Source organism: Ceratotherium simum, chromosome 2, assembly GCF_057802395.1.
Source record: "Ceratotherium simum simum isolate JZ-2026a chromosome 2, ASM5780239v1, whole genome shotgun sequence".
In the NCBI taxonomy this organism is placed as follows: domain Eukaryota; kingdom Metazoa; phylum Chordata; class Mammalia; order Perissodactyla; family Rhinocerotidae; genus Ceratotherium; species Ceratotherium simum.
In genome coordinates, this window is record NC_141901.1 from 1,749,776 (window position 1) to 1,893,013 (window position 143,238).

Sequence of the window (143,238 nt, forward strand, 5' to 3'; positions counted from 1 at the left end):
GAACCGCAAGCGCCAGTGAATCTTAGCTATTATCATTTACAAATCACTTTCACCTAAATTATCTCACTTCCTTGAGGCCATCAGGGTAGATATCAGCCCCGTTTGAAAATACAGGAATTGAGGCTCACAGATATTAGGCACTTTGCGTTCCTTCACATATCCAAAACATTGCCGAAATGTCACCAAAATGTCGTACTGCCAACAATGGTGTATAGGAATATTTCTGCACACTCTTGTAATCATTCGTTATTATCAGTTCTCTCAAACTCTGCCAACTGGATAGGTGAAAAAATGTCACTGTTACGTTTATTTCATAATGAGGGTCAACAACTTTTCACATGTATAAATGTGTATTTTTCTCTTCTGTGAGGTGGCCTGTTCATATCCTTTGCCTATTTTTTGGATGGAATATTCATCTTGTAGGATTTTTAAGCAAGGAATAATTTGGTCATGATGTTTAAGGAAGAAAACAAGGACAGGGTAGAGGAAGGATTGATTAGAGATAAGGAAGACCTGACTCAAACACGGTAGAGGGAGAGAGAGAAGGCAACACATTCAAGAGAGATGGATGAGACCCGGTGGGGAGTCTGGCAGGACTTCTGTGTTTCTAGTTTGGGTGGCTCCGTTTCCAAGGTCAGAGAATGCAGAAAACAGAACGGCTTTGGCAAGATAGATGAAGAATCCAGACTGGGACACTTCAAGTTTAAGGAGCCTGTGCGACATTCAAGTGATCATATAGACTTGCTGTTCAAAGATGAAGTCTAGGCTAAAGATCTACTGTATTTCATCAGTTCTAATTTGCACATTTTTCCATATTTTAAAATCTCTCAAATAGGGGTATATCTTTCATTTGACTATATCTCATAATTATTTAGCAGTGGATTTTTTTTCTTAGTGCTAAGAATAAGATAACTGTGTGTCATAACTCATGGTATCTTTGATTTGATGAAAAACAGTATAACTGGTGGACTTTGCTTTACATGTGTTAGTTGGAGCTTATTAATACTACTAACTACAAAGGAAGATACCCGGATTTGTGTGTTGAAGGAGAGAAAAGGAAATTTAATATTCTTCCTTCTTGGCCTGAAGCAACTTGTACCTGTCATTCAGACTCTGTGAGAAAGAAGAAACTAATTCTTAGCTAGGCTGAACTTCTATTTCATTACAAACTTTTACAGATCCTCCCTAAATTAGGCCGACTGGTACTTACCTCTCCTCTAGGTAAAAATCAAGAATTCTGAGTGGAGCACCTCCCAGTCAGCCAGGATGTGCTCTGGCAGCTTGCTCAAATGACAGGGAATATGGTGGGGGCCAGGAGATTCTTGTAACATTTCAAGGATTTAATCTAGTGGTTCTCAGCCTTAGCTGCACATTGGAATTTCTGGGGGTGCTTCAAAATAATACAGGTGCTGGTATCTCCACACCTGGAGATTCTGCATTAATATGTAAAAGCTCCTTGGTGATTCTAATGTTCAGACAAGGTTGAGAACCACTACTGTAGTACAAGGCTGGGGATGCCACCCAAAATATTGGCCTAGTCAGGGAGTAAAGACTTTCTCAGATAATGTACTCTTGACCACAATTCATGCTTGTTGTCAGAGATCACAGACTTCAAAGGTAGTTACAGCTAAGAAAGAAAACATCATATGGACAGTAACATCAACACAGCTCTCAGTTCCCTGGAGAGAAGAAGGATTGGAAGGGAAAAAAGATAAATATATCTATGACATTTCACTTGAATATACACCTCCAACAATGAAAAAATACACATACACAAGTATATACACAGTATTGTTTGTAATTGCAAAATATTGAAAACAGTCTTAGTGTTCATACATTTATGGTACATTACACAATGGCATACTCAGCAGTTATAAAAAATGAGGAAGAACTCTGTGAATTGATATAAAGTGATTGCCAAGACATACTGCTAAGTGAAAAATGGAAAGCGCAAAGGATTTATCTATAGAATGATATATAGAATCTATAGAATGCCCTGAGACAGAAGGGCATATAAGAAAACATACTGCATCTGCCCATTTGTGCAAAAGAAATACAGGAAAGACACATCAGAAACTAAGGAGACTGGTTACCTATCGGGGATAGGTGAGAAAGGATGGAAAAAAGGGGTAAACGAGAGTGGGGTAGCAGGGATGAGGAGGTAGTGATACTCAGTGTATTTTCGCATAGCTCTAACTCTTAGAACCATAGTAGTGTTTCACATACTCAAAAAATAGACAACTAAAACCAACTAGGATATGGAGAGAACCCTAATAGAATTAAAAACTAACAAATGAACCTATTATAAATCGATAACATAACTACACTAGAAAGAATGAGAAGAAAAGGACTAACATACAAACTCTGGGAAACAGCATCTTGACTGGATACCATAAGCCTAAAGACAAAACTGTAGAAAAATATCACCATTAGGTAAACACTAGGAGTACTGCAGACAAGTTCCATTGATGAGTGCTAAAATTAGTGGGCCGAAGTTTGAGCAGAAACAGAATTTGCATAGTCTCAAATATCTTCCATAAGATATTTATTAACTACAAAGGGAAAGATAGAAATTTTACAGTGGGAAACCCAGGAGAAACCACCTTGATGAAGTGCTAAAGGTCAGTATCACCGATAACAAGACACGTCAACATCACAAGCCTGTGACAGGATGCACTGAGGACACGACATCATACCTGTAATATTCAGTCTAATCCAGAGAAAACATCCAACAAACTCAAACTGAGGGACCTCTGACAAAATCACTGATCAGTACTCGTCAAAAAAGTCAGAGTCAGGAAGAACAAGCAAAGACTGAAGAGCTTTTACAGACTGCACACGACTAAGGAGAAATAAATGCAGTGTGGGATCCTGGACATGATACTAGAATAAGAAAAGGACCTTAGTGGAAAAACTGGTGAAATTCAAAGAATATCTTTAGTTAGCAGTATTGTACCAATGTTAACGTTTCTGGTTCTGATCATTGTGCCATAGCTATATAAGGTGGTAACATTAGGGGAAGGAGGGGAGGGATATATGGAAACTCTCAAGACTATTTTTGCAACTTTTCTGTAAGTCTAAAATTAATTCAAGATAAAAAGTTTTAAAAAAAGGACATTAACTCCTCCTTCATCAACTCTTCTCATGAAGGTGACTCACCCAAATCCAATGCCCACTTTGCACAACCTTCCAGAAGATCATTGCCTGATAATAGAAAGGAAAGGACAAAAGACTTTTAAAAATCCAACTCATTCACATTCAAGCAATTCCACACACAGTTCCTGGATCTGAGGAGGGGATAAGGAAATGAAAAAAATGGTGGAAAACATAACACTGTCTAAAATTATGAATTTCAAAACCAAGAATCACTGGTTCTAGTTCCACCATATGGAGTCTAAAAACTGCATTTGGAGACTCTTCCTCCAGGTCCAGAGCATGGAGCAGCTTCATGCCTGAGACCTGTGCGCACACACAGGCCCCACACTTAGAAGGGCCCCCCATGCTTTGTTTAATATTCTGTTATTGCCGTCTTGAAATTCTCAATAATTTTTGAACGAAGGAGCCCTGCATTTTTGTTTTGCACAGGGCCCCGCGAATCACGTAGTCCAGTCTACCTCCTCTTGTCAACCACAAGTTTGTGGAAAGAGAAGCCCCATGCTCACAGTGCACCTTGTCCCCTGGCCACAGTTGATTTGCTCTGTAAGTAAGCCCCTGACCCAAGCTGAACCCAATTAGACTCCTTTCCAAAGAATTTGAAATGGGAACTAAGTGTTGAAGAGAATAGATGTGAATTAGAGGGCTATTGGCTCCTAATAGATATAAACCATGGTAGTTGGCTGCACACTGAACAACAAAGCAGAGGTTCAGAAACAAGTCAAAGATAATACTTTCTGCTTCCAATTTGTTCCCACAAACATGCTGCATTAATGTCCTCTTATTCTGCTAAATATCCTTGGGCCTTTATAAAAGATAACCTTTTTGCTTGTGCTATCCCAAAACACTTTTTGTTGATTACAAGAGTCCTAGCTGATTCCACTCCCCAACAATGGAGAATGCTCAAATACCATTTGTGTTGGAAGGGGATAGGGAAGGAAGTATCATTTTAAACTGGAAACACTTAACAAAACCATTTCTAAAACCAAACCCAGCCATTCAAAATCACTTTAATAAAGAAAACCTACAGTTGCTCCTCTTTGAAAACAAAGGAAAACATTGCATAAAGGAAAAAGCAACAAAGGAAAACATTATATGAAGACAGCAGGTCGGTTTCCTCTCAATTCTCTGACTCTCCAATGCAATGTTATCATTGCAATCATCCTTACTGGACTGGATGCTAATATACTTGATGAAGTTCAATTTAAAGCCCTTCAAAAACATTAGACAAAACTCCTGAGGAGGTTTTCAATGCAGTTTTTTTCACATTTACCTATTTTCCCCTCTCTACCCCCCAGCCCTACGTGGCCTTTTTTTTTTTTTTTTTTTAGGAAAATTTAGACATTTGTTATACAAGTCAGTGATCAAGCTATGGGCACTTCAAGAAAAGAGAACAGCTGTTATATTTGGTAATAAATCTTTATAGGGGGTGGAAGAAGAGTTTATTCCCCAATATCTCCACCCTCAGTGCTCTGTAAACAGAATCTGAAGTCCACCTCATTCCAGGATGGAATCCAAATCCCAGGGGAGCTCATCTGCTTGGGGCTGTGGAGACTTCTGATGTGATGCTCCCAGAAACTGCGAGGGTCTGTTGTACAGCCTTCCCCTCAATGAACCTCAGAACGCTCATGTCCAGAATATATGAAGAAATACAAATCCATTTTTATTAAAAAGGAGACATCACCCAATAGATCATATGAAAAGGATGCTCAATCTCTTCAGGGAAAGAATCAGAGAAATGCAAATTAAAGCCACAGTGAGATGTTTTACAACCACAAAGTTGACAAAACTAAACAGAGAGCACCCAAAATTCTTGTGAGAGAACTCTCTCAAGAGAATGTGAATTGATGCAACCACATTGGAAAACTATTTCTCATGATGTAGTGAAAATGAAGTTTTGTATACACTATGACCAGGAAATTCTACCTTTAGATATATATTGCAGAAAAACTCTTGCACAACTGCACCAGGAGACATGTACAAGAATGTTCATAGTAGTATTGTTCATAATAGCAAAAACCTGGAAATAACCCAAATATCTAGGACTGTGGAATGGATATGTCATGATATACTCATATAATGAACTGTGAATGAAATATAGCAATGAATAGCTTATATGACCCTCTGGGACCTCTCATCTCCTAAAATGCAATCTTCTCCAGCCACACTGGGACTTTCTTGCTGTTACATGAACATGCTAAGCACTTTTTTTTTTTTTTGGTGAGGAAGATTGGCCCTGAGCTAACATCTGTGCCCATCTTCCTCTATTTTGTATGTGGCACACCCCCAGAGCATGGTTTGATGAGTGGTGTAGGCCCGGGATCTAAACCTGTGAACCCTGGGTCACCAAAGCCAAGCACACTGAACTTAACCACTGGGCCACTTGGCTGCCCCCCGCCTTTTTTTATTTTTAGCTGAGGAAAATTCACCCTGAGATAACATCTGCTGCCAATCTTCCTCTTTTTGTATGTGAGCCGCCATCACAGCATGGCCACTGACAGATGAGTGGTGTAGGTCCACACCAGGGAACTGAATGCTGGCTGCTGAAGTAGAGAGCGCCAAACTTAACCACTAGGCCATGAGGGCTGGCACACTAAGCACTTTTTTGGATCGGGAATTTTGCCCTTTTGTTCCCTCTGCTTGAATCTCTCTTCCCATGGGGTTATAGCTTGTTCCTTCACTTCCCTTGAGTCTCTGCAGAAATGATAACTCGAGAGAAACCCTCAGAGAGCCCCTCCCATCCCAGCTCACTCTCTCTCCCTTATCTGGCTTCATTTTTCTGCATGGTAGTTATCACCCCTCCCATTATACATTCACTTGTTTATTTATTTTCTATCTCCTTTTACAAGGGTATAAGCTCCTTCAAGGTAAGCACTTTTTCCATTTTCTTCATGGCTGTACCCTCGTGCCTAGAAAAGGAAGGGCTTACAGGCATGATAAGTATTTAAAATGTTTGTAAATATTTGCAAAATAAGTGAATCAATTAATCATTATAATCAATACAAAGGTTTTCAGATTTGCTTAAGAGACAGAGACTCTCAGATTGGTGTAAGAAATTAAAAATTCCTTTGTGATCTGCAAAAACATACTTAAGACAAAAATGCCAAAAAGAAAAAGAAAAAAGAACAGAATGAGGAAACTTAGGTGAAGCAAAGTGCAAACAAAAAAGCTAGGGGCAATTGTTAAAGTATAGTTGACACTTTATTATGTGTATGGTCTTTAATGCAGTCAGAAGAAGTTTTCATTCTTATTCATTCTGCAGAAGATAAACAGTGAACTGAGGTGGCCACATCAAAATCTAAAAGCTGTTCTAGCTTTTTACAGTAATTTGGAAATAAAAGCTAAATTCTCGGTAGGAAACCCAAGCAGTTCATTGTAATTTCAAATTACGTCCAAACTGGTCAACAGTAATACAGCTTATGAGCCATCATTATCATTTACACAAGTTATGGTTTATGTCTTCAGACAATTATTTAAAACATGTTTTATGATTCTTGATAAATAAATAGGCATATATTTTAGATGGATAATAAAACTATTTATCAGTAAGAAACCCTTGTTCCTTACATTAAAAGGTGGAAAAACACTGCAGAGAAAACTGCCACTTCAAAAAAGAAAGCAAAGGGGCTGTCCCCATGGCGTAGCGATTAAGTGCACATACTCTGCTGCTGGTGGCCCAGGTTGGGATCCCAGGGGGCACACCGACACACCGCTTGTCAGGCCACGCTGTGGCGGCATCCCATATAAAGTGGAGGAAGATGGGCACAGATGTTAGCCCAGGGCCAGTCTTCCTCAGCAAAAAGAGGAGGATTGGCACATGTTAGCTCAGGGCTGATCTTCCTCACACAAAAAAAAGAAAAAAAAAAGAAGGCAGAGCTATGAGAATAAAATAGCTGGAAAAGACCACATTGTACAACTTCATGTCAGGAAATTTAAAAATCTAGAGGAAATTGATGATTTCCTGAGAATACTTGTGTATTTTCAAATCTGACTCAAAAAGAGGGAGAAGAAACAGACTAATAACTATGGGAGATACTGAAAAGTTGTTAAAAAGATAATCCATGTGGAGGTGTCTGGGCTATCTGTACACCTAAGATTTTTTACAAATTTCAGGGACATGGAAGGTGATTGAGATTGTATTGCAAACTTTAAAAATCTTTATGTGGTCACAGTTACAACCCTTTTCTCTGTCAGAGATCACCAATTCAACTGCCTGGGGAAGAGGTAGCGAACGAGGACTAAATGGGTGGGTGCCCTGGGTAGAGACTGGTGTGAGCTAGAGAAGAAAACAAAGCCTCTGGGAGCGGGGTTGGGGGTGGAGGAGTGAAGGGAGTCTCTGCACAGCTTCAGCTCATTATGCTGCCAGAATGGGGTGTCAGCTGACAAAAACAGAACCCAGTTTAAGAGGCAAAGCATTTATTTGGGATCAGAGAATTGCAATTCGAGGAGCACAGATTCAGGTGGAAACCCAAATAGTGTCCCCATTACAGGGGGGTGGCTCAGGGCTTTTATGGGAAAAAAGGGAGGAAGATGAGGTGAGTTGTATTAAAGAAGGGTTCATTGGTACTAGATGAGGTAAGGCTAGGTTTGTGCTTCATAGATGCGCTTGAGATTTGGTTATCAGGCAAAAGGCTAGACTTGTACTTCATTGATTGGTTAGGGATTAGGTCATCAGCAGAGTCCAATTTCAGGACTTGTGAAATTGTAAGTCACTGACTTGTCCCCGTCAGTCCTTACAAACAGGAAATTCTTGTCCCTACTGACTTCTTGGAATGTTGGCGGTTTGGTCCAGTTTGGAAGATAAAGAAAATAAGACGTGCAAGGCAATCCCTCTGAAATGGCTGCTCCGGCTCTATTTTAATATGGCTCCACCCATGTCATTTTTCACAGAGGCTAAGTAACTACATCTTCCCATTTTTCAAGAGAAACTGGAAATTCTGATTTTTATGTGAAATCTCTCAATTTTTAAATCTTGGTGGTTAATTTTAAAAATTGTAAAATATGTGTGGGCCAGAAAACAGGCCTTTAGGCCTTCCCTGACCTGTGGGAAGGACCAGCAGACTGGTCCTTGTTTTCTGTGGCTTCTTAGTTTTCATCATTTTTTTTTTTTTTTTTTTTTTAAAGATTTTATTTATTTTTATTTTTTCCCCCCAAAGCCCCAGTGGATAGTTGTATGTCGTAGCTGCACATCCTTCTAGTTGCTGTATGCGGGACTCGGCCTCAGGATGAACGGAGAAGTGGTGCCTCGATGCGCACCCGGGATCCGAACCCGGGCCACCAGCATCGCAGCGCGCGCACTTAACCACCAAGCCACAGGGCCGGCCCAAGTTTTCATCATTTTAAGAAAGGCATTCCCTACCCCAAAATTATTTCTGTAATTTTGTTTTTAAAGAAATTTTTGTATTATTAAATAATATCAATTAATTAAGATATAAGGATTAAGGTGATTAATTTTGTTATGAGGAGTAAGACAGAGATTCCAGCCTAATTTTGTGTGATGACTAGCCTGTTGTCCCTACATCATTTAGTGAATACTCTATTGAGACTGGGGGCCAACTTGTTTTAAGTATACTCCGTTAGTTAGTTGTCTGTTTGCAAAAGTAGTTAGATAATGCATTACTAAAGCCCACCCTATAGATAACATTTCTGATGCTTGGGTCACCATGGTAATGAGTGGGATGCTTAAGTTTTTCAGGAACTGAGAGTCGATTCCTTGTCCAGTTCAGGCTGGTTGAGACCACCAACTCATCAACCAGGCCTTCAAGGATGACCAATAAATGACCCCTTCAAGTCAAGGAGCTGAAAACTCCACCCTCAGATCATGCTAACACCACCATTTTGTGAACATGCATTCTGTGAAGAGCCATGAAGCTTGACTACACTTGTGCAGGTCATCAATTACTTCACTTCTCTCTCCTCTAAACATCTATCCACACTTCACACCACCTGCCCTTCTACCCTATGAATCTCCCTAATCTCCATTTTTCTTTTTTTTTTTTTTGTGAGGAGATCAGCCCTGTGCTAACATCTGCCAATCCTCCTCTTTTTTTGCTGAGGAAGACTGGCCCTGGGCTAACATCCGTGCCCATCGTCCTCCACTTTATATGGGACGCTGCCACAGCATGGCTTGCCAAGCAGTGCGTTGGTGCGTGCCCGGGATCCGAACTGGTGAACCCCGGGCCGCCGCAGCAGAGCACGCGCACTTAACCGCTTGCACCACCGGGCCAGCCCCTGCATTTTTCTTGAGGAGGCAGATTTGAGGTTGGTTCTCCCACCTCCTCGATTGGCTGCCTTGTGATTAAAATCTTTTTCTCTTTGGAAACTCATCCTCTTGGTGATTGGCATAATCCTGTGGCAGGCAAAACGAACCTGTTTTGGTAACACTATTTTTTCCCCAGTGTTTGAAATGCCACCTTTATCATGTACTAAGTTCCTATATGTATTTGGACCAATTTCTGGACTCCAGTTTTATTGCATTGATCTGTCTCTCTATAGATGTGCCAGTACATCTTTTTTCATTATTTTGATTTTAAAATGTGCTTCATATTTGTTAGAGTTAGATCCTCCCCATCATTATTCTTGATTGGTTTTTTAAAATAAATTTTTATCTTTTCTCATATATTTTACCATGTGAACTTTAGAATGAGCTTATTTGGTTTTCCTCTCCTAATATTGATACCAGCTTAATACAGGGTTGACAAGAGAAGCCATATTGTAGAGGGGAAACCATGTTGTGACTTGGAATGACCTCTGACTAACTGTGGACTTTATGGCCCTTCCCAGCTGCTGTAAGTTGATAACTTTGTTCCTTTGAGTTCCTTAGGAATGTGATTACCCCCGGGCAGAGAGTCTATGCTGACAGCCATCATCATGACAACTGAAAGATCAGGGTAGAGGGCGTTGCTCTGGTCTCTGATGCATATCCAGTAAAACAAAAGACTATCAGGAACTAAGATCAGATGTCTGCCTCCACCCAGTAATCAGATGGATGTCCCTACCCTGGGACCAGATGCCTCCCCCACTCGGAGACCAGCCCTCTATATAACTGGCCTGTAGTCTTTGTTCTGTAAGATGGTTCTTTGAGATGTTAGTCAGCCATCTTCCCCCTTGCTAGCAAGCTGTAATAAACTGCCCTTTCTTTTCCACCATCTTGCCTCTTGACTATTTGCTTTTGTCTCGCAGCAAGCAGATCGTGCCCTTTGTGTGGTAACAATATCATGTAAGTACTGCTTCTGGGATCCCATTACATTCATACATTAATTTAATGTTTTAATTAATCACTGGGGAATTGGCATCTTCTCACTCAAGTATGGAGTATGACTTTCTATTAACTAAAGACTTGTTTCATGTTTCTGTCGTATACTCTGACAATTTGGGGGTACCACCCCTTTCAGGTTCAGGCGACTCTTGGGTTTATTTTTTAATTCCAAAAGATAGGCATTTAAGAATTTCAAGGAACAGAGAGTAGGAAAGGGTTAAATATTTCATTTATTTTCTATCAAATGTAGTGCCTAACAATAGCTATTTATAGGCAAGCCAAGTGTGCAGTTAGATGTTGGGGAGGGGTTGAAGGAAACAGGTCTTCTTAAATAGAATAAGAAATGCAAAAGTCCTTTCTAAGTGATAGATATGGTTACATAAACAGTAAAACTTGTGTAAGACAAAACACTCTTTTAGCCAAAAAGATAAACAGTAGTCTGAGACGGTATTTCCAACTATATAAGAGAAGAAATACCCATGTGAATAATGTCCAAAGGGCTCTTGATTTTTAGACAATAGACTTTATCATATTCAAATCACTTTCCTCAAATCCAGGACATTATACTGGACAGGAGCACAGGCTCTGGAATCGATCTGAACTGCAGACCCACCATATCTTCTCTCTGTCACCCTGGGGAAAGGCAGTCAGCATCTCCGCACTTCAGTTTTCTCTCCTGTAAAATGGGGCTAATTAAAGTGCCTGTGCCATAGGTTAACTAAGAATTAAATTCATTGATATACGTAAACACCTTACTGTTTACAAAATAATTAACACTAATAAATCTTAGCTATTGTTTTTAACATAGAGTTTTTATGGGAATTTGATTAATTTTATCAAACATAAATTTGTTTATATAGTGTGTTATGTTGATTAATTCCTGATAGAGAACCATTTTTGCTCTCTCTAAATAAATCTTTCTTGGTCATGATTAATTATTCTTTTGAAACATTGCTGCATTTGATCTACTGTCATTTTATTTGGAGAATTTGCATCTGTAATTGAGATTGATCTATATAGTTTTCTTTTCATAGTATCTTTATCAGGTTTTGCTATTGACATCACATTAGCATCAAAATGAATTGGAGAGTTAGTGATCTTTTTTTATTGTCTAACCTTGTTTAAATAGTTTGTTTTTAAGTCAGAAGTGAATATCTTTTTTATTTTATTTTATTTTATTTTATTTTATTTTATTTTATTTTATTTTATTTTATTTTGTGAGGAAGATCAACCCTGAGCTAACATCCATGCCAATCCTCCTCTTTTTGCTGAGGAAGATTGACCCTGGGCTAACATCCATGCCCATCTTCCTCCACTTTATGTGGGACACTGCTACAGCATGGCCTGACAAGCACTGTGTCGGTGTGTACCCAGGATCCAAACCCGGGCCACCAGCAGTGGAGCACGCACACTTAACCACTACGCCATGGGGCCAGCCCCTCTTTATTTTTTTAATACACTTTATTTTTTTTAGAGCAGTTTTAGGTTCACAGCAATATTGAACAGAAAGTACAGAGATTTCCCATATCCCTCCTGCCCACAAACATGCAGAGCCTCCCCCAGTATCAACATCCCCCACCAGAGTGGTACATTTGTTAGGACTGATGAACCTACATTGACACATCATCATCACCCAAACTCTATAGTTTACATTAGGGTTCACTCTTAGTGTTGTACATTCTATGGGTGGACAAATGTATAATGACATGTAGCCACCATTATGGTATCATACAGAGTAATTTCACCACCCTAAAAATCCTCTGTGCTCCACCTATTCATCCTTCCCTCCCCCATAACCCCTGGCAACCACCGATCTTTTTACTGTCTCCATAGTTTTGCCTTTTCCAGAATGTCATACAGTTGGAATCACACAGTATGTAGCCTTCTCAGATGGGCTTCTTTTGCTTAGTAATATGCATTTAAGTTTCTTCCATGTCTTTTCATGGCTTGATAGCTCATTTCTTTTTAGCACTAAATAATATTCCATTGTCTGTATGTACCAGACAATATTTATTTGTTCATTCACCTACTGAAGGACATCTTGATTACTTCCAAGTTTTGGCAATTATGAATAAAGCTGCTATAAACATCTGTGTGCAGGTTTTTGTGTGGACATAAGTTTTCGTTTCCTTTGGATAAATACCAAGGAGCATGATTACTGGTTTGTATAGTATGAATGTGTTTAGTTTCATAAGAAACCACCAAACTGTCTTCCAAAGTGACTGTACCATTTTGTATTCCCACCAGCAATAATGAGAGTTCCTGTTGCTCCACATCCTCTTCAGCATTTAATGTTGTCAGCTTTCTGGATTTTGGCCATTCTGATAGGTATGGTATCTCTTGTTTTATTTATTTATTTATTTATTTATTTATTTTTATTATTATTATTTTTGTGTGAGGAAGATCAGCCCTGAGCTAACATCTGTCGCCAATCTTCCTCTTTTTGCTGAGGAAGACTGGCGCTGGGCTAACATCCGTGCCCATCTTCCTCCACTTTATATGGGACACCACCACAGCATGGCCTGACAAGTGGTGTGTTGGTGTGCACCCGGGATCTGAACCCCAGGCCGCTGCAGTGGAGAGCATGCACTTAACTGCTATGCCATGAGTCTGGCCCCCCTCTTGTTTTAATTTTCATTTCCCTGATGACATATGATGTGGAGCATCTTTCCATACTGTCGGGGAAGAGGGAGAATCCCCCTCTGCCCCTTCCCTTAAGATTCTTATGGCTGGCCAAATAATTAAAAGACAGGTTAGCAGGAGAAAATAATACCAAGTTTAATAACATGTATACATGCGAGAAACCAGGGAAACTGAGTTTCTCAACACAATGACAGAGATTCTCATCTTAAATACTATCTTCAGCTAAAAACAAAGGAGGATGTTGGGGGTGGGGGAAGTCAGTTATGGGAGATTACCAGAATAGCACAGTAAACAAGAGTAAGGTTATTATGCAGATTTAAGGCCTCACCTTCCACATTGATAAGTTTCTAGAGATGAGGTCATCCCCCCTCTTTCCAGTACAGAGAGGGAGATACCTTTACAAATGGAGATTTCCCTTATAAATGTAAATGTTTGTCTGGCAACTCTTTGCAGGGCCACCTAGAGACTGTGGCCTGGGAGAGACAGAATTTTTTATAAGAGGGGCTTGGTGCTTTTCCTATTGTAACATCTATTTTATATTAGATTACAGCCATCATAAGATAGTGGGTCCTTCCTGAAACAGGTCTTCTATGTTAAATTCTCTAGGCAGTTTGGGGGAGGTCAAATGTCATCAGTGAAAATAATCAAGGTAAAGAGACGTATTTCAGGGTGGTCAATTTTGATCTCCCACAATATGCTTATTTGCCATCTGTATATCTTCTTTGGTGAGGTGTCTGTTCAGATCTTTTGCCCATTTTTTTAGTCAAGTAGTTTGTTTTCTTATTGTTGAGTTTTAAGAGTTCTTTGCTTATTTTGGATAACAGTCCTTTATCAGATATGTCTTTTGCAAGTATTTCCCCCTAGTGTGTGGCTTGTCTTTTCATTCTCTTGACAGTGTCTTTCACAGAGCAGAAAATCTTAATTTAAATGAAGTACAGATTATCAATTCTTTCTTTCATGGATCATGCCTTTGGTGTTGTAGCTAAAAGTCATCACCATACCCAAGGTCATATAGATTTTCTATGTTATCTTCCAGGAATTTTATAGTTTTGCATTTTACATTTAGTTCTATGATCCATCTTGAGTTAATTTTTGTGAAGGGTATAAGGTCTGTGTCTAGATTCATTTTTTTGCATGTGGATATCCAGTTGTTTCAGCAGCATTTGTTGAAAAGACCATCTTTTCTCCATTTTTGTTGCCTTTGCTCCTTTGTCAAAGATCAGTTGACTATATTTATGTGGGTCTATTTATCTGTTCTTTCAGCAATACCACACTGTCTTAATCAGTGTAGCTTTACGGTAAGTGTTAAAGTCAGGTAGTGTCAATCTTCTGCGTTTTGCTTTTCCTTCAATATTGTGTTGGCTATTCTGGGTCTTTTGCCTTTCCATATAAACTTTAGAATCAATTTGTTGATATCTACAAAATAACTTGCTATGATTTTCATTGGGAATGCATTTTTTTTTTATAATTTTATTTATTTATTTTTTCCCCCAAAGCCCCAGTAGATAGTTGTATGTCATAGCTGCACATCCTTCTAGTTGCTGTATGTGGGACGCGGCCTCAGCATGGCCAGAGAAGCGGTGCATCGATGCACGCCCAGGATCCGAACCCGGGCCGCCAGCAGTGGAGCACGCGCACTTAACCGCTAAGCCATGGGGTTGGCCCGGGAATGCATTGAATGTGATGGGGTTCAGGGCAGGCCACTCCAAGATGTGCCACTCTGGTATGTGGATTATTTTAAGCTGAAAACAATAAAGGCTCAAAAGACTCTGAAAGAAACTTTGGCCTTCCTCCAACTGCCTAAAAGAATTTAATTTAGAAGGCCCGTTCCAGGAAGGAGCTAATAGCAGGAGATAACTATAGTATAATGTAAAATAGGTGTGATAAGAAAGGCACCAACAAGCCCATCTTACCGAAATTCTGTCTTTCTGGCCACATTCTCAAACATTTGCTTTTCCATCTCCATGTGAATTGCCTTCCTTCCCCTTTGAAGTCCCAAACCACTGCCCCCAACACCCTCCTTTGTCTTTAGCTGAAGATGCTGTTTAACCTGGCAGCTCAGCCATTTTGGTGAGTTACGCAGTCTTTCCTGGGTCTCTCCCATGTATACATGTTCTAAAGCTTTGTTTGATTTTCTCCTGTTATTCTGTCTCGTGTCAATTTAATTTTTAGCCCAGCCAGAAAGGATGCAGAGTGGGTAGAGGATAGTCTGCCTCCTCTACAAATGCATAGAGCAAGTTGGGAAGAACTGACATCTTGAGAATATTGAGTTTTCCTATCCAGCAACATGGAATATCTCTCCACTATCATTTAGTTCTGCTTTGATTTCTTTCATCAGAATTTTGTAGTTTTCCTCATATAGCTCTATTACATATTTTGTTAGATTTTTACCCAAGTATTTCATTTTTTGGGTGCTCATGTAAATGGTATTATGTTGTTTAATTTCAAATTCCACTTGTTCATTGCTGGTATATAGGAAAGCAATTGACTTTTGTATATTAACCTTGTATGTTGCAACCTTGCTATAATCATTTATTAGTTCCAGAAGGTTTTTGGCAATTCTTTCAGATTTTCTACATAGACAATCAAGTCATCTGCAAACAAAGACAGTTTTATTTTCTCCTTCTCAATCAGTATAGTTTTTATTTCCTATTCTTCTCTTACTGCATTAGTTAGGACTTCCAGTATGATGTCAAAAGCAGTGGTGAGAAGGGACATCCTTCTCTTGTTCTTGATCTTAACAGGGAAACTTCTAGTTTCTCACCATTAAGAATGATGTTAATGGGGCCGGCCCGGTGGTTCAAGCGGTTAAGTGCGCCCGCTCCGCTGCGGCGGCCCGGGGTTCGCTGGTTCGGATCCCGGGCGTGCACCGACGCGCTGCTTGTCGAGCCATGCTTTGGCGGCGTCCCATATAAAGTAGAGGAAGATAGGCATGGATGTTAGCCCGGGGCCAGTCTTCCTCAGCAAAAGAAGAGGAGGATTGGCAGATGTTAGCTCAGGGCCGATCTTCCTCACACACACACAAAAAAAAGAATGATGTTAGCTATAGGTTTTTTGTAGATCTTCTTTATAAAGTTGAGGTAGTTCCTCTCTATTCCTAGTTTTCTGAGAGTTTTTATCATAAATGGGTTTTGGATTTTAATGTTAATTTTTTATTTTATTTTTTTTTGTCCCCCAAAGCCCCAGTAGATAGTTGTATGTCATAGCTGCACATCCTTCTAGTTGCTGTATGTGGGACACGGCCTCAGCATGGCTGGAGAAGCCCTGCGTCGGTGCACGCCCAGGATCTGAACCCGGGCCGCCAGCAGCGGAGCGTGGGTTTTGGATTTTATGAAACACTTTTTCTGCATTTATTGACATGATCAAGTGATTTTTCTTCTTTAGCCTGTAGATGTGATAGATATATTAACTGATTTTCAATGTTGAACCAGCCTTGCATATCTGGGATAAATCCCACTTGATCATGGTATATAATTTCTTTTATGTTGTTGGGTTCAGTTTGCTAATATTTTGTTGAGGATTTTTGCATCTATGTTCATGAGAAATCTTGGTCTGTAATTTTCTTGTAATATCTTTGTCTGGTTTTGGTATTAGGGAAATATGCTGCCCTGGTAAAGTGAGTTAGGGAGTTCCCACTACTTCTATCTTCTGGAAAAGATTGTAGAGAACTGGTATAATTTCTTTCTTAAATGTTTAGTAGAATTCACCAGTGAACCAATCTGGGCCTGATGCTTTCTGTTTTGAAATGTTATTAATTATTGATTCAATTTCTTTAATAGATATAGGCCTATTCAGATTGTCTATTCCTTCTTGTGTGAGTTTTGACAAAGTGTGTCTTTCAAGGAATTGGTCCATTTCATCTAGGTTATCAAATTTGTGGGCAGAGTTGTTCATAATATTCCTTTATTATCCTTTTAATGTTCATGTGATTTGTCGTTATGTCCCCTCTTTCATTTCTGATATTAGTAATTTATGTCTTCTCTCTTCTTTTCTTAGTTAGCCTGGTTAGAGGCTTATCAATTTTATTGATCTTTTCAAAGAACCAGCTTTTGGTTTTGTTGATTTCCTGTTTTCAGTGTAATATATATATATGTAATATGTAATATATTTGTAATATATATGTAATATGTAATAATAATAAGTAATATATATATGTAAAATCTAAGAGAGAGAAAGAGAGAGATTGATTATAGGGATTGGCTCACAGGATTATGGAGGCCAGGAAGTCCCATAATCTGTCATCTGCAAGCTGGAGAACCAAGAAAGCTGGTAGTGTAATTCAGTCTGAGTCCAGACGCCTGAGAACTAGGAGCTCCAGTGTCCAAGGGCAGGAGAAGATGGATGTCCCAGCTCAAACGGAGAGTGAATTCACCCTTCCTCTGCCCTCAGTGGATTAGATCATGCTTACTCACATTGGGGAGGGCCATCTGCTTTACTCAGTTCACCAATTCAAATGCTAATCTAGTCTAGAAACACCCTCAGAGACACACCCAGAAATAATGTGTTACCAATTATCTGGATATCCCTTAACCCTGTCGTTGACACACAAAATTAACCATCACAATTGCTGTTGCTGCATCCCCCAAATTTTGAAAAATTATATTTTTATGTTCATTTAGTTCAAAATATTTTTAAATTTCTCTTGAGATTTTCTTCTTTGACCTATGTGTTATTTAGCAGTGTGTTGTTTAATTTCCAAGTATTTGGGTGTAGTCATTAAAATGCAGCTGACTGTCAACCTACACCACCCTTCCATCTTCTTGTGAGTTTTCTTCTCCCTCTGCTTTGGCTTCTTGACGGTCACTTGAAGAAGAAAGGGTGAGAGAAGAGAAGTGAATGGAGGGAAAAGAATGAAGAAGGGAAGGATGAGGAGGGTAAAAATGGTGAGGAGGGCTGGCCACAGGCTTGCTTCATCTCTCTCCTTCTTTATCTCTTTCTCTCTACACATAAACATATTCCATATATGTACACACACACGTATATATCAAACCACTCTTGACATGGGCTATCACCAGTCCTCAACAATAACTCTGCAAAAGGTAGCCACTGACATCACTATTTTCAGATGAGGCACTGGGACTCAAAGAAGAGAAATGACTTGCCTGAGACACATAGTCTGGCTGACTGACAGAGTCTGAATTTGAACGCAGGTCTTTCTGGCACCAAGGCCCGTGCTCTTCTTATAAACTAGAGACTAATAAGGGTGGCAGTTTACTCCACTGTGCCCAACACTAGACCTCTTTTAGCTCATTCAGTCAGCACTTCATTCTAAAGAGGTGGGAGGATTCTCCCAATTCTAGATCATGGGTGGGCACCAGGGGGCTCCTCATCAGGCACTGCCCATTTCCTGGAAAGTGAGATGCTAAAGGACAAGCTGGGACACATGAGCCCACTCTTGCTCAAGTTCCTTGTGGTGTATGCCCACGATGGGGTAAGACACAAGGATGAGCATCTCTCAGAAAGCCTCCACCCCATTGTCCCACCGAGCCTCCCGAGAACTAGCTGCCTGATCTCCCTACTTAACATCACACCTTCCTGCCCAACTGCCCACTCCTGCCCACAGTGTCAGTGCTATGTCACCCATGCTCTCATCCTCCCACAATGTTGGTAGTCTGGCCTTTCTGCTGTGGGGGATCAGAACCGGCCACCTCAAAATATGTCTCTTTACCTTGATTATTTTCAAGAACAAAAGACTCTGAAAGAAACTTTGACCTCCCCCCCCCCGCCAACTAACTGCCTAAAAGAAATTTAAGATAGAAGGCCTGTCCCCAGGGTAGGCCATCACCATAGACAACTCTGGGTATTGATAAACTGGGAGGGTCCTTGCTAAGCCCATCCTTGTCAAAGTTCTGTTTACCAAACATTTGCTTTTCCATCTCCATGTGAATTGCCTTCCTCCCCCTTGAAGTCCCAAACCACTGCCCCCAACACCCTCCTTTGTCTTTAGCTGAAGATGCTATTTAAGATGACAGCCTCTGTCATTTTGGTGAGTTATCCAGTTTCCTGGGTGTCTCCCATGTATACATGTTATAAAGCTTTGTTTGATTTTCTCCTGTTATTCTGTCTCATGTCATTTTAATTCATAGCCCAGCCAGAAGGACCCAGAGTGGGTAGCGGATAGTCTTCCTCCCTTACACTGCCTACTAGGTTCACAGTCTAGGGAAGTGGCAGAGGTAGTGACCGCTCAAACTCACCACTTAATCATGGCAGCACCTCAGTCACTCCCCTCCTCCCTCCACCTTGTCGTTGAGCATGAGGATCAGGGGCTTCCGTGTTCAAGGAAGCAATGGTACGTTCCACAGTCAGGCACTACAAGTCTGGGCAGAGAACAGGTACAAGAGAGAAGGAAGAAAGCAGTAAGGGGCTTGACCTACAGGCTCACATCTACCCCAACCCTCTTCCCCCCAGGGTTCCAGCACCAGAGACAGCATCCACCTAACCTGGGCCCAAGCTTTTTCTCTCTCAAAATGCTGACATGAAAATCTTTGTCCTCCTCCAGTGGCTTGGCCTATGGGACAGCCCTCTGACTTACAGATCCTTCTGCATTACTTAGAAACATCTGTTAGGGCCACACACCAAGGACAGCACACAGAGCTCCACTGAGCACAAGCTCAAGAAGTCCAGGCCCTGCAGCCAACTGCTGACAATTAAAAGCCACGGATGGGACAAATCTTCTACCTCCTTGAACCAGCCCTTACCTCCTGTGACTTAGTCTCCTACCTCCCCCAGCTTGCCAGGCCCACCAGAGACAAATGGATACCTTCTCAAGCCACCCAGAGCCCCAAACCTCCGCTCTGGCAGGCCCTTCTCTTCCTGCTGCAGCTGGCCATTCTGGATCCAGCTTGCAGCATTGTCCAGCCAAAGGTCATCCTCTCCTGTGTCTGGGGAGGAGAAAGTTACCCGTCAGGGAAACTCTGGCCCAGCTGGTGCCCCGCCAACCCCACAACTTGTGAGCACCTGGCAGCATCCTCAGGCTGCACCTCTCCTCGCTTGGTCTGGCCTACATCCCTCACCTCAGCTTCTGGTCCAGCAAGCTCTTCTTTCAAAGCTATTCTTACACCCCTGAGCCATGGGGTTGATGACATCAGCTGCCACAGACTCCTCTTTAGTGCCTGACATTGGTTGGGGGGTCCCATACATGAGGCTCTGCCAGACCCCATGGCTGGAAGAGAGATGAAGGAGCCCATCTGCCAGCCCTCTCTTCAACTCAGGGGGCCAGTGGGACTCATTAAGAAAGGAAAACTGGCATTGGGAACAGGGAACACGGGTGTCCTGGCCTCCAACTAGCTGTGTGACAACCTTCTCTCTCTGGATCTCAGTGTCCTCTGCCGTAAGAGAGGGGCTTAAGTGGGAAGTTTTAAAAGGTCTTTTCAACTCCAGTTCTGTGTCTGAAAGCCTCCCTGAGCTGCTGCCCAGGGATCATCTGTCTCAGGAGCGAAAAAAGGAAACAGCTGAGATCTTTGTCGCAGCTTCTCATTTTCACTTACTAGGTCTTCACGATGCCACATGATGAGACACGTCCAGAGCTTGCTATAGCACTAGAAGCTGGAGGGGGAAAAGGGTAACTCTGGGGCTGAAGAATGCAGGCTCCAAAATTTGCCAGATCTGCTCCAGTCTTGGGGCTAAAGACACAGGCTCTGCCTTCTCCTGAGTGCTGTGCGGACACTTCAAATGGCAGGGACTTCGACTTCTTCCCCGCAGCCTCAAGGTGGGACAATTCTGAAGTGTTATCTCAGGGTCAGCTCCCCAAGGGATCAGCTGAGGCTCCTTTGCAACTTCATGGCACTTCAGATTCTCCTCTGCTCATTCCTGCTTCCTTCACCTCTCTCGGGCGTTGATTCTAAGTCGAGAGGTCTCCCCAGTAAACCTCCTGCATATAGATATCTATCTCAGAGTCCGCTTCTCAGGGAACTGGGCCTATAGGAACACAACACACGGCCTGCAGGTCCTGCCTGACCCAGCCCCTGCCAGTCTTCCTGGCCCCGCTCCGCTCCAGTGCGCTTGCACTCCACTCTGCAGCCTCACTGAACTCCCAGTTCCCTACACACCAAGTTCTTATTTGCTCTGCCCAGATTCATGCATGGTGTTTTCACATAATTTGTTCAACAGATATTCATTTTGCTACTGTATCAATCATGGTCCTGGCAGAAAGAGATGGTCCACTTGAAAGGGGGAACTGAAGAAAGTTTAATGGAGGGGCTAGTTATTTTTTTATTTTATTTATTTATTTAGTGAGGAAGATCAGCCCCGAGCTAACATCCATGCCAATCCTCCTCTTTTTTTGCTGAGGAAGACTGGCCCTGGGCTAACATCTGTGCCCATCTTCCTCCACTTTATGTGGGACGCCGCCACAGCATGGCCGGACAAGCGGTGCGTCGGTGTGCGCCCGGGATCCGAACCTGGGCTGCCAGCAGCGGAGCGCGCACTCTTAACTGCTGCGCCACGGGGCAGGCCCGAAGGGGCTATTTAAAAGATGTCGGCAGGGTTATGGGAAACCAACAAAGCATCCTTCGACTAATAGCGGTGGGAAGCTCCTGGGCTCAATGGGGTCAAGTGAAGAATGGTTAGTGGCACCTGCGCTGTGAGAGCTGTAGCTATAGGAAGAAGCCATCAGACAGGGGCTGTGACCTTTAGGGAGAAGGCAGCCATTGCCCACCCAACTGCCTGAAAGTGAGCTAGGGTGAAAAACTCCCCAAACTCGCACGACCCTCCAAACTCCCTCTAGTGCAGCTGAACCCAACTGGAAGCCCCCGAGCAAAAGATGTAGTCTACAGAGGCCAGCATGCTGGGGCACGGAACGGGGTGGAGAGGTGTGAAAGAGTGGATTTGGAGGGGCAAAGAGAGAGCATTCAGCATAATCCCTGTCGTGTGCCAGACACTGAACGAAACAGAATAGCATTTACCCACATGTTGTTTACAGTCTCGAAGAGGAAAATGAACTTGCACCAATGAAGCACAAAAAAGTAAAAAGACAGCTACAATAAGTGTAACGGGCACATGCAGGGCACCTTGGCTGGAATGCTTCCTTGGCACAGACCCCCCCATTCCCAAATCTGAGGCCCCTCTCCTTGCAAAGGTCCCTCCCCTCAAGGCCTCCTAGCTGTAAGTGGGCAGCTCCAGCTCATACACTGCTGGCATGACACCTTTCTGGGTCAGACACCTGCCTCCTGCCACCCAACACATATGCCTACTCCTTATTCGGTGTGCTTCTCTGTTTAGTCCTCTGCCCATCGTGGTGGCAATTCCACGATGAATTTACCCTAACAAATACTGACTCTATACTTTCCCATTTTTACATTTAAGACTACTGATATGGGTTACTCTTATAAAATAGAGCTACAGAAAGGAAGAACAAAAAGTGAGCTAAAACACTAGACAACAATAGCCCGTATATCAGGAGGAGAGTGATCTAAAGGTAAAATGCTAGAACACCCATGTATTGTTTGGGAAGGGAGTAAAGATAATGATTAGATTTAAACATGAAGTTAGGTATGCAAGGCAAAATTTCAGGACAAAGTACCAAAAGAATAAAAATTCAGAGTACAATTTACAAACACATAGAAGGGACAAATGTACTTTTAAAAAGCTGAATCTTTTCAAAATAGGTGAGGAAAAAGTCAAAGATAAAGTAGGACAACTGAAAAGCACAAAATAAGATGGTAGAAATAATACCAAATATATCAGTAACCAAAATAAATGTAAATAACTTAAACTCATCATTTTAAAGACAGATATTGTCAGGTTGGATTTTAAAAATCCAACGATTCACTTTTTACAAGACATACAACCAAAAAGAGTTATAAAATGAGAATACAACAGCTGAAAGTAAAATGATGCAAATAACAGCCACATTACTATCAGACAGAATAGATATCAGGCAGAAAGGACTTATTAGGGATGAAGAGGGCTACTAAAAAATGATAAAATTTACTCAGAAGAAAAAACAATTATAAAGTTGTATATACCTAATAAGATAGACTTAGCATAGAAAAAGCAAAAATTGATATAATGACAGAGAAATCGACAAATCTACCACGATAGTGGGAGATTTTAATATGCCTTTCTTAGTAACAGACCTGCCAGATTTTTTTGTGTGTGTGTGAGGAAGATCAGCGCTGAGCTAACATCCACGCTAATCCTCCTCTTTTTGCTGAGGAAGACCGGCTCTGAGCTAACATCTATTGCCAATCCTCCTCCTTCCCCCCCGCCCAAAGCCCCAGTAGATAGTTGTACGTCACAGTTGCACATCCTTCTAGTTGCTGGATGTGGGACGCGGCCTCAGCATGGCCGGAGAAGCGGTGCCTCAGTGCGCGCCCGGGATCTGAACCCGGGCTGCCAGTAGCGGAGCGCGCGCACTTAACCGCTAAGTCACGGGGCCGGCCCTGGCAGATTTTTAAAAAGTAAAAAAAAATACAGATTTAAACAACCCATTTAATAAATGTGATTTAATAGGCACACATATAGAACCTGGACTCAATAATTAGAGAATACCCATTATTTTCATGTTCACATAAGACACTTATAAAAATTCACCATGAGATGTTAGCTCAGGGCTGATCGTCCTCACCAAAAAAAAAAAAAAAAATTCACCATGAGCTAGCCCATTAAGCAAGTTTCAACAAATTTTTTAAAACTGGCATCATACAGACCATGTTTTCTGCCCACAATGTAATTGTTATAAATCATTAACAAAAATATAAAGGAATTTATCCTTACACTTGGAAATTTAAAAACATACCTATGTACAACTCAGGGCAGAGAAGAAATCACAATGGCAATTGGAAAACACTTAAAACTGATCAATAATGGGGCTGGTCTGGTGGCATAGTGGTTCAGTTTGCACGCTCTGCGTCAGTGGCGGCCCAGGGATCACCGCCTGGATCCCAGGCATGGACCAACGCACCACTCATCAAGCCAGGCTGTGGAGGCACCACATATACAAAATAGAGGAAGATGGGCACATATGTTAGCTGAGGGCCAATCTTCCTCAGCAAAAAGAAGAAGATTGGTAACAGATGTTAGCTCATGGCCAAGCTTCCTCACACACAAAAAAAACAAACAACAACTGATCAATAACAAAAATGTTACATTTTAAAACTTACGGAATACAGCAATAGTTGTATTTAAAGGGAAATTCTGAACTTAAATGTTTATGTTTGGGAAAAAGCTTGAAAATTCATGAGCTAAGCCTCCCACTTAAGAAGATGGGGGAAAAACCATGGACGATGGATTAGCCCTAAAAAGAAGAACAAAGAAGATAATTAAGACGAGAGAGAATAATGAAATAGAAAACAGAGGTATAATGAGAGAAATAACCAAACCAAAAGTTGGTTCCCTGAAAAAACAGTAAGTTGTTGAATTGCGGTACATTTGCACGTTGGAATAATACACTGCAGAGGACACGCGTGCACTGCAGTGACAGCACAGCCTGGATAAGAGTCAGGGATGTGCTGAGTGAAGAGAAAGTTATAGAAGACCAAATACAGGTAACACTGTTTCTATAAAGCTCAGGACCACGCAAAACTAAATTATTTATTGATGAGGATACATGTATTTTTGGAAAAACTTTTTTAAAGCAAGGGAATAAGCAAAATAGTAACCTTGGGGTGGGAGAGAGGCCGGGGATTGGCTCTGAGAACAGCACACGGGGACTTCAAAACCATGGTATGTTTGGTCCACAAATTACATGTAAGTTCACATGTTTAAAATTATTATGCTTTACTGAATAACAAAAAAACAAACAACCTGATCAAAAAATGGGCAGAGGAAATGAACAGACACTTCTCCAAAGAAGATATAAACAGATGGCCAATAGGCACATGAAAAGATGTTCAACATCATTAATCATCAGGGAAATGCAAATCAAAACAACAGTAGGATATCAATCACCTCACGCCCGTTAGAATGGCTATAATCACCAAGACAAAAAACAACAAATGTTGGAGAGGATGTGGAGAAACAGGAACCCTCATACACAGCTGGTGGGAATGCAAACTGGTGCAGCCTCTATGGAAAACGGTATGGAGATTCCTCAAAGAATTAAAAATAGAGATGCCCTATGATCCAGCCATCCCACTACTGGGAATCTATCCAACGAACCTCAAATCAACAATCCAAAGAGGCTTATGCACCCCTATGTTCATTGCAGCATTATTCACTATAGCCAAGAAGTGGAAGCAACCTAAGTGTCCCTCGACTGACGAGTGGATCAAGAAAATGTGGTATATATATACAATAGAATACTACTCAGCCATAAAAAAAAGACAAAATCGTCTCATTTGCAACAACATGGATGAGCCTGGAGGGTATTATGTTAAGTGAAGTAAGCCGGAAGGAGAAAGACAAACACCGTATGATCTCACTCATATGTGGAATATAAACCAACACGTGGACAGAGAAAACTGCATTGTGGTTACCAGGGGCAATGGGGATGGGGGGGTGGGCACGAGGGGTGAAGGGAGACATATATATGGTGATGGACAAACAAAAATGTACAACCCAAAATTTCACAATGTTAAAAACTATTAAAACATCAATAAAAAAATTATGCTTCATAATTTACAAGGATGTTACATATGCTTTTTTGCAGGAATCAAATAATAAGTAATAATTTTTAGAACTGTAAGCCAATCCTGCTCAGTAAAATGCCTCAGACGAACTCTGCATGTTTCTCCACGTGGCCCGCTTGGAAGCCGGAGCAGCTCCGCTTATTTTCAGGGCCTGTGGCTTCACACTGAGCCTGGCATTTGCCCCATCCTTTTTCCCTTTTCAACTGCTGGATTCCACACATGGAAAGTCTCTGGTTCAGCACATTCTTAGACACTTGAGCATCTTTGTGATTCATCTCATTGGGAAGCCTTGCTGAGAAAACAAGGAAGGGAGAAGAAAGGAAACAGAAGCAAGGGGGTCTTCTTAAGATGACAAAAACTCCAGAGATTTCAAACGTCCTTCACAGAGACCCAGTTGTGAGCCCTCCATGCACGGGCTCCAAGCTATAAATCTACTTCCACACCCTTGCCTCCCGGTAGATCAGCCTGGTTCCCACCCACTGCTTCTGTGAGCCTGATCTTCCCATTTCCTGTTCATTTTGTGAGCCCCAAATACCTTTCCAATACATATTTCCTTTCTCCTAAATTAGCCATTTCATTCATTTTCTTAAGTTACAAGAAAAATAGATGTTTTTTTTTTTTTTTTAAAGATTTTATTTATTCATTTTTTTCCCCCCAAAGCCCCAGTAGATAGTTGTATGTCATAGGTTCGCCTCCTTCTAGTTGCTATATGTGGGACTCGGCCTCGGGTTGGACGGAGAAGTGGTGCCTTGGGGCGTGCCCGGGATCCGAACCCGGGCCACCAGCATCAGAGCGCGCGCACTTAACCGCTAAGCCACGGAGCCGGCCAAAATAGATGTTCATAGCAGATGAACAATACAATAATAGAAATTCAATACACTAAAAATTGGAAGTTCTCTCCCTAGGAAAACCACTGTTATCAGTTTGATAAAATTCTTACAAACTTTTTTCTGTGCATATAGAAAGAGAGATGAACTAGATCTCCAGATAATTTGGGGTTATAGGGGATGGAAGGGATTCTTACCAAAAAAGGGGTCATACTAAATATATTCTTATGTAAATTATTTTTTTACTCAATGATATAGCACAAGCATCTTTCCTTGTCAGTACATAGAGGTCTAAGTCATTCCTTTTAATGGCTGAATAGTATTTCACGGTATGAGCACCATAATTCAATTTTCTCCTGTTGTCAGACATTAACATTACCTCCAACTTTTTAGTATTACAAATAATGATGCAATAAACACGCTTATACTTATATGGCTTTGCACACCCGTGCAATATTTCTGTAGGTAGGGATTGCCTACAAATCATTTCTGGAGCAAAGGATACATACATTTAACAGTTTTATAATAGGTACTGCCAAATTGCCCTTTTGTGGCTACATCCATTTCCCAACAACATGGGGAAGTGCTCATGCCCTACACTTACCAATAGGTTTTTAAATTTATTTTTAGTAATTTGATAGATGGAAATATCTTTTTGGTTTTCATATGCATTTCCCTGATTACTAGGGAGGATGAACATCTTTTTCAAGTATTTATTAGCCAATTTGCTTTTAGATTTTTTTCTTATTGATTTCTTCATACATTAGGAGTATGAACCTTTTATCAGTTGTATATTGCAATTGTTCTCTCCAAATTGGCTGAGTTGTCTTAATTTTGGTTTTGGTGTCTTTGGCTGTATATATGTTCTTTATAATTTCTATTTTTTTCTTTATGGCTTCTGGGTTCCTGATCACACTCAAGAAAGTTCTCCCTGCCCGTAAACTATAAATGAACATATTTACATGCGTTTTCTCCCAGAGGCAGCATGGTGTAGCGGTTAGTTGTAGAAACAGAGGTTCTAGAGCTGGACTTCCAAGATTCAAATCCCAGCTCTGACATTTATAAGTTGCATGACCCTTGGTACTTAATCTCTCTGTGCCTTAATTTTCTCACCAGTAAAATGGGGTTGTGGTGAGCACTGAGTTAATACACGTAAAGCATTTAGAATAGTGCCTAGCATATAGCAAATACTCAGTGTGTGTGCATTATCTAGTTCCTTTATAGTTTTACATTTTTACATTTAGATCTTTAGTATACCTTTTTTTTTTTTTTCCCATGATTTGAGTCTATTTTTTCCTCAGGTGGATAGCCAGTTTTATAAAAGAGTCTTTTTCCACTGACTTGAAATACTACCTTTAGGATGTACTAAGGAGCAGGCCACCCCTAGAAGGGCTCAAGGAGGCCTCCCCCAGTCCATGGTCCCGTGATCCCTGCTCTCGAAGGGAGGCTATGCATTAGCACTTCGCAGACTCCTTAGGATCCTGCTAAAGGTAGAAATTTCAAAGTTGAATTCAATCATATTCAGAAACTTGGTGGCCTCTCCCATCTGAACTCCACCCAAACACAGGGCCAGGAAGGCCACCCCAGTTGCCCTACTCAATGGACAAGCCTGCTAAGAGATGTATTCTTGGAAAAGCACGCCCAATCTAAAAATGTGTATACCACAAGGTATTTTCTCCAAAGTAATAATGGCAGGAGAAGACGTGAAGAACTCAGTCATATTGAACTTTATACTAGGAGATAAGGGCACATGCACATAAGATGGGATTATGTAGTCGTGAAGCGGCTGCAGCTGCTGGAGGGTTTGACAAGTGTAAGGGGCTTATCTGCATTAAATGACTCTTGTGTAGGGGCGGGCTGAGAACCACGGAGATTCAACGTCTGCTTTCCCTTTAAGACTGGATCGCAAACACATTGACTGTTTAGGGTGTGCTGCCATCTCCTGGCCAAACTTGGGTTGCAATCAAATCACAAGCACTTACAGCGAAAAGTGACACAGTCACACAAGCATGATATGGTGACCCCAAACAACACAAAACAAACACATCCTACGGGAACATGCTGACACCCCCTGGTGACTGCAGAGAGTACTGCTCTGCTGCTAGTGGCCTGTGATGGCGCCTGCCAAGCACTGCTGAGCAAGCAAATCTGAAGACTTGGGGTGAGTCCACACAGAAAATTCAAATATTCCAGATGAGATAGGCCAGTATATTGATTCCATCACCAAATTCTCTCATGGTGTAATAAAGAGTAGTTAGGCTTGTTCATGAGCTCAGAATGCTGCAAGTTTGTGCTGAAAAGAAGCTGGAGGGGGCTGGCCTGGTGGTGTAGTGGTTAACTTCAGCACGCTCTGCTTTGGCGGCCCGGGTTCGTGGGTTTGGGGGCCCAGGTGCAGAACTACATCACTCATCAACCCATGCTGTGGCAGCATCCCATGTACAAAATGGAGGAAGATGGGCACAGATGCTAGCTCAGGGCCACTCTTCCTCAAGCAAAAACAGGAAGATTGGCAACAGGTATTAGTTCAGGGCCAATCTTCCTCACCAAAAAAAAAGAAAGAAAGAAAGAAAAGAATGGAAGCTGGAGAAAAGGGTGTGAACTCAAGAAAGACTCTGAAAAATAAACTGCTATCACCCCACTCTGCGCCCCTCTTCTCTGCTGTCCTATCTCCCATTCCCTTGCCCTACCCTCTGGTAGTGGTAACGTCAAGTACCCGGAAACCAAGAGCAACCTGTGGGGGAGTAACATGTTCCATCAGTCTCTAAGGCAAACTGAGACTTCTGACTGCAGAGATCCCAGTGGACATAGAGTGGAAGAGGGTGTCTTGTCAGCACAGTGAGGGACAGGAAAACAAAGCCAAGCAGATGTCAACCTAACACGTTAACGTGACCTTTATTATGTAGCACATCTGGTACCTGTGCACCCCAGCAAGCATACAGAATACTCTATAAAACCAAACCCAGCCATTCAAAATTACACTAAAGGAAGACAACCCACACCTGCGGCTCTTAAAAATACACAAAATTAGCACAGTCCTGCTGTAACAATATGATGGAAAGAGAAGGCAGCACAAGAAGGGAGAGAGTGTGAGGACTGAAATTGGTGCCAAAGTCATTTTCTCGTTATTGCACTTTTATTCTACACAGCTAGTATGTTACACTTTTATTTAATACTGTAATAAACATTAGTCCTTTAAAACAAACAAAAACATTACATTAAGACAAAAGACAACAAGCTGTCCAGACCCATTTTCATTTCAATCCTCTAAGGTGGCCTCCCCAATGCCAGGTGTTCCCACACAATCTCTGTGACCATCTCAACTGGACTAGATGTTAACAAAGCAGGTGAAGTTAAAAACAGAACCCTTTTAAGAACAGTAGTGCTACTTGGAACCCCCATGGGAGCCTGCAATACAAGTTTCCCAAGGTTACTCCCTCCTCACCCACTTTACCATCACACTGGCCCTAACCCACGCCACCCCCATATTTATAAGAATAAACTCTTTTTTTTTTCCTTTTAAAGAAAACGTGGGTTATTTAATCCAGCAAATCCAAAACTCAAGCTTTGAAAACTCAAAGAAAGCAAGACTGCTCTTTTGGCAATGGACTCTTCAAGGGCCGTGTATCCTGCTCTGATGCAGTGTGGACTTCGAGCTTCCCTGATTAGCCAGATGGATACCAAGCATGCCTTCTCTCCAAAGCAAGGCCGGGGAGTCTGTGTTCCCCAAAGCCCTACTGCAATCACTAGTCCCCCTGGCTTCTCAATGCTAAATAATAAGCCAAAAAATAAAGTGTCGTTCAGTGCAGTGATCACTTGGCAGCCCTGCCACCCCAAACCACTTCTCCCGCCAGGAAAAAACTTTCCCAGCCCCTCTTTGGCAGCTCCAGCAAGGATGCAAAAAAATGCATTGGAGTGTTCTACCATCCCCCTATTTCTATCCGTGGTGGCAGTGATGCATCCTTTCCTTCACTGTTTCCTTCAATTTTAGTGTTAGAAAGTAGGAGAAGCTGATGACTAGGCTCTGTCCCCTTAAAATGGATGGAGTCACAAGTGACTCTCTTTGGTCTGGGAAGAACCAGCATGGTCCTCCTTCCCAGAGAAGTGAAAGCTTGATCAATCAATGAGCCACTCTCTGCAGAGAATCAAGGGAACCAGGGGACGCCTGTGGAAACTCATCAAATGAGCATTCCTCAACCCACGCCAGGCTGAGCCTGCCGCCTGCTCCCTAGGCACAGGGCCAGCCACTCGGGGGCCCCAAGCTCCACCATTTCTTATGATTGCTCTGCAGAAAGGTCCCTCACTCAGTTCTGAAGCAGCGTAAGTCACCAGACTTCAAGTGTGATAAAAATGGCCAGGTGATCATTTTCGGGCTGGGGAAAATTGCCCTAATTAAGCTGATTAGCAGAACAGAACACAGTGAGGGTAACTCTTTCACCCATCTTTCCTCCCCCAGCCAGTCTCACCTCACCACTTGGGAGCACACACAACCAAAGTAGGAGGTACAATCTTCACGACTTGGGCCTTGCTGAGCCCTCTACAGCCTAAGTGCCATCGCACTTCTTTGAAAACCTAGTGTCTTCCCAAGTAATATACAGTACAGTACATTTCATGGCATTCCATCACTTCAATAACAATGGGTGCCAAGGAACAAAGAATCTGAAATTAGCTAACAATGTTACAAAACAACAGCAAAGTATACACGTTATACATATGTACTCATGCACTCAGCCTGCTGAGTGTTTAAATAACACCTCCAAACATCTGTATGTGCACTTTGGCTGGCCTAGAGATTTTCAGGAATATTTTGCACCTTTCCTAAGAATACTTTTTTTTTAACCAACTGTAACACAACTACTCATCTCCTTACTTAGCATTAGCCCCTCCCTCCCCACTCAGGCAAAAAATGTGGGGCATCTGCTAGAAAATTGTGTCTGAGAGCAGACTAAGCCACAGGGGACAAACTGAAAAGGGACTCTGAGTGGACAGAAACCTAACCTCCCATGTGTGAACAGGGGTACGAACTAAGACATCCAAAGAATGTTAGGAATGTGGTCTCCACATGGGAGCACAGACTCCTGATTATATAGCTAGAGCTAAAAGAAGACAGTCTGGAAAAGGGAACTATGTGAGACCTTTCTTGAAATTTCACACAGAACATACTTATACTGATTTTTCAGCAAGTAGAGACTACTTATCTCTCTTTTGTTAACTTGGAACCTGGCTTCCTGAAAGCCCCATCATGGTCCCCAGGAGGGCGATGAGTTAATGCTGACAAGAACAGAGTGACTTGGAAGTAAAGCTAAATTGGTGTTAAAAATTCTGAGAGATACTGAACATTCCACCAAAACAAGGCTGAAGAACCCAAAGACACAGGGCCAGTCACTTTATCATCTGCAAATAAAAAGGTTTTTAGCACTATATGGAGTCTCTGAAGGGCTACATGTGCTCAGGGAGCTCCTGCACTCAAATGTTTCCTAATCAGAGCCCAGGATAGTCAAAGAGTTGAAACTGAACTTTACAAGTTATATAAAATTTTCTTAGAGACCCCATTTATACCCTGTTCATATTCAAGAGATAGTCATTCTGTCACAAACCACCCTAGAAAATTCCAGCAGCAAATCTGCCCATTATCTTATATACTTACTCAGGGACCAGCCTCACACAGTTTGGGGCTAGGCACAGGGGACAAACCACAGGCTTGAGGACTAGGCAGATGGATGGAGGCTCCTCACCCCCACTGTCTATCCCTTCACCTACCTGTTTCTCTAAATCTAATGGACTGCTTTCGTTGAGGGAGGCCTAAAGCCAACATCTGAGATGCACCAGTGTTCTCCTTCCTTTAACTGGAATCAGAATTTCTTTCATGTACACTCATGACAAATTCTCCAAAAGACCACCACACCACCTCCCAACGGCAAGAGAAGAACCTCCTCAGACACTCATACACAGGGGTGAGGAGCACACACACAAAACTGCAAAGAACGTTCTTCTCTTTCATCCAGTTCTGTTCTTTTCTTCTAACAGATTATATTTAAAATAAGGTAAAAAGAAGGGACAAGTTGCAGAAGAAACCTTGGTTAAAAAGCTCAATGATCAAGTTTAAAAACGTCAGTGTGTTAGATTCAAACACAAAAAGAAGTTTCTGATTTTTTTAAGTTTTAAAAACAAGCTGGTATCCTTCTAGTACATTTATATGGAGGCCCATGGCCTCCAGATCATTGCCCACTTCTCAGGTCTCACCAAATATTTCACATTGGGTCAGTTTTTCTCAGACACTCAGCCTTAAGTACCATGTTAACTGGAGCTTCCCCATCTTGAGACCAAAAGAGGAAAAAAAAAAAAAAAAAATCAAGACCCAAGGGTAGAAAAAGAGATTCTGTTCTGGGGTTATCAGTAACTCGAAATCCAATAATGTGTATATATATACTTACACTCCCCACACAGATTTTTTCTTTCTCTTCTTTGGCCTCTTGGTGATGTAACCATGAAACCCTCCCCCAGAAATCAGGGATTGTGGTCCTATAAATGTAAATGCACAGGCACCATAAGGAACAGATAACTTCATTTCTAGCTCCCTTGCTGGGGCCTCTGGCTGTTGCACCCTGAGATCTCTGATGCAGACAGCAGGAACCAGGCATCCACAAGTTAGTTTTTTGTTCCCATGTTCTCACAATCCCAGAACTAAGGTCAAATTTTCTAAGGGTCCTGACGACTGGATACAATCAAACTATTCCTAGCTTGAGCCAAAATTATGAAAATTACAGTTTTTAATACTATTGCCACTGCAGTGTCCCACTTGTCTTAGTAACATATAGTGAACAGACAACAGTAACATTTGCCTCCTTTTCAGTTCTGAGGCCAGAATGTTGCATTGTTCAGCTTTTACACATGTCCAAGACAATCTTTTGCCAAAGGGATAGCTTGGGGCATCAGTGAACTGCTGAATACGCTCGAACAGCCATCCAACTCTTCACTACCCAGGAGTCATCTCTGCCTGGGAAAGTCTCAAGTTGCCCAGCAAGCATCAATTCCCTTGCGTGCTCTCTGTAATGAACAAATGTCAAATGCTTCCCATGGCCAAAGGTGAAGGGAAGTAAAGAAAGAGAGAGTGAAAGAGAAAAGTGTTTGCTTTCAAGTAGAATCATCTAGTCCACTGTTTGGCCGCTCAGAATTTGACTTGCATAGCCGGTCCATGATGCCCTGGAGCATGGGCTGGACAATGCCCAAGAGAGGTCTCTGAGAAGGGTCACCATCCCAACAGGCTTCCATCAACTGCCAGCACTCCTCATCAAACACAGGAAGGCGTTCTGGGCGGGCCCCTAGGGAAAAAAGCATGGAAATAAGAACAGAGGCAGTGAGAGGGGGACCAACACAACAAGGAGGCATGATCAGCTCAAAGGCTGATTACCCAGTTGGGGCTCAGATGCTGAAGAATGCAATGAGCTTTGGCTTCAACTGCAAACATCTAGTTAGAACCTAATAGTAACAGTGATGAAAAAATGGAACACACTGGCATAGGAAGTAGAAGAATTCGAAATTTTAAAGAAAAAAGCCTTTCTGAGACAGTTCAGTACAATGCTGCCTGGAAGCAAATGTCTGACTTAAATGTCTTTTCCAGAGTCCATGATGGTTTAAATGTGTATGTGCTCCAGCTGGGAAGTGGCTGGAGAAGGTGACAGGAGGCCCCTGCTGCAGTGCCGGGTCTCAGTCTGCTCTCGCGAGGGGAGTTAGGACCAAGAAGGACTTGTGGCCCTTACCTCTCCGCACGTTGTTCCAGAGATGGTCTTTGCTGGCACATCTCTCAAATGCCTCGGGGAGCTTGACAGAGCCTGAGCAGATATACCAGAAGAGAATGCCAAAAGCGTAGACATCCACGGAATTATCATACTTCCCTACAGCAAGAAGGGTGACAGGTAGTGAGCCAGGGAGAGAACCGACAGCATCACCACTAACTTGCATCTGCAGAGGCCTTCACACATTTTTTTCTAAAGCTTTTAACATTCATCATCTCTCATAACAACCCTGTTAGGCAGCACATATTTATAATGCCCATATTATAATACAAAAAACTATGGCACTGGGAGCTCAAAGCTAGATATTAAGAGAGCCAAGACCAGAACCTGACAAAGAAGAAGAAAAGTAGAACTTTTATTTTAATGGGACAGTCAAAAAGATTAATCCTGAAAGGTCATGTTAGGGAAATCAAGTCGGATATACAGGTGGGTGGGTAGGCTGGAACCACAATATAAAGATTTTTAGGAGGCCAGCCTGGTGGCGTAGTGGTTAAGTTCGCGCACTCTGCTTCAAAGGACCAGGGTTCACAGGTTCGGATCCCGGGCATGGACCTACACATTGCTCATCAAGCCATGCTGTGGCAGCATCCCACATACAAAATAGAGGAAGATGGGCACAGATGTTAGCTCAGGGCTAATCTTCCTCACACACACACAAAAAAATCATTTATTATTTAAAAATTATATTTTTTTCAAAATATATGAGCAAACATACCCACATGGCCTAATCTTTTTTTTGTGAGGAAGATTGGCCCTGAGCTAACAACTGTGCCCATCTTCCTGTATTTTATATGTGGGATGCCATCACAGCATGGCTTGATGAGCAGTCTGTAGGTCCACACCCAGGATCTGAACCTGTGAACCCCAGGATGCTGAAGCAGAGCACACAAACTTAACCACTATGCCACTGGGCCAGCCCCCCAAAAAAGATTTTTAAAGTCAGATAGAAGAGTCTGGATTCAGCGGGCAGCAGGAAGTTAGTTATGTTCTAGAGCAGGAGGTGACTTGAAGAAAATATTTTAGAAAGATTATTCTGACAGCAATAGGATGGACTGCAGTAGAAACAATTATAGGAATTTAAATATGAAGTAGCCAAAATAAAATAATAGCAGTGGGAATAGAAACTGAAAAAGAAGTACATCTAGAAAAAGAAAAATGAAGACTGTGTACTTCACTCCAATGTAGTAGGACTATAGCTGACCAGCTAACTCCTAATCTTTATGTGTATTACTCAGTGAAGCATTGGGGGAAGACTTGTATATGAGGCTAATGAGAGAAATCCAAATATACTACTAATTTTAACTCTCACCAATACTAACAAATGACTTGCAATTACCTTTCCATCTTCGCCAGCAATGATACCACCATTCCTCATCCACTCAGGCTCAAAATCTGAGAGTTATCGTTTAGTCATTCTTTTCTGCTCATCATCCATATCAAGTTAATAACAAAATCTTGCCCATTCTTCCTCTGAATTATCTCAAATCTATCACATTTTTTTCATTTCAGTACTACTACCAACCTGATCCTGGAGCCAACCACCCCTGGTCTCCCTACCTTGGTTCTTGCTACTCAAATCCCCTCTACCTACTGCTGCTCAGCTGATCTTCCACAAACATTCTTTCATCCCTCACCTGCTCAAAAGCTCAATATAGCTCCTTACTTCTTCCAAATCAAGCCGTCACTCCTCTGTGTGAATTTCAAGCTTAATGTATTTTACCTCCAAACTTGTTTGCTATTATTGCAAATGGAATCCCTTCCTGTCACGCTTATTTCTATCCTGAAATTTTCCTCATATTTCCCTTTCCCTGGCCTTCAGAATTTTCTCCCCTTCAGGATACATGGTTGGACTCCAGAGGCAGAAAGATCTAGATTCTAATCCGAGCCCCATTACTTCTAGCTCAACGTTTTGGGGTGGGTTTCTTCATCAATCTGGCCTCAACTTAATATTATCTATGACATGGACATAAAAATCAAGATCAGCACAGAATTGTTGTGAGGATTAAATGGAACAAAATATATGAAAAAACATACCCACATGGCCTAACTCAAACAATATACTTAAAAAATATGAGTTCCCTTCCCATCTACCAATTTTTCCAGATTTGACTCAAGTTCTACCCAAAATCTCACCTCTACCGCAAAACTATCAAACGTTTCAACCTTCATTTACCCTTCTCTGAACACCAACATTACATTATGCAGCACTTAATCACCGCTGTCTTATACTGCTTCCTAATTATTTTAGCTCTCTTAAAGCACTGTCGACTATTAAGTTTTGTAATGATAGGGGACAATTCCTATGACATAGGAGTTATTCAATCAATACTTGATGATTAATAATTGGTTGATTATGGCAATTATGGCACTAACAGCCTGGACAGACATCCAAAAGAACAGCTGGTGACTCCCGTCTATACTTTTCTTTCTTGCCCCTTCACTTCTACACTTTTCCCTCTACTTGTCTCAGTTTCTCCTGTTCTGGTTTCTCCCCCACCTGTGCCAGATCTGCTAGGAGTACCTGTGACTACTCTCAGCCCAAGGGGCAGTACTCAGCGTTAAAGTGTGGAGCCTGCCCAAACCCCTCCCTGCCCTCCAGCTTACCTGTGAAAAGTTCAGGGGCCATATGGATTGGTGTTCCCACAATGCTGCCCGACATCATGGCCTCTGGCTTGCAGAATCCTAAGTCAGTGATCTTGGCACGGTTCTGCTTGTCCAACTGCCAACAAAGCAGGGCGAGAGTCACCCTGTGCCTGACCCTGCACAGAGCATTTAGTTGCAGACCCCAGCTCAAAAGTAGGTATCTACTCCAAAGTAGCACTTCATCAATCCTGCCTCCAGCCTCCCTGTCTCCAGATTCATTCCCATTTCTGTCTTCTTCCCAGACTGTAAGCAACCTGGCAGCAAGGACTGTCTTTTCATCTCTGTATTCCCAGCCCTGACATAGTGCCCGGCACATATCAGGAGCTCAACAAATCTTGGAAGAATGAATAAGTGAAGGGCACTGAGGAAAGTATTTCAGTTCCTGACGTTCTCTTCTGACCTCCAGACCTCAGGGCAGAAAGTGGCTAAGTAAGAAGGTTAAGGTCCCTTGGGCAACTGAGGAGAGTTTCTTGAATACCCTGTAGTTTCCTTTCCTAAAGTTTCTGGAGAATAAATCTATGTCTCATTTGGCTATTGATAAGCCTCAGGTTTCAGCCTATAATTTTAAGAATATCTTTCCTGTCCCCCAAACTTCTGTCATCTTTATACATCATTTAAATGTTGCCAGAGACACCTCAATGATAATTCAATATATTTTCAAGAGGAGTATGGCAAAAGATTATAATTTAGATAACAGGAGGGTTATAGTGGGTTCATGACTATCTTGTCTTTTAAGGTACATTTACCCATCTCAGCCCTCATCCAGCATCTCTGATCAAACCCTAAGCAATAACAAGACCCGGAATCCTCAAAAATATCAATGTCACAAAAGCAAAAAAAGGCAGAAAGACTATTCTAGATTAAAGGAAGCTAAAGAAACATGACAAAAAAATGCACTGTATGGATACTGGATCAAACAAGACAAACCAACAGACCATATTTGGGATAACTGGACATATTTGGGACAACTGGAAAATGTTAATATAGACAGTATATTAACTAATCATATCATATCGATGTTTAATTTCTTAGGAATGATAATGGCGTTTTCATTACGCAGAAGAATGTCCTTTTTCTTGGGAGATACAAGCTGAAGTATTTAGGAATGAAGTGTTATCTGCAACTTACTCTCATATAGTTCAGTAAAAAAGTGTGTGCGCGCGCGTGCACGCACATGTGCGCGCATGTGCAGATAGAGAAAGAGATACAGAAAGACTACATTAGGAAAAGAGAGACAATGAATCTGGGTGAAGGGCATATGGGTCCTCATTGTACCACAGTGTTAACGTTTTTGTAAGTTTATATTTATTCAAGGGTATCAAGAGAAAAAACCTTAAGCAGTATTAGCTAGGTTTATGATGCAATTCCTCCCTAAGCTTTAAGTCCAAGATACCATCCATCTACTCTGCTGTTAACTGTACTACTTTCCCTCCAGTCTTTTCCTCCGACCAAACATACATCTACATGTACCCTCCAAACATCACTTAACCCACAGAGGCAGGGTGCTATCTTGGGGAAACAGCTCTTACTTACCAGCACATTTTTCAGTTTGATATCACGGTGAACAAGTCCCTGGCTGTGCAGGAAGCGGATTCCTTCCACCACATCTAGCGCTATCTGCAAACGTGTCTCCAGGGTCAGCCCAGCCTTGGGGAGACAAAAGAGCCTGCTTGTCACTAACAAGACAACTCCTTAATCCAACCTGCTTAACCCAACTCAGAGTTCCTTATGTAGGGTACTGAAAAAGCGACTGCACCAGGGTACACAAGGACAGAAAAGTAGACAAGAAAGGGGAGAGGAGAGCAGTTAGGAGAGGGAAGTAGAGAACAAGCAAGGAGGGACGAGCTATAAAGGCCAGATAAGACCCCTCGGAGGCTGCACTTGGGCCAGCTGGACAATGCGCAAGTGTGAATAGGAGAGGCACAACCTAATGACTGAAGGCATGAGCGCATTTCTACCCCTGAACGAAGTGTGGAACTGCCCTGGGTGCAGAGGAAGTATTTCTAGGTCCCTCAGGTAGACTTACTTCCATTGCTTTGTAGGCCTAGTTAGCCCAGGTTGGGTTTTAAGGATTCGAATACCAAAGTTACTCATCTAACTTCTACCAAACCTCCAATTTAGGGTCTCCTGAATTCTGAAGAACATCACATCACTCATCCAAAATGGTTCTCCAGGCCACTTGTGGAAAAGTATCACACTCTTTTGAAATGAAGAGCGAAAGCCACTTGGAGAGTCATTTTCTTCATCATGTTACTTTCTCATGGCTCTTGCAAGCATTTCTAAGGACTCCTCTGTCCTTCTTCTGGAAGCTTTCATATAAATGGTATAAGAGGAATCTGTGAGAAGGGACCTACCCAGATACTCTGGGGTTAGCTTTTCCTCCCTTCTACTCAGCTTCAATGTAGGGAACCGACAAAACACACCTCTCTACCTCCCTTTTGGTGGTTGTTCTAGATGAGAGAAACTCAACATCCAAGTGAAGGTATTTTGCCTTCACTCAAATAAAATCTTTCAACAGCTCCTCATTGTCTATAACAGAATTTGAATTCTATGGAAATTCTTAACATTTTTAGTCCTCTATGATTTGTTCCCAATATTTCTTTGCACATTATCTCCCCCCCATTCCCAAAATGAACCAGCTGCTCCAATATGACTATGTCTTTATCGGCCTTCCAATGCTCTGGGCATTACGCTATTCCTTCCCCCTGGTGTGGCCTCTTCTTTCCAACTGCCCAAATTTTACCCATCAAGGTGTACTTACTAATTCAAATGCTACATCTTCATGAATTATTCACTGACGACAATTCTCTTAAAAGTTCCTGGCAATATACTTTTTGACATCCTATTGTGGTGCTTAATCCAGGGCCTTGTACAAAGTAGTCACTAATAAATATCTGTTGACTAAACAACAAAAACTGGCTTTCTCCATTGAGAGCCAAAAAGAGAAATAACAGCAGAGTTACAGGAAGCTTTTCTGCTCTTCTGAGTAGTCTAGATTCTTACCACTACCACAGGAGATAAAAGTGGTGAACTGTACTTTTCTGGATATGAACTGGGCAAAAAAATAGATTCTGAGAAATTTGTAAGGTTTGTTGGAAATAAGGGTAATAAAGCTTGATTACTCCAACAGTGTCTTATGAAAGCTAGAAACTCTGAATAAACAAGAAAGGATGAAAGGCCAGAAAGAAACGTGTGGATCTGCCTGCCAGCTGGCTCTCGCTCTCTCCTTGCCTTGCCTCACCTTCAGCCCAGTGTAGAGGTCGCGATGTAGCCGCTCCATAATGAGCAGCACAGCAATGCTGGAGCCACCACCGTAGTTGTAGTCGATGACTGAACCATGGAGATCCACCAGCCGCTCATGCTTTGGCAGAGACCTGGTGGGAAGGAGAGAGGTCTGGGCTCTAATCCTGCACAGCATGCCACCATGTGGGAAGGACTAACCTTGAGACCACACTTAGTCCAGGTCCAGAGATAATGGCCCTCAGTACAGAGAGAGGGCAAAGAGAACAGCCTCTCTAACAAGGTCAAAGAATTATGGAATCTAAAAATGGCTATGCCTTAAGGACTAAGGAAGAAAGTCAAATGGAAGGATGAGTCTGAGAATTTAGGATCGTGGGGAAAGGGCAAGCAAAGACAGTAAAGGCCTTGAAGAGAGCACATTTCTGGGCCAGACACAGAAATACCGGTCTACAACATTTTAAGATGTAGGAATGGAGAGACAAGGCATGCTGTAGCTCTCAATACAAAATTTATACCAGGCTTCTGGTTTCTTCTCTGGATCTTTCCCCACAGAAATGAATGAGACCAGAACATACCTCATGTAGTGAAACTCCAAAGCCAGGTCATTCCAGTGCTTCTCATCCGGGGGGACAACCGACTTGAGGGCACAAGGGAAGTGTCCCCCCCAGTTGTCACAAAGGTAGACCACACCATACTGGCCCCGGCCCAGCTCCTGTCCCAGTTTCGGTTTACCTATATGGTACAGAGACAGAGATGAGGCAGGAGGGACTGGAACCTGCTGGGCAACCTCCCTAAGATTCTTAGATGTGGACCTGCCTAGAAGCAGGAGGTTGTAATTATGCTGAGGGAAGAAATTCTGATTTTATTCTAAACCAGTAGAAAGTAACCTAACTGGTTTGATTTAAATAAACTTTGGTCATATTATGCAAACTATATAAATTCATGGCAGGACCAAACAGAACTCAGGAATTCAAAACACATCAGTGGGTACTTCAGCAGCTTTGCGAGGAAGCAGCTTTAGACACTGGGATTCTCCAAGGTTGGACATGAGAATGTCAAGTGTCCAGAACCCTCCTCCAGTTTACTTGGGGAAAAAACAAGGACTCACGATGCAGCAAGACGTCCTGTAAAGAACGGCTTTCCAGAGAAAGGCGGGCCAGGCGAGGGGCGTGATCTTTCCGAACCTTCAGCCACAGATCTTCAGTTTTCTCCAACCGGCCTGAGTGGCCAGCTTCCAGCTGGGAGGGAAACAGAAAAAAGACATATGACTCATCAAGTCCCTCGCTTTGGCCTCCTCACCTGTTGTATAGGGATAATAATATGTACCTCATAAGGATAACTGTGAGAATTAAATATGATGTATGTAACATAGCTCAGAGATTGGCACATAGTGGGCTCTCAATAAGCAATAATTTTTCCTCCTGGATGCATAATCACATCTACCCACCCTCCCCTCTACACATGTACACATATGCACACACACACCCCCCACCAAAGGGACAAGCAGATGTCATATAATTGTGAACTTGTATAGAAGTTGGAAAGTCATCCCTTTCTGTCACTCATTCCTAAAATACTATATAAACTTATATAAAATTCCTACCCCTTGCTTTTCATTCCTCACTCAGTGAAATGGGGAGAAATTAACTGAGTCCCTCCATTCTCCCTAGAGTTAGAAAAATATCCCCATGAAAAATGTATTGATGAAATTTTCTGTAACATCCTTTAACAGAACAGAAAGAAAATATATTGATGATTTTAAAAATTATATGGAAAGCAGTGGGCAAAATATTCCCCAACGGATGAGGTTCTTCTCTGCTTAATCCAGCTATATCTCCTTTCCTACACACCCACCTGCCGCAAGGAGGCTGCAAAAGCCTCATGGGAACTATTGAGCCGAGTCCGGAACTGGCTGCAGATGCTCTTGGCCAACTTGGAGGCACTGAGGCTCTCAATGGCCTCCTGCGCCACCTTCCTCTTCCACTCTAGTGTGATGACAGGTGGGCTCACCCATGTGATGCGCTGGATGATCTGCCAGGATGAGGACAGCGAGAACAGGGAAGCATGGGAGACAGGAACCACTAGAAAGAACTGATGCCCTTCCCTCTCTGGGTTATCCACTCCTTTGAGGCAGGCTCTTAAGATAGGGGCCGTATGAAGTCCAAGACTCCTCTCCAATTCCATCTACCTCAAAATCAGGGCTCAGCCCAAAGGAAAGCATCAAAGCACACTAGGCCTAGTTTACATGCTCACAAACCCTCAATACATTATGCTCAGTGCCAGGCGGTGCCTGATACATCCCTTTCTGAAGTCAGTAAATAACTCTACATAAAAGCCAGATCAAATTCCAGAAAAGAAACCACACGCATGGCCTCTGGCAACAAAGCCTGGTTCAGAGAAAACATTTTAGGTTGGGAAAAAGAAATATGAATAAGCTAGTGAAGTAGAGTCTTATGGCTCCATAAAATATCATTTAAATGTGCCACTTTTAAGAGTTAAAGGGAGCAGTGTCAATAATTATTTCAGATTAGGCATAAATCAGAATTCTTCCAGGCAGGCAAAGCAGGACAAGTGCCACCCTACAGTAACAAAAGATCCTAGATGGCAGTTTTTCTGTTGGAGTGACTGAGATTCATTTGAGCCAACTGGGGGCTGAAAAATGTTCCTCTAAGCAACCACTACCTGTTTGATTTGCTCCCACAGCATCCTTGTGACTGAGGACCCTGAGTGAAATGTGACTTCAACATGATAGGCAGCATTTAAGATCTGAAAGAGAACACACACGAAAAATCAATATGCCGAGTAGAGTGGCTATTAAAAATGCAATAAATGATACTGACTTCAAGAACAGAGTCCAGTCTCAAGGTTCCCAAATTTATGCCTCAATATATGTGTAGAGTCAACACAGCTGATCATCTATTTTGTGACTACTGGGGCCCCTTTACTTCATCTTCATCTTCTTGCTCATTGACTTAAACTGCCATTTTATAGCTCACATGCACCTCCCACAGGCAGTGGTCATGTGATAGGAAAACAAAATAAAATTCAAACTGGATTGGCAAAAAGTTGAAAGGGAAATTCTTGGCTAATGTGAAGCTGGGCTTGTGTGTGGAGTGTTTCATGTGTTATCTGTGACACGGTGTCTGCACCATTCTTTGAGTACCTGTTTGAGATAATTACTGGTGATGTGAACTGAGACATCCTGAGACTTCTCCAGGCTCTGCAGACACCGTTCCAGGGTTCCGACGAAGCTCTCACGTAGGTAATCCACGGAGCTGATCAGCTTGTTAGCCACGGCCTGATTGAGCCGGGAGATGATGAGCTCCTGGATCTGTCGGATGCAGCACTTGATCTCTCTGGTGCCCACTGGTTCTCCATTCTCAGGGATGATGACGTCTACAGAGGCAGAGAGAGAAGCTAGCTGGCTGTGAGGGAAAGGGGCAGGCACACTGAATAAAGGCATCTCCCAGGTCATGAGCCAAGGAGCTACCATGAGGACAGCTACAGAACACGTGGTTGGCTGACGAACTGTCCCTCAGCGTGATCGGGGCCGCGTATCAGTCGCTTGACGAGGATACGTTCTAAGAAATGCATTGTTAGGCGATATCCTTGTTGTTCGAACATCATAGAGTGCACTCACGCAAACCTAGATGGTACAGCCTACTACACACCTAGGCTATTTGGTACTAATCTTATGGGACCACAGTCGTATGTGCAGTCTGCCATTGATCGAAACATCGTTATGCGGCGCATAACTGTAATCCTCCACTACTCAAGGCATCTAAAAATCCTAAGAAACAGCAATTGTCTCTAGAATGAGCCTATTGATTTTATCAGCTTTTATGTCACATTTATAGGAGGGGAGAAACAACATTTATTGAGTGCAGACTATTTGAAAGGCACTATAATAAGTATTTTACATATGTAATCTAATTTAGTCCTCATAATAATTTTGTCAGGTAGGTATTATTGGTTATATTTTATAGGTCAGGAAACAGCCTCAAAGAGAGGACAAAGTGGGCATTGGGAAGGAGATGGGACAGTTAGGCAGTAAGTACAGCTAGTATTTGAACCCAAAGCTCATGGATTCCAAAGCCTCTGATCTTTGTAATATTTCACACTGCCTAGCATATTGATGAGAAAAATCCAAGAGTCAGGAATTCCATTCTAATCAACTACTAGATAAACAAAAAGTAAAACTGGAGTGTTGTCCCCACCATGCTACTACCTCTCAGCATTAGAAAATCTGTTTTGCAAGCCAGAGGACATAAGAACTTAAGAGAAGACAAATTACTTGCAAAAACTCTACTCCTAAAAAGGCACTCTCGTGTCTACTGGTAGAAATTTAAATTGGTGCCACTTCTTTGGAGGAAATCTGGCAATATCTATCAAAATTTTAAACCAACCAACAAACAAAAAAATCTACATACTCTTTGACCTAACTATTGCTGTGTTTCTAGCAATTATTTTTCTAGAAATATACCCTTACAAGTCCTAAAGATATATTTGTTCAATGATGATCAACGCAGTACAGTCTGTAATAGCAAAAAGAAAAAAAAGAAAAAGAAACAGCCTCAATGTCCATCAGCAGAAAAGTCAAATAAATTAAGGTACATCCATATGCACATTTACAGAAAGATCTCCAAGATATGAGTTAAGTGAAATAGCAAGGGCGGAACAACACGTGGAGAAAAACTAGATGACTGGGGGACAGTATCTTTATATCTCTGAGTTAAGTACCATGTATGTAGGTATTATCTTTTCAAAAAATAAGTGTTTTATAAAGTATGTATGTCATGATACCCAGCATGCATGCATTACCTTTGTTTTAAAACAAATAAAAACCAGTAATAGAAATCTGGCTCCACAGGATACGTGGTAGCTCTCTTCTAAATCTACTTGTCATTGCCTCAAGGGTACCCAGAAAAGACTTAGAACAAGGTAAGCAGCAGACATGTAAGTCCTGTCTAATATACAGGCAACCAGATAAGTAGATCCACTAATCCACTACGTAGTTAACAAAGCCAGACATTTGATCTCCTTGTTCCCAGTTACTCACACGTAACCACTGTATCCCAGGCACCAAACATGGTATATCTGGCACATAACAGTCACTCAAATATTTCACTGTCTGCCCAACCTACCTGCCCTGACCCCCCTTTATCATGTGCACCATGATGCCAGCATTGATGTTCCAGTGTCTTAAATTCAATATTGAGAAGACTTTCCTAGGATTTCCATAGCAAGTGAGCATTTCTCAGCAACTCTTCCCTACAGTGGGAATTCACCAAAGAGGTATCTTGCTTCATCTTCGGAAAGACCTATAAGAAATCAGGCATCCTGTGCTTGCTAAAGTCAACTATATTTTCTTTGTATCAGTAACTGTGACACAGTCATATACCATCATTCACACACTCATTCATTCTCCAAAAATGTAGTGTACACAGACTCTCTTAAATTTTCTGCAAGGGATATGATGATGAGTAAGACCCAGATCCTGTTCTTCAACTCTAGGATTTCAGAAAATAGTCAGAAGAATATAAATAATTATAACAAAAGATAAAAAGTGAAATATGCCAGAAATTTCAGTACAGATGAAATGCTGTGGGAGTTCAGATAAATGCAATCATTATTAGCCAAGAAAATTAAAGATAACTTCATGAAAAATGTTATTTGGAAGAGGGCTTGAAGGGCAGGTAGGATCTGGAAATTCACAAACAAATAAAAGACATTTCAGGTTTAGGGCAGGGCATGAGCAAAGAAAAAGTAAAGGAAGCATATAGAGGACAGCAAGCAGTTAAGACCAACTGAAATAGAAATTACAGGAAGGTGCATAGTGGGAAATAAGACTGGGCAAGTTGGTAAGGGCTAGGCTTTGGACAATCTTTAATACAAGGCTAAGGATTCTAAACTTAGTCTATAGAAACAAGGAGCCAATAAATATGAACTGAGGAAAGGCAGGAGAGACGCCAGCGAGATCAATTAGGTAATAATAGTGCAGTTAGACCAAAGAAGAGAGAACAGAAGAGCAAAGGTTTAGATATGAAACATGCAAGAAGACTCATCTTCTTCTTGGCAACTGACTGGATGTGGAAACAAGAGGAAGAAAACAGTTAAAGACCATACTGAGGTTTTGAAGCTGGTTACCAGGAAGGTGGTGGCACCACTAACTGGGAACAGATTAAGAAGCAGTAAAGCATGGAAACAAAGAGTATGGGCTCAGGAAGCAGACTGTCTAGATTCAAAGTCTGCTTCTACTATTTAGTAGCTGTGTGACCTCCAGCAAATGACTTAACCTGTCTAAGTCTTAGTTCCCTCACCCAGAAAATGGCAATAAGCAGAATCCACCTACCAAGGTAGTTTTTGGGAAAACACAAAACAAAACTGCTGCTAGGTCTCATGTCAGAAATTCTGATTAATGGGTCTGAAGTGGTCTTTGGTGGTCTCGAGCATCTCTTTTCAAGAAGCCTCCCAGGTGATTTGGATGGAAAGCCATGATTGAGACCCTCAAAGGGAACTTGCAAACCATGTCACTTTAATTAATAGGAGTAGAGCTACTGTCATGCAAGGAGGTTTATACAGCAGTCAGGATACAAAGTCAGCAGCATCTAAACCTCAGACACCAAAAGACCCGACTAATCACTTTGGCCCAATTTTGTTAATAGCCATTCATGAAGAACGGGACCACCAGAAAAGCTAAAAACACTACTCTTGGGAAATCCTCCTGAGCTGAGTTTTAGGAACAACCCAAAAGGAAAAAAGACCAGAACACACACAAAAAGAACCAATAAAGAAGCATGGGCCACACTGAAGGAGCCAACGCTAATGCATGACTCAGTAACATTTTTCAAGCAGCTCTTGTCCAGCTCCACCAAGGTCAAGGGATACAGATATAAACCGGAGATTAAAACGTGCTATCAGGATGAATTTACCAAAAGTTGGACTAACAGTCCTGGGAAGCAATAACAGTGGAATCTTCCAGGAAAGTCTCTGAGAACAAGAGAGGCCACTTTGGCTAAATGATTTAAGGTGGGCTGCTGCTAATGACACTGGAGTAGATGAGATTATCTTGACCCTGCTTTTGGCCTTCAGAATTAATGTACTCAATTTCCAGCTGGAAAAGGGTCAGGATCCTGTAGCACCGGCACCCCACCAAGCTCTCTAGGACCTACCTTTAAACTCCATGTTGGCAGCATCATCCAGAAGTTCCTCCTTCATGGTGTTAAGCGTCTCAACAATCATGTCCTTCATTTCCTCCTGCTTTCGGTTGGCAATATTCATCAATGATTCATACAACTCATTCTCCTTTTTTCGCGTATATTCCAGACGTTTGGGAGTAATCTGCAGGTCCCGCTGCATGTCGAAGGCCTGGTTAATAAAGATGTCGAGGCAGCGGCAATGCACCAAGTTCAAGGCCTTGGCTGCGTCCACCAGGCGAGTCTGGAGCACCTGGTGAGAAAACATGCTCAAGTGTCTCAGCTTCTCACTTTGTTCCACCAACATGCTCTGTGCTCTAGTGTCCTGGCCAGGAGCCCCACAGTTACAGTGACTGCTGTTCAGATAGCCCAGGTCAGTTAGCTGGCGATGAAGTGGTGATCTTTCATTCTCCATTCTTCTGTTGGAGGAGTCAATTATTTCTGAGCCCAGCTTTGGCATTTTGAAAAAGAATATGGGAAAAGAGAAATACTTTCGGATTTCCTGAAGCTCTTGCTCATCCCTCTCAGAGAGTTCATCTTCGTGGAGTGCATAGGTTATCACAGGCAAGAAATCATTCTCCAAGTCACCCAGAACATCCACTGTAGGCCGGAGGCCTTGGCACGGTGCTACCACAATGTCCACTTCCTGGAAGGTGAAGGGGGTCATATCAGCACTTCAGGGTCAGAACCAATCCTTGCCTCCCCGAAGTCCCACACTGAGACCAAAAGCCAGATCTATGATGGGGCAACCGGACTTCGGTATGCCCCAATCATTTGCCCACCTCCTTCCTCGGTTACCAACACTCCCTGGTGCAGCCTATGCAGGCAGGCACTCATCTAGAGAGAGTGAAAAAACACATAAGTAGAAAGGATGGCAGTCCCTTTAGCCATTTCAGATAAAAAGAATACTTAGTCCCTGCCTTCCTCTGTTGCTCAGAAACTCCCACTGATTCCCTCTGACGAAGAAATAAGACAAACAATGGAAGAAGAAAGAACTGTCATGGAAATTATCAGACTGGGAGGGAGTCTGCTTGGAACATTCCTCCCCGTCTTGAACTCCTCTTACACCCACGTCCCCACCTTTCTAACCTGACTAACTCCTAAGCATCCTTTTTTTTTCTTTTTTGTGAGGAAGATCAGCCCTGAGCTAACATCCAATGTCAATCCTCCTCTTTTTGCTGAGGAAGATTGGCCCTGGGCTAACATCCATGTCCATCTTCCTCTACTTTATATGGGACGCCACCACAGCATGGCTTGACAAGCGGTGCGTCAGTGCACACTGGGATCCGAACCTGCAAAGCCTCGGGCTGCCGCAGCAGAGCGAGCGCACTTAACCGCTGCGCCACCAGGCCGGCCCCTCCTAAGCATCCTTTAAATCTCGATGTGTATATTGTGGTATAACCTTAGAAAGTCTTTCCTATTACACAATGCCAAACACTCTCTACTTCTCCTTTTCTTAACATTCAACACGTTTATAATTTACTTATTTAAAACCCATTTTTTCCCATTAGCCTGTAAACTCCTTGAGGGCAGGGACCATGTCCATCTTGTTCACTATTGTAACTCCAGTGCCTAGCACATAGTAAGTCCACATTATTACTGTCCTATTCTAAGAGTTTGCAGGTATCCCCAAGTCTTAGCCACCTAAGTCTTGGTAATACCTTTATTCTCATGATCACTTGGTATGGCAGAGAGGAAGGACCTATGCAATATTTAGCCTCTGCATTATTGGGAAGGCAATGTCCTTCACAGGCAGGGGTAGCCAATTAGAAGGTGGGGCTTCCAGGAAAGCTCTTTGGAGGCGGTCTGACTCTACCAATCTACCAGTAAGTCCGCCCTTTGGCCTCGCCTTCTTTCCTGGAGCACAGATGCGACAGCTAGAGCAGCAGGGGACATCCTGCAGCCCCAAGGCAAACCTGAGGGTGGACGCCAGCACTACAGATGATGAAGCAAAAAGAAACGGGGAGCTTGGGTCCCTGATGACCACAGAGCTGCCACACCAGCCCTCAACTGCCTAGCTTCAGGCTAGTTTTACATGAGGAAAAAAAATTTAACTTCTGTGATTAAGCAAGACCCCTGTTTTTCTGACCGTTACATACGCTTGAACCCAATCATTACTGATATACTCAAGTTCCTAAAGTGAGTTTCAAGAATGTTCTGTGGTTTAGAAACAAACCTGCTACAGTTGTTTTCCTAGCAGTAGTTTCTGCTTTGTGTTCTACTTCTTTCCTGAGGCTCCTGAAGCACTTAAGAGCATATATTTCCACCCACTGCATGGCTGCTCCTCTAAATCTCTGAAATGGTCTACTGTGCCTGGCACTCCAGACCTAACGGTCGACCTGGAGGCTCACGCCCATGTCACCATCGTAGTAGACACACCAACTCCCAATGTCTTCAGGATCTGCAAACTCAAAATCCACCCTCCACAGAATTCTAGATATCTCACTGAGTTGTCAAAGAACTCAACAAAACCTGCTCAAGTTTGCATCCTTAAGTTATCAGATGTTGCAAATTTACTTTATTTGAAATCTAAAAGATATACAACTTGTTTATTTTCTTTCAGACTAATATCCTGTTTTCATTCCTTACCTTATTTGAGCAATGGGTATTTCTGATGAAAGATTTTTAGAAATGAAAACCTGGAACCTTTTCTTTTTTGCTCTCCTTCTCTAGACAGGTAAGAAAGCACTGAGACGGGCCAGCCTCTTGTTTCTTGTACTCTGTGCATGTGCACCTGAGATCACTCCCATTTCCAGCAAAACACCAAGGGCTCGCCTTCCTCCCCAACAAAGAACTGTAAGTTTCATTCTCAGGTAGGTCACATAACTTTCGTTTGGCTGGCCACTTTGAAAACCCTAAACCTAAAACTGCTTTTAGCATCTCACCATTTGTAATCTGAGCAAACACTGTATAAATCCACCTACTTTCCCTCCAAGCCTAGGCCAAGACGAAACCTGCTCTTTCATCTGTGCCTCAAACTGCAGAGAGTGTTTTCTGGTTGGAAGACTAGTCTGACACTCATCCTGCTGTTCAAAACAAACCACTTTCACTACTGTGAGTCACACTTCTAGAGGATGAATCACTTCATGAGGCATATTCAAAAAGTGGGTAAGAATTTTTAAGGTTTAGAGTAGAACATACGATTGCCTAAATGTCAACATTATAATTACATATAATAATAAGATAAAGACTAGAAGAGAATTCCAAGAAATAAAAAGTTATAGTAAGGTCGAGAATTATACGTGAAAATGATTTTTAAAATTTTTATTTTAAAATTGCAAACCTGTCTTAAATATATACATTTTTAAAGAGATAAATCAATCAGACTTTATTACAGGACTATTAAGGGAAGAAAGCCTAAATATTCAAAACCAAACTAAAGTATTCTTTAGAAAATTTTCAGGAAGAATTTTGTTTGCTTGTTTATTTGACGGATTTTCTCAAAATTCTAAAATAAATTTCCAGGTTTTTCTCAAAGGACCATTTTGTGTGTGCAACAGAACCATCAGCCAAAGCTGCCAAGTCCATTTGCAGAACCAATATCCTTTCCAAGAGACAGTTGACTTTATTTGCTCATAGGTGCAAATTCATTTTTTAAAAGATGGATTCATGGCTTTCTAATGGTAGGTATTGCCTGATATATTGGCACCTAGAAAGAAGTGTCCACTCCTAAATATATCTTGAACTAAACAAAAGTGGATAGAAAACAAGTACCACGCACTCTCTTCTCCACTTCCCAGTGAATTAACTTGTGCAGTTGGTCCCACTGTTCTCACTAACATGACTGATAGAAGACAGGCAAAAAGAGCTGCTGGCTGAGACTCCGGCAGCAGAACAAATTAGCCTGGAATGTGACATGCGATTCTGCAATACTTACAGTGAAGGGATGACTCATGCCTGACGGTTATAAACAAAAAGGGAAGCCAGCACTGTCTCCTGGAGACAGGGAGTGAAAAAAATAATAATATAGAGAGGATGAGCCAGACCTGTTCTGGGCCCTATTATGGCCACCTGAGAGGGAAGTCTGACCTCAGACTCTCTCTCGTGGAAGGGTGAATTCCTTCCTAGCATCTAGAACAGGGGTCTGGCACTTGGTGAGCATCCAATAAACAAATGTGGAATGAACGGATGAACAAATGATGCCTTTACTACTTGCTCAAAACCACTTTCAATAATCATATGTAATATTTTCTATCTTTCAACCCATATCCCACACACTTTATCCCACACATTTATCTGGAATTGCTGTTTGCCTCTACTCCAAGAATGAAGTGGTGAGTAAGCACTTTGCTCCTAACTCAGTCAAGGAAAAAGAATCTCAGGGAATCATGAGAGTATCCCATAATTTCCATTTTGAGTCACAGTGAATTCCTAAACAGATTTCTCTTGTAGAATGCATTCTGCACAAATCTGTGGATTCTACAGAAGTTGATATGTTACTATTAATTTTCTTGGCAAGATTAACAGAATGCAATAGAAAGGAGATTGCTACTCTGCCAACAACCAGAATTCACCTCTTTGGTTTTGTTTTGATGTAAAATAACACTATCTTAAATGCCAAGAGGAAATTGCTCAATCACCAAAGAAGCCTGACCACTTCCTAAGACTATAGGCCCTTATTGGTGAGGACGCCTTATTCTATGGATCACGGCACATCACCAAAACTCAGTTATAGCTAAGGATGATTATATTAACTGATGGTTCAAACAGAAGACAATGACATACTCAGGCAGGTCACAGATGTCTTTGCTTTCTCTGCAGTTCTGATGCCTCAGGTTTACATAGCACAGAAAAGAAGCAGGCACAGTCCTGCCCTTGCTCAGCAACTGACACAGCCTCAACCTCAATCCCTGGACCCATATTCTCCCCATCTTTACTGTCAACTCGCCCCCCATGCTATCTTCGCAGAGCAGTTGAGAGGGTCTTCCTGTTTGTTTTTACACAGTCAATTCTTCTTCATTTTTATGTAGTTCCCTGAACTCACTGTCAGGCATAAATGTTAATTACATACTAAGGAAAATACCTCTCTATTCTTGTCACATTGTAGAAAATACCTTGACTCTTGTTGGTACAAACACTCTCCAAGGGGGGTCTGCAAATGAACAGGTTTCTCAGCTGTAATATGCCTCATAAGCTATGCCTCATAAGCAATGGGGACTAATATGAAGCCAACCCAGAATTTCATCCCAGCAGTCACACAGAATGGATAGAAGCTCATCTCTCCACCTAGTAAAAGTATCCGTGTGGGAACTCAGAGGCCAGAAACAAGACTTGGGGAAAAACACAATCCCACCCAAAACCCTAAACTAGCCACATGAGACCATCACGCTAGAAGTGAAAATATACTTACAATCCCAAACACCCCAAAACAAAGGCATTAGCTCTGCATCTCACCTCATAAGCAGAAGCCCTTAAGGATCTGAACTATCTTCTCTATATTTCATACTACGATGAATCAGGTAACACACAAGTCAATAATAATGTACTGAATAGCCTCTGTGCATTCTACCTTGTGGATATTCAAGCATCTAGGTACCCACAGACACAGATAAAAGTAGGAATCTGAAGCTTTATTCTCTTACCACTTACTAGATTCATCAAGACAGAGAGACAAACGTAGTAGAATGGAGAAGAGAGAAGCAGGAAGGGAAAACTTTACCTTTTAACTTTTGTATTATTTACCTTTTATTACATCTTTCTCTTTTTTCATTTTATTATAAAGTATTTCATAATGAATTATGAAGAACTCTGTCTCTAACTAGAGCATAATAATAACCATAAGTAAGCTGGAACCAGAAGGACTTATGTTTGACAAAAGGAAGGAGTTCCAGCATGGATGGTTGTCAGGGAAGGGACAGGTGCCTGAGAGTAGGAAACCCTCTTCTCAAGGACACTGATTCATTCATTCAAAGGGAGGAGGGAACTGGTTTACTACGTGCCAGACACTGTGCAAGGTGCTTTACATGCTCTCTCATTTAAGCCTCACACCAGTCCTAAAGATACGGATTACCACCCTCATCTTACGAACGTGGGAACCAAGCACCAAAGTCACAGTTCGTTAAGGGACAAAGCTAGGATGTAAATCCAGGTCCACCTGACTAAAAGACCATGTTTAAACAGTAACTAGAGGTCACTGTGTGTCAGAACTGTCTGGGCTGGTGTTAGGGAAGTTATGAAAGGAGAACGAAGGATGGACAAGATGACTTCAGGGGTCCTAACAATCCTGGCGTTCTATGTTAAAAAGCACATGCTGGCTTCCAAGTAAAGGCCCTGCGATGAAACAATCCTGCAAGGACTGGCCGAGACATCACAAGGGAAGTGAAAAAGAGAATAATTTTGATAGCCCCAAATAGAGTTTCTACCTGTTGACAGGACTTTCAACCTCTGAGTTTCTGAATCAGGGAAGATTCGCTAGCCACACATCCTCTACTCAAAGGGACACATAAACAGATCTTTGAGATAGTGGAAACAGAGAGGGAAGCCCTCTGATGCAGGAAAGAGATAGACGGGATCCTAGAAAAGGGAGAAGACAAAAGAGGAAGATTAAGACTATAATCTCTGCCAGATTTTCTCCCTGACAGCTAATCATGGAAGGCCAAAAATGAATCATTGGTGGTGAACTGAGAAGATATAGCCTCAGCTTCAGGCTGTTCTTTTAGAGATATCAAAGCTAGTATAGTGAGCATAGGGATTTTTTTAAAAATCTTGCCTCTGAACTACCTAAAGTAATAGGTAAATTAACTTATGATAGGTATTCCGAGGTTTCTTGGCAAAGAGCAATGTACGCAGGAGGGTTACATTTCACTATGTATGTTAGCATGTTGGGGGAAAGGCAAGAGAGATGTTAAATTCAAAGAATATAGGATTACTGCCTAGAGGGAATTTATAATTTACCATTTGCCTGAACTTCCCATATCCTTTTCAAACATATCACTTTAGTTCCCCTTTCTTTTTGCCCCATAAAATCATGGTTTCTTTATTTTAATTATATCTCTGGAATACCATTCTTTATTTCTCTATCTTATACATATTACCCCTAACTTTGTTTCTTTTCCCTTGGAATGGCCATTCTGGGCCTAATTCCACATACCCTCTTCCCCCAAAAGTATCTTCTTGCCCTTCTTGCCCTCATCCACCTTCTTTCTTACTTTTTACCCATCACCTGTCATCTTGCAATCTGGATACCTTCAAGAGAAGATATGGTAACTAACTAAAGGTAAACAACACATAAAAAATTTAGTTTTATAAGGTGCTGTAATAAATGCCAATAACTAGACAAAAATTCAGAGAAGCTAGTTTTCCAGCAACAAACAATGATTAGTAAATTTGGGGGTTAAAATTTTACATAAACTTTTGTCATTTTAAGTAAGATCCTTTATAATGATTTTGGGTTGTGAAAGTATTAACTGCTGAGAAATTAAAAATACCAATGCCTGTATGACATTAAAAATAGGTTTTTTCCATTGATAGCTATAGATTGAGGGTTATATAAAGAGAAAACTTTACAAATTTGCAAGTCATCAGACCTTGTCTGGAAACATTAATCTACCTCAGTTCCTTGTAATACACCCTACCAGACATCACCAGGAGCCAATAACCATGCCAGTGTGTGGCAGTCTGGCTGCCAGGTGACATGGACATTGTCCAAAGGGCCAGAAAACCCCTGGTGGGGATAAACAGGCTGCTGCTAAGAGCAGAATTGAGAGCGACGTAACTGCGACAGGAAGGGAACAGCCATCGCTGGGCTGCAGGCATCTCATCTCAGACTGAGGGAGTGTACTCATCTCGGCTTCTTTCATTCCTTTTCTCACAGGTGTTCACAGGAAAAAAATACACACACACACACCAACACACATCAGACTGAGGCAACTCTGAGGCAGACAACTGTTTCCCCTGGACTTGTAAGAGGAAAAGAAAGGGAAAAGGAGGTGCCAGAAAGGGGGTGAGTGGGAAGGGGAAGTACGTTTCCACATGAAGACAGACCCAGTGAATACGGTGAATGGTGAAATGTGTTGCCAACTGGAAAACGATTATGTTTTAACACTAAACGAGGTTTCAGAAACTAACGGCTTAACAGTGTTCCTCTACTGCTGAATAATGAACTGAGGATCTCAGGGGACCCAAAGCTAAAAAAGTGGGGATACCAAGCACTACAGGTCCATATGAGTTGGCCTTTTCTGGAACAAACTGAAAACGGCTAATTTATGAGGACTTGAAAGCAACATATTAGAAGAATGACCATTGTCTAAGAGGGGAGGGGGAAATTCTGCTTTGATAATTTGACAGTTGAAGATGAACATCTCATTTCCCCTAATTCAATCTTGGTTTCCTTTAGCTAAATGTTTCCTTTCTTTACCACCCCCTTTAAAACCAAATGGATGGGCTGTTTAGAGCTAACTCACTGGTCCTAAATATAACTGGAGCTAAACAAAAAGGTCTTTCTCACTGGCACGAAAAGTCTTTAAGGTAGCTGTGAAATGCTCACAGCAGTGGGCTGAGCATCACGATGTATTTAATGGAGACAAGAGCCTGATTCTAGTGACGGAGCAGGGCCTGAGCTCCACAAGGCTGCTAGGGCCCCTCTGAGGCTCAACATCAAGGGATTCTAAACTTAGAACCAATGGGGCCCATTGCTATTTCTACATCAAAACCGCTGGAGAATAAAGCAGATCCGGAGAAACACTGGCTAAGGAAGCCTCACAAACCACACGAAACAGAACATGAGACGCTAGAGAATTCCTCAAGAAAAGAGAAGAATATTCCTCAGGAAAGAGAATATATATTTCCACTGTGTGGAGATAAAGCTGATTTGGCATTTCAACTTCCCAATCAAGTCGCCTCTGCAATTGTTAGCGCAGTTTGAGCACTTAGCACGTATCAGGAGCAGGCACTGGGACTCTCACCACTAAGGTGTACACTCAGAAAGGCCCTTGGGGAACGGCTCTCACTCTCCTTCTGTGGCTGTCTTGTATCCTCTCAATTCATGTAACAAAAGTAAATGAGCATTAAAAATTAAAACCAATAAAATGAAGGGACACAGAAATCAAATAATTTGCCTCTCCTGCAGATGGCTTTGTTAACGTTCCAAGATTGTTTTTATTTATTTATTTATTATTTTTGTGTGTGTGAGGAAGATTAGCCCTGAGCTGACATCTGTTGCCAATCCTCCTCTTTTTGCTGAGGAAGAATGGCCCTGGGCTAACATCCGTGCCATATTCCTCTACTTTATATGGGACGCCACCACAGCATGACTTGATAAGTGGTGCATAGGTCCACACCCGGGATCTGAACCTGTGAATCCCAGGCCGCCCAAGCGGAGTGTGCGAACTTAACCACTACACCACCAGGCCAGCCCCCCAAGATTGTTTTTAAAAGGCAAGAACAGGAAAAATCACCACCCACCCTAGGGCCTTCATTTCAGCTATTTAACAGTGTTTTCTAAGCTGCAGGTCACAATGTATTAGGTCAAAGCATCGATTTAGTGAGTTGCTACCATCATTTTTTAAAGACGCAGTCAAATAGAATAGAGAAGAAAACATCAGTGTGTTTTGCAAGAAGTATTGTTTCATGAAACTTTATTTCAAATATATATGTGTATATATGTACTGAGTCCTGATATAAAATGTTTCTTCTTACAGTGAATTAAAATCTAAAAATGTTTGAAAGCCACTGAGCTACTGGAAACTTAAGGGAGGTAGACCAGGGTGGTATACTACAGAGAGATTGTATATGGATCAAATACTTATGAATTGTGAGGACGTTCATGGCTCAACTGAGCAACCTCAGTCAATAAACAAGGATTACTGTCAGAGTTATCCAAGAACTCTCACATCGTCCTGGAGCTAAGAAGCACAGCTCTCAGTCTGAAAACAGAGGAAAGCCCCACCAAAACTGAGCTGAGAGAAAATGCTGGCTTGTATACATAGACCCCTCTAGCATTTATTAAGATAAAAGAAATCTGGACTCTGGAAGGAAATGACATGACAGTTCCTACTTCTAGAGCATCACAAGCCATGGCCCCAACCAAAGGACCCATTCATTGACTGGGAGATCAAGCCTTTTAGAACAGGGGTAGGTGGAGAGGTTACGAGAAAGAAGAAACTACTCTCCCAGTCCGGCCAAACAAGCTCTTCCTTCCTGGCACAACTGGCCAAGTGATGGACTCTCTGTTCTGAGCACGTCTATATTCTTTTATTCCTACCCACCCTTGACTCCTGACATAGTCACATCTTTGCGAATCCCCATTCGGTCTAATCAAATAGCCCAGTCCTAGCTACACAGCCCGAAAGGAAGCCTAGCACAAGAGACGAGTCCTTCCTAAGTAGAGATATAAACACCAGATAGATAACACGATCTCTCAGGAGGTGCCACAAGACCTGTGCTGTCTCTGGAAATTTACTTCAAGAGAGAAGCAAAGATATTCTTCAGATGACGGGATCTCCAAATCTCCTTACATTGAGCCAGACCTGTCCTCACATTCCCAAGTTTCTTAGAAAGCAGGAGACACAGTCTGTCCCACTTAGTAAATAATGGCTATGTCTAAGGAAAAACTCACAAAATTCTTCACTTGGTCTCAATCTAATAAGAACATTATCCATCATCTTAACATTCCTTTTGTAAAGAGATGGCTAGTGATAATTCTAGCAATACCTTCCTGCTAAGAAATGAAAAAGGATTTCTAACCCTGATCATAAGTATTCTGTAAAAGCATGTTGAGATGCAAGTAACACATTCTCTTTATTTTAGAAAGGGAGGAAATGAGGCAAGGAGACAAGGAAACTGCTCAGGGCCTTGCAGCATGATGGCAGAGGCAGGGATGGGCACTGCTACAGCCTCGTCTGTCAGCTTCCTAGATTATTTTCCTTTGACTCCATCAGTTGATGCTCAGAGCCCAGAGTATATATTGCCAAATTATTTTCTGGGAAAGATCAAATACAAGAATAGCTGGTATACACGTGCACAATTGCTATATAAGTATGAAATTGGTACCTGTAAGAGTGCATGGTGCATCGTCACCTCCAGTTCGGCTAAAACATGGGCAGCATCCTCACTGTCCTCTTGGACCTCCAGGTCCTCCTCAGGGATGGTTTCCCAGTTGCCCTGGTGAGCAACCAGCGTGTGCACTAGTTCATACTGGCCAGGAAGCACCAGGTTGACCCGAGTCTGAGTCCCATAGGTGAAGCGGAGGCGCCGAAGCTTACAGCTCTCCTCACTGCCCAGCTTGGTGGTGGGAAGCACCTGCACGCCCAACAGCAGGTTCAACAGCTGGCATTTGACATTACAATCCTGGCCGAGGATCAAGATGCAGGGGAGGCAGTCCACAATCTGCTGGAGGTACTTCTCTTCCTTAGGTGGGAAGGAAATGCAGCTCAGCTGGCCTGGGTGGGGAAGGGGAGAGTGGAGAAGGAGAAAGGAGTACAGAGAGAAGAGTAAGGAGGGGCAGAGAGACTCACACAAGGACCCCATTAGGATGTCAGGGTCCTAGAGAAGAAATTTCTAGGAAGCTCTTGGTTGAAGGAGACATCAGGAAACACCCCAGACAGAAAAGGCTCCTCAAATATCAAATGAAATTCCCCTCCCTGGCTCATCCCCAGAGCAGCTGTTCCTATCCAGAAAGGTGGCAGTGACGGGATCTACCCCACCCCTCCTTCTTCATCCAGTAGAGCGACGGCCTAAGGAGTTTACAAGGACTCAATCACAATCACAAGATCATTAAACTGACAAAGCTGGAAAAGACTACACTAACTGGGATGTGAGTCCAAGAGAAACTACACCTGAATATGTCAAAATGAAAATCTTCCTTGAGACGGAAAACCTAATACTTGAACATACAAGGCCCTTTTAAACGTCTCTACCATATGCAGTTTTAGCTTGTTATTTTCCTCATTTATGATATATTTTATAACTAAATGTACGAGCTAATCTTTAAATACACATATATGGAAATAAAATGTTATTCAAGTTTGCCTAAGCTCTAGAAGCTTTTCCGGTTCATCTCTCTGATAGCTGGTGACAGCATCCCAGCTGCCAAGTCATCTGTTTTCCTAGAACATCAGGTGCTCAATTAAGATCAATATCTCCTAATCAAATCACATTCCTTCAGTTTATGGGTGACGAGACCCTGAGTAAGACAAAGGGAAAGAGCTGCCTGTTCGGATAAAATCCAGGCAAACCTAGGAAGAGATGTGATCTATCTCAAAAACATCCTTTCAGGACAACCACGCTCATCTAAATGGCTAGCTTCCACAAACAGATCAAACAGTATTCAAGACAGAATAAAAGCCTTCCTAAAGTACGAGGACCTCTGTTTGGGAAAAAGAACCAGGAATTAGCTGACTGGAACTCTCGGATTCTGACCTCCACTGTCCCCGACTTGCTCAGTGCCAGTGCCTGCCATGTCCACGATTCAGGCAACCCTTGCGTTTGTTCAGAAAGGCACAGACACACGGTTCCCAGGCTGTTAGAAGGCCGCTCTCTGAGCCAAACACATACATCCTAATCGAAATCTGGGGTGGCACCAACTGAAACAGTACTCACTTGAGTCACTTAACCATGAGCTGCATTAAACCACTCATAAGCCCTTTAGTTCGTTCCTGCGACTGAAGCAAGAGAGGCCTGCTTCATTTAAGAGGTTGTTCTACTTCAGACTGTGCCTATCTGGGTACAAACTTACTATTTCAAATCCTCAAACCTCCTTCTCTTCCACAAATGGCACCACCAAAAGGTTTCAAGAAGTCTGCCTTCACCCAGACCCCTCCATGCATTTCACGAAGCCCTTCCTTTCCTGTCTGTCCGTAAGAACATCACCTGGCCTGTGCACGTACATCAGCAACACCAGACACTGACACAAGGAAATCGACTCTCCTGGGAAAGAGGTGGGTTCCTCTGAAAAAGCAAAGAGCATTAACTGAGTGCCTAATTCTGTGCAAGGTATTTACTAAGCACAAGGGTGAACACCAGTCCACTGGGCTCATCTTTGACCTACAATCTAAAAGCAAGAGGACACAGCCAATTGCTTGTGTGACCACTAGCAATTCTGTTCACAATTAAACAACACATCACAGTCTATTCTAGTTATCTGTTTATAATTATCAAAAGCAGGAAGAACCATCATATTTCTCTCTGTATCCTCAACACCCAACATGATGACTGACACATAGTAAGTGCTTTCTGTTATGTACTTGTCTGCTCTGTGTCAGAATCCATTTATTGTGGAGAATGGAGAATTGTCTACAGAAAGCTCTAAGTCGTTCCACTAAGTACTCAGAAAAGTCTAGTACCATGATGAATAGTTTAGGAGCAACTGTCATTCCTAAAAACCTCCTTCATCTCAACACAGAGAGTAGATGTGGAGAACAGAATAGGACTTCCCAACTCACCTTGCAGAATTGAACTCCCATAGTGTCCGCGTGAGCAGTGGGAAGTCCAGCTAGATTCCCTCTTATCTATACTTCCCATCTTTCCTCTTTTCCCAGTCCTCCTCAGATTCTCAGATCGGTGTTTAAGTGTAAGTGCACACTGACAACCTTCATAACCCCTCTAACAAAAGCTGGTACATAATAAAAAACAATAAACCTAAACGAGCTCTGTTACTGCTGCTGCTAGGAGAGTGGATAACAGAGAATGAAAACCATTTTTCAGGACCAGAGGCAGAGCTCTCAACACCTCTGAGACAAAGTGTCAACTCTAGGAAGCCAGTAAAACACGCTGCAGCAGCCCAAACCACAGCTGACACACCCCAGTATTCATCTGACCCAAATTATCACACCCCCATCTCTGTAGTGACAAAAGCAGTCACTACAAATAAACCCACTAGCCTCAACCAACCACAGACCAGTGCAATGGGAAAGGGGGCTGATGCTGAGCACAGTTCTAATTTTTGTTCCCAGCCACTTTGCTAGCTTCTACATGCAACCTATTGGACTGAAGAAAGGTTTTCAATACGGGTATCACCATCTGTTTTTCAATATATCATTATCCAAGCCCTTAGCTTCTCCCACTAATCTTTAGCTTCTTCACTGATCTCCAATATGTCTACAAGATTTGAACAACGGCATGGAGCGAAATCAAGCTGAAACTAGACTGTAACACTCCTTGCTTCTCTTGGCAAATGGTCCGGTGAGGGAGAAGTGCAGCCCTGAGGTGGGAAGAACACTAGGGCAGAGGGCAGATACTCTGATCCCCGGCTGACCACTGACCAGCACTGACTCTGACAACTCACTTGACTTCTCTCAGCCTTGGACTTCTCATCTGTGAATCAAGGGAGTTGGATTAGATCATCTTTAACATCCTTTCCAGTTCTAAAACTCCAGGATTCCATCAGGCTTTAACTGTTGAAAGAAAAATAATTGAGGGGGATGGGCAGCTGGCCTGGCTGTTTTTATTTTAAATTCTATGCAAATTTAATTATGCAAGCTCTCCCTGGACCACTCTAACTGCAGATCAAAAAGTGGACTGAAGGAGCCAGGACTCTGAGGACCCACAGAGCAGTTTTTACAGTTCTCTAAAGAAGAGATTCCAAACTGTGGACTGACAGTAGGAGGTATGAAGAAAACCTGTTTCAGAGCTGGAGCAGCTGCCTCACTGACAGTTAAAGGACTTCTGAGTTAATCCGGTTTTCTTTTGTAATTAATATAACAGCATCTGCATATGGGGCTGCCAGAAGGTAACAGCACAGCCTCTCAGCTGGAGCACATTAACCCTGCCAACTCAGACTGCAGGCAAATTCAAATCAAATTGTCTTAAGTGCAAGCCAAGGCTTTTTGTTTTTCCCTTGATGGTTCTTAAATACAGATTATCTCGATTGGGGCTACTTCCAAACAAAGGCTTCAAACTAGAAGGAGAAGAGCAACTAAAGCAGTAACCCATTTTGTTTGTTTGTTTTAGATAATGAAAGGGAGCAAAATAGACCACCCCAAAATATGCCTCTTTGGCATACTGATTATTTTAAGCTGGTTATTTTTCAGAAACAGCAGACACAGGTGAAGCTCTGAAAACTGAGTAGAAGTTACTCCTGTAAGAAACATTTACAAGGGAAATTTCCATTTGTAAGAGCGGCTCCCTCTCAGACTCTAACTCTAGAAACTCTATCAATGCAGAAGGCACGCACTTAACTCTGCACATCTTGCACTTTTCCTGATAGCCCCCCATACCCGGTCTCTCCCGCCCCCATCTTTGGTCTTTTTTTTTTTTTTTTTGTGAGGAAGATCAGCCCTGAGCTAACATCCGTGCTAATCCTCCTCTTTTTGCTGAGGAAGACCGGCTCTGAGCTAACATCTATTGCCAATCCTCCTCCTTCCCCCGCCCCCAAAGCCCCAGTAGATAGTTGTATGTCATAGTTGCACATCCTTCTAGTTGCTGTATGTGGGACGCAGCCTCAGCATGGCTGGAGAAGCGGTGCGTCGGTGCGCTCCCGGGATCTGAACCCGGGCTGCCAGTAGCGGAGCGTGCGCACTTAACGGCTAAGCCATGGGGCCGGCCCCCCATCTTTGGTCTTTAGCTGAAGATGATATTTAAGGAGATGATATTTAAGTAACATTTTGGCGAGTTACTCAGTTTTTCCTGGGTCTCTCCCATGTATACAGGAGGTATACATATTATTAAACTTCTGTTTGTTCTTCTCCTGTTAACCTGTCTTTTTATTACAGGGGTGTCTCAGCCAAGAACCTAGAAGAGTAGAAGGGATATTATTTTTCCTCCTCCATGTTAACATTTACTGAGTCCTTTCTAAGTACATCAGTTTATTTGCCTCATCTCATTTAATGCTAACAATTCTACCAGACAAGGACTATTATTATCCCCATTTATAGATGAGGAAACAGTAGCTTAAAAAACAAAGCAAGAAAGAGCCCACGTTTCTCCATTTACCTAAGCAGATAAAAGGTGGACCAGGGCAGTGCACAACCTGTACTTAGGTCTCTGGGGGCCAGGTCAGTACTTGGTAGTAGACAGTGCCCCCAAAGGCTGGCAGAATATGCCATCCCCAAATATGCCACTTCGGCATGAGGATTATTTTGAGCTAAAGGCCCTTGACACACAGCAGGTATAAGAAGGGCACTCTGACCTCCCCTTTTTCGTCAAGAAAGCAGGATAACCCCATCTGGAAGATGCCCTCTCTGTACCAGACGGAAACATTCTGATCACCAGAGCCCAGGAGTCAAGGCCAAGAAAAATCTGTACAAATAAGTCTTGTTAAACTAACTCATATCTTCTAGTTACTTTTCCACCATTTATTGCGCTAGCCCAAGCCCCTCTGCCTTGTCCTGCTCTCATAATCTACTTCTCTTTGTCCAATTCAGTATACAAGTGTTCAACTCTGTTTCTTTGGGTCTTCGTTCTCTTCTGGGGACTCCCCAGTACATATAAAATGCATATGCTTTTCTCCTGTTTATCTGTCTTATGTCAGTTTAATTCTTAGGCCTAGCTGGAGACCCTAAGAGGATAGAGGAGAAATTTTTCCTCCCCTACACCCCCTATCACATTTTTTCCCAATCTGGGGCCAAACACAACTCAGTAATTGTTGGACCCCAATTTAAAGCAGACTGACAAGAATCCCTATGAAAATTGTCCCAAATCATGAGGAATAAAGCCTGGGGGAAAAACGCAGTATTACCACTAGCTGGTGCATACTTTTTAAAAATGTTATTTTTCTACCTAAGATCTCTAGAGTCCCTTTTCTAAAAGAAATGGCAGGTGCTTTTCAGAGAAATTTTTACTGCTCCTCTTATCAATCAGTGTGTATTACCCTTTGAGGTTAAGACTATTCTAAAAAGGGAGAACTGTAGGGAAGGAATGCCAATGACCTTTTTATGTCTCCAGTGACCCACTAAGATAGATACTTTAAATTTCAATTTCAGTTGTTTTTGGAGTAATGGCAATGAATTTGTATCAATACACTCTCCTTGCCCGTTTTCCATCCCAATCAATAACATACACTAGGAGTGACGGCCAGTCCATGAAACAAGGCAGGGAAGGCACCATACGGAGTAAGTGAAATGGCACTCCATCTTGGTCTTATACTACTGCAACTCAGAAGGTTGACGTGGCTTCAGAGTACATTCAGATCTCAACAGAGTTACTACTGTAATCCTTGTTCCTGGCACCCAAGGATTTCCCTCCTTCACTAAAGTTTTTTATCTCACTTTTAACATTGAACGTGAACGTGAATGAAATACAAAGGATTTTGTGATTCACTGAAGTAATTAGTGACACAAATAAGTAGTGATGTTTTATTTCTCATTAACTATATGTGCCAAGAGTAAAGAAAAGGTCAACTCCTAAGTTGAGAAATGAATGTTATACAGCTTTCTACTACATCAACTCTACTACAAGCTTTCAAGTATTGAGCTACAAAAATTCCAGGAGCTGAGAAATAATTCTGCCAAGAAATATTTATTTATCATTTCCAAACAAGCTCTCTGAACTTCAGCTAAATTTAAAGGATTCTGAATTATAGAGGAGGCACCCTCACTTACGGAAAACATATGCTTAGGGAGTCTGGGTTTCAGAATCTTCAGGACCAAGTAGCACAAGGTATTTTGGTTGAACGGGATGGTTTTTGGAGACTAGCGATTGCAATGTACTTAAGTAGCCAAAGCTCTTGTTGAAAGCTGAAAAGTCAAGCTCAGAAACGTCAGTAAGGTTATCCTGCCTGGCGGCCATGTTAAGCTCTCTAACAGTTTTTAAGAAATAGATGGTACTGGCACCTGGGAAGAGGGAGATAAACTCCCCGCAGGCTTATACCCGCTGGGAGCCATGTGAAATGAAGAGCCTGCACTCAGCAGCCTGCTGACAAGTACTTTTCCAGGCAAAACTGCTCCTGAGGTTGGTAATGCTGCAGAGGGAACAGAAAGGCAGGTGGCAGCTGAGGCTTTAGTTTATGGGAGGCAGAGACAGAAGCAGTTCCTCGAAGGAAGCCGACCTCATGCTGCACAGAGGGCTTAGTTTCTATCATTTGGAAGGCAGCACCTTGCAGCTAACAACCATTAAGAAGGATCCAGTGGGGCCGGCCCCGTGGCTTAGCGGTTAAGTACGTGCGCTCCGCTGCTGGCGGTCCGGGTTCGGATCCCGGGCGCGCACTGACGCACCGCTTCTCCGGCCATGCTGAGGCTGCGTCCCACATACAGCAACTAGAAGGATGTGCAGCTATGACATACAACTATCTACTGTGGCTTTGGGGGGGAAAAAAAATAAATAAAATCTTTAAAAAAAAAAAAGAAGGATCCAGTGGTGGGAATGTGTCAAAAGGACATAGGAACCACCTCAACGGGGGCTCACCGACCAAATCAGGGACAATTTTTAAGCATAAAAAAATTTTTAAGTGATAATAAGAGATTATAATCCACTGAAAAAATTCACGAGTCCACACTGACATAAATAGATCAACAAACAAAAAGGAAAGTTCTTCCTTATCACAGAATACCAACTAAGAAATATAGAAGGAATGATGGATATAAAAACCACCCCTGAGGCAGGTGGGAGTTGTCAATGGATGCTAGGTCTAGTGGAGGGAGGTTTTTTTCAGGAACAGGATTATCAGTGAAGTCTTAGAACACCTCCCCACGAGACTAATCAATTGCAAGCGGAAAACTTGTGACTTTAAGGTGGAGAAAATTAGAGGACACCAACATGACCAGTGATCGAGCTTAAATCTCCAGGGGCGGGGTGGGCTGACCTCATGTACTCCGATGTGATGCACATCACATCACTGCTGTGCCTAATCCTGCTAAGAACACATGACCCGAGTCTAGTCGTGAGAAACCAATAGACAGATCCAGGTTGAGGGCCATCCTACAGAATGTAAGGCCTACTCTTTGAACCTGTCAAAGATATAAATGCCAGGGAAAGACCGAGGAACCAGTCCACATTAAGGGAGTCAGAAGAGACATGACAACTAAATGCAACCTGTGTTCCTACATAGGATCCGGGATCAAAAAGAAACAGAGACATCACTGGGACAGTTGGCAAAACCTGAATGGGGTCTGTGGACTGGACAGTAGCACTGAATCAATGTTAATTTCCTGATTTGGGGAGTTGTACACTGATATGTAGAAGCATGTCCTTGTTTGGGAGAAATGCACACTGGAGTGTTTTAGAGGGGATAAGACAACCTATCTAGAGTTTGCTTTCAAAAGGTTTGGAGAAGGAGTAGATGAGGGAGAGGGAGAGAAACTGGAGCAAACACAATAAAATGTTAACACCTGGGGACTGCATGAAGCAGGTATGAGAGTTCTTTGTACTTCTCTGGCAACATTTATGTGAGTCTGAAATTATTTCCAAGTAACTTTTTTAAAATGAGCCCAAAGGCATCCTAGTGTATCCAGTTCTGGATCTCAGAGGAAAGAGATCAAGAGACAGAATTTTCCTTGACAAAAAAAAAAAAAAAAAGCAGATAAAAAATACATCAAATACAGTAATAACAGACTTTAAACAGTAACAGTTTCTTAGCTGTCCCCACTTTTGCCCTGCACATTACCTTCTGTCTACTCAATCTTCCTGGAATAGTTTCCTGTTGCCAGTTTGGAGTCTGGGGAGTTCAAGGCACTCATCTAAGTATGTAGTTCAGGATCAGATTTAGAACTCAAATCCTCCAAGCTAAGCAGTACAGACAAAGATCATGCTCCAGGGCAGCACACGCTGATACAAGTTACCTATGACCGTCCACTTCATTGGACAGGAAGACACCAGAAGGAGCTTGACCTCGCACTGCCTGCAGCAGCCCCTTCTGACTACTCAGCAGTTGGGAACACATCTCCACTTCTTCTGGAGAACAGGCGTCCTCCTCATCAGGTACTAACAAACCACTTTTCCAAGTGGGAGCAGTGGAACATCTCCATTTCTCTCCAGTGAACCAGAGCCAGCAGAGCAGGCCAATTGTTCGATTAGGAGAAACTGAAGTAGGTTTCCTAGTGGGGTTCTTGTATGCCAAAACAGTAAGAACAACTTTTCTCCTACTAGCTGTTTTCCCCACACTCCTCCTTGCACCTACATATCCCCATGATATTACAAGTTAAGGTAGAGTATGTTGTACAGAAGATTCCTAAAAGGTAAACTCCATATTCACTGTCCCTCTAATTTGAATAAAGAGAGAGCTTTTATTCAAATTAGTCTTGTAATATAGCTGATTTATGACAGGGCCTTAAGTCTTTGCTCCAGAAAGTTTGGCTTGATTAAAAAAAATCTTGGGTGGGGCCGGTCAGGTGGCACAAGCGGTTAAGTGAGCATGCACCGCTGCGGCGGCCCGAGGTTCGCCGGTTCAGATCCCAGGCGCGCACCGACACACCACTTGGCAAGCCACACTGTGGCGGCGCCCCATATAAAGTGGAGGAAGATGGGCATGGATGTTAGCCCAGGGCCAGTCTTCCTCAGCTAAAAAAGAGGAAGACTGGCGGATGTTAGCACAGGGCTGATCTCACAAAAAAAAAAAAAAAAATCTTGGGAAATGTAATTCTCTCCCCATTACACAGACTGGAAAGGGTAAAAAACACTAAACTAAAATCTGTCTGGCACAAACAAGGCACTAACGCTCTCAATGTGATGAAGCTAAAGTTAAACCATTTCTTACATCTGAGTAAAAGGGACGAAAACATTTTTTAAAAAGTGTGAGGTTTTTTTTAATCAAAGGCTTTTATGAATGCATAATCTACCATCATTCTTTGGGATCGTTGTGATGCATTATTAGTTAGACAAGGGAAAAGCAAAACAATCCTCCATCCTACTCCTCAGGTTCCTGCCCACAGACCAGCACCCCGGGGAGCAGAAGTCCATTGTAAAGCCCGCCTCCAAAGAGAGCCGTGGTGAAAAGGCTCCCACAGCCCATGGCCAAGGCTGGGAAATACACCCACACCATGCACACTGCCTGCTGAAGGAGACAGAAGGCACTGCACAAGACGGCACCTCAACTGTGCCCACAGGGGATACTGATGAGGCCTTGGGCTCCGACTAACTTTCCTCCAGAGGGTTTTGGTTTGGACTTGGGAAGAATGTTCTTTATAAGGGCACTTTCTCAGAGAGGCTGATTTACAACTCTAAGGAAGGGGACACATATCTCAACCACTGCTACATCTCTTCTCCTCTGTTCAGATGTCAAGTCCCAGGACCCCCAAGATTACCAAACTCCCTATTTGGCAAAGAACTGAATCAATTTCCAAGCATGGGGTGGCCTATACTTAGCCTGGAAATCCTACAGGGGACTCCAATCAGACCTTTGAGAGTCAAGGAAGAAGAACTGCCTCTTCCACACGGACTCACCCTTTATACTCTTGTTATGAATGACGCTATTCAGATTCCCTGGACCACATAGGAAGCAAAACCCATCATCCCTGGAGGTGAACTGTTTTCCTAAAAGAAGTAAGGAGCAAATTTAACTTAGGTCTTAAAACTGTTAGGAAAAAACCACAGGCACCCACACACCTCATACTCTTCATACTGGCTTCTCTGTGAGTACCCTCTGAGAAACACAGGGAGATGAAAGACGCTCTAACAATAATCTTCATGAACACATTCTGCTTATGAACCATACACACAATTATAGTTACTCCATCAAAGGCAGATTGGGACTAATTTTCCTGTACTCTGTCAGAAAGTCAGTAAAGCGTCTCAACTCCAGTTTTTATCAATGCCATCTAATCTTACAACTTCCCATATGCCTTATCCCCACACCCTCAAAGACAGCTAATGGTTAAGTAGGTAAACAATCTGCAGAAAATCCTCTAGGGCGAACATGACGAAACACGAATCCTTCTTTCTTTCATAACATCAACTTGGAATTAATAATATCAGTCAGTTGGACATTGTTCACCATTGTGTGTCCTGTGCCCAGTACAGAGTCAGGCATTAATAAAGGTTTGCCAAGTCAATGAATATTAAGTAGTTACTTCCCACATCACGGTGGAGCTCTGGTATACCGGTATTGCATGGAACTATTCTTTGGGACACGAAAATTCTTCTTTGGGATACTTGCACAGAATGCAGTTCCAGCCTCATCAGTCGTCTATCAAATGCATATCACTGTTCTTTTTTAGAGGCCCAGATAGTAGAATGTGGGCAAATCTACAAAAGTCCCTATCTTCTATGGGGGGTGGAAACGCCCTTCTGAAGTGGAAATTAAACTGCATTTAATTTCAAAACATCATTCCAATATCTGCCAGCCATGGAAATAATTTAACAAATATTTGCCTATTATGTACAAAGCACTTGCAGGAAATGGCAGGAGATACAAAGATGAGTAAAACAGTCTTTACCCTCAGGTGTTCACAATCTAGTAAGTGGGATAAGACCATTATATCCACAGCTATCATACAAATACCTAAATAAATAAAACCATGATCTGTACGCCCAGAGCCTATAGGAATTGAACAATAGGTATAAAGTGCAATTCACCTTATACTTTACTTCAATAACATATTTTTTGAGGTTTTATTTTCAAAAGATTGTTTTTGAGAACTACATTTATTGCAGGAAGATTCTTAAGTTGGTGAGACAGAGAACAGAAGCACGAAGACAAGAAAGGAGATGCTGGGAAAGGAGACAGAGCAAAACGAAATGTAAAGACCAGACTGGGTTTCTATTTAAATCCTGCTTTCTTTAAAAACTACCTGCAAGGCTGAAGAACTAACCATACTGAAATCAGTAATGACTTTTAAGACTAAACTAAACATACTGCAAATGATAATAAACTTAAAGGTAATAATGTCTTTTCTTTTACAAGCCGGCAGAATTATCCAAGCCTTTTTAATAGCAGGCTGCTCTACGCCATGGGAAACATTATCCTAGGGAAGGAAGATTAGGAAGGGGAAAGGCTGTAAATGGGAAGGGTCCAAAGAGCCACAGAGTTTGAGGAGGCCATTTCCTCCCAGAGTTCCTCCCACAGAGCTGGAGGTAGCAAGATCAGGAAAGAGGGGCCTGGTGCCCTAAACGACATGGACTGGCAATTGGAATAAGAGGCTTGAGCAGGTAGTGTCACATTAAACTCAACTGGATAAAGTCTCCCACTGAAGTAAATGATGGTTCCATGGCAAGCTATGGAGCCTGGGTTATGACTCACTTATAACAAATCTCTCCACTGACAGGGTGCATTTTATATTCCCACGGCCAGGTCAGAAAAGAACAAGGGAGGAGTCACATTAGCAGAACTGGACTGGGAGCCTAGAGACCTGGGCCTGAATCTGGCTCCAGTTCAAAACTGTTCTGTCCCACATTCCACCTTTCTACTCCTCTTAGTCTTCCCCCAGCCCACCACGTTCCAACTTCCTAATCTATGTTCACCAACTACATACACACACTCAAACGGCCAAATATATTCAGCACTAACTGTATGCCTGTGCTAAGTGCTTTATTGTAACGTCACAACAACTTTGTGAAGTAAACATTATCACTCCTATTTTATTTATTGAGATATAATTCACATCATAAAATTCACCCTTTTAAAGTGTACAAAATTTTTTTTAGTATATTCACAAAGTTGTACAACCAACACCACTATCTAATTCCAGAACATTTTCACTCCCCAAAAAGAAACCCCGTAACCATCAGCAGTCACTCCTCATTTTCCTCTCTCCCCATCCCCTGGCAATCAGTAATCTACTTTCTTTCTTTATGAATTTGCCTATTCTGGACATTTCCTATAGATGGAACCATATAATATGTCGCATTTTGTATCACTCCCATTTTACATATGAAGAAACCAAGATTCAAGTAACTTGCCCCAAGTCACACAGTTAATAAGAGGCTGAACTAGAACAGGAACCCAGGTCTGATTCAAACACTTGTGCTTGCTTTTGACCACTACACGCAGCTTCCATATGGGAAGAAAATTGAGAGAGAAAGTGCAAGTTTTAGATATACTTGGGAAAATGGGGTTTTGTTCATCTAGGGTAATAAAAGTAATAAATAAGAACCACAATCATAGCCTTATCTCTGCTGAGCTTATGTTGAAAAGCACAGGCAGCTCTTCTAAACAGATCACGGCAAGCAACCAGAGAGCACAACCACCCCAGCCTCTTGCTGTTTTACCCCACAACCCCAAATTCTTCCCCCGTCATCCCCATGAAGATGGCAGCTACAGGAAACCAGGCTGTAAAGAACCTTCTCTCCCAACTTTCCAGCCCTTCCCCAAATGTCACTCTGCCACTTAAACTTTATTATCCATACAAATTTCTAAAAAGTCCAAGAAAAATGTCCATTTTAAATAAATGTACTAGTACTTTTCCTCCCTTTTTAATTCTGGCAACCAATTTATATACTAGGTGTGACAAAAAGAGGGTCAAGACTGTTGGAGGAACTAAGCTGTCTTCTAACCAAAAGCAAAGAGCTACAAAAATCTAAGAATTATAACTCACATAAAATGCCTATACTCTAACCATACCTTAGCTTTCTGCCCTTTTCCCGCTTTATGTGTTGCATATGTATATGGTTGAGATTAGATTATGCCTTTCCAGAAGACCAAGTTCAGGTCTTCCTAGTCCTTTTCATCCCTCATCCAACATAAACAAATAGGTGTACTGTGATGATGATAATTATAATATTTTTCTTTCTCAGGAGAAAAGTATAGAAGGGAAAGACTGATCTCCACTAATCCAAGGCCAAGGCCAAGGCCAATGTCTTCGACTCTTTATCCCCCATACCAGGCACTCAAATGTTTACTGAATAATAACAGCTAATACTTACACAGTACCTTACCAGGCACTGTTCTAAACGCGTCCCTATATTAACTCCCAACAACCCTACAGGCAAGCACTCTTATTATAATCCCCATTTCCTGATGAGGAAACTCGCACAGCACAGCTGTGATCTGCCCAAGGTCACTGAGATAGCAAGGGGTTGGACCCAGCACTGAAGGAAAGCAGCATAGTCTAGAGTGTTCCAACTAGACACATTTGAGTCATTCCAATTTCTTAAAATTGAGAGGTTTATGAGACACTGCAACAGCTAGGAACTCTGCTGGATCATAAAACAAGAAAAATACTTTTCCCTCTGCTACTTTGTAATACTCCATTCTGCCTTTCTTCAGAAGTGCTCAAAGCCTTTATCTCCTTACTTCTGAACCCTCTGGCAAAGGAAAATAAACAGATAAGACGGGCTTTCCTCCCCTTTGGTTAAGTGAAAAGAAGATCGATGATTGGGACAGCAGAGGAGGAACAGAATCAAGGAAATTTCACTTATAATTCAGTTTTCTTTGTATAGGCCAAGCTACTCTCATTTTAGAGTTCTAGTCTGCCTACTCTTGAACTTCTAAAACATCATATACATTATATCCTCTCTAACTGCCCCTACTGAATATAAAACTCAAAATTAAGAAGGAAGCATTATTTTGGGGTCCTTCCCATTTCCTTTCTGGTTAAAAGTGAAAAAATAAAAATGTAGAGTTAATCCCTGATATTCAGTTCTCAAATACTATATACTACACCCAACCTAGAAGCACACTTCCATTCTGAAATGATGATTAAAACCTTCACCTTTGTCAGGTTAAGAATTGAGTGTTGCTTCTCCTAACATCCCAAGTTCCTATTAATCAGAAACCAACATTCATATAAGAAAGTTGAGAGAGTCTCCGAATGAACTTGACCTTGCAAAGATAGCCTGTAAAAGGGGAGAATAAAGAGCTCGTTGTCTTTTTAGGAGTGGTTTCTACTTTCTAACATGATTACCTAAACAGCTGGGAAAAGAGCATCCCCAAAACATACATAGGAAGTTCGACCTTACTCATCCGCCCTGATGCCCATTTTCACTTCCAAAGATAAAACTCTCCACACTGAAAAGAATGTAAGCATTTTATGGAAGAAAATCAAATTGCTCCCAGTCCTGTCATCTGCACCCTCCCTTGGTTTTTATTTCGGACGGACAGACTCCAGAGGGTGAAGAGAGTTAAATGTGCAAAGATTAGTTCATGACGCAGTCAACTAGAAAAGCCATGAGGCAAAATACAAAGGTATGTTTGTATCTCTTAAGTTGGCTCTTAAAGAATCAAGAGACAACCAAGGTGCCTTGAAAACCTCCATCTCTCTGAGGTGAATCTACTCTCTGATTTTTTTTCAGTAGTAATTCAAAATAAATAATTGTTACAAAACAAGAGCAATAGAGGGCTTCTTTAGATAAGCTATGAGAAAAACTTCTGAGCAGGGAAAGCACTGCTAAGGGAGAGGGTGAAAGTACACATTCTGGGGCTCCTCTCTGAAAACATTACCCCAGTTGTCTTCCAACAGCCTCACAGAAATCAGTCCCCTCTATAGGTCCATTTTCAGACAGCAAATCTCTGAGCATAAGATGCCAAAACCACAACTTCAGAAAAGCTAGTCATCCCCCTCCTCCCATTCATCTCATGATAAAATAAAAGCTTTTTTATTTACATCCAGGCCAACAAAATGTAACAGTATCATTCAGGATCATATCAGAATGACACTATCTTATTTTTATCACCATTTTCAGAGTCTCAGATAAATTTAGGATATTAAACATGCAACTTTGGAAATATAGGGCCCAACTCACAAAATCTGAAGAGCTTAACAATTCATTCCTTTCTGAGCCTCACCTTCAAATTTGCTACCAGCATCTAAATTTGTGTTTCTGAAAGTGTGTCTGCAAACCACTTGCATCAGAATGCCCAGGGACATTGTATGTTTCGAGTCTGTGGACCCACCCACTAGGCCTACTCTACCTACCTGTGACACAGCCTGAAATATTTTACATTTTAATTTGATTTTCATACACACTTAAGTTTGAGAATCACTAAATTAAACACACCAACGTCTCTGCTATGTTGTCCCCAAGGCATCTGTCTACATGGGATGCCAGTCACTTCTCCCTTCCAATCTAGTTTATTTCCTAATTAGACGCAGTAGTTAACAAACCCGCCAGTTCCCCACCTATAGCAGTTTAAAAGGAAGCAAGAAATTAGGAAAGATCAAAGATCCCGCACGATTTTAAGTGCTTTAGGGCCTCTAGCACATCCCAGAGAGAATCATGTCAAGAAGTCTCAGGACCAAAAAACGATCCCTTCCCTCTCTAACTTCTTCACCATAAGCATAAGCAGCATCTCTGGAAATTCCCTGGCACCCATCGGCTATCACTTCCTTTAGCGACCCTAGCCCCATTTAGAGTACACTCTTTACTTCTCACAGAGCTGCTTCATGACTGGTGTAAAAACATTTCCGTACATAACCAAACACACACACGCACAACAGACACACGTTCAGTCCGCCCCAGTTTCCGGGCCTCCTCCGGCTCCTGGGGCACCCCGCCTGCTGCCCCTGCTCCGTTCCTCCATCCCTAAAGCGGGGCTCTGCCGACAGCGGCCCACCCCTCACTCAGAGCAAGCTTCCCCCTCGGGTTAAGCCCCGCGCTCCGCCCGCGCACAGCCCGGCCCCCGCTCCCCTCCCCGCCCGGGGACGCCCTCCCACGGCGGCCCGGCCGCGGCCCCTCTCCCACGCGCCTCGCCCCGCCGCTCTGCAGGGCCGGGCGCGGTCCCCCGTGGGCGCCTCTCCAGCCCGCGCCGCGCGCCGCCTCCTTACCCGCCTGCAGCCCGGGCTCGGCGACATCGCTGGCAGGGCCGCGCTCGGGCCCGCCGGCGCTCGCGGGGGCGGAGGAACAGCCGTGGCCGCGGGAGCACTCGAGGTCGCGGAAGAAGCTCTGCGTGTCGCGCAGGTTCTGCCGCAGCCGTCCCAGGTAGCGGCGGTAGCGCCCGAGGCCCCGGCACAGCTCGCGGGTCATCCCGCCGCCGCCGCCGCCGGGGCCCGACACCGGCTCGCCGCCCCACGGCACCCCGTCGCCCTCCATCTCCTCAGCCTGCTCGGTCTCCGCGGCGCGGTCCGGCCCGCTGGCCGGCTTCCCTCCTCCCCGCCCCCAGGCTTAAGGGAGGAGGAATCTGCCCCCGAAGCCCCCGCCTGCGGTCCTTGCACTCCCAGCCTCCGTCACCGCCGCTGAAAACAAACCAACCGCAGTGCGCCGCGAACGGAACCTTTATCCCCACTGTCCAGAAATCGAGGGAAGGATCGGTGGAGCGCGCCGTCACCGCGGGGTCTCCTGGGACTTGTGGTCCGGGCTGGGGCCGAACTCCCAAACCGGACACGGGATGGGACTCGTCCACCTTGGGTATAAACCTCACCTCAGCGTGTGCTTACACGCTCTCCTCACGTGAAAACGCGTTCCTACTCCCTACGTAAGCGTCCCTGAGGAGAAAGAGGAGCTGCAGAATCCAGACGCCAGCAGAAGTGGGGTGCCTTACCGAAATCAGAGCGAAAGATTTTAACAGCAAAGAAAAGGAAGGAAACAATACTGAGACCAGCAGTATCTCCATGGCTACCCTAAATGACTCTCACTTTTCGGACACAGTAGACACTGGAGAACCGGCTGAAAATGCCCTGGAAATAGGGAAAACCCTCATGTTTGTATCGCATCCTCCTTTTCCGACTTTCCTTCTCCAGGTGTGGAAAAGGGGATGCGAAAGGGTCGTTAAAGAGCTTTAAACTGAAGTTCATTTGGTTTCTTGACGTGGAGAGACCGAGCTGGGTAAGGGGAAGTTGAGGTTTGTAGCCTTCCATACCAGTTCTGATGATCTTAACTTGGCTTCTGCCAATATAGGAGACGTTTATTGACACAGACTGTCGCGGAGCCCTGGACACAGTTACAGAGGAGACAGAACTTGACAACCACCTCTTTCTCACCTCCTGCTGTCTCTCCCCCTCTTCTCCAGCCACAGAGCCCTCCTGTCTTTCTTGCTGTGGAAAGACCCCATCTTTCACCCATGCCAGACAGACCTCTTCTCCGACTGCTGGATGGTGGGAGTTCCTCAACTGAATTTAAGAGAAGACTTGAGTTTGAGTCTGAACTCTCCCAGTGCCTTGCCTTGGAACCTGTGAAGTAAGGGTTCAGAGTAGTTATTTTTAAGCCCATTCAGCTCTAAAATTTTTGTGAGGCTTGCTTCAGAATGTTCGCTTCTGTCTCCCAGCCTCTCATCCCTTGAGTGCAAGTGCTGTTAGCTAAGTGATGTCCTGATAATTGGGTTAATTCAGTGTAAAATGTGAAGACTTTACCTTTCCAGAGGCTTTTAGCATTTTATAAAAAGGGGTCACTGGTTCACATGAATCTCTGCTTAGTGTGTGTGAAGGTGGCCGGTAAGGTAAGGAGGGAGCCTCAAGTTCCTTCTCCTTTACTTCCCTCCCTTTTACTTGTTCACATATTCTCCACTGGCCGCTCCTCATCTTTGCAAGACCCCCATGCATCTCCTAAAAGGCTCAATAAAACAGAAATGAAAAGACAAAATGGAAAGTTTAATACAAGATGGTTGATACTATTTTTAAAAAGGAGAAGTGCTGTAACAAAGCCATGTGTGTTGATTTGCCACACATGATAATTTCTAGCAAAGGAGATCAGAGGAGAGAGTACTTGGGCTGAGTTGTCCAGAAAAGGAATTGGGAATTAATTTGTATCTTGAAAGAGTAGAATTTGGATAGGTGGAAGCAATCAGGAAGGGCATTATGTCAGGTAAAGGTCATGGAGCTCATCCTTTTAAAAAACTATTCAGTAGTACTTTGTGGGGGGGTTTTGTTTGGTTTTTTTGTTGTTGTTGTTTTTGTGAGGAAGATGGGCCCTGAACTAACATCTATTGCCAATCTTCCTCTTTTTGCTAAGGAAGATTGGGTCTGAGCTAACATCTGTGCTCATCTTCCTCTGTTTTGTGGGACACTGCCACAGCATAGTTTGATGAGCGGTGCGTGGGTCCACACCCGGGATTCGAACCTGTGAACCCCGGGCCTCTAAAGTGGAGAGTACGGGGGCCGGCCCTGTGGCTTGGTGGTTAAGTGCGCGCGCTGCGATGCTGGTGGCCCGGGTTCGGATCCTGGGTGCGCATCGAGGCACCACTTCTCCGTTCATCCTGAGGCCAAGTCCCGCATACAGCAACTAGAAGGATGTGCAGCTACGACATACAACTATCCACTGGGGCTTTGGGGGGAAAAAAATAGAATAAATAAAATCTTTAAAGTGGAGAGTGTGAACTCAACTGCTACACCACTGGGTGGGACCCTGTATTTATTTTTGAAATAAGTAATATAAGACTATGGTATAAAATTCAAATGGTGCAAAGGATATAGACGGGAAAACTAAGTCTTCTTTCTACTCCCTGTCTCCCAGTCACCCAGTTCCCCTCCCAGAAGATAACCACTGTTACAGATATAGATACTAGATAGATATGTATTTTTAAACACAAATGATATCATACTACACTTACTCAATTCTGCCCTGACAGACTCTTCCACACCAGAATATAGAGATCTGCCTCATTCTTTTTAACTGTATAATGTAGTACCATAGAGATTGGCATGCTTTATTTAACAAGTCCTCTGTTGATGGACCTTTAGGTCTTTTGCAGTCTTTTGGGATCACAAACAATGCTGCAGTAACAAAACTTCTACATACATAATTTTGAATGTGTGTGAGTATGTCTCATCTTGATTTTTGATCTGCTGAGGAAAGCAATAATTTGTCTCCTGCTATTTAAAATTTTAAAGGATGTGAATGACAGTGAACTCCTCCTAAATCACAATTGCCTACAAGTAAAAATACATATTTTATTCAAATCTCTAATTTTGAAGACAAATGGGGGGAAATAACGGCTTGAATGGTAACAAGAGAGGATTTAAGTTAGTATAGGAAAGTGTTTCCTGAAAGTGATGAGAGTTAAACAGTTAATAAAGATGAACACACAGATCTACTTTTGTTCCCTCCTAGAACACCACTAAAATGACAGTAATGGGATTTTTAAAAGCATAAACCCACAATAATGAGAGGAGCAAGTAGCAAAAACAAAAGTAGACGCTGGAAAGAAAATGGGCAAGTGTTAACTAAGTTACGAGCCTGGGGAACCTGAATCCTAAACCCAAAGTGGGAAAATCTGAGACCCCCCCCGATTTATCTGCAGAATCCCCCAAGTCTTGGGAATCCCCCTACTGCCTCCCATGGAGGTATAGGACAAGAGCACTGCCAGGTACAGGCTGTACCCTGGGCAGGGAGTAAACCGAGGATTTTGAAAGCTGTTTAAGAGCAGTTAGATCCCCAGGTCACCCCCCCTTCTTCAAGTGTTCCTCCCCCCCCCCAAAAAAAGGAAGACTGAAGCATTTACTCTCCAGAGAGGGCTGAAGAGGAGGTCTCGTTATAAACAGGGAGACTAAGTGAATTTATGGATATTGGATGCTACATTCCCAGCCCTCTTCCACCATTCAGTTCCTAGATGTCTGGCTACCAGATGTTTACCCACCAGAGAAGAAACCTGAAGTGTCTTCTTCAAGGTATCTGACCAGCCCAAGAGGAAAGGCCCAAAGATACTGACATCAGAACAGAGATTGTTGTCTGGCTTGTTCACTGCGGTATCTCCAGCACCTAGAACAGTGCCGGCCACTTAGTGAGTACTCTTAGAGATTTGTTGAATGAATGAAGGTTCACTGTAGACATTTTTGAATATTCAGGAAAGCACAGAGGAGAACATAAAAAGCATTCATATTTCTACTATCTAGATGTCTGTCCGTCACTGAGGCCTGGACCCATTCACCTTAGTCCCTGGCTCCCAGCCTGCTGAGGCCCACACAGCCAGACTGTGAAGGGGTTGCACTGCGTCTTCCACAGGCCCCATTTCCCTGCTGTGTTGCCTGGCCTGCTGCTCTGGCTGAAGCTCAGTGCCTTCTTGTGCTCGCCCTCACTCTCGCTGTGAAAAACCTACTTTCAGGAAAGATCTGATAAACTTATTCATTCTCAGATGTAAGTGACTATTGATACCTTAAAAATGGAAAAAAAATACTTTAAAATTATGTAAATCTATATATATACACACAAATATAACCTACTGGTTATATTTGTATCTATTAATGTTGATCTTCATTGGAGGAAGAAGGATAGATGAGAAATATTAGTCTTTCTGACTTTACTTTTCTATGACAAGTTCCTCTTCGTTAGATGATTTCTAGAGAGATTCGGAAGCCTTGATCTTCGTGGTCACGTAGGTGGGAATCAGGTGCTTTTTGTGGAACACCAGAAGACATTAGCATTTAATTCTGCCATGTGAATTAGGAACAAGTTACTAACAGAAAGTATGTCTATTCTCTATTTTGCAACACAAAATCACAATCACAAATCCAAGAATTAAAAAACCCACAAATTAGGGCCAGCCCCGGTGGCCTAGTGGTTAAGTTCAGCATGCTCTGCATCTCCAGCCTGAGTACAGTTCCTGGGCACGGACCTATACCACTCGTGGCAATGCTGTGGCGGCAACCCACATTCAAATTAGAGGGATATTGGCAACAGTTGTTAGCTCAGGGTGAATCTTCCTCAGCAAAAAAAAAAAAAAAAAAAAAAACCACCAATTAAAGAAAAAATACGACAAAGAATTAAACGTATCTGAGTTTTCAATAGGTATTTCTTCACGACTGTTCAATTGTTATCATCTTCTAACGTTACTAATAGGCAAGTAATATTTGGCTCCAAAGAAGAGAGGAAAAATTATGAAAGAAAAGATGAGAAAATACAATTCACTAACTTAATTTGTTCTGTGAATGGGGAAAAGATCACCATTATCAGGTTTAGCAGCAGAATATACCTTCTTCCCGCTCAAAACTGATTTCCAAGGGAACATGTTTGAGAATCCCTGTTCTAGACAATCTTGCTCTCTTCTCTGCTGATTCTGTATATTGCTGGGAGTGTTGCAGAGCAGTGCTTCACAAACTTCAGTGTGCACAAGAATCATGTAGGCATCTTGTTAAAATACACTTCTGAATCAGTAGGTCTGGAGTGGGGCTTGGGGTTCACATTTATAACAAGCTCCCGGGTGATGCCAATGCTGCTGTTCTGTGGACCACGCTTTGGGTAGCAAGGGTGTATGGAGACAGAACAGGAGTCAGCAAAGCCTCATAGTTAAGGTCTTGGAGTCAAAGAGACCTGCGTTCAAGCTAGCTCTACCCCTTCCAGTTTGTATGCCCTTGGAGACATTACTTATTTTCTCTAAGTGTTAGTTCCTCATCTGTAAAATGTGGATAATAGTACCTTCCTCATAAGGTTAGAGTGAGCATTAAAAGAGCAATGCCAATTGTAAATCTCAAATTATATCAAAATAAAAAATTTTTTAAAAAGCAGTATCTGACACATGATAAGCACTCAATACATAGCAGGTGCTTTTTATCAATTGTATTATCATTATTACAAACATGAATTCTCATCCTGACTTGCTACTGTATAATCTTGGTTTTTCTGAGTCTTAGTTTTCTCATCCATCAAATGGGATAATAATAGTGCCCACTTCATAAGGTTATTATAAGGATTAAAATGGGAACAAATAGTATAAAATGCTTAACACAGAGCCTAACACATAGAAGGCACTTAATAAAAGCTAACTGAGGTGATGATGATTGCTGTAAACCTAGGTTCTAATCCTGGCTCTGTGACTTCTGTTGAAAGAGAGAATCCTATGACTGTGCTCAATATCACTGTGTTGTTGGGAGGATGGAATGAGCCATCGTAAGTGAAAGTGCTTTGGAAATGAAATCCTGTAAAAATTTAGGGAAAAGCATGGGAGCGAGAGACAATCTGAACTGAGTTCCAGTCCTAGCTGTGCTGCTACTTACTTTGTGATCTTGAGCAAATAACTTAACTTCTTGGAGCCTCAGTTACTTTATCTGTGTAGTGGAGCTAATAATACCTACCTCACAGGGTTGTAAGGATTAAATGACATAATGTGTAAAGCAGATAGTACCTTGCCTGGCACATAGAAATGCTTGATAAATGTTTTCTTTCCTATCTACAGTAATTACTCACATTCGGGATTATGTATTTTTCCAAGGAGGATAGTATTTCCAAGAATATTTTATTTGTTTTTGTTTATGAGATTCTCTACATGAACGTTTATTAACTTGAAGATTAAAGGTCTGTAAAGCTGAACCGCTAAATGCATTCTATTCAATTATACATCAAGTATCGTTCCAATGCTGAATATTTCATCAGTGGCATCCCTGGCTGCTAGGATGCAGAGCTTGGGGAGGAAAAACAATCAATTAAAAGAAATTTGGTATAACCCCAAATAGAGGTAATCTTTGTTTTACTGCCAAGTAGAAGAACAAGGTTTCCAGAAATTTTATAGTGTAACTGACCCAAAACTTTTCAGAAGAAGCCCTGAACATAGTTTTGCCACAATTCGTTTCTCATTAGTAAGATTAGAAGATTGGCATTGCCTTTCCAGATCTGAATGTTTTTGATCCTTTCTCCACTATGTTGCCTAACATTTCAGTGGAACTCATTTTTGGTTAATTTCCTTTCCTGCCAGCATAAAACCTTGCAACAGGTCATATTTTTATCTCTCTGGGCTGATCCTGGAGGAGGAAGATGGATAGATGAAAATCTACCAATACCCTTTTCTATGTCAACATTATCTGTGTAGAGGTTTTCTAGAAGACTGTGAAGCCTGAGTTCTAAAACATTCCAGCTGACTTAGTATGTATCCGTCCATACGTGCCAAACGCAATGCCTGAAACAAAGAGTGTGCTTAATACATTTTAGCTGAAAGAACATATTTCTTTCATATCATCCTCCTGCCTACCCCTTTCCTCATAAATCTAGGTCTGAAGCGAGGGGGTTTAACGGACATAAGGGTTAGGATTCTGAAGCAAATGTGGATGGAAGACATCCTGGTCATGAGAACATTCCCCATCCCCACATTGTAGAGGAGAGAGGGAGCTCTACCTAGCAAGCTTCACGAAAACCTCTAAGTGCTTGGAAAATAGGCCCTGGAACCTAGCTGAGCCACCTTCCCGTGTCAGTGTTCGGGGCTCCTAGAGCTGATTTCAGAAGCACTGATTTAGGAGCCTTCCCAAAATAGAGCTTAGTGATCCATTTAGGCAAGTTTCCAGATGACATGGGCACACATCTCCTGCATAGGGGGTATGAAATTTTTTAAGGGTGTGGAGGAATAAAGGGAAAAACTATATTAAATTTAAAACATGATAAAAATAAATTCATTTCAAATAAAATTTTCAATTGTCCCATATCCTAGCATAAAACGATTGTTTCGTAGCACTCCCTTCCCATCTTTATCCATGGTTTATCCAAATTTTATCCATATAGTTTATGTCATCTTTAATTCTTACAACAATCCTGGAAAGATATATTTTTATCCCTATTTTATAGACAAGGGAATTGAGACGCAGGCTAAGTGATCTGTCTAAGTCTATACAGCTAATAACACAGGTTCATTGGACCCTAAAGCCCTTATTCTAGCTCAACACAATTTTGCATTCTAATGCTTTAATTTTATATTATTTAAAGAAGGCTTTTCGTGTTTCTACGTACTTATCGTATGTATCTCGTTTAACAGCAGCTTAACATTCCATCATATTGTTATGCCATTGTTACTCATTCCACTCCCTATTCTTGGGCATTGAGGTTGTTTCAGATTTTTCCTTGTTATAAACATTTTTTGTTGTGTTGTTGCTTGTTTTCTTCTTTTGAAGTATTTCCTAGGAGGGTATTTCCTAGGAGGGTATTACTGGGTGAATGCCACAGACATTTCTATGGCTCTTGCTGTACATCACTGAATTGTGCTGTGTCATAACATCTTGAAAGAGAGTACTATCTTCTTTCACCGCACACTGTGAGAGGTATAAGGCAAGTCTTGGTGGATCCCCCAGTGAAAACAGCCCTTTGTCTCTCCGTCTTCTTGGCTATGCCCCAGGGCCATATAAGACTCCTTGAAAATGATTTATGACATAAGTATGCAAACTCCAGAATGAGATCTCACATGGGATAGTGTGACTCGTCCTTCCCAGGAGAGGCTTCCTTGATTCAGTTGTCTTTTTCTCTTTGCAGTCACAAGATCAGCAGAAGATTTTCCAAGTAACTGACATTTCCCTCTTGATTCAGACCATGGCTCTCCATTCCTGTGTCGGGAAAAGGTGTGGCAGCTGTTAGAAACCTAGACTTCAACTCATGGTTTGAAGCCTAGACTTCAACTCATGGTTTGCCATTCCAAACTAGGTGCAGAAGGGTTGGGAACTCATGGTTTGAAGCCTAGACTTCAACTCATGGTTTGCCATTCCAAACTAGGTGCAGAAGGGTTGGGATAAACTACACCAAGGAAAGGAAGTCCCAACAGTCAGAGCTGAAAAAGGTTTTAGGAACAGTCAAGAGGAAGTAAGAGTGAGGAAAAGTCATACTAGAATAAGAATGCTCTGTTCCAACTGGTGGAAGGTAATTTTGAGATAAATATTAATATCTCTGAATCTTAGTTAGATAACCAAGTTATCTACTTAGTTAACTAGTTAGTAAGATTACATGGCAAGAGTACCATTTGGGGGTATTGAAAGGTTTAGATGGAAATTATATGGCACAAAATAGACCCTCAATCCTGAGGCAACAGCACAGGAGGCATTGTGGGAGAAGTATAGACAGTGAAGGCAAGCAGAACTGGTTTGGTTAGCTCTTTCTAGCCAGGTGACCTCGGGCAAGTTTTTAATTCTCTTTGAGCCTTAGTTTCTTCAACTGTAAAATGGAGATTATGATACTTACCTACAAAGTTTGTCTTACAGACTAAATGTGAGTGTTTGCCAGGCACATAGTAAGTACTCAATAAATAGGAGCTATTATTAATTCACAAATCTGGGCCCGCCCCGTGGCTTAGTGGTTAAGTGAGCGCGCTCTGCTACTGGTAGCCCAGGTTCGGATCTCGGGCGCGCACCCACGCACCACTTCTCCGGCCATGCTGAGGCTGCGTCCCACATACAGCAACTAGAAGGATGTGCAACTATGACATACAACTATCTACTGGGGCTTTGGGGGCGGGGGAAGGAGGAGGATTGGCAATAGATGTTAGCTCAGAGCCAGTCTTCCTCAGCAAAAAGAGGAGGATTAGCACGGATGTTAGCTCAGGGCTGATCTTCCTCACAAAAAAAAAAAAAATTCACAAATTTATCAATAAAAGTGATCAACCAAGTCTTCCCCTACAACAGTGGTTCTCAAACTTCAATGTGCATAAGAATCACCTTGGATACTTGTTTAAAGTGCAGATTTTCAGGCTCCACCCCTGGAAATTCTGTTTCCATCAGTTTGGGATGGGGTCCAGGAATCTGCATGTGTAACTAAATTCCAAGGTGATTTATGTTGCTGGTAAATCCATGAACCATACTTTGGGAAACACTGCCCTATGGTCTCAGAAAATAAAAAGAATAAAATGTTTTCCCCATCATTAATATGCCATAAAACTCTGTAACACGCAGATGTAAAATTAAAAGATCCAAACATTGAGTAATTCTATACTCAAGATGATTTAGATAGTTCTTACCTACTTAAAGGCTTTACAATCATCCTAAAGCAACATTTTATCCTTTTAACACTCATGATATGGATGAATGTGTGTGAATACTTCTTCCTTAGAGTCATCTTAATCCCTCACGGAGATCTCTCTCTTCTCTGGACTGTGGTACTTAATTGTCTCCTTCTCCGAGTGTTGACAGACGTAACCATTTCATTCTTGTGTTGTTGTTTTACGATTCATTTTTGTCTCATTTCCCCAACTGGACTTCAAGTCCAAGGGCAGGGACTTTGTCTTTATTGTTCTCTATCTTCCACAAGCATCTTGGAAAGTGTTTGTGTGTGATATATGTTTCATAAATATATTTGAATGACTGTAGATATATCTAGCTGTAGACTAATACTCATTGATAAAATCTTTACCACAAGAGTGCTTCAGAATTACAGTTATGAAAGGGTGAGCTATTAGGGTTTTAGGTTAGGAGTCAGAGCAGAGTGCAGATCTCAGGCCTATGAAAGTGCTATAATCTCTCTGGTCTCTCCTTTGTAGAGTGGGAGTAACACTTACCTTGCAGAGCTGTTGTGCGGATTAAGTAAGAGTGTTCACAAGGCTCCTAGCAAAATGCCTAACACCTGTGGTTCTCTCTGAACGGTAGCTGCTTGCTCTTATTATTACATCTAAAAGTACCAAATAGAATAATAGATGGAACTGCCAGAGATATTTATCTTCAGATGTAAAATAACACAATTGATTCCCTCTGAGGAAAGCTGGTGTTTTCTCTTTCTTTTCCTTCTTTTGCATTTTTTAAGGTCTAGCATTTTCAGCTTTAAGTAACAGATTGTCCAGAGGTTTGTATGGATTCCCTATAGAGATGGGAAGGGACACAAAGCAGCCATTTTACCAGTCTCAGGCTTTCTCACAGAGCCGTACAATCAGGGTTTAAGTTTATGCTTCACAAGCCTTCTCTGTTCATGGCCGTGGTTATTGCCACTTTTCTCCATTACTGAGGAGCAACAGGCACCCAGAATGAAGAATATGCATCCTACCTAAAATGAGAAGGAGGAACTTCCAGCTTTTTGTGCTATAGATAGGAGCTTCACCAGTCCCAGAAATGAAACAGGCACTGGAATCTCCCATGCAGGTCTTAGGGATGCTGTGAGAGAAATGGTCACAAGAGTGGCAATCTGTTTGGTTTGTTTATTCCTTTAAAACATTGCCAGTTAGGTATCAGAGATTCTATGCTATGCAGGAAATAATATATACAATTTCTGAGTAAATATAGTAATTACAATTTTATTTCTGAAGGCAAGAATTAAAACAACTAAGTAAGAATAAGGTGGATAGTGGTTAAATAAACCATGATATATAAATGGTAAGCAGTCATTTAAAATGTTTAGTTAGACATATAGAAATATAGACATATGTCTAAGTGATAGTATATGGAACAACATAGAAAAATGTAATAACATATGGAAAATGCTTCTGAGTACATTTTAAATAAAAAACAGGACAAAATTTAGTTTAGACTCAGAGCTTTCTCCAACTCAGAGTGATGCAGAGCCTTGCTGATCCTGCCTGCTTCTTACAACAGCCAATGAGAAGCCTGTACTTAGGTGGTGGGATTGTGATGTCATCAACAATCCAGCCAATCTCCCTGATGATTATTTGCATAGTTTATGCCTAATCCAACGGAGCCCAATTTCCTTTAAGGAGAGCCCTGAGTGGAAGTGGAAATCTCCAAAAGAAAGAGAAGAAAATTACATTAACAAAGGAATGTTTGTAATGACGTTGGTATCAAAATACAGCGATAAAAATTATTATATCCAATCTCTCTAGAGAGTACTTTACCTTCTAAGTAAAGCACTCTACTTAGTATATTAAATCTTAAAATAACTCTCTGACAACTACCTACCCATTTGATGTTTAAAATGTTTTTTTAAAGAATTCCTATTGAATAGGAAGCAGAATTTTCTTGGATAATCTACAAGCCTTGTGCTATTGGCAAAAAAGCCTTTCATTTCTCAGACTTAATTACTTTTACAAAAAGAAAAAAAAAAACCCTACTCTATGCTTACCTGTTGCTCTTGGCACATTATCCTTTATAATTAAAGCTTGATCAGTTTATAAAGCTAAATGAACTGGCTGTTGACAAGGAAACAGGATTCCATAACCCTGTTCTTTAATCTCCTTGTTTATACACTTACTGGTGTAGCAAATTTGAATCTACCAGGAGCACCCCTGTTCATTAGCCTAACTGGGATTTCCTTTCACAAAGAACATTAAGCTTAGAGGGATAGTTCTGCCTTTCTCATGCGGTAGACAGGGGGCTTGGCCAAGTTTGTGAATTACTTTTGTTTTATTCAGGTTTACTGAGCACACACTATGTGTTAAGTGTTTTCACATGCGTTATCTAGATTAATCCCTACAATAACCCCATGTGAGAATAGATATTATTAGCCCCTATTCATAGATGAGAAAAACCCAGGGTGAGAGAAGGTAAGTGATATGGTTGCCCAAGAACACACAGGGAGTGACAGAACCAGATTCTTACGTGGATTTTCTAACACAAACACCACTGTTCTTCCCACTAGACCATGTTATTTACATGTAATTAACTAGTTGTGCCAAAGCAGAACTGAAAATGCTACTCCTACATCCAAAATATAATCTCTTGCCTTGTAAATCTGCAAATTTTTCTTATCTTGAACATCAAAACATGTATGCCTATATTTTCCCAAAGAAGCCTAGAACAACAGAATGAGCCGGTCCTTTAAACAAAATTTCAATCAGTCAAAATACTTCCAAGTTCTATTTATCTTAGGCACTCAAGAAGTTACTATGGCTAATGAAAATTTTCCATCAGCTTCAAACTGGCAGTTGTAGGTCACACAGGTCTCTACACAGACTTTCCACCCAAACTTCTTTGGCAGTAGCGTATTTGTTCTACAATATGACACTCAGAGAAAGTCAGAAATGGCTGAGACACATTTGAACTCCCAAGGATACAACCATTGGAGTGGAGTGTGCAACCCTTTTGAAACTGGGTGACCTCTCTGATGATAGCTATGGCCCCTACTCTATGCCAGGCAAGGTCCAAGTGCTTACAAAAATTACCCCAAACTCCCTAAGGTAGGTATTGTCAGTATCCCCACTTTCAAATGAGGACCTGGGGCATAAAGAGGTTAGATAATTTGCCCCCAGTCCCATGGTCAGTGGAGAGCAGAGCCAGGATCTGTCCCCAAGCAGTCTGGCCACAGAGTCTGAGCTCCTAACCACTATGCTACACTGCCTCTCCAAAACAGAATGTAAGGTATTAGCTGATTTCATGAAACACATCAGAGACTTTTTTGTTGACCTGCATTACACCCTGCTAAATATGGCCATAAGTGGGAAATTTGGCCATCATGTTATGTGTATATGATAATATAAAAAACTTAAGACCAACTTCAACCTAGTATAGAAATGAGGCATAATTCAAAATGATAATGGTCTCTGCTTCCTTAAAGCTTCACACCATCTCCCTCCGCTTTTCTTCAGCTTAGAGTCAGGTGATGAACACGTATCTACATGTGCTCACCACTTGCTGGCCACTGCTTTCCGCCCAAGACTTGCCCAGGGTCTGTGGGGCCCATGCACTTCTCTGGGGCAAGTCAGGCAGGGGTCAGTAGATCCTCTGCCTGACATCTTGTGTCATGGAATGTGCCCCCACTGGTTCTGTCTAGTCCTGCCACGGTTTTCACTGGCATTCTGCCTTTCCCTCCCCATTGAAAATGCTAAAGGCTTGTAGCTTTGTGTTTCCACATTGTGCCTGATACTGTGTAGTGGATGTAAGAGGTGGTTTTACATTCCCAGCCCATCGTAAATTCCTATCTTCTAAAAATGGAGCTGCCTAGTTTAGAAAACTGCTTGACTGAAATAAATTCCTAACAACTTAGACTCTTCTAGGATACACATTAAAATGAGTGGTTGGGATGGGAAGAAGACAGAACAGAGTCAGGAAACTCAGACTAGTAGGACTGAACTGAGGCTACAATGGCATGATGAGTGTAAAAGAGATTGGTAAACTGTAAAATCCTTTAGAGATCATCACTGTGACTCACAGACTGAGTGGCCCCTTCACTACAGTCTAGGGCAATGGTTCTCAAATATTAGCTTGCTTCAGAATTACCTGGAAGGCCTATTAAAACAGATTTCTGGCCCCACTGTTTCTGATTCAGTAGGTCTGGCTGGTGTCCAATAATTTGCATTTCTGTCACGTTTCCAGGTGACGCTGAAGCTGCTGGTCCCAGGACTATACTTTGAGAATCACTGGTCCAGGCTGCGGGATGGGCAAAACCATCGTATCCACAGTAAGCACACAGCAGGCACTCAAATGGGGTTATTATTACTAGGCTCCATATCTTGGTAGCCCCCAATATTTGCTCTCTTCTGCCTCCAGATTACTCCGCTCAGTTTGGCTGAGATTTATGGGAAAAAGAGATTGCATTCCTTTCCTTCTCTTCCATGTGTCTCAACCTCCTGCCATTAATACCCCTTCTTATTTAAAAGCTGCTTCACAGTTTGCAAGGAACTCTCACACACATTACTGTGTTCCAATATGAAATACGTTCTCATTTCTGAGCATAAAGCTAACACTCAACGTGAGATAATTACTTAAAGCGAGGGAAGGGGCGATGAGGCAGAAGAACACCCCATTTCCTTTGGCTCTGAATGTAGGCTTAGGTTTGTGTTTCAGACCAGGTATGCTAGAGGGGATCAGTGTCTTCCTCACTGAAGGGATATGAAACATAACGTGAAGTTAGGGCAAAAAAGCAGTGATGACGAGCATCCCGTACTGCGCCCTCTCCCAGCCAAATACAACGGGTGGGTGGGGGAAATCCCGAGGGAGTCTCTCCTGGGAGGATCCCTCACGCATGTGCTAAGGCCGCATCTCCGGTGGTCCGCCGCCCCCGCCTCTACTCCGCAGTCCGCTCTCTGCAACGGCAAAACGCAGCAGCAACATCAAAGCCCTCCAGACCTCTCCTGGGGTACTGCACAGTGCAACCAACCCTAAAAACGTGGCCGCGCGACGCCCCCTCAGCCCTCTGGGCTTCCCATTGGCCCGTTGCAGTTGTCACTCTCTCCTTGCCTCGCCTTCCCCCTGGCGGGCGGAGGCACCGGGCGGGGTAGGTTGCGCGCTCGCCGCTGGCTCGGGCCGCGGCCGCGGCTTTGCAGCAGGCGGCGCGGCGGGAGGGGAGCAGGGCGCGCGCGCGGGGGGGGAGGGCGCGGGGCGCGCTGTGGGCTCCGCGGCCAGCCCATGAGGGGCGGAGGCCAGCGGCAGGGCCGGGGGCCGCAGCCGGCGCCGAGGGCGGCCGACAAGGACCTGCCCAGCCGGCTGCCCCATGCCCTGCCTCTCAGCAGCCCGGCCAGCCGGGAGGGATGCTCTCTGCCGCCCAGCTCCCCTCCGCCCTGCGCATGCCCTGGAGCAGAAAGTTTGGGGGCCGGGGGCTGTTTTCCTCCTCGCGCTCCAATGACTGCCCAAGGACTCCTGCTGCCCAGTGTCTACTGTGACCTGCCTCGGCTCCCCAGGTGGTAACGAACTCTTCTAAGCTGTAACCAAGGCTCCCCCTCCTCGCCCCTCCTTCACCCTCCTTTAAAAATATTTATTTTTTAATTCAAGAAATTGTGATCCGCCGACTCCCCTCCTCGATCATAATTTAGATCCCGGGCCTCGTTTCTGAGTGTAAGAGGGGGTGCGGTCTCGCTCAAGACGGCGCGCTGGAAGGACAGATTCCCCTTGCCGACCCACATACACCATGAAGAGGTGCAAATCGGACGAGCTGCAGCAACAGCAGGGCGAGGAGGATGGAGCTGGGCTGGAAGATGTCGCTTGCCACCTGCCGGGCGCAGACCTCCGGCCTGGGGAGGCCGCGGGTGCTAACTCCGCTGGCGGGCCAACTTCAGATGTGGGCGCTGCCGCGGCGCCCAACCCAGGTCCTCGAAGCAAGCCTCCTGATTTAAAGGTGAGCGCAGACCTTCCCCTGCCAAGCCCAGTCGGCGACCTAGCTTTCCCCGCCCCACGCAGAAGTGCTTTAACAGGATAAAAGTGATGGGGAAGCCAGGCAGAGGTCAGAGAGGATGGCGGATGTTGGGCAAGAAGCCTGGGCTGGACGTCAGGTAGCATGTGTGCCTCTGTCTTTCGGCTCCATTTCAGGCCTCTGTGTTTGTTCTTCATTATTCGGCAGACGTTCTAGTGACTCACCCGTTCGACATTGTTTGAATAATGTGTGTGAAGTGCTATTCGCAAAGGGCTGGAGAAACCCAAGATGCTAACTGAAAAGTTGACATCACTTTCCCTCCTGTAAGATGGCAGGGTAAGAAAAGTGCTGCCTGTGAGGCCAAGCAGAGGACCATTAATTTCCTTTGCTGAATAGTTGCCTCCTTTTGAGACCTTCCTGGATGAAGCTCAGTTTGTCCATCTGTGAAAGGGGACTGTGGATTTCTTGCCATTAGGTGGAGCCAGAGGTTAAGCTAGTGCTTGGAGATCGAGGCCTGCCTGCTCAACCAACCCCCCAGGGTGGAGAACTGACAGGTGGCCAAGCCGCGCTTGGCTTGGTTTGGGGCCTCGGTCAAGTTGCACACAGGCTGAGGCAGCAGTTAGAACCAGAATCTGAAAGAGCCAATCATGTGCAGCTGGGAGTCCTTTATTTTCCAGCCTGAGGTTGCTGAGACTATCGTTGAGCTGTATTGACTGTATCTCTCTATTAATTAAAACAGCACCAACGTAAATAATGCACCTTTGCTGGAGCTGCCACAGGGACTGCAGGCTCAGGCTTCTCAAGCCGGCTCGCCACGGGGCTGAGCGAGATGTCAGCCCAAGGAAGGAACTTAGATGCCTTGGAGATTGATGCCGTGGGGAGATTTTCTCCAGAGAGGGTGCAAGTTCTGGGCTAGGGGAGCGAGAGGACTCCGTTAAAAAAAGCCTGTATCCTATGGCAGCAGCCACTAAGGAGCTAACCTGAATAAGCCAATGACATTCCTCGTTTGGCCTGAGCAGCTCAGAGTCAGAAAGTCAGAGCGCAGGTGAGTGTGCTCTTACCTGTGTGTGTTACCTGTCTGTGTTCCTTGGGGAGGGTGACGGGGGATAGTTAGCTCCTTGGGTGTACTTTTCAAAATTGAATCTGACTTCTGGTTCTGCTGCTGCCCCTTTCAGAGGTTTGGGGCTAGCCTGGGTCTAAAGATGAGTTTCGTGGGGTAGCTCTGCATAGGAAGCTTGCACTTGAGTCAGGCCCAGGGAGTCGTTGGTGCCCAGCTGTTGCCTCTGAGCCCGCCCTGTGTGGTCAGGAGGTGTGGTTCCTGTTTTAAATGAGATGGTCAAGAGAAAGGGGTGCTCTTAATGCTGACGTGGGGAGGGGACCAGCCTTTTGCTGCAGACTTCGGCTTCATTCTGAGCTGATCCAGATGAGTCTGGCCAGCAAACCCTGATTCCTTGACCAGGTGGGATCCTCACTCTGAGTCCGTGAGAAGCAGCCTTGGAAACCCCCCCACTCTCCAGCTCAGGCTGGCACTGGGAACTGTCGATTCCATTTGTTTCCCCCGTCTGTCTTCATGAGGGAAGGTGGGCTGGTTGTGGTGTGGTGTGGGGACTCTGGTGTCTTTGTCTCTGAAGATAAAGCTGCTTTGAGAAACTCGTTCATCTCCACCTTCCGATATCATCTCTCTCTCTCTTTTTTTTTCTTTTTGGTGACACCCTCATTCTGGTTGGGGTAGATATAACAACAAACAGGGCCTTTTCCTGTTTATCTCTGTCCACTTTATCACATTTTTACAGAGTAGGGACTTCAGAACTAGGTGTGAGCTTGGGGGCTATTGCAATTTGATTTGCTGTGTGATCTCAGGCAAATCACTCAATTTTTCTGAGCCTTTTTCTGGGGAATATTGAAGTGTGTCCAAACTTGTCTTCCAATGCTGGAAAAGTTATTTTCTGGTGATGGAAAAATTCCATCATTGGCTCTGAAACTGTGTAGAAGCTGACTTGTTTTAGGTTTGTTGGTGGTACCAGAAACGGGCAAGTGTAATTTTTAACACCCTGTAACTCCACCCCTGTATTTGGCTTAGGGAGACCAGCAGTTCTGGCTTGCTTTTGTTTTCATTTTAAACTTTGGAGATAGGAACTTTTGGTTCCTTAGTCCCACTTCTATTTTCTTGTGCCAGCTCCAGACATTATGATGGATTAAGTGCACTGGAGGAAATCATCCTGAGAAAAGGGCGAAAAAATAAGAGGTTTGTCTGAAGCACCTCCATGGAGGTTTGAGGGCGAGGGGAGGAGAGAATTTTAGTCTTTGCCAAAGAGATCTGAATGATGCCCTAACTGGTGACAGCCAGATGTTTCAGGGGCTCCTGTGGTCTCTCTCCCTGGTCCTTCAGCATTGTGGAGCATCTTACTCGGCACTGTAAATTTCTGCTGTGGGGCCCAGGGATCTGTGATTATGGGGGAGGGCCAGGGAAAAGAAGGAAAAATAGTTAAGCTGCAATCCTAAAGGAGCAATCATAAAACCATAACTGAAAAATAACCTGAAAATGGACATTGCCCCACAGGAGGCTTATGCGGGTACTTTGGGGGCCCCCCACAGCGACTCTACACACTTGATGTGACCTTCGTGGGGATCTCAGCAGACACTCCTGCAACGGGAGCCCAACAATCCAGAGTCACACTAGAATCACTCTGGAATCCAGAGTACAGCCCCCAGTGGCTTGGATTCCTGTTTAACCGCTTGAGTTCATGCCTTGCTTCATTTGTCATCATTATCCAGTCCTTTGCTGCTACCACATTCCCTGCCAGCTGGGAGGAGATGCCAAGATTGCTGGTCGCAGAGAGTGTTGGCTGACCAAAAGTACGCTGGAATTCTCCAGCAAGAAAACTCAGCTCCAGTGAGAATGGGAGTGGGGAGGAGCTCAGGGGAAAACTGCAGAAAGGGGCATGAAGCACACAATCCTGTTAAAGATACAGCCTGTGGTAGATACTGCTGAGGCCTGGGACAAGTAGCTAAGTTTAAGAGTCAGCTGGTTCCATCCTGACGCGTTTTAGGAGCCTGGAGGCAGGAGAGGAGATCCTTGACTTCACTGCCTCTCCCACCCTTGTGCAGCCGGAGGAGTTGAGCCTTTCCTGAAAGGAAGGCTCTGGGTATGCTGGCCAGAGGCCTTCCCCTGGACTTCCCCTGAGGTTCCTTTTCCCCTCACAAAAGCCCCTGCGAATAATTTCCCCAGGGATTTCTGAGCAATATTAATGTTTTTCCCCGGAAGAAAAAGGGGGAACTCCAAATTCCATTATTCCAGTCCTGGTTCAAAGTGCTTTTGACTTAAGACTCATTTGAGTTCCAGCTTGTGTTCTTTATTCACACTGTGCGCGGTCTTCCCGCCTGCTCAGAGAGATGATCAAGAAAGGAATTAGGACCCGAATAGCTGATGGAAAGTCACAACTGAGCCCTATATGATTCTCCGTGCTGACTTACAGCCTTTACTGGTGATCACAGGGGCTTTAGCCCCTTCATGAATGGCCTGTGTAGAGAGCCCACTGGAGAAGGGATCATGGGTCCATCATGGGTCAACGGATACGGAACACCTTCAAGCAAGAGAGGCACCATTTTAGATTGTGGAATATGATATGCATATGAAAGTGTCTGAAAACACGTATGTACAGTTTAGGTAACAATAGCAAAACAGACACCCACTCTGCCCACTTCTGAAGTCAAGAAAGAGAGCATTGACATTCCCAAGAAGCCCCTGCTTGTTTTTCTGTTCTTTTGTTGGTTTGTTTTAATTTTTTTTTAAGGCCCAGGGTTTAAAAAAAATTTATGGGTCTCAGTTTGTCCACTTTTTCAGTGGAGGAGAAGACAAGCTACTTCATAAGAATGTGGGTGGGATGAAGGAGTGTGTGTGTTCCAGGACTCTAGGGGAGGGTTCTGATGGCAGAGTATGGCTCTGCGTGGCCTTGCTGCATTATAAGGCTCCTCGTTCTGCTTCAGAAGTGATATATGCAGGCTTGAAGACTCTTGTAATCTCAGGTGGGAGCCGGAGCCCTGGGATAGGTTTCATCAGGGGAGGTAGAGTTAAGGTAGACCTAAGAACAAGGAAATGGGAAACTGGTTCTTTGGCAGCAGGTACTGCCTTCACCTCTAGGTGAGCTCCCAGCCGAACAGGGTGAAGTACTTGCAAGAAAATCATCCATCAAAAGACCCCTTGGTTTAAGGGTGCTTAAGCGTCCTGCAATGGAATCAGAAACATAGGGTTCATTAGAAAGATGTCCTGGGGAAGGTGGGCTTAGAGCAATATGTTGAAGAAAGAATGGAACCTCAATTACCAAGCAAGAGGAGAGGGGCTTTCTAAGTGGAGAAAGAGAAATGGCAAGTGCCAGGTCCTTTGTAGGGCCTGTGTCCTTTTAGAATAAAGTGGCGTTGTTCTCCCAGATCTGTAAATAGTCAGGAACAGTGGAGAGGGGTGAAGAAGGCTGAGGTTGTCTGTTTTTATGCCACCTGCACCTAATGTGAGGAGGGCCTGGGATTGCCCCCCCCACTCTGCCCTCAGTAGCATTCAGAGCAGCCCTGTATGTGGGCTTGGGAGGAACTGGTGACTGATGGGAAGGCGTGTGGTAAGCTAAGCTCTCTGTGCTCTTCCACATACTGGATTCTAGATGCATTCCAGGCTGCTGCAGTTCTAGTGGGAACTGTCTCGCAGGCTCAGTATTTACAGAATGTGCTGCTTTTTGTGTATCTTGTTGCGTCTTAACTGCCCATCCCATTAACAAGAATCTCTCCCTCAACAAGGAATTAAAACACTCCATAGGACCTGAATTTTTGGTTGAAGTTTAAAGAAGTGTGGCTGTCTGGCTGGGAAGAAGGCTCCGGCTGCTTCTCAGTGGTGGTCTGGGAGGCCAGCTCAAAACTCCTCTCTATTTTCATCTCCCCTCTAAGAAATGGCATCTCCCTTAGAAATCCTCACAGACTAGGAGGGTACTTTCTTAGAACAAGGCCGTGACTGCACAGGGTCCACCTTTATCGGCCAAACATGTCAGCCTCTCCCCGGTTGAGAAGTGGGAACAGGGCTCTTGAGGGATAGCAGGTGTGTTTTGTGATTGTGTGAGAAAAACAACGTTTGACTTCTCAGACCCAATGGCTAAAGGCTTCCTTATTCCAGCCAGGTTAACTGAGTGATGTCTACCTTAGAAGACAAAGCTGGCTGTAAGGATAGGAGCCCTGGCCTAAGCCATGTGTGAAGATGTAAACACCCTTGGGCTCCTGGGTCTGTGTTCATCTGCTTCCAAGCCAGCTCAGTCTGGCGGTTAGTCAGATGGTAGTCTGAGACGAGGGCTTACACTGCAGCGGGAGGGATCTGGGGTAGACACAAGAAAGAGCTGCCCCACTGAGCATTTTAAATCTTTGGAAAAGGTAGTTGTCTCAGGATTAAATCACATTTTTAAGATGGTTTCGTAGACTTGGATAGTTTCCACTGAGAAAATAAACAAATAATCAAGTAGCAATCACCATATTTGTGCTGAGGTCTCTGTCAGGGAGTCCTAGGGACACAGAGATACAGATGATACAGCTCCTTCCTCCATTCTCTCGTATTCTCGTCGAGGATTCTATCAATAAGCAGTTGAAAAGTTGGATAACAGTTTGAGAGCACTAGAAGCCATGTCACAAGGCAGAACATGATTCATTGCAAGATGAGAGGTGCAGATAATGAGCTCTCTGAGTGCAGAGCAGCTCGGCGAGATCCCTGCAGGCTGGTGTGGTCAGAGAGGGCTTTATGGAGGGGAGGCGGTGCAGGACCGGTGGGATGGGTAGGATGAGAAGAGGCAGAGAGAGGGCACACCGCGCAGGTAACTTTAATAAAAAGCTTCCATGTTGGCATATGTCAAGTTGGTTCTGCCTGCAGACCCGGTGGACGAGGTCATCTTTCCTGACTTGCATTGGCTCCAGGCAGAATTCTCTAAGCAGTAAAGGAATTAAAATAAAATTGGGAATGGAGAAAACATTTGCCCCTGAGCTGAGATCTGTTTTTTAATGTCAGCTGTGATGCTGGGGAAGAAAAAATGATTCCAAAAATCTTTCATCACTGTGTTTCTAATAGAAACCCCAAACAGGCCTGAGGAGTTGCAGCTGTTCACTCCTCTCCATCCTTGTGGTTGTCAGCACCAAACCTGGGCTGATGGTTCCTCTCCAGCTTCACCTCAGGTTCCCCACCCAGAGCTTCCTAAGGACAACCGGAGACTTCTGAGATCACTTTGTATCCCAAGAGTAGGACTCGGTGGGTTTTTACAGCGATTAGCTCTCTGATGCCAGCCCTGTTTCCATAGAGACCCTATAAATAGAGACACGTTGGCGACCTAGGCTTGCTAAGGCTCACGGTGACCCAGTCACCCCACTGAACCCTCCCAGCCCAATCTGTGGTGGGGCAGAGGGAGTGTGAAACCCGGGTGGGAGGAAGGGATATGCAGTCAGCTACCGGTGGGATAATTAGCTGTAGGTTAGTGTGACTTTTTAAAATCCTTTCAGCTTTTCCAGGAGTTGTTAAGAACACAGGGACCTGTAGGAATTAGAAGCCGCTTTTGGCTGTTTTTAGCGAGATGGTGCCAAGACGCCATACCCCAAAGCGTTTTTTCATGCAGCTGTGTTTGCAGATTTTGGAGCAGACTTCCCCTTCGGGGGACCCACACCCAGGGAGGAAGGCGGAGGAAGCCCAACTGTTCAGAGACCACAGCTTTCGCAGGAAGGATCTTTCAGAAAGCATCTAGTCCACTCTTTCTCCCTGAGAGGATGATGGCACCCAAAGGAGATGGGATCCTTCCTGCCCTTAAAGATGGTTCCAGAGAGGAGACAGCAAACTGCCCTCATTCACCTCCCCAGGTTTCAGCACCTGACCTGGAAGCTCTCCTTTCTGACTGGCTCCTGGCCTCTCGGCAGCTCAGGGGCAGTTCTTGCTCATTCTCGTGGGTCAGGAGAGCTCTGCTTGTGTCCCACCTCTAACTCGGAAACATCTCCACTGTCTTTTCCTAACACATGGTTTCGTTTGGCCACCGAAATGGTTTCTGGCAGCTGGGGAAAAGCGAAAGTCAATGTGGAAAAGCAAGTGACATTTAGTAGCTGGAACCTGTTAGTGAGAGCAGCTGGTGCTCTCTGCTGCATTGGTGGCTAAGTTCCCTCAAGCTAGTCACCATGGTTTTCCAAAACCTGTGGCTGGTTATGTGTATGTGATGAGTTTTTTTTTTTTTTTTCCTTAACACTTACCATGTTATGTCAAAACTCCTTAACCGTCTCCTCCTGGACACCCACATGCAGAAGCAGCCCAGCCCATGTGTCGCCTTGCTTTCTTGTCTTGCACCTTGTAAAGTGAGGACAAACCCCTTCATTTGGAGCAACGTCCACTCCCTTATTCTTTGACTCTTTTTTTGTCCTTTTCCCTCGTGCCTACCGTGGACTTGAGCAGACTCCTCGGTGTTGCTGGGGCAGAGGTTCTGTGGTCGCCCAGTTGCCCTCCCTGGCTTTCCCCCACCTGCAGAACAGAAAGGGAGGTGGGAAGTGAAGGCCCACAGTCATTAGAGGTCTTGTCCAAGCCCCACGATGTGGCCTGGGCAGATCTACCTCTCCAGTTCCAGGGACCTAACACCCCCGGGCCCAGGCATTTTTGTTTTGTTTTAATCCTGCCTTTGATAATGTTCTGGGACACATGTAAATACCGTATCTACTTTAGTCTTGAAATTAGTGTGTGAGCCAGTGAAGGGAAATTAGACTAGAAGTTGGGGGTTCATCTGTGTGACTTAGATGAGCCACTTAACTGTGCTGGGCCTCAGTTTCTTCATCTGCAAAATGGAGACACTGATACTATATCTGTTACATCCTACCTCCTGAGGTTAGGCTGGCATCAGGCTAGAATGATAGCATAAATTGGAAAGCACTTTGAAAAATGCTGTTGTATAATATTAGAAGTAAACTGACCAAGATTTTAGGATCTAAGGCAATATGGCAGACAGTGGTGCTTGCTGTCCACAGCACCTCTGCCCGTGTCCCAGGGCTAAGGGAGAGGAAGTGCCTCAGAGCTCTAGGACCTCTGGTGAAGTCTTTTGATGGGTAACTCTTTTTATCTGAGTGGATGTAGAAGAGGGGCCCCAGTGTTAGAGAAGCCAGGTTAGGAGTGGAGAGGAGAGGAGAAAGGCTGGAATAGAATGCTAGAGAGACCATTTGTAATACGTAGTGTGACCATTTGGTAGAAGCAGCTGGGCAAATGCCAGAGCCAGCTGGCCCGTCCGTGATGCCTGGAGGGAGGTCTGGTATCAGCTCGGGTCTGAGGAGGCAGGTGGTGTCCTGGCCCGTTTCTGGTCCGGAGGCTGCAGGATCTGGCAGGTTCCGAGTCTGTGCTAGAGTGCGCTCCCCGGTCCATCTGCGCTGGATGTCTTGGTTCTGCCCGGAGCAGATTTAGCTGGGCCTGGCGCTGCCTCAGGCTGGCCTGAGGGGATGGTAACTCCCCTGGGAAACCCTGGCACTGTGTAACCTGACATCTCCAGGGCTGCCCCAGAATTAAATTCTCGAGAAGGAATGGTGGTAGCCTTAATTTCCTCATCTAAAAGTGGAAATGTTGCTGCTGTTGCTCCTGTTAGTGTCTGGGAGAATCAAGGGAGATAATGCAGGAGAAAAAGCACCTCGAAAACGATGAGCCATTAGTTCATGGAGAGTTGTGATTGTGTAACTTATCCGCTCTGTAAAATGGGTGATGTAAGGGTCCCACCTACTCTGAGGATTGTGGGGAGACTCCGGTGAGGTGAAAGTGAAAATCCTCAACTTTTACACAAATACACGGTAGTATAGTCACATCCAGATGTCAGTACTGCTGTCTATACAAGCAGCGCTGAGGTGTGAGGTCACAGTAAGAGCAAATCAGCTAATTCGGAAGGCCTAAAGGTATCTTTTTCTTGGTTTCTGCACGGTTTAAGTTTTCTGCTCTGGAAGTTTGTTTCTAGAAAAAAAGAAAATCCAATACATGTAATTCTTTGGAATATTTTTCTAGGTGACTGAGGCTGCCTCATGAGCTTCTGCGTTGTTCATACGGGAGAAGACCCGCTGTGGCTTGTTGAGCCCCGCGTGGCTGGGTTCTGAGTTTCCCTCTTAGGTTGCAGAGTGTGGGTTCGCACCTGCTCCCCCAAGTCCCAGCGCCCCTCCCACTGCCTCCGAAGCTCCTGCCGAGGGCTCGGCCTGGCCGAATATGCAGCCCCTGACAGAAGCAGCTGTCTGGAGTTGTATCACTCGTTGTCTCGCCTGTGTGCGTGGTCCAGCCACCTCTCTCTGGGCAGTCCTGCCTGGGGAGCAGGTGGAGAACCTTGGCAGTGGAGCTAAGAGGGAGGGCTGGGGCCAGGGCCTCCTTGGTTGGTCCCAATCTGAGGGGAAAGGCACTTGTTTGGATAGCTAGTTCTGATATGTATGCTGAAGAAGTGGTCACGTTACTGACTGCGCTGCAGGGTATGCCCATGGAAGTAAAGTTTATTTATTTATTATGTTTACCAGTTTATTATAAAGGGTACAGATGAATAGCCAGATAAAGAGTACATAGGGCAAGGTCCAGAAGCGTCCTGAGTGCAGGAGCTTCTGTCCCAGTGGAATTGGGGTGCACCACCCTCCTGGCGTGTGGATGTGTTCACCAACCCAGAAGCTCCAGTAATGTTTATTTTATTGCCAACTATATCAAGAATGAGACTGGCTACAAATAACAGAAAATCGTACTAGAGTTGTGTAGACAAAGATAAGTTTATTTATTTCATGCAGCAAGAATCCCAGGATAGGCGTTCACAAACAGTTTGGTGGCTTCATAGGACCATCAAGTTCTCAGGCCTATTCCATGTATGTAGGCTTTCATCATCATGCCAGTCATCTTTTGGTTGCAAGATGGCTGCTGCATCCCCAGGCATTACCTCCACACTCCAGACAGAAAGAGGTGTGAAGGGCCATAGTTTCCCAGAAATGCTCACTTTGCTTTTCATTGGCCAAAACTGTACCACGTGGCTAGTCTTAGCTGCAAGGGAGTCTAATGAAACAAGAATTTTTAGCAAGCCACATTAAGGCCATGCAGTTTGGTTGGTAAGAAAGAAAGGCGAGTAGATATTCGATAGGCAGTTAGCAGTGTCTGCTACAGCACTATAAACCTGCATGTGTGACCTGATTTTTCCCAGACAATTGAGTTGCAGTGAGGCATCTTTGAAAATGGATGCCTTCTGGTCTAAAAGACCCAGTGCAGCTTGAAGGAGGACCTAACTTAGAAGGAGAGCGGGACTGGGTGGTGGGGTGAGAGTCAGTCCAGAGGGATACAACCTTGTGAGCCAAGTGCTGTCTGCATGTGCAGTCCCAGACTAGCAGTAGGATATTGTGGCCAGTGACCCTGAACCCATGTGTTGACTGGGAATGTCCTGTGGGAAGCCATAGGGGTGCATTTCTTTGGGAATGAATGGAGTGGGTCTGGGTTGCCACCTTTCTGCAAGGTGACCTTTTAGGTGTGATGGGCCATTCATAGGGATCATCCAGATTCAGACAGCTGCAGTAGCTACACTGATCTCCCAGGAGCAGACCCCTCACCTCTGTCCCCACCAACTGGGCATTTAAGAGCTTTCCACTCACCAGAGTTCTTCATCTCTCCCCCTTAAGAAAATCCAGCAGCTCTCAGAGGGCTCCATGTTTGGCCACGGCCTGAAGCACCTGTTCCACAGCCGCCGCCGGTCGCGGGAGAGGGAGCACCAGACGTCTCAGGATTCCCAGCTGCAGCAGCATCAGGGCATGTCTGACCATGACTCCCCGGATGAGAAGGAGCGCTCCCCGGAGATGCACCGCGTCTCCTACGCCATGTCCCTGCACGACCTGCCCGCCCGGCCGACCGCCTTCAACCGCGTGCTGCAGCAGATCCGCTCCCGGCCCTCCATCAAGCGGGGTGCCAGCCTGCACAGCAGCAGCGGGGGCGGCAGTGGTGGGGGCAGCAGCCGGCGCACCAAGAGCAGCTCCCTGGAGCCCCAGCGCGGCAGCCCCCACCTGCTGCGCAAGACCCCCCAGGACAGCAGCCTGGCCGCCATCCTGCACCAGCACCAGTGCCGCCCCCGCTCCTCTTCCACCACCGACACGGCCCTGCTACTAGCTGATGGTGGCAACGTGTACCTCTTGGCTGAGGAGGCCGAGGGTGTTGGCGACAAGGTGAGGCAGGGCAAGAGGAGGGCCTTCTGGGTAGGGGGCTACTCAGAGGCAAGAGCCGTCCGTTGAGGGGCCTCTGGACCCAGGGAGCTGAGATGGGGCCATGCCTGAGATGAGGACACCCTGCCGCCTGCAGAGCTGTCTGCCTGGTTGAAGGAGTCAGAGGAAGACTAAGACAAAAGCAAGAGATGATCCCCAAATGGCTAATTTCTGTTTGTTTAGGGGTTTGTTTTTCAAAGTTATCTTTTGCTCAGGCTGATGTTAATTTTGGTTTGTTTTCCTTAAACATGCTATCAAGAGGCAATACATACAGTGGTTAAGAGCGCAGATTAGCACCAACCCTGGTTCTGCCACTTGCTAGCTGCATCAGTCACTTAACCTCTTTGTACCTCAGTTTCCCCAATTGAAAATGGCGATAATAATAGCAGAGTTGTTGTAAGATTAAATGGGTTCGTATGTGTAAAATACTTGGAATGGAGGTGGCACAGTATCGTTTTATTATTGTTACCAACCAAAGAAGATAGGGGAGGAATCGTGAAGGGTTGTTTGGTAAGGAGAAAATCTAGTTTGGTACTTCCTGAATTTCTGTGTGCACTCTTTTATTCATGTAACAAGTATTTCTTGAATACTTGTCGTGTGCTATAAGAACGAACAAGCCAGCGGGGAGGAGAGACAGAGGGGTGAATGGACAGAATAGGGTGAAAAGGCTGTGATAGAGCCTATGGGAGCTTGGGTGTTGGGGGCAGTTGGTGAATACCTTCTGGAGGAAGCCATTGACTGAATCTTGAAGAAGGAGTGTAATTTAGTCAGGGAAGAACGGGGGCGGGGAGGTGGGCATGGGGAGGGAGGGTGTAGCGTGTACAAAAGCAAGCAAGCTGGTGTGGGGCTATAAGGGGTTCACTGTAGTCAGAGCACCCAGCACTTTTGGGGACTGACAGGTAGGCAGAGGCCAGATCACAAGGGTAGGGTGAAGCTATCAAGGAGTGTTAGACAGGAAACTGGCAGGAGGAGGTCCCTTTGGGTCTCAGTGTAGACAGTAGATTGGGAAAGGGGTTAGGAGTGCAGTCCTGGAAACCATTTTTGGAGTTATTGCAGGAATCCAGGCTGCAGCAGTGAGAATGGAAAGGAGGAGACAAATTCAGAAGACATTTGGGAGTTAGAATCCATAGTACTCTGTGAGAAAGTGGATGTGGAAGACAAGGGCGGGGAACTAGAGGATGATCCTAGAGTTTCTGCCTTAGCAACTTTAGGGATGGTGCATTCTCTAGTTGAGGAAATGCAGGAGGAGCATGTTCTGGGAGGAAAGTGATGAGTTCAGTTTTGGACGTGTTGAGTTGCAAGTGCCTTTGGGAGCTGCCCAGCTAGGGAGCAACACCTGGCAGTTGGGTTCATTGGGGAGAGATGGGGTGGGGGGGGCGAGTGCTCTTCGAGTCAGCACTGGGCTTGAAGTCGTGGGTATGGATGAGACCCTCAAAGGGCACGTGTTGATTGAGAAGGAGGCCAAGGACAGATCCGACATATAAGGGACAGAGCAGCCAGATATGTAGGAGTGAACCTGGAGAGAGATGACGCCAAAGCAAAAGGAGAAAGGAGCTTGAAGAAGGAGGAAGTACTCAAGAGTGTGAAATGCGGCAGGAGTGCCAGGTGGGATCTGGGTTTCGAAACGTACACGGGCAGTATCAAGCAGTGGGGTCGTTGGTAACCCGCAAGAAACCAGTCTCAGTAGATTGAGGAGATGGTAGGAGTGGAGGCAGCACATGTAGCTTGTCTGGAGGAGAAAGGACAGTAGGATCTGGGTGAGGTAGTTTGGGTTTCGTTGGTTTTTGAAAGATGAGTAGGGAGGGTTGCACATCACATAGGGCCTGGTAGGCCAGGAAAAGTGCTTTTGACTTTTTTCTGAGTGAGATGGGAAGTCATTGGGAGGCTTTGTACAGAGGAGTGACACCTTTTAAGAAGGTCAGCCTGGCTGCTGTGTGGAGGATAGTCTGGGAGTCAGAGTGTGAGCATGGGGTCCAGCTGGGAAGCTGTTGGAGCCTCCAGAGATGAGATGATGATGGCCTGCAGTGGAGTGGGAGTGTAGAGGCGGGGCAAAATGTCGGGGTTCTGGATTTGCTTCAGAGGTTGAGCTACAGAGGTTTCAGATGGATGTGGGGCATGACAAAGGGAGCAGGCAAGGATGGCACACGGGCTTTTGGCCTGGCAGGTGGAAAGAAGAAATTGCCATTAACTGAGTTGGGGAAAACAGCAAATGGAACAGATGTCTGGCAGGGGCTGGGGGCTGGGCAGAAATCAGAGCTAGGTGGTAGACATGTTACGTTTGAGATGACTATTAAACATCCACGTGGAAATGCCAAATAAGCAGTCAGATGTAAGAGTCTGGAGTCTCGGGGAGAGATCCAGGCTTGAGGCACACGTTTGGGAGTTGTGAGCTTATAGATAGTATTTAAAACGATGGCACTGGATCATTTGCAAGCATAGTTTCAACTGTGGAGAAGTCTGTTCCAAGAGTGAGATCTGGATGTGTCGGCTAAAAGGGTAACGTGCCTTGTGGAATGCAGACCCAGGAGGGCCCAGCAGAATGAACCAGGTTGTTCGAGCCCTTAAGGAGCAAGCGGTCTGCATGCAACAGCAGCAAGGCCCACCTCTCACTGAGTCAGTGAATACATTTTGAAATCAAATTAGAGAACTCCTGTCAAGCAAGGGTCTCTGGTACTACAGCTATTTTACGAGGAAGGAGAACGTGAACCTTGTAGTCTCCGGCTGCCTGAGCAGACGGAGTGGGTGGGCAGTGGGCACCCTTAGAAGCTGGCAAAGAGTTGCTGCTGTGTGCTGACGGGGAATTCGGGGGCTGGGGTGCGGAGCAGGTGCCTCAGCCAGGGAGCTGCTCCGTGAGGCTTCTCCACGCAGCTTGTGTTTGATCTTCACACTGCCCCGAGATATCCAGAGGGCAGGCGCGGTTCTCTTCTTGCTGCTAGTGTAAGACCAGGCCTGGAGTCTCTTGGGCGAGCTGACTGGGGCCTGGTTCCCTGGGTTCAAGGTGGTAACGGGGGAATCCTATGACTGTTTTAGATCCTCATTTAGAACTTGCAGCTTTCCAAAGCTTTGCCATATATATTGCCTTGTTAATCTTAATAACACCCCTTTGGAGTTACCAGGGCAGGTGTTATTGTTTTACAGATGAATAGACTGAGGCCTTCAGCAGTCAAGAGGCTGCTTGCCTGAGGGCACCCAGCTAGTTAGTTCATAGCAGAGAAGAGACCAGATCCCATGTTTCTAGTGTGTCCATAAGACCACACTGGGCTCTGCAGTCACCAAATCTGCCAGGGGCCACTTTGTGCAGTATTCACAGGGAGCAGGCCTGCCTTAGCCCGAGGAGGGGACTTGATCTCTTGGTCTCCATTTGCAATTCAGTGATCAGCTTTCCTGACCTGGAGCAGTCCCTCCAGGGACAGGCGTGGCCCTGGGGGTCCTGAGGAGAGGGGTCCCGAGGAAAGGGGTCTTCCAGTCATCAGAAACCCTGCTCTGTCAGCTGACTTCCCCGGGCCCAGAGGCCATTGGTTGGTGTGAGAAGCTGTGATGGTTCCACCCCAGTCTCTGGGTATGAATAGAAAGTATTCTTCTCTCTCTAGTAAACACAGCCCCACATGCTCTCTGCAAGCTCCCTGGTGATTACTAGTGTCTATTTTTAATTCATAAGCCTCCCCCACCACGCACACCCCTTGCCATTGTTTAGAGCGCACCAGCTGGCTTTTGGACCAGAGTGGCCCTGTCGGGGGTTGAGTTACCGAAACACCCTGGAGGCAGCTAAAGTTCCCTGGCTATCCTGGAGAGGCTCTCCCCAGCCCCGAAGAAAGTAGGGGGCCTGGAGCCCCAAGGAGGGTAGAGGTGTATCAGAGAGAAAGATAGGGCCTCCCGGTCCCAGGAAGCAGCTCAGCCGTGGTGATGTAGTTTGGCCTTCATTTGTTCCTTCCAGATCCAGTTAGCTGTCTTCGAGGTTGTGCCTTAAATGATTTCCCTTTGAAAACAAAAACAAATTGTCATCCCAGCCTTGCCGTTCTGCTTTCGACTCTTGGTGTGACACTGAGCAAGGTAGTTGCTCTCTCCGTCTTATGTCTACAAAGTCAAGAGGAAGAGTCATCGTTTGTTGGTGTGCTGGGGAATTGGCGGGTGAATCGCAATCGCAGGTGACGTTTGGCTTCCCCATCTGTGTGTGGCCATAAGCCCTGGAGACTGCAGCAGGAGCCACTGGTGGTATGTGCAGGGCAGTGGAGTTGGGCTGCCTAGTTGCTCAGCAGATGGGTCTCCACCCTCTTTTTATCTGCTGAGCAGCAGTTCCTAGAAAATGTGTACTCTCAGGAAAACCTACTAACTCTTCCGTCACTTGTGTCACTCACCCCCAGACTGTCACGGAGTGGATTAGCCCCGGCAGGGCTCCGAGGCTTGTGTTTGCTTTCTGCCATTTCTTTCATGTATAGCTTGGTCATTGTTTCCCTCTCGGCCTTGTTCAAAACCTCTCCCCTTGTCACCACATTCCTCTTGCCCCTTCTGGGCTTGTGCAGGGTGCACCCAGCTGGAGGGTCTTGGGAGAGGAATGGCGCAGGAGTGCTGGGTTTATAGCCAGCTCTGCCAGGCTAGCCCCTGACCTTGCCCTGTTGCCCCTTCCCCTTCTGTGCAGTATGGCTGGTCCCTCTGAGGACAAGAACCAGCGTGGGGTGAGAGCCAGGAGCTCACAGAGGGCATCTGGACAGCCTTAGGAGACCAGCATGTAGGTGCTCAGTGGCAGGAGGACATTTACTGACAGGTCAGCTTGCTACCCCCTAGCTTTGAGGGCAGGCAGGGCGGATGACAGGGCCAGGGTCTCCCCAGTTGTGTGGGGAGGGTGGAGAGATGATGTCATGACTGGATGCTTCCCTGTGGCCTCACGGCGGTGTTATCTCCAGGCTCCAGACAGAGAAACCGGTGGCGTTCAGCTCATCACCTAAACCAGAGCAGTCTGGATGTCCTGTCCTCTTGGTACCTCCTCCACAGATTTATCCAACAACAAGATTTCTTCTCTGCCCTGGCATAAATAAGCATCCCTGTTTACTTTGAGGGATGGCAAGTGAGGGGCCGCCTTTAACTTTAGGCTCTTGCCAAGAAGACAGATCTTGGCAGGCACTGAGGGGCCCTGGTTTATTTATGTCTGGGAGTCTGCTGGTTCAGAGGTGGGTGGGGCCAGCTCTGCTGAGAGTTTTCAAACATGTCCCCTCGGCAGCTGGTGGAGGCCAGGCCGTTCATCTGTGGGGCCTCCTGATGTGTTTGAGCTTGTGGGCCAGGATGCATGGGAGGCTGAAGGGGCCCCGTTCCAGGGTCCAGCTGTGTCCCTCGGCCTGTCCACACAAATGCATCCACCTTCAGAGCCATGTGACGCTCTGCTTGTTCTGTCGCCCATGTACATGCTTGGGTCTGTGCCAGTCAACTCACACCCAGTTGCTGGGGAGGACAGCTGCCTTCTCTGTTCCCCTCCTCCATCCATCTCATCCTGTCTTCCCTTCTGTCTTACTCTCTGCATGGAAAGGCTCCTTAGGCAGAGGGAGAGCCAGAGGCAGGCAGCCCAGTGGCCCCTGAAGGGCCTCTGGAGGCCGTGCCCATCCTGCCAGCTGCTTGTCAGGCCAAGGCAGGCAGCTCCGTGATTGCCATGAACCCTCGCTCCCTGTCTCAGTGATTAAAAGCCCCTATCTCCCAGGGGCCTTCAGGCCCCACCACAGCAGTATATCTTGTACCTGGCTAGTCAAGATGTTCTTCCCTTAGTCTGATTTGAGTTCTTCATGTTCAGGTGAAGCCCCTTGCCTTTTAGGGGTCCTGTCCCATCAGGAGAGGGGCCAGAAAATGAGGACTGTGCCTCTTACCTGAAGCTCTGGCACCAGAGATCATAAGCAGCAGCTTCCTCTTGACTTTAGAACAGGGTCGTGGGCTCAGTTAGCTGCCCCAGCAGGCAACTGGCCTCCAGAATTAGCCTTTATTCATCTTTTCCCCACTGACATCCATGACTTTCTAGATAGAAAGTTCGCAGTGCTCTCCAGATTAGCTCTGGCTTCTAGGAGTATAGAATTCCCCAGGCGCAGGGGGCGAAGTTAGGTAATGTCCAAGTTTCCTAGCAAGACCCGATGTCATGGGTTCTCAACCTGCTGGTCTCTAAGCTCAGGCACAAACCTTGTGGGAGACTCTGTGGCTCTCTGCAGCCCCTGGGGGCTGAGATGATGCCAGCCCAGACACAGGTGGGAGATGCCAATCAGGTCCCCAGCCTTCTCCCTCAGGATTCTCAACCTTGGCCTTGGCTCCCTTGGGCACCCCAGCAGAAGGTGTGCTCAAGGTTCGGGCATCAGCCCCCCATGCCAGAGCCGATAACAGTCAGCAGCAAGAGGAGCTCTGTGTCATCCAGTTCCAGGTGGCAAGGAGCCAGCGCTGTGATGTGGGCATGGGTCATGGGAGCTGGCACAGGTCTCCCCAGCCACCAGGCACCTTCCTCCCTGGATCCATCACATCCTTGAGATGCAAAACGTAACCCTGGTCCCCTCTGGTGCCAGATGAGGCAATGGAAATACAGTACCATTAACCTGATCCCTGCTTCTGCCTCTTCTTTCTTTTCATAGGCACAGTTTGGGCTTTCTCTGTTTATACCGCCTGGGGCAGAGAGCTCTGAAATAGAAGCAGCGATGGATGCACACACCCCATCGCATTCTTTCTGGGCTCCCCTGCCCTGCAGTGGGGGCTGGAGGCAGTGAGTGAAGCTTCTGGGAACAGTAGCCTTCTCTGACCTCCCTTCTCTCTCCAGTGACAGGTGCTGGGGAGTTGCAAGCGGCTTGTCTGACTGTTCTTGGGCCCCGTCCCCTGTTTCCACATCCTCCAGACGGTGACTCAGATGCCCCTGCTGCTTTTGCCTTTCCCCCAAGTCTGGATTTGGGGAATTCTTACTTACCTTTTCCACCTCTCCAGATACCCCACCATTGGGACCCCAGAGCTGGCCCAGTATCCATAGCTAGTGAATAATTCAGCACACTCAGCAAAAGCTAAATCAGATCCAGAGTGATACTGTGACAAGGAGGCCTTCTTTGGGTGGCTGGAAAGGCGAACCCTACCCTGGAAAGACAGGTGCTCTGTAATATTAACTTCATTATATAAGGTTTCTTCATTGCCTGAGAAGGCAGCTTCAGACCCAAATATTATCTGGGCCCATGCCTGTCTACTGACTCCTTAGGGGCTCAGCAGCGTCGGGGACATGCCCCCAAGGCTTGTCAGTCATATCCCTTTGACATGTCCCTTGGAGCTTTCCTGGCGCTGACACTCAGTTGAACAGTACAGCACAGTTTGTGTAGTGCTTTCACATACATTTCTCGTTTAATCAGCTCCTGGTAAGCTCTGAGCCCTTGAGTCAGCAAGATGCCCCAAGAATTCTGTGTTTGAGTCCTCTGCTTTTCGAAGGGAATCGTTCTAAATTATTCTTGACAAATAGGGTGGTGTGGAGGGTGCTCTGCTTCCTAAATACTGCCCCAAAAGAAGGTGCTGCTTCCTCTCTGGGTCACTTTCTCCTGGGCCTGTCCCCAATGTCCTCTCCCCCAGGAAAACAGAGTGGCTATGAAAGACATGGAATCGTCCGTCTCTTCTACCCACCTGGCACCAATTTTGATTTCCTAAAAGTGACCTAGGTGAGTGGTTGTCTCCACTGCCCATAGTCTGGCTCATGACCGTGCCTGAGGAGGACTCCCTAGACAGGAGAGTCGATGGCATTAGACGGGCAAAGCACCAGTGTGGGTGGAGGAGGCCTCCTCCACCCTGGAAGCGGCTGAGGGGTGGCCTGGTGTGTGCACGCTGCTGTTTCCCACAGCTCTCTCCACTCTGGCCTTTCCTGACTGTGTTTGCAGCTCTTGTGGCTGAGCCTCTCCACTTGTGCCTAGGAAACGTGCCACCCTGATTGCTCTGGTTCACCCGGAAAAACATGAACCTTCCTCCCGCGTTTCCCCAGGGGGAAGCAGGGCTCTTTGGGGACGTGAGTTTCTAAGAAAATGCACCTTCTGGCTGCGCCTAAAAGTGAGTGTTAGGGGAGGGGACCTCTGAAGACTGACCGCTTCCCAGACCCCCCTTTCCCGGAGGCGAGCGTCGGAGAAGCGGCTTCACAGAGGCCTGCTACCTGCAAGGTTTTCACAGCACATTTGGAGCCTGCAATTTTTAGGCCTCACCTTGTATTCTGAGCTGCTAAATTTAGCTGCTTTTCAGCATTAGTCTTTGCTCCTAAAGCCTGTGACATCTCAGGTTTCCCATCCTTCAGAATGTGTGGTTTGTGCTTTTTTTCCCCCTAAGATAAAGAAAAGTAAGTAGGAAGATTAAAAAAATGGGGGGAGAGGACTGAAGAACAAGAACCAGGGAAAAGGAAAAGACAAGAACAAATTCAATATTCACAGTATTAAAGGAAGAGGGGGCATGCATGGCAGTTCAGGGAAGAGAAGAGAAAACTAAACTGGGTGGACCCAGTGAAAGAGGGGCCGAGACCCACTGGACGTGCAGAGGGCAGCCTTGTGTGCAGGGCTACCTTCCAGTGTCCCCTTCCAGGACGTCAGGAGCTCGTCTGTTGCCCCCAGACTCAGGCTACCTTGGAAAAGTGTAAGAGGAAGGCCAGAGACCCCTGCCGCCGTGCAGCTGCCTGATTCTGCGAATTGCTGGTGATGTGCTGCCTTGGTGGAGACGAGGTCTGTGTCTCTGCCAGGCGAGAGACGGTGCGGCAGGGAAGCCGGGCGTGCCCGGGACTTACCGGGAAGTCCACACGGTGGCTCTGACCCAGCTGCACCTTTTCTCGGCGAAAGGAAAGTTGCTTTGTGGCTTGTGTCCTTTCAGAACCTGTTGCTTCAGCGCCCAGGCAGCTCTTCCCAGGTCCGCCTGCCACTCTTTCAACTTTGCTCCAGGTGGCCGCTGCTTTCCTGGCCTTTTCTGTTCCAACAAAGTCTTCCAGGGGCCTTCTAGAATGTCCGTGGTGTGTGTGTACATACACATCTGGTGAGGGAGCCTCAGGACTAGTCATCTTTTTCTATAAAACCTGCAATGTGTCAGGCATTTTCACTCATTCCCATTTTATCTCCACTATAGCCCTGGGAGATAATGATCATATGGACCATTTTGCAGCTAGGAAAACCCAGACTCTGCTGCAGAGAGACTCTCTGGGGTTCAACGCGTTCAACCCTCATCTACCCCTGATGCCAGCCCTACGGCCTCTTCCACCAGGCTGCTGCTTTGTGGGGGCTGCTGCCTCCTCTGGTGGTTGTGAAGACCACGGACAGGGCCTGTGGAGGCCGCATAGCTAGCAAGTGGCAGGGTGAAGATTTATAGCGGCCTTCTACCTCCAGGCCCCTTGCTGTGCCACTGAAAGGCTTTGCCAGCGCCCGAGGAGCCAGCCTTGGCACGGCTTCCTGCGACATACCCGCCTTCAGCCAGGGCTTTCCTGGCTCCCCCTCTCCTCACATGCTCCTCCCAGTGCAGTTATGGACACTGAGTCTCAGAGCCTGTGGGGACTCGACCAAGGTCCCATAGCAAGTATGGGACTGAGACCCACTTGCTGATTGGCACCCAGGGCTCGCGTCCCCTTCCCCACTGTGTCACTATGCCTCGGGCTCCGCTCCCCACCCCGGAGCAAGAAGCTCTGAGTCCTTGGCAGATTTGGGAACATCTCTACATGTCGAGACGAGAACAGACTCTAGAGAAAAAGGGCTGTCTCTCCTGCTGGCTTGCCTGGCAGACATCCCCCTGGTTCCTGTTTGTGCCTTTCCTCTCAGCAGACTATTGGTTCTCCCCTGAGCTCCACCTCCCTTTTCCCTGCTGTTCAGTTATTGTGCTGATGGGTAAGTTGTCCCTGGAGGGGGCTGAACCCTTCCATTAGGGAGATGCCAGATGCCATGTGGGGGGCAGCTCTCCTCAGTGTCATTGTGGTGGTGCAACATGGCGTGGTAGGAACCTCTTTCTGGTGCTTCTGAGCCTTCCTGATCCCAGGCAGCCCGGGGAGTAAGACCTCTCCTGCAGAGACAGCCAGGGCTCAGCTTACTCAGCCCCCTCCCTACCTCTGGTCTCCTGCTGCCACTGCCTTCTCCTTTTTCTCCTCCTTTCTGGCTTGTAAGGAATGGTTACAAATCTTGGCTTGGTGGAGCCTAGAAAGGAGGGGCAGAGGAGGGGTGTCTTGAGTGTCAAGCTGTCTCCGTTGCTGCTTCAGACGGAACTGCAGTAGATGGACTGTCTTTCGTTGCAGCTCAATGAGATGATCACTCGGTCATTTTACAGACGTAAATATTGAAGGAGGGTCAGTCTTACGCTAGGCACAGTGAAGGGCCCGGATACATTTAAGATCTGATCCCTGCCTTCCTAGGGGCACTAAGACCTAAGACTTATTTGCATATAACCGTTATGCAAAAGGAACGCTGCGCAGTGCCAAAGCATGAAGTAAGAAGCGAGTACTGGAGGGGGCGATCATTTACAGACGTGAGGAGCTGCCAGAAGCCTTCCCTGACCCCCGTGTCCCTGACCCACATCAGAACTGGCCCCAGAAATTGGGACCTGTGGGGGCCGGCCCCGTGGCTTAGCGGTTAAGTGCACACGCTCCGCTACTGGTGGCCCAGGTTCGGATCCCAGGCACGCACTGAGGCACCACTTCTCCAGCCATGCTGAGGCCGCGTCCCACATACAGCAACTAGAAGGATGTGCAGCTATGACATACAACTATCTACTGGGGCTTTGGGGAAAAAAAAAAGGAGGAGGATTGGCAATAGATGTTAGCTCAGAGCCAGTCTTCCTCACCACAAAGAGGAGGATTAGCACGGATGTTAGCTCAGGGCTGATCTTCCTCACAAAAAAAAAAAAAAAAAAAACGGGGACCTGTGTAATGTGCTTTTGCTGGGCTCCTGTCCTCACAAACCCCAAGTCATCGGCCACCACAAATATTTGTGAGGTTTCCACGAGCCGAGGTGTGGGGACTCCTGCTCCTGGTGTTTTTCACTGCAGGCCCTGGCATCAGGCCCCAGAGATAGCACTGGGCCCTTATCTCCTTGCACCTTCTTGGACTTGGGACTGCCCCATCAGCATGACTCACGTTCACCCCCAGCATTTAAGCCCTCAGGCCCTCACCAGGCTCAAGTGGGTGCAGAATCCGTGTCGTCTTTGGTGATTCTGTGGTGGGAAGCTGCCCTGAGAGAGATCCAGCAGACTGCTGTACTCTGCTGGCCACCCCACCACTCTTCTCAGACCTTGATCCCCTCAACTGTGGACCTCTGGCCCCCTCTGCTGGCCACTCAAAGGATATCCTGCTGGGACCGTCAAGATGAAGTCCAAGGAGGAGGAGACTGCTGTGAGTGTGCCATCCGTGTTTTGTCTTGGGTGTTTTTGCCTCCTGAGTACTGGGGGTAGGAGAGCGGGAAGTGGGAAGCAGGAGCTAGCGGAGAAGTAGCTGCAGTGGTCTCCAGAGCAGGGTGGATTTCTAGGAGAGGATCTCGGAGCAGAGGAATCCCCCGGGTGAGGCTGGCTGCCGTCTGATTCCTCCAGGCGGTTATTGGAGTAGGGACGATGCCTTTGGAGTGATGGTGCCTTAAGCCAGTGGACAGGGCAGCAGGAGAGGACTCGGGCTGAGCTGGCTGTGTTAGGATCCGACAAAGATTCCCTCCAGGCTCCAGCCTTTATGGCTTTGGAGAGCTCCTCTGCATCCTGGAAACCTGGCTAGGAGCCCCACTTCCATTCTGAGGCTGAGGAAGGTTGTTGATGGACTGTGCTTCTGTTTGTGAGAGGGGTTTCTGATGGTGGGAGGCGTTTCTGGGTGTGCATGGTGGGAGGGGAGGGGCAGAGCACCAGTCTGGGTGAGTGAACTATGCAGGTGCACATGTCCCCATATGCTCCCCCTGCCCTGGGCTGAAGTTGCTGCCTGTCACACCTGAGTGTCCTCATCCACACTGAACCCACAGTGGCAACAGCTGGACTTGGGGATGGGTGAGGGGAGGGCGGCACCTCGTCAGTGCATGGTCTGCCGGCTCGGTGATCCTCCCTTTCTCCTCCCAGACGGGAAGGAGCAGCCCTTGAGCCCCAGGGGAGGGGGAAATCTCCCAGAGCAATCTGACCCTAATCCCCAGGCCAGGCTTCAGACTGGAGATGGCGGCTGCGGAGCCTGGGAGCTCGGGGACACCTGCTCGCAGACCCCGGCTTCCCTTGGCAAGCCCAGTGCTACCCAGGGACTGTGACCCTGGGGGCCTGGCACAGCCTGCAGAAAGCTGGAGCCTCAGAGCCCCTGGCACCCCATTGCCAGCACGGCTTTGGGAAACAGTACCCATACAGGTGAGGCCGCTGGTGGGTGGAAGGAGAGAAGCTCACTGGGCAGGGATGGGAGTGGGGTTGTGGGATGGGAGAAAGCCATGTCTGCAGTTTGTCAAGCCGGCTGTGCTGTCCTCTGGTCTCTCAGGCTGTAGCCCCCTCTCCTCTCCATTATAGAGAACTCTTCGTGGATGGAGAAAGGAGGAGGAGGTGAGCACCACACCTCCAGGCTTAGGCTAGCAAGTGCTGGGAGGGCCCTGGGGTCGGGTGAGGGAGCCCTGTGCCAGGAGGATGGGTGAGCCCTGGCACAGACACCTCCCGAAACCAGTGGCCATGTGTTGCTCCACTTGGGGCCAGAGGAGCTGACATGAAATTAAGTGGAAGGGGTGTTCCTGGTTATGCCCACCAGAGAAGCAGTGACAGGGAGAGAGGAGTGTGCAGGTCTGGTGAGCACTGACCCCAGGTGGATGGTGGGAGAGTCCAGAAGGAGCAGAGTGTTGGGCACCTGGGGCTTTCAGAGGATGGAGATGGACAGAGGAGGCCTCAGGGTGGGAGGGTAGCACTGGGGGCCTAACCACGGGTCTCTGAATTGAGGAGACAGAGGAGAGCGCAGGACATTCGTGTGAACAAAAGGGCATTGTTCTCAGCAGGGCAGGGAATGAGGTGACTGAGGGGAGGGTGTGGTTTAGACCAGAACCAAGGGGTGGACCTAATGGAAAGGACCAGAAGCCAGGGCTAGATGAGAGGAGAGTTGCTCCACTAGGAAGAGAGAGGAGCCCTTCGGGTCAGGGTGGGAGGAAGCACTTGCTGGCTGTAGGAGGAGGCCGATTGAAGCCTCTACCCAGTGCCCGGCTGCCGTGAGATCACAGGTGCTGCATGAAAGGATGGGGGAGTGCGTTTCCTCCTCTGTGTGTCCTCTCCACCCTGAAATCCCTTGTAGCAGCGTGAAATTCCTTGTCAAGCCACGGAAGGTGTGCCCTGCCACCAGGGAAGGGGCACTGCAGGAAGAACTGGGTCCGTTGGGCACCTGCCCCTCGGGTCCCCCGGGTGGTGGCTGGGGCCTTGCTGCAGGGGTTTTTCACCTGCCCCAGCCCCTGAACAGACCCAGGTGTCCTACGTGCTGCCCCCTGGGTACCCAGTAAGTGTCTAAGCACTTGCCTCCCTGCCCTCTGGAGAAAAGCTGCTTAGGCTTCCAGGCACCAGAGGAACTGCGGGTTGGGCTGTGCCTCCCGCTCCCCCTCCCCCGGGCCTTTCCGCACCTGGGAGAGCTGGGACTGAGCAACTTCATATTCCCACGTGTCCCCACCAGGAAGAGCAGGAGCCAGCAGCCCAGCAGGCCATGCTTGCTGCTTTGGGAGAGTGGGGGCAGCCCCTGACACCAGGACTGAGGGTTGGGATAATTTTTCCAGCTCTGACTGGAATATCAGGTTGGTGTGGGAGATATCTTTTTCCCTCCCTCCCAGCTTCACCATGAGGTCAAACTGCCTCTTTGGGCAGAGGGATTTCAGCTAGCCATGAATGTTCTTCTTCATACCTCCCTTTCCCACTGGGAACTAGTAGAAAAAGGGAATCTGAATGTTCTCCATCCCAAGAGGGATGCTCAAATCAGAGTCACGGGGCCAGCAGTCAGCAGATGGAAGCATCTCTGCTGAGTCATCTGGGCCTGACGGCCCCTGTCACACTTGCCTGCTGGGCTCTTAGCCACTGGAAGCCCAGGCCCTGCTCAGGGCAGCATCCTGCATGGACCTTGAGCCACTTGGCCAAACCCACAGACAAGGCAGGGTTGACACCTCGCTCCATTGTTCCCCACCCTGGGAGGGGTCCTGGGATGATAGGGCTGCCCTGCTCTCCTAAAGGGAAGCATGGGAGCCCCAGAGCTCTTTTTCTTTCCTGTTTGTTTTTTTGTCTAAGTGACCTTAGTGTTGGCTTTCCAACCCCTAAGCAGATGGCTGGGGCAGGAAGGCCCCATCTTCGATGTCAGCCTGCTCTGGGGACCCTACCAGGCATGCTTTGTAAATCTAGGAAGGGGCACTTGTGCCTGGGGGATGGGAGACAGGCTGGGAGCCCTCTGCAGTCTCTTGGGAACCTGGGAGCACAGGTGTGGAGCACACAGTCCTCACAAGTGGTGATTACTGATATGGTCCATCTTGAAGAATGTTTAATGTATTTGTACTATTGCTGCAGAAATAGAACCACAATTCACGTTTCACAGTTCACATCGCTAGTACCCTTCCCTCCCCACACAGCTTCCCGTGAGCCTGTCCCACAGTCGGCTGTGTGCTCCCAGCCTCGGGGGTCCAGGCTGCTGGGCTGGTGTGCGAGAGGAAGAGCCCTTGTCCTGTGTCCGGGGCCGGGTTAACACGAGGATGTGAGCTCAGGCCCAGGGGAGCTGGGGCTGGGAGCTTCTCTCATCTGGCAGAGCGCCTAATCCAGCTTCGCTTAGAGCTGCTGGAAGAGGGCAGGAAGGAGAGTCCTTGGTGCTGTGAGGCCATGTGTGGGGTGCTCCCAGGTGTGTGGGGGCCACTGGATGTCTCCCTGGAGCAGGGAGAAGGGTAGGGAAGGGTGGACCCCGGACACTTCAGACAACATCCCAGCTCTGGCTCTTCCAGAACATTCATCAGCATTTCTTGGACCTCATTCTGTATAGAACAGGGTCTAGGACCTCGGCCCTGGCTGCAGGGCACCCTGAGCAGAGAGCACCGCGTGGCCGCCTGATTGCCCGGCGTAGAGGGAGTTGTGGAAGAAGCTTGGCCTCTTCACCAAGAGAGAACAGAGAGGCTGTTGGCCATCGCTGCAGGCAACAGTGCTCCTCTCAGAATTGCCCAGCCTGCGCACGGGGGTTAATCCGGGGGTCAGGTGCCTGTGGAGTGAAGAGGCCGTGGTGCTGGGGCCACAACTCCAGGTGTGGTGCTGGCGGCTGGGCGTGGACAGAGGGCCCCGTGGGCTCTGTGACAGTGTTGGGAGAGGAGCAGTGGTGCGTGTGTGGCCCACTCGCTGCGGTGCTCCGGCTGCCTGCTAGCGGCCGGGAGTTGAGTGATGTGTATTGTCCTCTTTTTAGTCATCCACTCCAGGACAGGGGTTGGGAGGAGTTAGGAAGAGCTTCTGCTCTATTGAAAATGCGACTGTGAGAGGAAGGACCCAGATGCCCTCCTGCAAACCCACCCCATGACAGGATGTTGGTCGGGGCTGCAGCCCAGGCCAGCAGGTTGGAGGACTCTGGCTTCCAGACCAGGTTGTGCAACCATCACCTCTGTCTAGTTCTAGAACATTTCATCACCCCCAAAGGAAACATGTACCCATTAAGCAGTTACTCCCCACTTCTCCCTTCCCCAGCCCCTGGCAACCACTAGTCTGCCTTCTGTCTCTGTGGATTTAACCATTCTGGACATTTCTTATAAATGGAATCATTCAATATGTGGCCTTTGTATCTGGCTTCTTTCGCTCAGTGTAATGTTCTCGAGGTTCATCCATGTTGTAGCATATATGGTTACTTCATTCCTTTTATGCCCAAACAATATTCCATTGTATGGAGATACCAGTTTTGTTTACCCATTCACTGATTAATGGACATTTGAGTTGTGTCCACCCTTTGATTGTGAATAGTGCTGCTGTGAACATTTGTGTACAAGTATTTGTTTGAATACCTGTTTTCAGTTCTCTTGGGTATATACCTAGGAGTGGAACTGCTGGGTCACATGGTAATTCTATGTGTAACTTTTTGAGGAACCCCTAAACTGTTTTCCACAGCAGCTGCACCATTCTACATTCCCACCAGCAAGGTTTGAGGGTTCTAATTTCTCCACATCCTTGTCAACACTTATTTTCCTTTTTAAAATTAGAGCCATCCTAGTGGGTGTGAAGTGTCACTGAATTATTTTTATTTGTTTTGAGCACCTGCTGTCTGCCCTGAGCTTGTACTGTCATTGTTGACTTCACTCACAGTGTCTCATTTCATCCTCCTGACAACTCTTCGAGGTAGGTAGAATTACACCCCTTTTCTAGATGAGGAAACTGAGTCCCAGAAAAGTTAATGATATATCTAAGGGCACACAGCTGGGGAGTGACAGAGCCAGGGTTCTAAATCGGAGACTGACTCCAAATTTAGTGCCCTCTCCATTGCCCTGCATGCGCTCTGTATCCTATCTCATTGCTATGCTTTTTTTTTTTTTTTTTTAGCAAATCTCTTTCTCCTCTTTTCGTGCTCTGTTTGTTCCGTCCCTCATACAGCTTTCTCATCTTTTTCTTCTAATGGTCTAGTCTTCTTTCCCTTGCTAGAGCATAATCCCTCTTTGCATCTCTGCCTGTCTGCCTGCCACCTCCTTGGCTCTCTTTTCTTCAGTCACCTGTCTCCCTCCAGTCCTGAGGGGCACTGCTGCCATGGGGTGTGTGCCTGGAGAGCGAGGGGGCGTGGAGAGCTCCCCACCTTCCACCATGGGGAGGAGAGCAAAGTGGGGTGTTCTGTGATTGCAGGTGACCGGCAGGATCCAGGCATGGTCGACCTCAGTGGAGGGGCAGGAAGGAGCTGGTGTCCTGCTGCAAGACCCCAGGCTCAAGTCTGGGCTCAGGACAGAGAAGAGGGGTGGGTGAGGGGGCCAGGACCCCTGGGGGGCCACTCCAGCCCGCTGTCAGCCCCCGCTGGAGTTCCTGGGGTGTCTACTGTCCTTTCATTCGTGAGGATTTCACAGCCAGCTTCCACTCTGCTTTTCCATTTGTAACTAGACAGCTGCCAAACTGAGGAAGAAAAGACTCTAGGCTGCCAGGGCCAAGCCATGACAGACTGGGAATTTGCTGTTCTACACCCCCTCGTCATCCTAAAGCCCTTTTTTAAATTCTTTTCACAGCATTTTCACATCCATGTCTCATTAGCTCCTCCCCCGCTCCTCCAAGTGGCTGGGACGGATGCTGTCCTGACTATGAACATGTACACCACCCAGCTCTGAGCATCCAGCAGTGATGCAGCCAGACCTGAAACTCATTTTCTGGACATTCTTTCCCCAACAAAGAGAGTGGAAGAGAAGGAGAGTTGAGCCTCTTTGGAAAGGACAGCGGCCTTAGAAGAGGGTCAAGTTCTTTAATATTAAAAGCCACATGTTGCATATAAAATTTAATTTTGTGTAGTTCAATATCTATATTGTAGTATCAATACGGAGTAAATTTGTTGGTATAATCTCTTAAATAAACTTCGTTTTCTTCCCACCCCCAAAAAATATGCTGTCTAGATCAGACAGCATTTATGAGTGCTTGCTGCACAGTCCCCTGCACTGTGCTAAGTGCTTGCTGGACATCAGCTTGTGTGACCCTCACAAAAGACCTGAGAGTAGATATGATTATCTCGTTTTTCAGGGGGGAGCACTGAGGGTCAGAAAAATCGAGAGAGGCTGGTTGCCATCACTGCAGGGAACAGGCAGGAGGGAGGGGTTTAACGGCAGGAAGGGTTTTAAGTCACACTGGTGTGACTGGTCTGTCCCAGACCTTGGGACAGATAATTTAAGGGAGACTGTGGAATTGGCTCCTTTGGCAAAAGGTCAGGAATTCAGAGGAGCAGGGACCTGAAGGTATGAGTACTTGAGGGGAGGGCCAGAGACCCAAAGCAAATGTAAGAGGAAAGTCCTGACTTCAAGAGAGATGGGGAAGGGATCGGCGGATTCCCCAGCATCCCCAGTGGGACTGTGACCTGAAAAGACCCCAGAGGAAGCCCGCAGAGGAGCCCCCCTCCCCGGCTCCTGCGTTTGGCAGGGGTGTTGTTTTTAATAGTGTTTTCCAATAACTTTGCACCTCGGCAGAAATCGAGCCCAGTGACTTCTGCCTATAATTGGCATGGGCCGTTTCCGATTCTGCTGCGTGTGACCGGGCCACCTTCTTTGTTTTTAACCCCTTCCACCACAAACACCTCACCCCCCCGCCCACCCCCCCCATACATATAAAGAGCGAGTGATCTGACCCGGCTGTACTGGAGTGTGCTGTGTGTAAAAATACCAGGAGTTGAGCCATTTCCTGCTGCTTCCGTTGTTGCATGGTGATAAGACACCGAGGACCCGGCTGTGGACAGAGAGATCCTCCAACAGGCTGAGGGGGACCGGCCCTGGGAAAGCAGGGCTCCCGGCCTGCCCACTTTCGTCTGACCGGCATTTCCCATCTTTCCTATCTTCTGTGACCTTTCCTTCCTTTCTCTCCCTCCCCCCATCCTTTCTCAGTCTCGCCTCTTTTTCCTTTGTGCCACCCTGATGCACTCGGGAGCCAGCTTGCCTGCCTGCCAGCGAGGAAAAGGGGCTGTCATCTCCTTCCTGTGCGTTCACCCCCTTCCAAGCTGGGCGGCTGGTACCCTCAGGCCCCCAGACTGGTCCCTGCTTCCCTGGCCTTTGGATCACTTCTGAGACTTGAGTCCCGGGGACCTGGCCAGCAGGGCGGGTAGGGGTGTGCTCCCGCTGGGTCTGGGAGACTGGGCAGGGCCAGGTGCTCCCCCTGTCATGAGGCGGAAGAGGTTGCTGACAACTCCAGAGAGCTGGAAGGTAACAGGTGCTGGGAGAGGGGTCAGCAGAGGCGGGTGACCCGCTGCACTGCATTAGGGAAGCCAGGGTGGGAGGGCGGGGGGCTGCCTGCCCCTGCGTGGGGCCAAAGCATAGGCTTTGGTCACCTCTGAGGGAGAGGCCTCTCAAGGCAGGAGCCTTATGGGGGATTGAATCCAGAGGGACACTCTGTCATCCCTGAGAAATCCTTGTGATGGAGCAGCAGGCGTTCTAGGCTGGAGGTTCTGTCTTTTCGTAGCTGTGTGTCCCTGAGTGACTTACTTGACCTCCCTGGGCCGAAGAGGGAGCAGATCTGCTAGACTGGGTTTTAGGGGTGTTGTGAGGATTGGGTGGATAGCAGATGTGAGAGCCTGCCATCAGTGCAGCTGTAAGAGACATGGTTGTCGGCATTCTTTCAGACTTGCCCTGAGGTTTCCTATTCATCCTACATCCATTTTCCAGGCAGAGAAACCAAGTCCAGAGTGTCCAGGGGCACAGGACAGAATCCTGCCGTGTCCTCACCCATGGTTTCATGATTTACCCAGCTTCCTCTGCTTGCTTTCTTTCCCAGGTCGACAAGGGAGACCTCGTGGCCCTGAGCCTCCCTGGCGGCCCTGGCCATGGTGACACTGACGGCCCAATCAGCCTGGACGTGCCGGACGGGGCCCCGGACCCCCAGCGGACCAAGGCCGCCATTGACCACCTGCACCAGAAGATCCTGAAGATCACCGAGCAGATCAAGATCGAGCAGGAGGCGCGGGATGACAACGTGGCAGAGTACCTGAAGCTGGCCAACAACGCCGACAAGCAACAGGTGTCGCGCATCAAGCAGGTGTTCGAGAAGAAGAACCAGAAGTCCGCCCAGACCATCGCCCAGCTGCACAAGAAGCTGGAGCACTACCGCCGGCGCCTGAAGGAGATCGAGCAGAACGGGCCCTCGAGGCAGCCCAAGGATGTGCTGCGGGACATGCAGCAGGGGCTGAAGGACGTGGGTGCCAACATGCGCGCAGGCATCAGTGGCTTTGGGGGCGGTGTGGTGGAGGGTGTCAAGGGCAGCCTCTCGGGCCTCTCGCAGGCCACCCACACCGCCGTGGTGTCCAAGCCCCGGGAGTTTGCCAGCCTCATCCGCAACAAGTTTGGCAGCGCCGACAACATTGCCCACCTGAAGGACCCTCTGGAGGATGGGCCCCCTGAGGAGGTGGCCCGGGCGCTGAGCGGCAGCGCCACACTCGTGTCCAGCCCTAAGTATGGCAGCGACGACGAGTGCTCCAGTGCCAGTGCCAGCTCGGCCGGGGCGGGCAGCAACTCCGGGGCCGGGCCCGCCGGGGCACTGGGGAGCCCCAAGTCGAACACGCTGTATGGGGCCTCTGGCAACCTGGACGCTCTGCTGGAAGAGCTACGGGAGATCAAGGAGGGCCAGTCCCACCTGGAGGACTCGATGGAGGACCTGAAGGCTCAGCTGCAGAGGGACTATACCTGCATGACCCAGTGCCTGCAGGAGGAGCGCTACAGGTAGGTGCCACCACCCGCGCTGCTGCCAGGTCTCAGATCGGGGTTGTGGAGGCAGGTGGAGCAGCATCTAGAAGGGTCCTGGGCAGCGGGAAGGGGCCAGGGAGAGGCCCTGAGAAGCCTTCCTCCACACTGGTCAGAGCAGCTGGGAGATAGGATTGTGGGACCAACGGAAGGAAGGCTCTGCCTGTCTCAGGAGCTTTGAGCATCCCTACTCGATGGTTATGTGGTCAGTGTACAGAAGGGGAAACTGAGGTAGGGACCAGCCACATGGCCTCTTGTCTGGAGATTCTGGTTAAGAGCGCTGACTCTGGAGCCAGGTGACCTGGGTTCAACTCCCAGCTCTACTATTTACTATTTACCTTGAGCAAGGTACTTAACGCTCTTTACACCTGTTTCCTTATCTGTGAAGTGGGAGTAACATGAATCTCTACTCGTAGGGTTTGTGAGATTTAATGAGTCCAAACCTTTCAAGTCCATGCATGTCACCATCCGCACGCTCAGTTTGAACATCGATCCGAAGCTCTGGGTCGGCCTGGATGGAGCTGGGGTCTCGTCCCCTCCCCCCGCCGCACGGCTCTTCTGCTCTGGGCCTCTCGGGCAGTGTTTGGCACTTGCTCCCTGAGATTATTGGGGATCTTTTCCTTAGTTAGCACTTTTTCTTTTTCTTCTTTATATATCTGAAGAAGGTTTGGAAAATTGAGGGGGAACCCTGCCTGAAAACTAACTCCCCCACATAATAGTCATCTTTTGATATTTTGTGCCTCCAGAGCAGGGATCGAGTGTCTATATCCCTGTGTCTCTGGTACCCAGGCGAGTGTCTTTGCCCAGGGCTCGAGGCCCAGGTTGAAGTCGGTCAGTGAGGAGTGCTGACTCCTCCATTCATGAACTGTGTGCTCTTAGGCAAGTTCCTTAATGTCTCTACACCTCAGTCTTGTCTGTAAAGTGGGGCTGCTGTGCGTCCTTGTCTCGTGGGGTTGTGGTGAGGTCCTGCGATGGTGTGGGTGAAGTGCCGAGCGCAGTGCCTGCCCGTAAGAAGTGCTGGGGAAAAAGTAGCTGTCAGTGTTGTTGCCGTTAAAACTTGAACAGGGCTGAACATTTGCGGTGGCTGAGCCACTGTTGAGAAGGAATGAAGTTGACCCCGGGGAGGGACGGGGGCTCAGGGAGCCAGGACGAGTCCCACCTTCTCCCTCTGCCAGGTACGAGCGGCTGGAGGAGCAGCTCAACGACCTGACCGAGCTGCATCAGAATGAGATGAGCAACCTGAAGCAGGAGCTGGCCAGCATGGAGGAGAAGGTGGCCTACCAGTCCTACGAGAGGGCCCGGGACATCCAGGTACGACCAGGGGCTGAGCTGGGGGCCCAGAGGTGCTGACAGAGCTGGCAGCAGCCGGAGGGTGACGGTTTACCAAGTGGGGATGATGGGCACAGGCTGTTCCGGTGGCCGGGGCACACGGATGAGGAGGGCAGCGTGGGGCGTGGGGTGTGGAGATAAGAGCGAGGCAGCCTGGGGCAGAATGTGCACTGTGCAAAGGCACGCCCCCTGGCAAGGGCCACCCATGCCCCCAGCCCTTCCATGGCAGCCTGGCCATTGAATAGTTGGAGCTTCCAGGCTCTAGACTGCCTCAAGAGGAAGCTGGGATTGGGCCAGCCCCTCCCCTTCCCACATGAATCAAGACTCCCATTTCCTACCATCCTCCCCAAATAGTCATCATTAAAGGACTGCCCCCAGCTGCAGCTGATCAACCTCTACCCTGCCTGGCCTTTGGAGGGGGCACCCTGTTTATTGTCGTCTTCTCTGAGAGGCAAGTGGGGTCAGCCTGCAGGGCTTGCCCACCCTGACTCCCGTGGGCCCACCCCTCTGCCCTGCAGGAGGCCGTGGAGTCCTGCCTGACCCGGGTCACCAAGCTGGAGCTGCAGCAGCAACAGCAGCAGGTGGTGCAGCTGGAGGGCGTGGAGAATGCCAATGCACGGGCGCTGCTGGGCAAGTTCATCAACGTGATCCTGGCGCTCATGGCCGTGCTGCTGGTGTTCGTGTCCACCATCGCCAACTTCATCACGCCCCTCATGAAGACACGCCTGCGCATCACCAGCACCGCCCTCCTGGTCCTCGTCCTCTTCCTCCTCTGGAAGCACTGGGACTCCCTCACCTACCTCCTGGAGCACGTACTGCTGCCCAGCTGAGTGGCCGGCCTGCCCCTACCCTGTGCTCTCCCCGGCCCCCGGCTGGCCATGCTTCCCTAGGAGGGGCCCTGGGACTCCTGAGTCCCTTGGACTTCTTCATGTGTCCGGTTTGGCCTCCTGCTCAAACTGCCCATTCTAGCAGCTCCTGCCCCCTTCTCTGTTCTTGCCTCTGTCTGACTCCTTCTCCCTGTTGGCCTGAAGGGAGCCTCATGTGCAGTCTTGGCTGGAGGCGGTGGGGACATCTGTGGCCAAATGGAGCAGAGGAGGACACCAAGATGGACTGTTTTGATTATTTACAGTCTCATAAGGACTTCGCCCAGCCCATTCAGGTGCCGCGGGTCGAGAAGGCCAATGAGTACAGAAGCAGGAGAGGGCCGTGCCTTAGCTTTCCTAGGGAAGGGCCCACACTGGAGGCATCTTCTACAGAGATGGTCAGGAAGAAGGCAAGGAGGGAGGCCCTGCTGGCCTCAGAGAGCACAGGGAAGAGAAGGGACGGGCTCCCCAGCCTTTAGGCTCCTGCTAGACTAGATAGCAGCTCAGCCCACCCCACCTTCCTCCAGAGCTGGTTTGAGGCTGGGTTCTGGCCTGGGCCCTTCTGGGATCTGAAGGATGCAGGCTCTGGCAGCAAGTGGGTGGGGCTTTGGACTTGTGCTTTCCCTGTTATTCTTTCTGCCTGTCACTGGATCTGCTCTTTTCAGGGAAACAGGCCCCAGGGGCCCCAGCCTCAGCCTAAGCCCTTAGGCCTCTGGGAGCAGTTGGGTTCTATTTATTTATTTATTTGTTCCTTTGTATCTTCTCCCCACTGAGCTCCAGAGAGGGGTCCCTCCCTGCCCTCTCTCTGAAGCCAGGGCTTAGTCTTGGCTGTCAGGCACTTCCATACCATTTAGCCTCTGGAAATCCTAGTTGGGAGAAGTGGGGCAAAGCCACCCAGCTCCACTCTTCCAGAGCAGCCCTTCAGCTAGGAAGGGTGGAGCGAAGCCTCTCTTTTATACGTCTATTTATTTTGTGTGTGTGTATTTGTGTGGAGGAGGCTGTTTGTTGCTTTATTTTTTTAAGGCTCTGGAATGTTGTGTATGGTTTCTGTTCACATCCCCGCGTCCCATGGGCACTTCCAAGAAGAGAGGGGATTTCTCAGAAAAGGAGGGAGGAATCCCTCAGAGCAGGCAAGGGAGGGCAGTGCCTGCCAGCTGTTGTGGACCTTCCCGAGAAATAAATATCCTCGGAATTTTCAAGGCATCCTGTCCAGTGTTGGTTGATTAGGCTGTCTCTTTGGAAACCACTGAGTCTCTCCCAACACCCAGGCAGTCTGGGTAACAGACTGGCCTCACCTGTTGGCCCGAGGCCTTCTTCCTCCAGGATCCAGCAGTGAACAAGGCATCATCCACCCTCCCCATCCTGCTTTGTGCAGCCACAGCTCTGTCCTAGGTGATGGGAGGCGGGATGACGCCCACCCCATTCAGCCCTCCTGGAGCACTTGACAGGAGGATGGGGATTGGGTGAGATTCCACAGCTTGGAGAAGAGAAGCCACGGAAGGCCTGGACGACAGCAGTCATGCCCAGGTGTGGCCACGAGAGGGCAGCAGAGTCCTTACTCCACCTTTTCTCGGGCTTCAGTCCCAAAGAGGGGCATCTGTTGGAGTTAGCTTGGCCTTATCAATGCTGTCCAGCCAGAGCACAGATCACCTGCTCTCCAGGTGCTGGAGTGTGGCCTTGAGCATAGAGCGTAGAGGCCAGGCCCTTGGTGTCTGCTCTGTTGCCTGCAGTTCCCACCCCTGGCAGTGAAGGGCACGGAAGGCTCTGGATTCCCTGCAAGAACCCTGTGGGAACTTGGGGAGGAGGAGGGGCACCTGGTCTACTGGCAGAAGGAGGAGATGCTGGCTTCCAGCATCGTGGAGGGGTGTGGGAAAAGCACATAGCCCAGAGTCCTGGCCCGTAATTAGTGCGCTTGTGGCCAACCTCCATCCCCTCTCTTGGCCTCAGTGTCCACGTCTGTAGTATGGGGTGGATGCAGTAGCTGCTAATTTCAAAGGGCTTTGACATTCTGTGGTTCTGTGGGTCTGAGAAGTCAAAAGTTACAGCTGTATCCATGGCCTCTGGCTTGAGGGGCCTCCAGGAGTAAGAGACCGTGCCCTAACTGAATCAGAGAGGGCGCTGTGTGGTGCCACAAGGAGGGTGGCATTGACTGTCCATCTTCACCCTCTATAACCAAGTAGGAGTTCTGCCAGGTGACCTTATGGGGCTTTTCAACAGTGTCACTCCTGGGCCCTGCACCCTCCTTCTCTTCCAACCACATGCACACACCCGCCTTGGGGGCCTTAGGCTGCCTGCCCCGGAAGCCCACATTCCTGGGTTCCAGGTGGGGGGTGGCTGCTCCAGGCTGCAGACATTTCCCACATTCCTCCCCAAGGTCAGGTGCCTTCCCTGCATTGGCTTTTAAGTGTCACTGCCAGCCACAGTCCACACTGAAAGGGAGGAGTGAAGGGGGAGGGAGGGCAGGGGTCATTCTCAGCTGATCCTGCGGCTGCAAAGCAAATGGTCCGAGAAGAGGGGGAGGATCAGCCCCAGCTAAGGAGAGTCATCTGCAAAAAGGACAGAGCAACCCAGGCCCGTGTTTGCCTCCTGGTGACAGCGGGGCCGTCCAGCAAAGCCAGGTCTCATACCTCTGATGGTCACTGATGCTTCCCTGTGTGTGTGTGAGCCTCGCTCCCTGCTGTAAAAAGGGGGTGAGTTGCCCCCACTCCGGACCTGCCTCCCTCTCCCACCAGGGGTTCACAGGGTGGCCTCCTCTGCGGGGGACCATCCTCCTTCAGACTGCAGGACCAACAGGCGGGGTCCTTCCCAGAGTATCTGTCCTGCAGGTCTCAGCCCCACACCTGGGGGTTCAGAGGGCTTGGCCAGGCAGGCCTGGGGTCGGGCGGCTGCGAGTTCATCTCTGCCTGAGCTGATGCTTTTTCACACCAGCGGCACTTGGCGGACAGGGGGCTGGTCTGGAGCGGGCATGTTTATTGTGCCCATGCAGAGCTGGTACTCCCTGCCAGCCTTGTGGGAATGGTGGGGCTGTGGCAGGTGCAGCCTAGGCAAACACAAAGCCCGCAGACAGCACAGGCAGAGGGAGGTGACTTAACCCCCACGCTTCCAGATTACTCTGGGAGATTCTGGGGTGGGGAGGTGGGGAGGCGGGGAGGGGAGGAGAGCCCTGCGACCACAGGCAGGAGAGGATGGGAGCTGTCACCAGGGCACCGGGAGGGATCCCCAGGGCAGCCTTTGTTTCCCCATCAGTGGCAGGGTGCTTCAGTGAAATCCAGGTCCCAGTGTTAAGAGCATGGGCTTCGGAGCCAGCAGACCTGAGCTCAAATCCCAGTGCTGCCACTCACCTCAGACAAGCTTCCAGCTGCTCTCAGATCAGTCACCTCATCAATAACAGGGCAAATGACATCGGGCTCGCAGGTTTGGGGTGCAGGAGAGATGACATTCTGCATGTCAAGACTTTAGCACGGTGCCTAGAACATCATAAGGGACTACCCCAAGGCGGTTACTACTATTCGTCCTTCCTGAAGTCAGAGGTATGTTCAAGTACAGAGAAACTGCTTAGAGAAGTCCAAGGCAGACCCAGCAGCAATGTACAAGGCTGAAGGTGACTGATGGAATCCTGGTCCTCATGGCTCCCCTTCCCCAGGAGCTGAGAGCCTGCTTATTCCAGCAGCCTTTTCCCTAAGTCTCATAGACAAAACGGCCCAGTCCAAGGGGTCAGGCGCCAGCTTGAGAAAGGACTGGATGAGGCCTGCCTGGCCCAGGCCAGCTGCCTCTACCCTGGTCCTGCGGGTATATCAGAGCGTGGGGCCCTCCCCACTCCAGACCATGGCCTGGGTGTGGGCTGGGGAATTAGCATCAGAAGGCCGGGGTTTGAGTTGAGACTCAGCCATGCTGGGTGTGAGGTTGTGGGCCTCAGTTTCCTCACCTCATACGTGATAATGATGCCTGTGCTGCCCAAGTGGCAGGGCATTTGCGAGGCTTAGAGATGTTGAATGTGGGTGCCTGCCCCTAGGAGAGACACCTGTCAGGATGCTGCTGGGCCCTCTGGGCCACCTGGGAGTCTCTGATCTGCTCAGGTGCAGAGCAGTGACCCCTTGGCCTGAAGGGTCGTGGCCAAGCTCTAGATGGAGAGGGAGGAGGAAGCTCGCCCCCACCAGGCCTGCTGGGACAGTGGGGAGGGAGGGGAGGCTGGGACTTGCCTCAGCACATCTAGACCTGCCCGCAGGCTCTGAGTCATGCAGCCAGCCAGAAGGGCAGACCAGGTTGGTGACGGCGGCATTGCCTCCCACACGCGGTCCTCCCAGGAGAGCCCTCCTTCCTCAGCACTAGTCCTGCCTGTGGTCCCCACCCCCCATGGCCAACTGTCCAGTGTGGTATCCTGGGCCGCCTCTGCCATGCCCCTGCCTCTGGCAGCACCCACCAAGTTGGCAGTGCTTCCGAAAGCCCCCAGAGGAGAGTCCACCAGCTCTGGTGCTGGGCTGTGCTGCTGCCAGCCTCCAGGCCTGAAGCTTCTCGAGTTGCCTGATTTCGATTGTTCTTGTGGCGATCTCAGCTCACGGGAGATAAGCCAAAAGTAGACGCTGTAGGAAGAGCTGGGTCTCTCTCTCTCTGGTCTGGGGGCTCAGTTCCCTGGTCTCCCACAGGACAGTTGAGTTCTCTCAGCACTATCCCCTGGGTCCCCAGCTCTGGTAAGAAACCGTCCACTTATACTGGAGGTGGGTCCCCTTATTCTGTGTCTGGTTGAGGTCAGCCCCAAGCACCCAGAGTTGGGGTGGAGGTGAGGAGGAGAGGATTTCCCATGAAACTGGGCATTAAATGAACCCATGCAAGAGACCAATCACCCCCACAGACCTGCTATGTTCTGACTGGCCCCCTCCTCCTCATCGTCTCAGCCAGGCGGGGCCAGGCTGGGCCGAGGACGGGAAGACCCGAGAGGTGGCCATGTGCTGTTGAGCAGGAAGGGGCTGGGGCGGGTCCTGTTCCTTCCTCTCCATTCTCTCCATTTCCTCTGCTGGTCTTGGAGCTCTCGTCATAGCTCGGCAGCCTGGAGTCCAGGTGTGTGACTGCCAAACCACCAGCCTTAGGTTCAATTAAATTCAAGAAGGATGGTTTGGAGCACCTGCTCTGTGCCAGGCACTGGGGACACCAAGAAAAGAAAGACATGGTTCATGCCCTCATGGAGCTCACAGACCGGTGGACACCCAGGCACACGCACGTACCTCTGATGCAGAGGCAGGCAGAGAAAGATGCTGCAGCAGGTGCTGGCAGGGCAGGTCCAGGGAGGGGGAGCTTCATTCTGCTGGGGAGGTTTCTTGGAGGATGGGTGCGAGGCAAGAAGGGATAGTGTCCTCCGGCAGGATGGTTTGGGTCAAGTCCTGGGCTGCGGGAGGGGTAGAAGGCGTCATTCCATGGCAAGAGGGGACGTGGCTGTTTCAGGCGTCAGTCCTGCCCAGGCCACAGCCAGGGGGAAGGATTCCTGGGGAAGGGACTTCTAAGTCCACTCCAGTGAGAAGGAGCTGGAATGAGGGCATCCTTCAGAGAGGGAAGGAAACCCTCATCCCAGAACTTCTGGGGCTTGGGGGCTTCAGAGTGGTTGTTTGTGCTTGGAAGCAAAAGGGAAGGTGAGTGGAGCTTTGGAGAGAAGGGAAAGGAAAGGCATTCCCTTCAGGAAGAGCTGGGATGATGTGGAATTCTAGGGCCTTGGAGGCTAATGCTCAAATGTGCTGTGTGACACTAAGCAGGTCATGTAACCTCTCTGGGCTCCAGTGTCCTCATCTCCACACAAATGGAGAACTTAGGATGGAGAGATTGACGTGACTAGCGAGTCTCTGGGAAGATCCAAGAAGGTGTCTCTGCAGGAATCTAACTCGAGGGCAGGCTCCCAACGTGGTGGAGAAGGGGCTTGGCTGGGGTGAGTGCTGTGAGCAGGAACACTTGCTGGCAGAGGAGTCAGGGGAGCAAAAAGAGGTCTGGGATCCATGTTCTAACCACCAGAGGGGTCTTTACCACCGGATGCCCAGGCCAGGGGTCCAAGTGCTGGCCAAGCAGTTGCCTCGAGGAGAGTGAGAGGGCCGAGCTTGGTCCCCCAGGGCTCTCCTGGCTTCTCTCTCACCCTCCCCCTGGGGCTGAGAATGAAAGAGATGCCAGGGCTCTCCTCTCTGCTGGACAGCTGTAAGATGAAAAGGAGGTGGCTTCCACGCACAGCTGCCGTCTACTCAGGTGCGACTGGAGGGTGTAGGAAGGCCCCACCCTGGCCCAAGTCAGGGCAACATCACTCCCTTTTTCTGTGCAGGACCTTAGAGCTAACGAATGCTTTCTGTGTGCGCTGATTCATTGTTATCTTCATCACAATCCTAGAGGGTGGCTAGAGAGGGGTCATTGGACTCTATTTTACAGACCAGCTGGGCCAGCCCCGTGGCTTAGCGGTTAAGTGCTCATGCTCCGCTGCTGGCGGCCTGGGTTCGGATCCCAGGCGCACACCGATGCACTGCTTCTCCGGCCATGCTGAGGCCACGTCCCACATACAGCAACTAGAAGGATGTGCAGCTATGACGTACAACTATCTACTGGGGCTTTGGGGGGTGGAAATAAATAAATAAATAAAATTATACAGACCAGCAAACTGAGTCTCAGAAAGATGAGGGAAACTCACTCATGGACACAGCTGATGAACGGCGGACTCAGGACAAACCCAGGCTTGCAGACAGCGCCACCGCCAGTAACTGAAGGCTGACACCCACAGTTAGGTTAAGCGTTGCTTCTCTATGTGCAAGTCCAAGCGCCCGTAGGAGAGGTAAAACCTTGAGCCATTCAGGTCTTAGCGTGAATTGGTTTATCCCATTGAACACTTCCTCTACTCTGCCGGAGAAATAGAGAGTGAGGATTTGGGGGGTTGAGGAAAAGACACTTTCAAAGAGGCAGAAAGGGAAGACAAAACTTCTACAAATTCCATTGATTTTCTATTTTTTCCCAAGGCTGGGTCCTTTAAGCCATGGAACTTGATGCCCACCCGAGAGGGGAAAAGCGAGGGGGTCTTCTGCTTTGTGTAAGAGATGGGGGATGATGAGATGAGCTGGACAAACTCTTTCTCTTTGAACATCTCGAAGTCTGTCCTGAAAAGACAGAGATAAAAATAGGCCCAGGACAGTACAGCTGGTCCCTGCTAAGACGGAGTCTGGATCTAAGGAGGAGCAGCGAGGTGCTGCAGGGGCTGGGGCAGCGAAGTTCTCTTCGCTGGTGACACAGCCTTCCACCACGGTTTTCACCCTCCCGGCGCCTCATACGCCTTCCAGCCAGACTGTCCTTTTTGTCACCTCACTTATGTCCCTCTTCCCAGCGGTGCCCAGCGTACCCGGCCATGCCCAGGGGTCCCCTCCTGTGACCTCAGGAGCCAGACGAGGGGCTGTGGGGCCTCTACCGAATGTCTGGCCAGTACTCCCATTATACAGATGAGGAAACTGAGGCCCAGATGGGACAGTGACGTGCCCACAGTCACCACAGCAAGGTGGCGCTGAGCTTGGCCCCTCACTGCTGGAGATGTCCCCACCATGAAAGGACACCGAGGGGTTTGACTGGGGAGCCCCTGTGTTCTGTACGTGCTCAGAGGAGGAAGTAAGGTGGTGTGCGGGGAGGCAGAGGGGCCCTGACCCCAACCCGGAGAGAGGAAGCTCTGAGCCAGGGAGGAGGGAAAAGAGAGGGGGGCAGGCACCCATCAGGAGGGCTCAGACGGTGATGGGGTAGGACTCAGCACCATCATTCACAGTCTGTCTTCTTGACCCTTGAAAGCCAGGGCTAGTTAAAATTAAATTTAAATTAGTCAGAATTAAATAAAATGAAAAGCTCATTTCCTTGGCTGCACGAGCCACATTTCAAGTGCTCAGTGGCCACATATGGCTAGTGTCTGCTGTACTGGACAGCACAGCTGAGCGCATGTCTACCATGGCAGAAGCTCTGTTTGGACAGGCTGCTCTAGACGTGTTATATATGTAATCTCACCTAAAAAATATTTTTCTGAGTATCATTGATACATGTTGTGGAAAACTTAACAAGGAAACTCAAGTCACAGATGGTCCCCCAGTATTAGCCTCGACATATGTCCTTCCAGTCTTTACTCTTCCTTTAGAAGAAAATTCAAATAATGCACAGTCATTGTAAAAAATGCAAACAATATAGTGGCATAGAGAGTGAAAACGTTGTCCCACAGGACCCCGCCCCAGAGGAAGAGCCATCGGAGGCTTAGCATGTATTTGTCCTGAGTCTGAGCCGTGGACACTGAGGGGCCACTTTAACTGCAGAATCTCCATTTCACCGTCTCTATTTCATTGCCTTCAAGACTTCTAGTCCCTCCTCCTCCACTAACCCGAGTGCCGGGGGCACAGCTGAGAGTCCTCAGGAGAGTCCGTGTGCTCAGAGCGGCCCCCTCAGCCCCTCGGCTCTGGGATCCCCTTAGCACCTCTGCTCGAGAAGCCCCTCCCTCCTCTCTCTTCACCAGCCCTGTGCCTGCCCGCCCGCCCGTGCAGCGGGCACTGGGTCCTTTGTCTCCCTCCCCGTCACTCTCCCAGCTGCCCCTGGGGGCCACAGCGGTGGCGCAGAGCGGTGGAGAGCACGAGAGCATGCCCCAGACAGCCAGGGTTAGGTCCGTCGCAGCCTCCCGCATCCCAGGATTCCCGGGGTCTGTACGACATGGTCAACCTGTCTAGGTCTCCAGGTCTCAGTGTTCTCATCTGAAGAACAGAGACAATGACAGTTGCCTGAGGTGTTGCTGTGAGAGTTAAATGAGGTGACAGATGTAAAACATTTCGCATTTCAAGACCGTTACTGTCATTTTGCAGGAGAGGAAACCGAGGCTCAGGAGACCTAGGCCTCTCTTAGGGTCCCACCGGCAGGAGGGGCAGGAACCAGCCCACGCTGCTGCCCCCCTAGGGCAACCCTTCTGTGAGCTCGCCCCTGAGCTCCAGACACCTTCACCCGGGTCCGCAGAGGAACAAAGAAGCAGGGAGGCAACAGCAGGACTGGAAGGCGGCCCTAAACCCCGGACTGTTCCCAAGTCAAAGGCCTGCCCTCCCTCCCCACCTTCCCACTGCAGATTGGGCACCCTGTGGCTTGTGTCTGCTCCACGGACCTCAGTTTCCCCATATGTATAGCAACCCTGACACTCTGTCATTCTGCCCTTCTGTGACCTCCGACCCCAGGAGACATCAGGGACCCAGATTCGGGCTTGACTGGGGGCAGGAGCCGGACTGCCCCTCAGACCAGACCAGGCCCTGGCAAGGGGCAGGGTTGGCACCTGCGGGCACTGACCCTGAGTTCCTTCATTTTCCCCAGCTCCCCTGGGGCCCTAAGGAAGGGTGGGGTGCTGACAGGCCTGCTCGGTGAGAGCAGGTTTGGAAAGAGGTTTAGGATGGGTGAGGTGGGGAGGGGCGCCTCTATGGCTCAGGTGTGATCACTAGAGAGAGAGAGAGGGCACACCTGCCGGCTTCCTCTGCCGTGCCAGACGGGGCAGGGCGGCTTCTCCTGCAGGCCGGCCTCTGGGCTCCACTGTGTGACCCCCTGAGCCTCTAGCAAGGTGTGAGCGGAGTTGGACACCCTCCCCCTCAACATCCATCCAGTGCCAGCTTGCCAGCCCTGCCTTGCTGGGTGGTGGGTGAGGAGGTCCAGGGAGCCAAAGGAGTGGGGAACCTGTCCTCACAGGCCCAGCTGGCCAAAGGCCTTGCCTCCCCCAGCCGCCCTCCCCCAGAGGGAGCAGGAGCAGACAATGGCCACTGTGACTCATCAATGAGCCATCTTCTCATCCCCACCCCTCTGGCCCGGCCCAGGACAGCCCAACTTGTCCTCCAAGAGGGCTGGAGACCAGCCTTCCTCGGCCGCCAGCTTCCTCTCTCTTCACCCAGCCTGCTGCCCACTCCTTGCAACACCACATCAGGGCCCATGGAGGGAGGGTCCCTAGCAGACGACCCCCATGGAGGGAGCCCTAGGCTCAGGCGGTGGCTCTGAAAGGTTTTCACTCGTGAACTCTCTTGAGTGTCTGATGAAAAACTCTGCATCCTCTTCCCAGAAAAATGCATCTACTCAAAAATCCTGCAAATGACACCAGGACCCCCTGCAGGCCATTCCTGGATCCTGAGTTAGGAATCTCTGTCTGGAAGCTGATGCTTGAAAAAGAAACTCGGAGACAGCCTCTCTGTTCAAACTGCTGGGCCCAGGGCAAATTCAAAGTAATAGCCTCTCACACCGGTGCTGTGCTCGACAGCTCACAAAGTGTGTTCACATACTTTGCCTTGAACAGACCCTAGAGAGTGGATTATAACTGAACAAATAGGAGGTCAAGGTCCCAAGAGGTCCAGTGCCTTGTGCAAGGTCACACGGCCAGTCTGGGCAGAGACACGCTGGACTCTCCTACCCATAGGCGGCCTCAAGGAAGCCCAACGCAGTCTGCCTTCCAGTGGGGAAGACACAAGGGCAGAAAGGGCTGTACTGGGGAGACTGGTCCTCACCTCACCCAGTGGGTTTCTGCTGCTGCTCTGCAGAGGCACACCCAGCTGGCCCCAGTGGCGAGCTGTGGTTCTAGCAGTCTCTCTCCTGGCAAAAGCGGAGAAGGGCCAGGCTGCCAGGCTGTGGCTTGTGGGAGAGGAGGGACAAGGGCAGAAACCATGCCTGGAGCCTGAACCCCAGGAACCCAGGGGACAGAGAAAGAGCCCCTGGCCCCGCGTCTCCCAAGGGTGCAGACGCCTCACTTGGCAGGAGAACAAAACATGGTCGGGGAGGGAGTGGGAGGATACAGAGCGTATCCGGCAGTGTGAGGGTGACATCCAGGTACCAGACTTGACTATTGGAGGTCAGTGTTTAAGTTTCCAAGGAATTCTTACTCCCTAAAAACCCTCCTTCTTGACCCAGAAAACCCCTCAGCCTGCAGGGCCCAGCTCACTCCCTCATGGAGCTGTCCCCCCGTGTCCCTTGGCGGAGGGCCTTGCTCTCTTCACACAGCCTGTGTTCACACCGCACTCAGCCACTGTCTGGTCATTATGTGACCCGTCTCAAGACTGTGCCCTAGCAGGCTGGAGCTCTGGACTCAATATGTCACCCTGGGCCCTGGCAATCGGGGCTCAACTCGTGTTTGCTCAACAAGCTCTAGACACCAGAAACGATGAACCGTCCTTTGCCTGCACTTTTTCTGTGACTTTAAGCTGGGTCTAAAACCTCCATGGTCAGAGAAGGCCAGCCCCTTGCCAGCCCCCACCCTTCATTGGAAGCCAATAATGGCCTTTAGAAACCCTCTGAAGAAGCATCTAACAGCTTTTTCCCAGGCTGTGATGGGTGAGGGAGAAAGTTTGGGAAAGAAAATTTTCATTTTTATGTCTTTCCCCAAACTGGATTATTTCCCTCTGCTCCAAACAGTTGGCAAAGATGTCTGGGCAGTGGGGGTCCGGAGCTTGGAGCGTGGCTCTGCAGGCAGCTGGTGGTGGTTCTCAATTCTCGGTTGGTTTGCAGCCTGGGCAAGGGCTGGAGTTGCTGAGGGACGGGCTCGGGTGTGCAGTGCATGGGTTGCTGCTCAGGCCGTCGATTGTTAACTCTTATCACAATGAATTAATAAATTCGTATTGGTTTTATGCATCTGTCTCCTCCACTGGACTTCCAGGCTCTGGAGGGCAGGAATCACATTTTATTCAATTCAGGATCCTCAGGGCTGGGTACAATGCCAAGTACACAGTAGATGCTCAATACAAGTTAAAGAAAAAAAAAAAAAACAAGCACTGCAATCTCCCTGCCCGTCTTATTTCTGGGGCACCCCTGCCTCTCAATGAAAAGAGCTTCTTAGCGCTTCCCCCTGCTGATGGAAAGAGGGACCATTGTGGGCCCCTCCTCCCTCCATTCTTTTAGAGGGAAGACCCTTCTCTCCTGGGCTGTTCCCAAGGCCAATCCTCTGTCTCTGTTTATTACCAGCCCCAAATACGCTTCTTAGGTTTTCCTGCCACCTGGCCTGGAGCACCGACCACCCCGACCACTGGGGGGGCTGTAGCACTGCACAGCCCCACCCAGATTCACCGCCAGCCTCTGACAGCCCTCTGTTCTACAGTGTTCTACAGTGTTCCTCAGTTGTACCACAACCACAACTATTTTTAGCAGCGCTCACGGGAGAGGGGAGGGGCAGCCGAATGACCTCTTGCCTGATGTTTTTGACATCCGCCCCTGCCCCACCCACCCTTCACCCCCAGTGGCACTTCCCCCTTTTAATAACGCCACCACCCATGCTGCTGCTGTGTTTCACTTTCCACTCTTTTGCTCACCCCCCGGCTGCCTGGGTTTCTTGGAGTGGGGGTGAGTCTTGGGCCCAGTTGGGGAAGATCCTTTCTTCCCCCAGGCTGTAACCTCAAGCCCTAAGCCCTGGAGACACATTCACTTTTCTTAAAGAACAGGGAATTCTCCATCCTCTCCTGGGTCAGAATCCCAATGTCTGACCCAAGTCCTTCTCAGTCTAACCTACATCTTTCCTGCTGTTAGGTTTGCCAGATTTAGCAAATAACAACACAGAATCCTCATTTAAATTTGAATTTCAGATAAACAACAAATAATTTTTTAGCTCAGCATGTCCCAGGCAATACTATACTAAACAAGTATTTGTTGTTTCTCTGAAACTCAAATGTCCCTGGGCGTCCTGTGTTTTATCTGGCAGTCCTACCTGCTGTATCCCTTCTCACTACAGCAACAATTTTCAAATGTTTTGGTCTCAGGATCCCTTTACACTCTTAAAAATTATTGAAGACACTCGAAGAGCTTTTATATGGGTGAGTTGATGTTTACCATATTAGAAATTAAAACAGAAATTTAAAAAATATTTATTAATTTATTTTAAAAGAACAGTTTATGGGCCGGCCCCATGGCTTAGCGGTTAAGTGTGCGCTCTCTGCTGCTGGCGGCCCAGGTTCGGAACCCCGGGCGTGCACTGACACACTGCTTCTCTGGCCATGCTGAGGCCGCGTCCCACATACAGCAACTAGAAGGATGTGCAGCTATGACATACAACTATCTGCTGGGGCTTTGGGGGAAAATAAATAAATAAATAAAATTATAAAATAAAAAAAATAAAAGAACAGTTTAAAAAAATAACAGTAATAACTCATTGCATGTTTATATAAACAAAACATTTTTACAAAAAATAGCTATATTTTCCCAAACAAAAAACCAAAATTATCGAGAAGAGTGGCATTGTTCTACATTTTTTGCAAATGTTTTTAATATTGAACTCAATTAAAGAGAGCTAGATTATCTTCTCTAAAATTTTTAAAAAATTTTTAAATTGTGGTAAAAAGACATAAAGTTTACCATCGTCCATTTTTCAGTGTACAGTGCAGTAGTGTTCAGTACATTCACATTGCTGTGCAGAGTTGGATTCTTGTATCTCCTTCAGCATTCAGTCTGTTGTAATCTCACACACCGTGAAGCCCCTGGAAAATTCCACGGCACGCTCACAAGAGAACAAGAGTGGAAAGGCAAACGATGTTTTCATATTATTAGTAAAACAGTTTTGACCTGTGTATCCTCTGAAAGGATTTGGGGAACCCCTCAGGGGTCCCTGGACCACACTTTGAGAACTGGTGCTCTAGAGCAACACCAGAGACTTCAGTGGTGATCATACCAGCTCCCTTGCCCCTTAAGTTAATTTGGGGTGGGGATGGTGCGACTGCACACATAATTTAATGTGATTCTGAGCTGGTTATTATTTCTGAGATAAGTAGCGGTGATGGGAGGAGGCTGAGGCTGGATCTTGCCTAATGAGTGCCTTAATAGGGATGGAAAATGGGTCCAGAAAGACTCTGACCCAAGGGACCAGGCCATGGGACACTTGTTATGAAGTGGACCAAGCCACTTCTGCTGAGAAAGAGAGAGTTGCAGCTCTGCCTCCTGTCGAGGCTTTAAGAGCCATCTAGAGATGGCAAACCTCTTCAGGCAGGGAGAGAAGAATGAATGAGCCTGGTGGTGGCTCCAGCTCCTTGGGAACAGGGTCAGTGAGCCACCTGCTTGCTGCCCCACCCCACCCCACCCATGGCTGGCAAGGGAGGGAGCTAACCAACTCTGTCCCCTGTCCCTACCATTGTCTCCTGCGATGGCTGGGTGAGAGCGAGCCTAACGTTGGTCGGTCGTGTAAGGAAGGACAGCTGGACTCGCAAGTTTCAGCTGAGTGGCCTCAAGTGGGACCCTGCCTCAGGGCCTGGGTGCCAAGAGCCCATAGTTAGGGGGCTTGTTCCTTTACTGATCAGTCCAGTGACCAAAGAGCAGGGACCCAAAACAGCCAGTGGTCTATCCCTCGCCCACACAAGTGGTCCCATTACAACCAAGTCCAACGGGACTTGAGTGTCTTATGCGTTTTCTCTACCAGACACACACCCTTAGCACACTCACCCCTGTGCTGCCCATGATCATCCTGTAGGTGTTGGTTTATAGCTTCGACTTTATTATATATAAATTCCTTGAGGGAGGGGACCATGCCTTAACTGCTCTGTATTTTCCATGGCACCTAGAACAATGGGACGGTCTCAATCCATGTTGATGTGTTTATTAGGGGATGGGTTCTCACTGATTTAACAATCGGATTCCCCTTTATAAGGGACCAGGGCCAGGAAAGCAGGTGGAGGCCCTTTATTAAACATTTGTTGAGTACCTACTCACACTCCTCAGGTTTTCTTTAGTGAAGTATCGCTTACAAAGCATGTTCCCGTGTCGTTTCATTTAATCCTTGCGGCAACATGACTGGTGTTATAAGTGGACGTGTGAAAGTGACTCTCTAAGCAATTGCAATGTGCTCTGCCCAAAGAAAGAATGTGCTAAGCCAGGGAGGTTGTCTCTGTGGCACCAAACGTGTGTGGGATACTCTCCAGAGCTGCGCTGGGGCAGGGTGTCCTGAGCCTGACGACCTAGTGGATCCTGGCAGAAGACAGGCTGGCACTCCATGAAGATCATTCAGCTAGCTCTCCTTGCCCAGCTTCTGAGCTCTCTGAGTAACCTTCCCACTGAACTTTGGCTTCCCCCATGCGAAACTGCCAACAGACGTGAACAAGCCCATCGGCAAACCCAAGCATCTGGTTGGTTTGACAGCAGTTGTATTTTTCATTGTCAATCAATGAATCGGCATTCTAATTGTATCCCTTCATCGCCTGGAGCTTTGTGAGTCTGCCCCTGAGCCTCCTAGGCCTGTTGCAAGCACGGTTTCTGAGCAGCAAAGTGAGGCCCAGACCCTGAATTGTGAAAAGGTCTGAAGGGAGACCTGGCCACCATGTGAGGCTCTGTCGATGGGCCAGCCGGCTCTCCCCCGGCCCCACCCGCCTTCTCCAATGGCTTTTCCATTCACAGAGAACTGGGCACTGGGCTGGGAGGCAGAGCAAGCGAAGCGTCCCTTAGTGGAGGGGGAGCCATGCCGGTGGCTGGCCTGCTTCCAGTATGAAGCTCTACCCACCAGGGATCCACCTGCTTGATGGACACACAGTGATCACAGCCAGGGATCAGCAAGACTGAGAGACACTGCAGGTCAGGCCCCGAGGGAGATTCAGAGTCCAGCTGGGAGAGCTTTTAAAGGTCATTGACCCTTTCCCCGGCTTCCAGGTAGGGCATGTAGTCAGTCCTGCTGCAATAGCTGAGTGCCCTGCAGTCCAGAGCCCAGGTCAGTGCAGCCTGGAGCTAGCATTCTCATCATGAGGAGAAAGTAACGAAGAGTAGGGAGGAGGTGGTGCTGGCTGGGCCCTCAGCTCCAAGGCAGAGTTGAGCACTTCCACCTGGAAATGGGGTTTTGGCTTCTTGGGCTGGGAAAATCCTGGCCGGCAGTGTCTGTTTATCAGGGAAGCTGAGTCAGACTCCGAACTATCTTCTGAAAAGCTCTGCTGTTTCTAGAATTCCATTGGTCAATGCCAGACTCCAGATGCCTTCCTTTTCCCTGGGGAATTCCTATGGGGGAGGGGAACAGAGGGGAGAGGTTGGCCCTTTCCGGGAGACTAGAACCTGAATTCAGAGTTTTCACCCATTTATGGCCATTGAAACCCCCTCCCCCACCCTAAGGTGACTCATTCCCCCAGCTTGACCTAAAGCCCCCGGAGAGGGGAAAGGGTGACATTAAGAAGGTGGGATGAGCTTGGAGAGAGGGTTGGACGCTGGAGAGAGAAGGGAAAAGAGGACTGACAAGCATGGGGAATTCCTTTGTGAAGCAACCGGTGAGGGGAGGATTTTAGAGCCAAAAGGAGGCAGAATGAAAGAGAAGGGTTTGTATCCCAGAGAGAAGCTGCATGCCCAGCGGCATAAAATTCCTCTAAAGGCAGCAGCTCCCTAGAGGCAGGTTAAGGGCCCTACCTGGAGTAAGTTCTCAGACTTCAGTATGATCAGAGCCACTTGTCGGGCTTGTCAAGGTGCAGATTCCCCGGCCTTCAGTGGGCTGTACTCAAGCTCCCTAGTGACCTGAAGCAGGAAGTTCTGAAACACGGGAAGAGGAGTGGGAATCAGGGAGCTGGCTCCTTCTCCCAGCTTCGGTTGTACAAGGCAACTCCCATCCCCTCTGCCAGTGTCAGAGGCAGAGCCCTGGCCCAAGGGTGACATTTCTAATGTCCTTATAAAACCTGTGAAAGCCTTTGAAGATGTACAGCCATGGAGCTTCAGAGCTGGAGGGTCTTGAGGATCTTTTAGTCCTGCCCTCTCATTGTACAGGTAGGGAAACCAAGTCTCAGGAAGGTTCAACTACATGAAGGACCACTTCCCCCAACCTTCTTCTCCCATCCCTAGGAGAAGCCCCTTGGTCTTCTTCAGGAGGAGAAAGTCATCCCAAACAGGCAAGTCTGCCTCCCCAGCTCAGCACCACCCACCTCCCCCACTTGCATGCTTTTACAGGCAACTGATTAGCCATGGAAATAACCGCTTTCCTATTCAATAAAATCCTAGAATCTTTACAACTCATGGACTTCAGAAATCGTCTAGTCTGATTTTCCATCCAAAGCAGGAATTCCTCTTAGCAACAAGTCCTAGATCTCTATCTCTAAGTCACATCTCTTTCCCAAATTCCAGAATCTCATCTCCAATGGAGGTCTAAGTGCTCCTGACTTCCCCCACACCCTCCACCTGCAGCCCTTCCTGTCTCTCCTAATGGACACGCCATCCTTCAAGTCCTTCAGGCCAAAAATCATGGAGTTGACCCCCACCCCCACCCCCGGCTATTCTCAACAAGCAGCTGGAGGAATTTTTTAAAAAAATCTTAGGACAGACCATGCCACTCCCTTTGCTCATTGCCTCTCACTGGGCCCCCATTTCTTTTTTTTGTGAGGAAGACTGGCTCTGAGCTAACATCCATTGCCAATCCTCTTCTTTTTGCTGAGGAAGATTGGCCCTGGGCTAACATCTGTGCCCATCTTCCTCTATTTTATATGTGGGACGCCGCCACAGCATGGCTTGATAAGCGGTGAGTAGGTCCACACCTGAGATCCGAACCTGCGAACCCTGGGCTGCCAAAGCGGACTGCACGAAATTAACCACTATGCCACCCACCAGGCCGGCCCCCTGGCCCTCCATTTCACTCAGAATGAAAGCCATGGCTGCATAACGGCTCACAAGGCCCTGTGTGATCTACCCCCTCCCCTCATTTATCTCTCTCGACCCTCTCTCTGCCACTCTCTCCTGCACTCACTCTGCTCCAGCCTCCCTGGCTGTTCTAGAGCTGCCTGACCTGCTCCCACCTGAAGGTCTTTGTGCAGGCTGGTCCCTCACCTGGAGCACTGTTCCCCTAGATAGTCACATGGTTAGCTCCTCCTCTCCTTCAGGTCTTTGCACAAATGTCACTTTGTCAGTGAGTCCTTCTCTGATCACTCCTATTTACAATTTTGTTCCCTGTCCCCTCCATCCCTGTACCACATCCCCATTCTCCTAAAACTTATGACCTGTTAATATACTATATAGTTTACTTATTTATTATATCATTGCTTTGTCCATCTTCCTCTACTAGAATGGAAGCGCCAAGACGGTAGAGATTTTTTGTCAGTTTTGTTCACAAATGTGCACAGAGCCTAGAACAGTGTACATGGTAAGCACGCAGTAAATAGATAGTGAAAGAGGGAAGGAGCACATTCTGCAGGTGATGGCCTTTTCAAGCTGGATCCTGCGTCTCAGTGGCCCCACCCATTGGTCGTGGTCCTGCTCTCCGAGCCATGAGGCTACATGTCTATTCCCCTTTTCGGAAGACCACCTGTCATCTGTTAGGTGGTTTCCCCCACTCTCCTCCTCTGCATAAAAATGCCCAGGCTCTTCAGCTAATCCTTTGTCCCAGGGCCATCCTGGTCCTCAAGACATGCTCCAGCTGTCAGTCACTCTTCAGACTCTGACTCTCAGAGCCGAGTGAGGGGCTCTGGAGGGTGTGGGCTGTGCCTTGCAGGGCCTGCTGCTCCCACACATCTGAAGCCCCATTTCTCTTCACTTGAGCCCACCAGGAGGGCCCAAGGCAGCCTGGCTGGATGGGGCCACAGGAGAAGTAAAAGGGTCATCCTGATGGTGGGGACAGGCCAAGATGCCATGGGGGTTTCCCTCCCTGCACACAGTGGAGTCTCCATACTACCCAGTGAGGGGGTTCCTCTCAGGGACAGCCTGGATGGACTTGCCCCAGGAAGAGGCTGAGGACGAGGCGGGGGGGGGGTGCGATTCTGACCAAGACCTTTCTTGTTTTGGTCTCAGAAGGCCCTTTCGGTCTCCCAAAGCGCCCCCGCCCCAGTCGTTGTCTGGGTTATTCACATTCCGGAAGCACTGATGTGGCACTAAATATTCCTAGGGCTCTAGCCTTCTCCCCAGGGGGCCCCGCGTCATCTCTCTGAGCCTGCTTTCTGGGATGTTTTTGGCATGAAGCATCCAGGCAGGTGAGGGGAAGGACTCTGCAGCAGGATCCACAG

The 143,238-nt window shown here is 46.7% G+C and overlaps 2 protein-coding genes and 1 long non-coding RNA gene across 7 annotated transcripts; 2 read left to right on the forward strand and 1 right to left on the reverse strand.

The window, feature by feature from the left end:
* Window positions 1–8,536: 8,536 nt before the first annotated feature.
* Window positions 8,537–25,470, forward strand: LOC147917716 (uncharacterized). The gene is made up of 5 exons (XR_015553677.1): window positions 8,537–9,043; window positions 9,836–9,941; window positions 10,336–10,372; window positions 12,659–12,739; window positions 19,463–25,470. It is a non-coding gene; the product is annotated as an uncharacterized LOC147917716 (long non-coding RNA).
* A 3,847-nt stretch (window positions 25,471–29,317) lies between these two features.
* On the reverse strand, window positions 29,318–75,170 carry DSTYK (dual serine/threonine and tyrosine protein kinase). 2 transcript variants are annotated; one of them, XM_087437096.1, is made up of 13 exons: window positions 74,829–75,168; window positions 58,312–58,700; window positions 47,299–47,968; window positions 43,290–43,522; window positions 42,809–42,892; window positions 41,981–42,157; window positions 41,235–41,364; window positions 40,702–40,858; window positions 40,128–40,260; window positions 38,420–38,533; window positions 36,848–36,962; window positions 34,208–34,342; window positions 29,318–33,769 (listed from the first exon to the last, which is right to left on the reverse strand). In XM_087437096.1, the coding sequence occupies exons 1-13, from the start codon at window positions 75,091–75,093 to the stop codon at window positions 33,582–33,584; spliced, it is 2,790 nt and encodes a 929-aa protein (XP_087293222.1). In that variant the 5' UTR covers window positions 75,094–75,168; the 3' UTR covers window positions 29,318–33,581. The 2 variants fall into 2 exon arrangements, with proteins under 2 accessions (XP_087293222.1, XP_087293229.1); XM_087437103.1 differs by lacking the exon at window positions 41,981–42,157 and having other exon boundaries at window positions 74,829–75,170.
* A 14,741-nt stretch (window positions 75,171–89,911) lies between these two features.
* TMCC2 (transmembrane and coiled-coil domain family 2) lies at window positions 89,912–125,539 on the forward strand. Of its 4 annotated transcripts, none has more exons than XM_087437109.1 (5): window positions 89,912–90,600; window positions 101,263–101,799; window positions 121,183–122,123; window positions 123,320–123,455; window positions 123,992–125,539. In XM_087437109.1, exons 1-5 carry the CDS (start codon window positions 90,394–90,396, stop codon window positions 124,301–124,303), a joined length of 2,133 nt encoding a protein of 710 aa, XP_087293235.1. In that variant the 5' UTR covers window positions 89,912–90,393; the 3' UTR covers window positions 124,304–125,539. The 4 variants fall into 4 exon arrangements, with proteins under 4 accessions (XP_087293235.1, XP_014638974.1, XP_014638976.1 ...); XM_014783488.2 differs by lacking the exon at window positions 89,912–90,600 and adding an exon at window positions 90,607–91,660; XM_014783490.2 differs by lacking the exons at window positions 89,912–90,600; window positions 101,263–101,799 and adding an exon at window positions 103,253–113,155.
* The last annotated feature ends 17,699 nt before the right edge of the window (window positions 125,540–143,238 follow it).

Bases quoted from the DNA above. Each gene is read 5' to 3' on its own strand.
- TMCC2 (XM_087437109.1), top strand. From the start codon at position 90,394: ATGAAGAGGTGCAAATCGGACGAGCTGCAGCAACAGCAGGGCGAGGAG. The intron at 90,601-101,262 runs GTGAGCGCAGAC...CTCCCCCTTAAG, and splicing joins GCAAGCCTCCTGATTTAAAG to AAAATCCAGCAGCTCTCAGA. The intron at 101,800-121,182 runs GTGAGGCAGGGC...TTTCTTTCCCAG, and splicing joins CCGAGGGTGTTGGCGACAAG to GTCGACAAGGGAGACCTCGT.
- DSTYK (XM_087437096.1), bottom strand. From the start codon at position 75,093: ATGGAGGGCGACGGGGTGCCGTGGGGCGGCGAGCCGGTGTCGGGCCCC. The intron at 38,534-40,127 runs GTGAGGCAAGGC...TGTCTCCCCAAG, and splicing joins ACCTCTACACTGGGCTGAAG to GCTGGGCTGACCCTGGAGAC. The intron at 33,770-34,207 runs GTAAGGGCCACA...TTTTTTCCCTAG, and splicing joins CTGGAACAACGTGCGGAGAG to GGGCCCGCCCAGAACGCCTT.